This window comes from Pituophis catenifer, unplaced genomic scaffold, assembly GCF_029215685.1.
Source record: "Pituophis catenifer annectens isolate HBS135680 unplaced genomic scaffold, rPitCat1.0.hap2 SCAF_14, whole genome shotgun sequence".
Lineage (NCBI taxonomy): Eukaryota > Metazoa > Chordata > Lepidosauria > Squamata > Colubridae > Pituophis > Pituophis catenifer.
Window position 1 is genome coordinate 14036467 of NW_027256894.1, and position 143373 is coordinate 14179839.

At 43.3% G+C, this 143373-nt stretch overlaps 4 protein-coding genes across 11 annotated transcripts in view; 2 read left to right on the forward strand and 2 right to left on the reverse strand.

The window, feature by feature from the left end:
* Nucleotides 1-4071, reverse strand: part of BCL2A1 (BCL2 related protein A1) — a 6310-nt gene extending 2239 nt beyond the window's left edge. Inside the window, exon 1 of the mRNA XM_070953756.1 lies at nucleotides 3646-4071. Within this exon, the coding sequence (XP_070809857.1) occupies nucleotides 3646-4056 (411 nt within the window). The 5' untranslated portion in view covers nucleotides 4057-4071. The remainder of the gene's footprint in view (nucleotides 1-3645) is intronic.
* A 17757-nt stretch (nucleotides 4072-21828) lies between these two features.
* ZFAND6 (zinc finger AN1-type containing 6) lies at nucleotides 21829-83201 on the forward strand. 7 transcript variants are annotated; one of them, XM_070953503.1, is made up of 7 exons: nucleotides 21829-21928; nucleotides 64928-65097; nucleotides 68680-68791; nucleotides 71278-71378; nucleotides 76093-76314; nucleotides 81248-81361; nucleotides 81950-83201. In XM_070953503.1, exons 2-7 carry the CDS (start codon nucleotides 64944-64946, stop codon nucleotides 82096-82098), a joined length of 852 nt encoding a protein of 283 aa, XP_070809604.1. In that variant the 5' UTR covers nucleotides 21829-21928; nucleotides 64928-64943; the 3' UTR covers nucleotides 82099-83201. The 7 variants fall into 7 exon arrangements, with proteins under 7 accessions (XP_070809604.1, XP_070809608.1, XP_070809609.1 ...); XM_070953507.1 differs by having other exon boundaries at nucleotides 76093-76310; XM_070953504.1 differs by lacking the exon at nucleotides 21829-21928 and adding an exon at nucleotides 22325-22469.
* Nucleotides 83202-89378: 6177 nt separating this feature from the next.
* On the forward strand, nucleotides 89379-110503 carry FAH (fumarylacetoacetate hydrolase). Of its 2 annotated transcripts, none has more exons than XM_070953732.1 (14): nucleotides 89379-89498; nucleotides 93695-93805; nucleotides 95433-95554; nucleotides 96688-96737; nucleotides 99140-99230; nucleotides 100271-100368; nucleotides 100473-100525; nucleotides 102147-102246; nucleotides 103492-103622; nucleotides 105426-105501; nucleotides 106998-107044; nucleotides 107153-107254; nucleotides 108535-108652; nucleotides 110349-110503. In XM_070953732.1, exons 1-14 carry the CDS (start codon nucleotides 89418-89420, stop codon nucleotides 110423-110425), a joined length of 1257 nt encoding a protein of 418 aa, XP_070809833.1. In that variant the 5' UTR covers nucleotides 89379-89417; the 3' UTR covers nucleotides 110426-110503. The 2 variants fall into 2 exon arrangements, with proteins under 2 accessions (XP_070809833.1, XP_070809834.1); XM_070953733.1 differs by having other exon boundaries at nucleotides 107156-107254.
* A 1614-nt stretch (nucleotides 110504-112117) lies between these two features.
* On the reverse strand, nucleotides 112118-112297 carry CTXND1 (cortexin domain containing 1). Its single transcript, XM_070953755.1, has one exon. The coding sequence runs from the start codon at nucleotides 112295-112297 to the stop codon at nucleotides 112118-112120; it is 180 nt and encodes a 59-aa protein (XP_070809856.1).
* Nucleotides 112298-143373: the final 31076 nt, after the last annotated feature.

Consider the following 143373-nt stretch of genomic DNA (forward strand, 5'->3'; position numbering starts at 1 on the left):
CATTCTACTGTTGTGGTCCGCCAGCAGCCTGTGGAGCTGGCAGCAGAGTCGGACAGCGATGAGGCTGACGTAGAACATGGGCCAGTCCTGGAGGCTGGAGAAGGCCCAGATGAGGGCTCTGCGTCGGAGGCAGAGATGGGGCCAGGGCCATCGGGGAGTGATGTGCGGACTCCGGAGCCTCCAGAGGCTGACAGCAGAGAGGCAGAGGAACAGGAGGAGCCTGTTCCTAGTGCATGCATGAGAAGAGCTGCTAGAAGGCAAGAGCAGCTAAAGCAAAGAGGACGACTCGGGAGTAAGGCCAAGAGATGATTGGCCCTTCCCATAAGGCTTAAAAGAGCAGCAAGGGCTCTTGGGAACTTTGTCGGAAAACAACGTTGATAGATTTGTTTCTTGTCTTGCTGCATTTTTTTCTTGTCGGCGTCTTCTGCTTCTGAACTTTTGCCAAGAAAAGCCTTTGGCAGGTTGCCAAAGTAGACCAAGGTTGGTGATAAGGCTGAAGAATTGTGTTATAATTTGTTTTGAATTAGTTTGGACTACGCTGAGAATGAGTTAATTCTCAACTGTTCTAATAAATTCTGTTTGTTTAGAACTGATTGTGTCTGATAATACCTACTTGGGCCTGGGTCACAACATCTACTAATTCTCACCAAGGAAGAAAATTTTCTCCATAGTTCTAGGTTGCTTCTCTTGTTGATTAATTTCCATCCATTGCTTCTTTTCCTGCCTTCAGGTGCTTTGGAGAATAGCTTGACTCCCTCTTCTTTGGGGCAGCCCCTCAGATATTAGAACACTGCTATCATGTCTCCCCTAGCCCTTCTTTTCATTAGACTACCCAATTCCTGTAACCGTTTCAGCCTCCAGCCCCCTAAATCATTTTTGTTGCTCTTCTCTGCGCTCTTTCCAGAGTCTCAATATCTTTTTTTACATTGTGGTGACCAAAACTGGATGCAGGATTCCAAGTGTGGCCTTCCTATGGCATTGTAAAGCCGTACTAGAACTTCACATGTTCTTGGTTTTATCCCTCCATTAGCACAACCTAGAATTGCATTGGCTTTTTTGGCATCCTGTTCACACAATATGCTGTCCAGATCAACTAAAAACCAAGTTGTCAGGCTTCCAAGGAACACTGCCAACGAAATAAAGCTCTGAGGCCTGAGGTTCCTCAAATTTCCAATTTATTATTGGCAGTTAAGAAGCAAAAAAAGAAAATTGTCTTCTAAAACCGATACCAAGCTGATGTCACATTGCACCAGTGGTGGGTTGCCCCCGGTTCGCACAGGTTCTATAGAATGGGTAGTAAAACCGGCGGGAGGCTCCGCCCACTGACCCCCAATGTCATCAAAACACTTCTACGCATGCATAGAAGAGCACACGCGCGGCCCCACTGTGAACCGGTAGTAAAGGTAAGTAGAACCCACTCCTGCATTGCATAGTAAATTTTGTTGAGTACTGAATGTGGTTAAGTCTTATTTGGACCTTAATAGTATAACAGAAGCCCAGTTCTCTTGGTTATTATGTTGGCTCAGTACATTGCCTGAAGCCAACCTGACCGCAATCAACGAGGTGCAATTTATTACGGTGCGGCTCAAATGATTTAGGAGAAATAGGCCCTCAGTTGCCATTTCTATTTTGTAGACATTGAATGGAAACTCCAAGGGAAAAACACAGTATGCTTTAGATGTAGATGTGGCTCTCAGATACACCCACGGAAATCTCACTGCAGATCAAGATTAATAGGGAAACAGTCATATACAGGAATTGAGAATTGCTATAATTCCCTGAAAGGAAGATTAGGGGTTTCCCCCCATACATCAAAGTGAAAAAGCCATCTTAGATTTGCAGAGAATACAACCTTTTTCTATTTGATTCCTCTTTGGGGAATTCTGAATCTTAAATGCAGGATCATTTTTCTTTTCCTTGACTACAGTGTGTCCTTGAAATGAATGGGGAGAGACTCCTTTTTCTGAAAGATCCCAGCAAGGCTGCAGTTAATGGGGAATCAATATTTTCAGGATTGCGCTGCAGGTTGCCAGTATCTCACCCTTTGCCACATATCTTAGGAACACAAAAAAAACAAACCAGGCATTTTGCAAGTTCCTGTTCCCCTTGAGGAAGAGGAATATGCTACCGTGTGTTTCCTTTGCTATGGAAAGTTTCTTTTGCTGTGTTTCAAGGCAAATAATTAGCAAACCTAAAACCTCAAAGCAGGCAAGCCAGAGTTTGATTTAATATGTAACTTGATGCCTGAGTGGCCTGGAAGACTCTTAAAATTAAAAGAAATGAGGGGTAGGTAGGTAGGTAGGTAGATAGACAGATAGATAGATAGATAGATAGATAGATAGATAGATGATTGATAGATAGAATTTTAATAAATGCCAATTACCCATTCAAAAACAAAATTCCACTGAGTTCCACGGTATTATTACCACACTATTGAATTTTTCTGATCTTTTGAAATAATCTTACCCATATTGCATAGAAATAAACTCTTTGAACTCTGTGGGGTTAAATGTTCTCTTGGGTTGTACTATCGAGTTGTACTTTATAAGACAATACAGTAGTGGCCAAAATTGTGGAAACCTTTTGGGAAAAGTGTATTTTCTAAAACTAGCTAATAACACCCCCCCCATTTTATTTTTTTTTGGAGTAGTACGATAAAATTATAAATCAATGGAAAGATAATTTAATCAAGAATGTAATGCAATAACTTTTATGAAGGATTTGCTATTAGAATATCAGGTACAGTATAAAGAAGAAAAGTGAAACAGGTAGAAAAAACGAGACATACAAAAATTATCTCACCATGTCAGTTAATACTTAGTTGGGTAACCTTTAGCATGAATTACGGCCTTACAACGTCTTCCCATGGAGTGAACCAAGTCTTTTAGTTCTGCAGCTGTTATTATGTGAAACCAAGATTGAATTATGGCTTCTATTAACTGGGTTTGATTGCTGCGTCGCTTCTGACTAACAAGTTTCTTTAGTTGGCTCCATAGATTTTCAATTGGGTTAAGGTCTGGGCTATTCCCAGGCCATTCCAGAAATGGAATATGGTTATCTTGAAACTCCCCCAAAAAGTGGTATTATTAGCCATCAAACCTCAAAAAACCCTTTCCCAAAAGATTTCCACAATTTTGGCCAATACAATTTTGTATTTACTAGAATATTCATTCAAACCCCTCATCACTAATATGAGTTTTCCATTTCAACATGCAAGTAGATTTACAGATGTCTTTTATATTTATTCTGAGTCTATTTATGGATACTACACACAACACTACTGATATAAGGTAAGGTTTAAGCAAATGCTGCAGTACCTTAGACGTTGAGAGATCAGCACAAAAATTCAGTATTGTTAAATCAATATAAAGATGTGTTGCCTTATTACGAGCTGTTAAATTAATATCCAATTCCGTGAGCTTTTGGTCTCGAGTTCTGCATGAAAAATTAGTGATGCTAAAGGGCAAACATCGAAGGCAAAAAGAGAAGGAGGAGGAGGAGGAGGAGATGTTAGATAATGTCAGTTTGAGTTTGGGCAGACTCGGAGAGAGAGAGAGGAGGACAGGAGGGCTGGCATGCTATGGTCCATGGGGTCTCGAGCACAACTTAGCATCTCTGAACAACAAAAAGGCTGAGAAAACTTACCCATCCTCCATTCTCACTGATCCACTTTCCTTTGGTGCTCATGATATAGTCTGTGATGAAATAAGAGATCTGTTTCAAGTTTTCTTTTGCCAAAGGTCCTTGGAGTTTTTTAGCCAGGATTCCGCCAAACAGGAATATGGTCAGAATGCGTCCCCAGTTAATTTTCCCATCTTCAAATTCGTTTTCCATCACTTGATTGAAAATGTTACTAGCGTCTTCTACTGAACGAATCTCCAGTGAGTCCACGTAAGGTCTCAGGTTGCTTTCGACTTCTTTCTGCGCCGAAGATCCGGCTTTCCGTAGGACTTCAGCCACTCGGTTTGGGGCCGCTGCAAGTTGAGCCTCTTGACAAATGTATTTCAGGTAATCTTGCACCAAGGTGTTCACATAAAGGAAATTGTAGCTTTCCATTTGAGAGAAAAAAAATAATAGCTGCAGAGAACAAAAAAAGAGAGAAGGACTTGATTCTCAGCAGAGCTTTCAAGAATGAGTGGCCTGTCGCTCGGCAGTTCACGAAACAACTTCAGGTTTTTCCATCCAAGGGTGGAATTTTCCTTTTTTTGAAAGCCTTGTCAATAACCATCACTGCACGCATAAAATATCCATATGTAAATCAACATAGCACATGTGATTAGGAAGTGAAAGTTTTGTGATCCGAGGGAGGGAAAAATACAGCAGCTGTGTAGCTGAGACTTCTAACATGATTTATTCTCGAAATGCAATTTAGAGGAAGTGTTGAAACTCTACCATATCAAATAAAACATCAAATAAAAGCTGGTTTAAGGTTACCAAATCTAGGAGGCTTATACTGATACAAGTACCACGTGTTGGATAATATTTCGACATTTCACTAACGTACTTGGAACATGCAACCTGCACCCTGTTTCTCTGTTTTCCGTTTCTTGTGTGACAAGAGTTTAGTTTCCATGGGGCATGGATTTTTTTCTACACCAAGCACAGCTGAGAACATATGCGACTCTTGTAATTATTGCTATTAATTGGTACATTAATATTGCCTTGATTAATTAATATTATTAATTATTTATAATAATTACAACAGTGACCACAGCATGATTGACTTTTGTCTCAATATACAACCTTACAAAAATCATCAAATGATGGGATCCCCAATTGTAACTTTTTATAGCCAACTATGATCTCATTAGATACCGACTTCTCATCTCTTGATTGGCAAATTCTATGCACTGGCTGTAATACTGCCAAAGACCATTATAACATTTTTTCCCTCGAAGTCAAAAGAGTCATTAAACTATACGTACCACTAATAACCCCCAAAACCAAAAAAAAACAAATTACCCATAACAATTATTAATTTTATATGTATCCATTTCATGTATTCATAATCATGTTTATACTTTTATCTGTTATCTAATACATGCTTGACAAAATAAATAAATAAATAAATAAAATAAACATATCCATGTGATAGTTATTTAAGAATGGGAAATGTGTAGTTCCCCAAATCAAGGAATAACAGACAGACAAACTGTCAAACAATAAACAACAACCTAATCCAGGAAGCACCAAGAACTCTCCCATCAACACAGGGCAAGGCATGAATATATAAACAGAGAGCACACTTCTTCTAGCACTGATGATGGTACCTAGTTGGGTAATGAAACGTCTGCAAGAAAACAACCATGCTCAGAGAGAGCACCAAGGATCCCACAATTCAACCTGAGCTACCAATGTTACTTTCTATTTGTATTCTATCATTCTCAGCTAAATTTTTTTCTCCTGAGCTTTTTTTCCAATTAGGGCTACCATATTTGGGCATAAAGGGACACATTGGCTCAGTGGCTAAGACACTGAGCTTGTTGATGAAAAGGTCGGCAGTTCAGCGGTTCGAATCCCTAGTGCCGCGTAACAGGGGTGAGCTCCCGTTACTTGTCCCAGCTTCTGCCAACCTAGCAGTTTGAAAGCACGTAAAAAATGCAAGTAGGAAAATAGGGACCACCTTTGGTGGGAAGGTAACAGCGTTCCGTGCGCCTTTGGCATTTAGTCATGCTGACCACATGACCACAGAGATGTCTTCGGACAACGCTGGCTCTTTGGCTTTGAAACGGAGATGAGCAGCGCTCCCTAGAGTCAGGAACGATTAGCACATATGTGCGAGGAGAACCTTTACCTATTTGGGCTGGAAAAAATCCAGGCATCCAACAGATGGCAGCAAAGATTTCGATATCTCTCTGCTGATATCTAACAATCAGCTAGATATCAGTAGCCCTATTTCTAACCCCCTTTTTTACTTTCTTTTTTATAGGGAAGGTTAGAGGGCTCTCACCCAAGGCTGGGATAACTTTGTTGAAGGCCTTTAAAAATTTGGGGAAAGGCTGCCTGTTTCCCTGCCTGGCTTTGAGCTCTTTGGAACAAAGTTGGGCTAAGGCCAAAAAATAATGCACATCCGCCCTTCGTGAAAAATAAATAAATGTGCACTTATATAAAGGACTGCCCCTTTAAATCCTATCTAGCATCTTTAACTTTTGCCCAAAAGGCAATGGAACTATTTGTTCTTTCTCATTTTGACACGACCAAACCAAAACACCCTTTCTAGTACATATAATTTGATGATTTAATGCCACCGGGGAAGTCCCGGCTTGTCACAGAGGTAATAGAATAAATTTATGACAATGGTTCTGTATTCATTAGATAAGTGGGTTGCATCCTGTGCTGGAAAAAAGCTGAAATAACAAGAAGTTGGAAATTCCCAGTCTTCCCATTTCATATTTGCTGTTCCCTAAACAGCCCCATCCTCTGTGTTTGCTGAAGCATCTACTGGAGCCCTTGTGTCACTTGAATCAATAAGCTGTTGCTCCTGCTGAATTAACACACACACACACACACACTTATTCACAAAAATGTCAGGAAACCATTACAGCGGAACAAAGTCCAAGAACCATGTTCAGAGATAGTTATGACGTTACCCAGATGGTGATGTTAGTTAGTTATGTAGGAGGTTGCAAGAGCCCTGGTAACACAGTGGTTAGAATGCAGTATTGCAGACTGACTCTGCCCACAGCCAGGAGTTCGATTCTGACTGGCTCAAGGTTGACTCAGCCTTCCGAGGTCAGTAAAATGAGGACCCAGATTGTTGGGGGAAACCTGCTGATTCTGTAAACCGTTTAGAGAGGACTGTAAAGCACTGTGAAATGATATATAAGTCTAAGTGCTATTGCTAAGTGGGAAGGAAGGAAGGAAAGAAGGAAAGAAGGAAGAAGATGAAGGAAGGAAGAACCATGGTGGCGCAGTGGTTAGAATGCAGTACTGCACGATAACTCTGCTGACTACCGCAGTTCGATTCTGAACAGCTCAAGGTTGATTCAGCCTTTCATCCTTCCGAGGTGGGTAAAATGAGGACCCAGATTTTGGGGGGCAAGAGGCTGACTCTGTAAACCAGTTAGAGAGGGCTATAAAGCACTATGAAGCGGTATATAAGTCTAAGTGCTATTGCTATTGCATCACAAGCCTGGGGGAGTCATAGAGTAAATGCAAAGTAATAAATATTTCTAATTAAAGAAGAAGGGACCCTAAAGGACCATTAAGTTCAGAACTTAGAGTTATTAACTGCCTTTCCAGTTATGCTCATGCCTTCAAGTTTAGCAAACTACCCTAAAGGTTTACAAAGTACAATCAGCCATTACACCAAGGTGAAATATTATGGTGCTGCTTTTTATTTGTTTGTTTTGGTTTGTTCTTTTTGGATTGGGACATAATAATTACTGTTTTGTTATAGAATATTGTACATTTTCAGCCACTGTGGGTGCATATGGCACTGTTTACAGCTTAATATGAACCAGGGGTAAAAATCCAGCAGGTTCTGACAGGTTCTGGAGAACCGGTAGCGGAAATATTGAGCCGTTTGGAGAACCGGTAGCGGAAATTTTGAATAGTTCAGAGAATCTGCAAATACCACCTCTGGCTGGCCCCAGAGTGGGGAGGGAATGTGGATTTTGCAGTATCCTTTCCCCCGCCACACCCACCAAGCCACACCATGCCCTCTAAGCCACGCCCACAGAACCGGTAGTAAAAAAAATTGGATTTCACCACTGATATGAACCCAGTAGTGCTATAGACTACAAACCACAATTAAGCAAAACCAGGTCACTGAATACTGAATTTGTGATGGAGATAAGTTTTGGTTCAAGCATACCCTAAAAATAATAATAATAATAATAATAATAATAATAATAATAATAATAATAATAATAACAACAACAACAACAACAACAACAACAACAACAACAACAACACGCCATGACCGTGTTGCTAAGATCATTCACTGGAAATTGTGCCAGAAGTTTGGATTTGAGTACAGCAAAAACCACTGGGAACATCAGATTGAGAATGAGAAACTCAAGATCTTGTGGGACTTTAGGATTCAGACTGACAGGCACTTGGTCCACAACACACCTGACATAACAATAGTTGAAAAGAAAAAAGTATGGTTCATTGACATTGCAATACCTGGTGATGCACGAATTGAAGATAAGCAGCAAGAAAAAATCACAAAGTACCGGGATTTGCAAATTGAAGTTGAGCGACTGTGGAAAAAGAAATCGTGTGTTGTCCCGATTGTAATTGGAGCCCAAAGGGCTACCCCGCTATTTAGAAATTCTAAATTTGCCGGACTTGAACATTTTGACTCTACAAAAAACCACCTTACTCGGAACAGCTTACATCCTCCAACGATACCTTAACAGTTCCTAGGTCCTTGGTTAGGACTCGAGCTGCTGAGCTATTAACCAGCCTCAAAGGCTGTGAATCTCACTAAAGATTAACCAATAAATAATAATAATAATAATAATAATAATAATAATAATAATAATAATAATAATGATGATGATGATGATGATGATGATGATATGGGCGGGAGGGGGGAGCATCTGTAATTACTTGCATATGTGCATCATTCATCTGTCTGGCTTTGCGGGACTTGGGCTGTTCTTGCATTCATAGAATATACCGTATATCTGATATATTTCAAGCGAATAAGAATTTTGGCAGCTCTGCTCTGGTTGTGTTGCAGGAGACTGCCACCTAGCAGCAAACAATAGATTTTTCAAGTCAGCAAGAGATACTTCCTCTTAGAAGTTACAAATGCCATTTTTAAAAACAGGGTACGATGGGGTGATGAACCAAAATATAAGGAGAAAGGAGACACAGTTTTGCAAAGCATGAAAGTCTTGCTGTATGTATGTATGCATGCATGTATGCATTTATTTATTTATTTATTTATTTATTTATTTATTTATTTATTTATTTATTTATTTTATTTGGCTTATATGCCGCCCTATCTCCCAATGGACTCAGGGCGGCTCACAATAATAAAAACACAAGCCACGATGCAAAATAAAATCTAAAATCTAAAAATTTAAAATTTAACCCTTAAAAACCCCCCATCAGACCAGGTCAAGCGATTTAAAAAGCCAAGTTTTTAATTCACAACGGAAGGTCGAAGGTCAGGCGCTAATCGGAGTATGTTTATTGGTTCTTGAGAAACAAGGCAAGCAACTCACCGTATAAACAGATTTATCACCAAAAGGGCCTATCTCCGGCCCCCACTCAACCCCTTCCATTCACGTGAGAAACGAGGATTGAGAATCACTAGCTACCGACAGAGCAGAAAATGGCGTAAGTTCAGTGGCCATGAAGACTAAGAAACGGTGGGTTCATTTTAATTGCGTTGCTTCAGCATAGATTAAAAACTGCCGTTAAGGGGAATCAAGAACCACGCATTCTATTAATGTATTTAATTTAGCGACATCTATTCTGGCAACGTGAATGGACACCCCATTGCTAGCTCGGCTGGGTCTCGTGCGCAGAACATTTCACCTAACGATCCTATCTGGATCCCATTTAAAAAAGAAAAGAAAAGAAAGAAACGATTAACATTTAAAACGGACTCTGTACCCGGGATTCTCATTTAACGGTCAAGCAAACTAATAACAATTGGACATGTCGAGTCTCCTCTTCCATTCAGACAAGCATTTCACAAAAAAATTTCCAGAGAGATGAGATCAGCAGGCAAGAGAACAGAACAGGCTGAGTTCAGCCAATGTGTCAAAGCGTAGTTTGTTTAACTATTGTTTGACTGAATAAACGTTACGGTCTTTAAACCTCTGCAGGGCATCAGGTCAAGCTGTTTGTGGGATCCACAGATCTGATAGGGAGGGTGTATTCTGGGTCTCGCTTATTCAACAATATCATTTTGTAGGACCACGGAACTGTGTTTTTCACTGTCGCAGTGCCTGCCCAGGCGTGGGATTCAGCCAGTTCCAACCGATTCGGGCAAATCGGATGTTAATTTTAATCCGGTTCACTGAACCAGTAGTTGCAAGGATTGACTGACCAGCCCACCCCATCCCGCCCCTCCCAGAACTCTCTACATGGCCCATTTTGGATGCCAGGTAAGTGCAGCGCCTGCGTAGAGGCTCTGGGAGGGTGAAAAATGGGCCTCCCAGAAGTTCTGGAAGTCTGGAAAGGGGCCTCTTTCCAGCCTTCGGAGGGCCTCTGGAGTCCAGGCGAAGCCATTTTTCCCCTCCTGGAGACTCGGGGAAAGCCTCTGCAGCCTGAGAGGGTGAAAACGCCCCCCCCTCCCGCCATGGTGAAGGAGGCCGAGTAGGCGACACCCCCATGGCCATGCCCACCCAGCAACCAGGCAGCATACCGGTTGCTAAAATTTTTCAATCCCACCCCTGTGCCTGCCCTATAGAATTTCTTCCTTTCTGAGATTCAGAAGACGTTTTCTGGGTCAGTCTGGATCCTTGCACTGGGGCAGAAGATGTTGTGATCCAGGCTCACGTAGTTGATATTAAATGCAAAACAGTTCCAAAAAAACAAACAGATTTTATTAAAACAGCTGAGAATTAACTCATTCTCAGCGTATTCTAAATGAAATGAAAGCAAAGTCCTTAAAACACCACTCTTTAGTTTATCTCTGACCTTGGGATAATCAGGCAAACTGCCAAAGGCTTTTCTTGGCAACAGTTCAGGAACAGAAGAAATAACTATAGCCAAACAAGAAGCAATTCTCTCAACGGTTGTTTTCTGGCAAAGATAAAGTTGCTGGCCTTTTAAGCCTTATGAGAGGGGCCAATCATCTCTTGGTCCTACTCCCGAGTCGTCCTCTCTGCTTTAGCTGCTCTTGCCTTCTGGCAGCTCTTCTCATACTAGGAACAGGCTCCTCCTGTTCCTCTGCCTCTCTACTGTCAGCCTCTGGAGGCTCCGGAGTCCGCACATCACTCCCAGATGGCCCTGGCCCCATCTCTGCCTCCGATGCAGAGCCCTCATCTGGGCCTTCCCCAGCCTCCAGGACTGGCCCATGTTCTTCCTCAGCCTCATCACTGTCTGACTTCGCTGCCAGCTCCGCAGGCTGCTGACTGACCACAACAGAAGATGAACTCAGTGGCCTAAATGTCCCCTTCCCACTCTATATTATAGCAACAGTGGATTGTCATTGTTGCAACACCAATGGCTGACGTATTGTCTCTTTTCTGGAACGATATGCTTCCTTCTCTGTTTCCCAATATTGTTAGCGATCAACATCACTCAACAGATGACAACGCAATCGAAGGCACATTGACTCACCTTCCCACAGACTTGAGCAAGATCAGGGCTTACAACTTGTACAACACCTTCCACATTTCACAGGTCCTGAAGTGACTAGCCGGGATGGCTCTCTTTTTGCATCTTTTTTGAAGAGCAGGTAGATCAGCTGTTTCTCAATTCGCTTTGAGCCACGCAATTGTCTTGTGGGCATCGTGACTCTTCCAATAGCTCAGGAAGTGGACAGAAACAAATTCTTCCTTCACAGCTGGATGGTTTGTTGTTGCTGTTGTTTTCTTTTAAGGGAGAAGGATGAAATCCTATCTTTTGGGGTTGTTGTGGTTGTTGTTTGGAAGAAATATCCAACTGGTTCAAGTTCCAAGCTGGGAGAAAGACACTGGAAACATGGAGGCTGATTGGAAAGATGGTTTAATGATGAAGCAGAACCACATGGGTTCTGGATAGCTGACCATATGGAGTTGAGAGTTAGGGGTTTGTATACCTTCTCTTGGGCTTTGCACTTGAACTTCCTGTTCCTGTGCAAGAACATGTATTCTATTGCCTGTTATAGGGGTCATAGCTGGCTCTGTAGGTTGTCTGGGCTCTCAGGTTTGGTTGAAGTTTGGACTCGGATGCAACGTCCTTAGGAGATTGTGCAAGGTAGTGAGCTCTGCTGCTAGTGGGTTAATCCTATTATGTCCTGGAGGGTCATGTCTTTAATCCTATCATCCTGGAGCTGAAGGTCTTTTGTTTTGTAGATAGGATGGCCCAGTCTTTCTTAAGGGGCAAAAAAAATCTACTGGGGGGGGGGCTCTTAAGAAAAGTGGGGGTTATCTCTTTCTATCTCCAAGAGCATGTTTCTCCATTCCTCCTTTAGGGAAATATAATATTCTGCCTTTTTAATATTTCTCAAAATATTTCATTCTTCTAGGAGAGGGGGGGTCTTCAGGGGTGGGCTGTTGGGGGTTCGCAGGGGTTCGGGAGAACCTCTAGCTAAGATTCTGTGCAGTTCGGAGAACCCCCAAATCCCACTCCTGGTTGGCCCCGCCCACCCCACCTCTCCCCTCCCCGGAGTCCCCACGCGGCCTGTTTTGGATGCAGGTAAGAGCAGGGCGCATGTGGAGGCTCAGGGAAGGTGAAAAGCGAGCCTACAGGAAGTTTGGGAAGGCCAGTAACAGGCCCATTTCCGGCCTCCAGAGCCTGGGGAGGCCGTTTTTGCCCTCCCGGAGGCTTGAAGAAAGCTTCCACAGCCCAAGGAGGGCAAACCCCACCCCGCCGCGGTGCAGGAGGCCTACTAGCCACACCCACCATGGCCACGTCCATCCAGCAACCGGGCAGAGAACCCCTTGCTAAAAATTTTTGAAGCCCACCCCTGAGGGGGTCTTCCCTCACCTTCTTTAGAGAAACGTCTTTTTCAAGCTTGGTAGCAAACCATGGCGGTCTTCAAAAATGTTCAGCAGACAGAGATAGCTGGAATTCCCTTTAGGAGTGTGTAGTACGTGCTCATTCAAAGGGGAACAAGAAAAGCTTAGGTGTGGTATGGTGAGGGGCAGTGGTGGGTTTCAAATTTTTTTACTACCGGTTCTGTGGGTGTGGCATGGTGGGCGTGACATGGCATGGTGGGCGTGGTTTGGTGGGCATGGCAGGGGAAGGATACTGTAAAATCTCCATTCCCACCCCACTCCAGGGGAAGGATACTGTAAAATCTCCTCCCAATCAGCTGGGAGGATTCCGTTTCCTCCCAATCAGCTGGGACTCTGGAGGCAGAGAATAGATGGGGACGGGGCCAGTCAGAGGTGGTATTTACCGGTTCTCTGAACTACTCAAAATTTCTGCTACTGGTTCTCCAGAATTGGTCAGAACCTGCTGAAACCCACCTCTGGTGAGGGGTGATGGTGAGGGGGTCCATCAGATACGATCCAATGAACTGGGATAGTTGAGTGAGAGTTTTCCATGCTCAGTGGTTTACTAGGAGGAACAGACTGTTGATCAGCTGCTGTTTCTCTGTAGGCTTGGGAGATCTGCAAGCAGTCAAAACCCGTCAATCCGGCCATGCTTTCAAGCAGAATTGGAAGAGTTGCGTGACCAAAAAGTCTTGCTGTCTAAAAACAAGAACTTGCCTGTTCCTCTTGGTCGTCCGAGGTGCCTCTCTTTCTTCCCCGTCCCTGCAGGACGGTTCTGGTCACAGGACCCATTTTATGAAATAATGCCACTTTCCAAAGAACTTGGAAGAGCCTTGGTAGTACAGTGGTCTAAGGCACCCTGTTATTAAGCTGGTTATTAAGACCAGCTGCCTGCAATTATTGCAGGGTTCGAATCTCGCCAAGGCTCAAGGTTGACTCAGCCTTCCATCCTTTCTAAGGTAGGTAAATTGAGGACCCAGTTTGTGGGGGCAATAAGCTGACTTTGTATAAATATACAAAAGGATGAAGGCTATTGCTGAGCACATTGTAAGCCGCCCTGAGTCTTCGGAGAAGGGCGGCATATAAATCAAATTAAAAAACAAACAAACTTGATGCCCTCGTACGTTTCAGACCTCCGTCGGACAGGCTCGGTTGTGCAACCATCTCCTTGAATATAGTCTAACTGAGCTTCCAATAACAAGCAGTCGGGTCTCTTAGGAAAGCTGGCACATTGACAGCTATGAAATCAACAGCCTGTATGGGTGTGGGTGGGTGTGCATGAAGTCACGATTGTGTGGCTCTTCTAAGTGCAAATGACTAGCTATAAGGGTATGTACCTGAGATCGTATCTGAGATATCAGAGAACCCACTCAGAGTATAAAAGTATTCAGGTTCATGCCAGACTGCTCTTGCAGGTGTGATGTAATAATAATTGTAGAAGATAACAAAACCAGACCTGTAAATAGACATAGAATGACCGAGGTAGCACCAATAGTAATAGGCATCCCAAAACAACTGGAGCATCATTCGAATACCATTGGCATTGACAAACTCCACATCGGTCAATTGCAAAAGGCAGCTTTACTCGGAACAGCTTACATCCTCCAACAATATCTGTTAACACCATTGGAATCCGGTCCGGTTCCAAGCCGGAAGAAAGGTGCTGGAAATAAAATGGAGACTGACTGGCTGCAAGGAAAAAAAGGCTTATTTGGAATCCGGAAACTTCCTTGACATAAGCCATGTTTCTGGGGTGGCTGATCCCTTGGCTTAGGAATGGATGGATTTTTATAGGGTTCCGAGATGCTCCTAGGCCCGTGATGGCGAACCTATGGCACGGGTGCCACAGGTGGCACGTGGAGCCATATCTGAGGGCACGCGAGCGTTGCCCTAACTCAGCTCCAGCATGCATGTGCTTGCGGCCAGCTGATTTTCGGGCCTTCCGGTTCCACCAGAAGTTGGGAAATGGGCTGTTTCTGACTTCCGAAGGGCCTCCGGGGGTGTGGGAAAGGCTGTTTTTGCCCTCCCCAGGTTCCAAGAAAGCCTCTGGAGCCTCGGGAGGGTGAAAAACAGGCCTACTGGGCCCACTGTGCCATCACGTGCCAAAAGCAGGGGAAGTGGGGGGAGGGTGTCACACACACATTGAATTATGGGTGTGGGCACACGCATGCACGGCCCCCCTATGCTCCCCCCGTTTTGGCACACGACGGCAAAAAGGTTAGCCATCACTGTCCTAGGCCTAGGCCAGGGGTCTGCAACCTTAAACACTCAAAGAGCCATTTGGATCCATTTCCCACAGAAAACACCGGGAGCCACAAAACCTGTGTGGGTGTGACCAACTCGATGTCTGTTGTGGCCCGTACGCCAAGCCACCAAGCCACACCCACAGAACCGGTAGTAAAAAAAATTGAATCCACCACTGGTACAATGTCTATAAGGTATCTGCATTATGCATAAATGAACATATGTGCCTGACACATGACTTAAGTGCTTATTTGCCAAACACAATCCTGGACCCAGCCCACATACTTACGATGTAGTAATCAGGATCTGTATTGGGTTCTTTCTGAGCTGGGCTGTTTCCCTGCAGATGTTTCCTCATCAGGCTGTGTAATCTCATCCGTGCATGGGAGAGTGGATTTTGCCGGCTGTTCATAGCCAGTGCATGCATTGATGTTATGCAGCCTGGCGACCAAATACCTGCAGAAAACAGCCCCAGCTCAAGATACACCAAAAACTCAACCTTGAGCAACATACATTCTCTCCTGTAGGATCTGTAGACCTCTATCCTTGCAAACTCTAGAAAGAGTGCAGAGAAGAACAAACAAGATGATTAGGGGACTGAAGGCTAAAAGATGATTAACGGTTGCAGGAACTGGGCATGGCTAGTCTAGTGAAGAGAAGGACCAGGGGAGACATGAGAGCAGTCTTCCAATATTTGAGGGGCTGCCACAGAGGGGAAGGGGTCAAGCTATTTTCCAAAGCACCCGATAAGGAATAATGGATGGAAACTGACCAAGAAGAGATTCAACTTAGAAATAAGGAGAACATTTCTGACAGAGAGAACAATCAACCAATGGAACAGCTGGCCTTCAGAAGCTGTGGGAGCTTCATCACTGGAGGCTTTCAAGAAGAGACTGGACTCGCATCTGTCAAAAATAAGCACAGGGTCTCCTGCTTGAAGTGGTTAGAGTGCAGCACTGCAGGCGACTTCTGCTGCCTGCCGGCTGCCTGCAATTTGATAGTTCAGATCTCACCAGGCTCAAGGTTGAACTCAGCCTTCCATCCTTCCGAGGTGGATAAAATGAGGACCCAGATTGTTGGGGGCAATACGCTGACTCTGTAAACCGCTTAGAGAGGGCTGTAAAGCACTATAAAGCGGCATATAAATCTAAGTGCTATTGCTAAATGCCATTGAGCAGGGGGCTGGACCAGATGACCTACAAGGTCCCTTCCAACTCTGTTATTCTATTCTATTCAAACATCTGGAAAGCGTTTCTGGAGGGAAAAAAACAACAACAATTCCCCTTCCCTTTTGTTAAAGAGAGGAAGAGGAGGAGAAGGATAAAGAGGGTGACGTCACATTGAAGTCATAAAAGGTCTGGCTGACATCACTGCCCTGCTGTTTAAAAGGACATTTGTTCACAAGGCAAGCCGCAAGAAAGCAAAGAACGTAAAGCTGTCGTGAGGGTAGAAAGATGAAGAGGGAGAAGGGGCGAGGTTATAAGAGGGGGCGTTCCAAAGATTTGATGTCCTCAGATGCCTGACAAACACTTTCTGCCGTCAGCTGTACCGTTTGCTCTTAAGGTTTTTCTTTTTTTAACCCCCCTACGTTTCGGCAAGTGTGATGTTAAGGATCAACAAAGCCACCTCCATCCATCCATCCAAGTCCTCTCCTCTATCTTCCCTGTATGTTTGCCTACGAAGTCCTGCCTGCCATGTCTTGTGAACGGTTGATGTGAAAAAAAGGGTGAGTTTTCCTCCTGCAGGGATCATCAGCGTTTCTCTTCGTAGAGGGGAAGGGTTCACACGCACGGGTTAAGCTCGGGGTAGCGGTCTGCTGGCTTGGGGCCTCGTCTGTCACGTGAACTCGGTGGTTACGGCTTGTAAAACAGAGTCAAAGGTTTAATAAAGGGGAATATTTGTAGCTCAGGGTTGATACGGGGTGAAATGTAAAATTTGTTACTACCGGTTCTGTGGGCATGGGTTGGTGGGGGGGGGGTAATGTGACTGGGTGGGTGTGGCCAACTTTTTTTTTTTAATTTTTCAAAGCATTTTTTCTAATGCTTTTTTTTTTTTTTTAATTTGATTTATATGCCGCCCTTCTCCGGAGACTCAGGGCGGCTTACAATGCGCTAAGCAATAGCTTTCATCCTTTTGTATATTTATACAAAGTCAGCTTATTGCCCCCACAAACTGGGTCCTCAATTTACCTACCTAAGAAAGGATGGAAGGCTGAGTCAACCTTGAGCCTGGCGAGATTCGAACCTGCAGTAATTGCAGGCAGCTGGTCTTAATAACAGGGTGCTTTAGACCACTGTACTACCAAGGCTCTTGCCTCTGCTTTGAAAAGCCTCTGCTGATCTCTTTGAAAAGCCTCTGCTGATCAGGCAACTCAGCTGGGATCGTCAGAGAGGCTTTTAAAAAAATGCTTTGAAAAGCCTCTCTGACTATCAGGCAACTCAGCTGGGATCGTCAGAGACTTTTCAAAGCATTTTTTTTAACCACCTCTTCGGCCAAGAGGTTGCAGAAAAAAATGCTTTGAAAAGCCTCTGACGATCCCAGCTGAGCTGTGCGATCAACAGAGGCTTTTTCTTTTTACTTTTAAATGCATTTTTCATCGGAAGAGGTTGTAGAAAAAATGCTTTTAAAAGTAAAAAAAAAAAAGCCTTTGATGATTGTGTGGCTCAGCTGGGCATGGGGGGGGGCAGGGATTTTTGCTACCGGTTCTCCGAACCACCCGCCGCCATTGCTACCGGATTGGGCGATCCGGTCCGAACTGGGAGCATTTCATCCCTGGTGACCAGGTGATCTAGATGTTTACTAACTTAGGTGACTTAAACTTTTAAGTAACCGAATATGTGGATCCTGATATGAATATCCTATTATTTGAGAAAATGGCACAGTTGTGGTTTTCCTCTGGTGATGTATGGCAAGTAGCAAAAAAAGTATTAGCGTTTGCCGATGTTAATTTATAGTTTCAGGTTTAAACAAATCACGGTAATTCAAAGAAAACTTTGTGATCGGGTGATCTAGATATTTACTACTGTATCTTAAAGGTAAAGGTTAAAGGTTCCCCTCGCACATATGTGCTAGTCATTCCTGACTCTAGGGATCGGTGCTCATCTCCGTTTCAAAGCCGAAGAGCCAGCGCTGTCCGAAGATGTCTCCGTGGTCATGTGGCTAAACACCAAAGGCGCACGGAACACTGTTACCTTCCCACCCAAGGGGGTCCCTATTTTTCTACTTGCATTTTTTACGTGCTTTCGAACTGCTAGGTTGGCAGAAGCTGGGACAAGGAACGGGAGCTCACCCTGTTACGCGGCACTAGGGATTTGAACCACTGAACTGCCAACCTTTCGATCGAAAAGCTTAGCATTTTAGCCACTGAGCCACCGCGTCCCCAATTAACTAACTTAGGTGATGGGTGGCGTATAAATTTAATAAATAATAAATAAACGCAATGCACAGTACACCCCCTTTTAAAAAGGCCAGCCTCTGTTTTCTTCTTGCTAATGCAGGCAGGTGACTTAGCCTTCTGAAGCCATGTGAAAATTCTGTGCAACAACTATTACTAACGTATGCAGAGAGAGATAAGTCTGATAAAATTGTATATATAGGGTAATTTTTTTGAAAGCGATCCTGTAAGAATCCTGTCTCTTCTGCACCGTTTATGTTTGATGACTTCTACAAAAGTCAGCGATGATGAAAAACCTGAGCCTCAAATTAACATAGGGAAAATGATTACATAAAGCCAGTCAGCTCGGTCTGCTTTGCTTGAGAATTTCTCTTCAAAATTTCAACCGTTAAAAACTTGAGCAATCCTACTAATTTTTTTCTACAGGTAGTCCTCGCTTAGCGACTCTTCACACTTACGAAGGTAATGAAAAAAGTACCGTATTTTTCGGAGTATAAGACACACCTTTTTCCCCCCCTAAAAGGGGGTGAAAATTTGGGTGCGTCTTATACACCAAATGTAGCCCCGCCCACCCACTGCCCCCCCTTTGGCCTCTGCCTCCCAGCAATTTACCTCCTTGCAGCAAGCAAGAAGAAATAGCCCATTTCAGCTTCAGCACAGCCTAATTAGCACAAGTTGATTGTCCGTTGGATCGGCCTCCCAGCTGTTTCAAGCTTCAGGGATTGCGCAGGCCTCTGCTGCTTGCTGCAAGGAGGTAAATTGCTGGGAGCAGATTTTTTTTTCTTGTGCTTATCAAGCTATGCTGAAAACGAAAATGAAAATAAAGCAGGCTATTTGCTGTTTGCTGCAACGAGGCAAAATTGCTGGGAGGCAGAGGCAGATTCCTTTTTCTTGTTTTCCTCACCAAAAAAAGATAGGTGCGTCTTATAGTCCGGTGTGCCTTATACTCTGAAAAATATGGTAACTTTGTGACCAATTTTTGCACTGACAACCTTTGCAGGTCTCTAAAGCAAAGGAAAGCTGAAATAAGGCCATAAGTTGCGGTTTCTCTTTGTTTAACGACCAAATGGCTGGTTTCCATTGTGGCTACTAAACGAGGAAAGCAGGTAATCCTCGATTTATGGCCACAATTGAGCCCAAAATTTATGTTGCTGAGTGAGAAATTTGTTAAGCGGTTTTTGCCCCATCGTACGACTTTTCTTGCCATGTTTGTTAAGTGAATCTGGTTTCCCCACTGAGTTTGCTTGTCAGGAGGTCGCAAAAGGGGAATCACATGACTCTGGGACGCTACAACCGTCATAAATATCAGTCAGTTGTTAAGCATCTGACTGATGCTTAACAACTGGGCATGGGCATTCTGCAAATGGTCATAAGTGTGAAAAATGGTCATAAGTAACTTTTTTCAGTGCCGTTGTAACTTTGGTCACTAAATGAACTGTTGTAAGTCGAGGACTTACCTGCACTTGTAGGGAGAAATGCTGTTGCACACGAAACTGTGTCTAAAACCCAAGAGATCCCAGATCCCCTCCCTCAAGGGATCCAGTGGTTGAAGCACATAAAACCTCTGTGAAAAAAAGAGTGGCTTGTTTACAACGGGCTGGCCAAGTATTAAACCTCAATCATAAATAGTAATTTTTAAGGGATTTACACTCTAATCCCGTACATCTCTATTCAGAAGGCCTATCAAATTCAAGGACGTGTTCGCCAGCAAGTTAAAAGACATCATTAACCGAATCAAAGCCGAATGCTTAAAGACAAGCATCTCGAGGATTTGCAATTCTCCGGCAAGTGCCATCACCCGAGAAGGCAGCTTAAATGCTCGATCACCGAGGTTATAGAAATGGCAAAAAAAACACCAATATTCTGAAGTGTTCGGTTGCCTTAACTGTACAGCTGCCGACCTGAGTTTAGAATGTTTAGTCCGTCGATAAACGAGGCATCCTAAAAACAACAACTTAGCAAGCAAAAGCGTAATTTTGGCCAACTTTGTCTGCAAATGCATTTAAGTTTTTCGTTCGGGCTGGCTGTGTTGTGTGAACCAAGCCATGTGCGATTCGTAAACCGTGATGAATAGCTTTGTGCATTGTGGGGACAAATCCTATCCTTTGTCACTGACTCGATAAATCATGGTTGGTTTGGTGTGAGATACCACTCGGAATTGCCTCAGATCAAAAGCACGAAGCAGACTGTGCTTCATGAAAGCCTCCGCCTCGGAAACACTTTCTGGGGTTTACAAGAAGGTGCAAGGATTCACACGTTCATTCCGTCACCCTCTCTTCTCTTCGAAGAGAGGGTGGCTTATTCGGTCTGATCCCAGCTTCCTTCTCCCCCAAGTCTGCAATGCTCAGCCAATGCCCAAATTGGTACTAGGACTACAACTCCCATCGTTTACACCAGCCCAACTCAACCGAAGCACGGGACCTCAATACCCCTGGGCTACCTCGCAGGGTGGGTGTACGACAGCCTTCCCCACCCTTGCCAAGGTCCCTGCAGCATCCTTTTCCTTTCAGCAAGTTTGCACGGGCATCTGATCCTTCCCACCCTCCTTCCCCCTTGCATTCCCACAACCCCCGTTTTGCAAAAGAAAGAAAGGAAGAAAGAAAGGAAGGAAGGAAGGAAGGAAGGAAGGAAGGAAGGAAGAGATGGGAAGGGAAAAGAAAGGAAGGAAGGAAGGAAGGAAGGAAGGAAGGAAGGAAGGAAGGAAAGAAGGGAAGGGAAAGGAAGGAAGGAAGGGAAGGGAAGGGAAGGGAAGGGAAAGGAAGGAAGGAAGGGAAGGGAACGGAAGGGAAAGGAAGGAAGGAAGGAAGGGAAGTGAAAGAAAGAAAGAAAGAAAGAAAGAAAGAAGAGAAGGGAAGGGAAAGAAAGGAAGAAAGAAAGGAAGGAAGGAAGAGATGGGAAGGGAAAAGAAAGGAAGGAAGGAAGGAAGGAAAGAAAGAAGGGAAGGGAAAGGAAGGAAGGAAGGAAAGGGAAGGGAACAGAAGGGAAAGAAAGGAAGGAAGGAAGGGAAGTGAAAGAAAGAAAGAAAGAAGGGAAGGGATGGGAAGGGAAGGGAAGGGAAAAGAAAGAAAGGAAGGAAGAAAGGAAGGAAGGAAGGAAAGAAAGGAAGAAAGAAGGGAAGAAGGGAAGAAGGGAAGAGAAAGGAAAGGAAAGAAAGAAGAGAAGGAAGGAAGGAAAGGGAAAGAAAGAAAGAAAGAAAGAAAGGAAGGGAAAAGAAAGAAAGAAGGGAAGAGAAAGGAAAGGAAAGAAAGAAAGAAAGAAGAGAAGGAAGGAAGGGAAGGGAAAGAAAGAAAGAAAGAAAGAAGGGAAGGGAAAAGAAAGAAAGAAGGGAAGTGAAAGAAAGAAAGAAAGAAAAAAAGAAAAAGAAAAAGAAAAAGAAAAAGAAAAAGAAAAGCGAAGGGAGACCAGGAGGCGACGGCGCCGCCTTCTCCCGGGCTGGCACATGTCCGCTTTCGCCCGCCCGCTCGATTCCCGCCAATCAGCGCCCGCCCGCGTCGCTTCTTTCGGGGGGGGCGGGGCTTGAGGAGGCAGGAAGGGAAATAGGAAGAGCTTCGCGGCGGGAGGCGGGGGGGGGGCAGTTGGAGCGGAGACGCGGATAAGAGCGGCGGCTCGGCGCGGCGCGAGACCACCAAGCCCTTCCTTCCTCCTTCCCTCCCTCCCTCCGCGGCGGCATCGTCAGGTGAGCCAAAGTGCGCCTGCTCGGAGCGAGGTCTTCCTTGCTAGTTTGCTGTCTTTGCCTTCCTTTCCTCCCCCCCCCACCCGCCCCCACCGGTTCGTTCCAAGAAGGGCCTTGGGAACCTCCGGTTTTTTTTTTTTTCTCATTTCCTTTCACTTTCTCCTTTTCACAGCCCCCCACTCTTTCCAACATGCCCCCCCTCCCGCACGCCCCTACACCCTCCCCCTTGCATGCACGAGCCTAGACAAGCCTAGATTCGCGGTTTGTCCTACACGTGCATGCCCAAACATTGATCCAACTCTCTTTCCCCTTCTTGTACCCCGCTCATTTGCGGAGAGTAAGGAAGGTTTGGGGTGGGGGTCTGCATTGCCCTCTCCGGAAAAAAGGGGGAGGCACACACACACACAAGCCCAGGCTCTTCTTCCCCTCTTGTACCCCATAAAAATGCAATTAAATCTGGAGGTGGGTAGCACCTTATTAGGATCCGCCTAAAATCGTGCAGAGAGCCACTTGGCTAGAGATGGTGTTTTCGGCGCAAGCAAGAGTGAGTGGAACCGTTTTGGGCTGGGAGGTGGGAGGAGGAGGGTGGTGGAAATATTTCTAACAGTGCAGTAAACTATTTGTAGCTGATAAGAGACCCTTGGTGTGTATTTGGGTTTTGTGCATTCGGAAAGGGAGCAAGAATGCAACGGTTAGGATTTGGTTACTTGGGGTGTTGTGTGTGAAGCCAGGCCCCGGTGGGTGTAAGACTAAGGGGTAGTAAATAACAACTAGGGACATAGTTAAGGGACTTGAGGAAGTTTTGCGAGTTGTCGACCTTTTACGAACTTGTGCAAGGAGAGAGATCCATCTGGCAGGTTCCAGGCAAGGGGGAAAAAAAAAGATAAGGGGATGATGTAGGTTGTTGTTTTGGGGGCCTTTTTTTTTTTAGTCTTTTTTAGTTTTTTAGTTTTAAATTGTCATTGGGTTTTAATTGAATTGTTTTAAATTGGGCCAGTTATGTAATTCTTTTAACAATTTTAAATTTTGTATTGGCATGTGTTTTAGTTCTGGCTGTTCACCGCCCTGAGTCCACTAGGAGAAGGGCTGTATACAAATTGAAATAATAAATAAATAAATAAAAAATAAATAAATAAATAAATAAATAAATAAATAAATCACAAGATAGGGAAAATGTTTATATGGGGTGGGGGCTGCTTTGGATTGAGCTGTTTAAGAGAGTCTTCTTGGAAGGAAGAGCGGAGGAGAGAAGAAAGCAAGGGCTGGTGCCAAGGTCACTTTTTAAACATTCAGGCCAAGTTAGGTTTTATTCCCACCCCCTCCTTTTGTTTTTCCCTGATCAAAACCTAAAAGTCTGAAGGAAGTGGGAAGGAGAGAGGGGTGGAGTTGCATCTGTGAAATTCACCCACTCCGTGGGATGAGTTGGTTTTGCCTCAGTTGCCCTTGGATGAAGTTTTTGTCGGAGTTCAGTACTGATAAATATCCTACTTTTAAGAAGCTGGAAGGAAAAAAAAAAAGACAGGAGAAGTTGAAGGCGAAATGAGAAATCGCGCAAAGAAGCGAACTCTTCCCATCCCATAATAGCTTCCTCGAGGGCTGGGAAAGAGAGACATCTCTGAACTTTGAAGGTGGGGAAAACCCAACGGGGGGGTGCGGGGGGGGCAAGGACAACCAGAACCAATTTTTTCCCCTTCTTTTGCAACCAGAAAAAGAGCATGTGTGTTTGGAGAGGCGTAAGAGCTCATCTCACACACCTGTAAAGGATGCTTCGGATGGATTGGGAGAAAGGTACACGAGAGAGGAACAGGGTAAATTTCACAAGAGAGATTCCCTTAGACCAGGGTGTGTCAAACTTGATTTCATTGAGGGCTAAATCAGGATTGCATGTGATCTCGGGGGGGGGGGGCATGGCCATGGTTGGCATGGCCAGCTTGACATCACTTGTGTCGGGGGGGGAGGGTTCCTGTGGTGGCCCGAGTGCTCTGCAGCAAAAACGGGCTCCCGAGTTCCGTTTTCAGCTGCGAGGGCCTCCTGCAACCCTCTGCCAGCGAAAACAGAGCTTGGGAGGGCCCCCCGTGGCCCCTGCGAGCTCCGTTTTCAGCTGCAACAACCTTCTGCAACCCTCCGCTAGTGAAAACGGAGCTCGGGGAGGGCCGCGGGTGGCCCTCCTGAGCTCCATTTTCACTGGCAGAGGCGCCGCAAGCCGATCCTTCACTGTTTCCAGGGCTGCCCCGTGGGCCAGATCTAAGCACCCCACGAGCCAGATCAGTCCCCCGGCCCTTGAGTTTGTCACCTCTGCCTTAGACCCAGCAAAGGTATAAATTGACCTCAGTAGAGAGTAAGTTTGGGTACAAGGACCAGGTTCCTCCCTCCAAAATCCTGAAGCAAAGTGATAATGAATCCAAGTGGATAGGGGGGGGTGTTTCTTCCCCCTTTATGTTTTTTTCAAGTTCCGTAGCCCTTTACGCTCGCTCAGCCTTTTAAAATTGGCCTTTCAGTTTTCTGTGTTTCCGTATGAGACATAGCTCCATTGTTTTCAGAGGAGTCTGCAAACAGTATTGAGGCCGCAGGTGCAGTGGTGGGATTCAGCCGGTTCGGGCAAATCCGTAGTGCTGACTGCAGTAATCCCTGCCTGCCCACACAATGACATCCTATTTAGCCGCGTTTAGGAGGCCATGCACATGCGCGGAAGGCGCGCGAGCAAAGAGCATGAGCAAAAGGCCGAGCGTACGTGGAAGCGAGCGCACGCACGCACGCACTCACATTTGCAAACCGGTAGGGAAGGTAAGTGAATCCCACCTCTGCGCAGGTGTCTCTATAATAAGGGACAGTCGCTTTCGTAAAGTTTGAAAAGAAGCCAGGGATGGCAGCCCGATGAGGAGGCAGAATGTTGCCGTTCCTGGCTTGTCCTTTCAACCTTACGAAAGTGGCCATCCCATGTTAACAGAGGTAGGGAAGGAAGGAAGAGATTGTGTGTTGTTTTTTTTTTAAGGACAATAATTCAGATGTGATCTTGGAAGGAACAGAGGATGCAACGCTCGGTCCCCAACTAATAAACAAGGTGACGGAAGTGAACTGAATCTTAAATAAGTTGTTGTTGTCCTCAGGTGCCCTGCCCTGGGAGCGGATGACTCAGTCAGGTGACTAACATCCGTGAAGCACTTAAGCCGTGGATCTGATGGAGAGTTTTGTTTGCAAACAAGCAACCTCGGCTCTCCGGGTAGGGCGAGCGATTCCTAAGAGCAACTTTTTAAGGCCCTGCTGTAGTTTCTGTTCCTCTTCTTTCATAGAAGTCTAGAACTGGAAGAGGCCATTGAGTTCAACCTCCTGTTCCTTGAAGGAATCCAGGCGAAAAGGATGGCTGTCTAGACTTCTTTGGAACGTGTCCAAGGGAAGGAAGGCCCACTGCTGCTGGTAGTCCTTGACTTGTAACAGTTCATTGAGCGACTGTTCGAAGTTACAATGTCACTGAAAAAAAGTGACTTATGACCAGAAGTGGAATTCACATAATTGACTTACCGGTTTGGCCAGCACCAAAAATGTGAGTGTGTGCACACCTTTCGTGCTTGCGCCCAGCCTCAAAAATGTGCCTAAATAGGACTGCACGATTCTCCCGAACCGGCTGAATACCACCTCTGCTAATGACTGTTTTTCACACAACTGTTACAGCATCCCCATGATTACATGATCAGAATTGAGATGCTAGGAAACTGACTCCTATTTATGACGGTTGCAGTGTCACGTGATCACTTTTGGTGACCTCCCGACAAGTGAAGTCAATGGGGAGACCAGATTCACTTAACAACCAGGTTACAAACTTTGCAAGGGGCAGTGAGTGATTCACTTAACAACTGTGGCACGAAAGGTTGTAAAACGGGGCAAAATTTGCTTAAATGCTTCACTTAAAAACCAAAAACGTTGGGCTCGGTTTTGGTCGTAAGTCACGGACTTCCTGTATCTGTTTGGGCCAAACCGAAAGGTTTTCTAAGTCTGAGATTCTAACATGGATTGCTGGGCTGTCTCGCCTTCTTATCCAGCATTTGGAATCTTGGTACCCTGATTATGATTACAGGTAGTCCTTGACCAACGGCGTCCATGGGAACCAGAATTTCCGTTGCTAAGAAGCAGTTTGTTAAGTGAATCACACCCTATTTTATGACCTCCCCCCCCACAGTTAAGGAAATCACACAGTTGTTAAACGAAGCACGGTTTTCTTAAGCAAATCTGGCTTCCCCCACAGTTGGGGGTAGGACTAGATGACCTACAAGGTCCCTTCCAACTCTGTTAAATCTGCATAAATAGATGCCAGTTATCAATGTCTGAGGCTTTTTTTATTTTTTATTTTATTTTTATTAGTCATATTTCTATGCCGCCCACTCTCTGAGGACTCTGGGCGGCTTACATCAAAGACAGTATATTAAATAGCATATTGCCCCCTAACAATCTGGGTCCTCATTTTACCCACCTCGGAAGGATGGAAGGCTGAGTCAAACTTGAGCCGGTGAGATTTGATCCGCTGATCTGCCGAACTAGCAGTCAGCTGAAGTAGCTGCAGTACTGCACTCTAACCACTGCGCCACCTCAGTTTTGCCCACGTGACTGTGGGGATGCTGCAATAGTAGTTAAGTTTTGAACTGCTTGTAAGTTTTTTCAGGGCTGTTGTAACTTTGAACGGTTGCTAGAGAAATGGCTTGTAAGTTGAGGGCTACCTGTATTATAATCCATTAAACCTGATTATGCCCATTTCAGTGGGATTGCTTCTTTATGTTTGCTCCCATTTTTTTCTCTACAAAAAAAGATGTTGAGAACTTGGAAAAAGTGCAAAGAAGAGCAATTAAGATGATTAAAGGCCTGGGGACTAAAACATATGAAGAACGGTTGCAGGAACTGGGTATGTCTAGTTTAATGAAAAGAAGGACTAGGGGAGACATGATAGCAGTGTTCCAATATCTCAGGGGCTGCCACAAAGAAGAGGGAGTCAGGCTATTGTCCAAAGTACCTGAGGGTAGGACAAGGAGCAATGGGTGGAAACTAATCAAGGAAAGAAGCAACCTAGAATTAAGGAGAAACTTCCTAACAGGACAATTAAACAGTGGAAAAACTTGCCTTCTGAAGTTGTGGATGCTTCATCAACTTGTCTAAAATGGTATAGGGCAGTGATGGCTAACCTTTTTGCCGTCACGTGCCGGGAGCGTGGGGGGGGGGTCGCACACGCATGTGCCCACACCCATAACTTAATGCCCTCCCGTGCATGTACATGCAACCCCCTCACGCTCCCCCACGCTTATGACACGGTAGGCCTGTTAGGCCCGCTTTTTGCCCTCCCCAGGCTCCAGAGGCTTTCTTGGAGCCTGGGGAGGGTGAAAACGGAGGCCCTCTGGAGGCCGGAAACAGCTCATTTGCTGACTTCTGGTGGGCCCGGAAGGCCTGAAAATCAACTAGCCAGTGCACACATACACGCCGGAGCTGACCTAGGGCAACGCTCATGTGCCCACCGATATGGCTCCGCGTGCCACCTGCGGCACGTGTGCCATAGGTTCACCATCACAGGTATAGGATCTCCTGTTTGAGCAGGGGGCTGGATTAGAAGGCCTCCAAGACCTTCTGATTCCGATTCCTTTTTTATTATATTTTTAGTTTTAGGTATGTTTGGGATTTCAGACGTTACGTATAGAAGAATTAATTATGCCTATGTTATTTTTTGAATCGTATCTTGAGAAATTGAGAAGGAGCCTTGGTAGTACAGTGGTTTAATGCACCCTGTTATTAACACAGCTGCCTGCAATTACTGCAGGTTCGAATCTCGCCAGGCTCAAGGTTGACTCAGCCTTCCATCCTTTCAAAGGTAGGTGAAATGAGGACCCAGATTGTGGGGGCAATAAGCTGACTTTGTATAAATATACAAAAGGATGAAGACTATTGCTTAGCGCATTGTAAGCCGCCCTGAGTCTCCGGAGAAGGGAAGCCTCTGGAAGTGTTTATGATAGTCTTTTGCAACCACGTTTTGAGAATACATGCCAGCTTATATTTACATAAGCATTTGTAGGCCGTCAGGTAATATGCAAAAGTCTATATTTTTTGTTGTTGTTTTCCTGCGGGACTACAGCCCCCCAGTGTTAATAGTAGACAATGTCTCAATTCACACATTGCACCAAGCCTGTAATGAGTTTGATTTAGGCTTAGCGTATTGTATGAATCCAGCTATTGTGAGTGTCGAAATATAATGTATAGCTTGGGCAAAGTAGCCAATTGTGTCTTATCAACAAAGCATCGATACATTTGTACTTTTTGAGCACTGCCATTTTAGTGTCAAAAATAGTTATTGTTTGCTATATTGTCCTCAGGCTGAAAGGCTGGGTATATAATTCTTTGGATTTTATTCTGGAAAAGCGCGTCGAAGTATATAGAAGTCTTCCAGGATCCCAGTAAAACATGCATTTTTAAAACAGGTCCTCATGTTTTACAGTCACTTATGTGGAATCGCTGCTTTTTGTAAAAAAAAAAGTTTTTTATTTTTTACATGAACACACAAACAAACATACAATGCATTTGTTCTGAACAGAGTATTGGCCGGTTCACAAATTTATATAATTTTTAGTCATCTACAAACACAATTTAAATATTCACTTTTTGCCATAGTGTTTATTCTCTCTAGTTTTTATAGACCAATAGAATAGAATAGAATAACAGAGTTGGAAGGGACCTTGGAGGTCTTCTAGTCCAACCCCCTGGCCAGGCGCAGGAAACCCTACACCACTTCAGACAAATGGGTATCCAACATCTTCTTAAAGACTTCCAGTGTTGGAGCATTCACAACTTCTGCAGGCAAGTCGTTCCACTTATTAATTGTTCTGTCAGGAATATTGCCCTTCATCCTAATCTCTAATCTTAATAAGATTCAATTTTCCCCTTTTCGTCTCTATAAATTAAAACCCTTAAATTTAAAATCTCACAACATAACATTATCCCAATATTTTCTTAAATTCTCTTATTATATTCACAAACATTTTTCTTTATCAGCTATTGTTTGGAATCGCTTCTGAAGTGATTACAAGAAGCAACGGGTGGAAACGAATCGAGGAGAGAAGCAACCTAGAACTAAGGAGAAATTTCCTGACAGTTAGAACAATTAATCAGTGGAACTACTTGCCTCCAGAAGTTGTGAATGCTCCAACACTGGAAGTTTTTAAGAAGAGGTTGGATTACCATTTGTCTGAAGTGGTGTAGGGTTTCCTGCCTAAGCAGAGGGTTGGACTAGAAGACCTCCAAGGTCCCTTCCAACTCTGTTATTCTATTCTATTCTATTCTATTCTATTCTATTCTATTCTATTCTATTCTATTCTATTCTATTCTATTCTATTCTATTCTGTGCTATGCATTAGTTATTTCACAACTTTGTGTGCTGCATTAAATAAAAAGGACTGGAGGAATCTGCCTCTCAGAAACCACAGTGGGTGGGAAGTCAAAGCAACCTGCATTGCTGACTTTCAGACATTTCTTTTTAAATGAAGATATTAATGATTGTAATTGCAATGGTTTAAAAGCGAATGCAAACTAAACGAGACGAGTAAAACGTGCAAAGGAAACAAGAAAGTAAGGATATAGTCAAGGAAAAAAAAAACGTTTGGCATATTAAGAATTCTCTTCTATTTTCTTGCCCCGTAAGCATTTGCTCTGGTCTCTCTGTATTTCTGCAGCGGAAACCTTAATTGGAACATCCAAACATAGATCAGATTCTTTGTCCCGAGTGACGGTCTAAATTATGGGAGGCCTGGAAAAGTTGCTTTTCGGTTGTGATTGCCACACTTTCATTTCATTTGCCCTCTTTTTTGTGCTGAAATGTCCAGTGGGAGAGTAGAAGGAGAAGAGGACACGTCATTTCCCTTCACTTGCTAGATAACACAACACAAAAGTACCACAAGAGGTTTGCTGAAGACTCTGATGGCTGGGGCACTTAATGGTGTTATGCTACTGAGCACAATACCTGCCATTTTTGCAGTCATGATAACAGATAACAGATTAACAAGAGTTGGAAGGGACCCTGTAGGTCATCTAGTCCACCACCACCCCGCCTAAGCAGGAGATCCTCCACCATTTCTGACAAATGGCAGTCCAATCTTTTCTTGAAAGTCTCAAGTGATGAAGCTCCCACAACTTCCGGAGGCAACTTCTGTTCCATGGGTTGATTGCTCTCACTGTCAGAAAATTCCTCCTTATTTCTAGGTTGATTCTCTCCTTGTTCAGTTTCCATCCATTATTCGTTGTCTGGCCTTCAGGTGCTTTGGAAAATAGCTTAACCCCCTCCTCTCTGTGGCAGCCCCTCAAGTATTGGAAGACAGCTATCATGTCTCCCCTGGTCCTTCTCTTCACTAGACTAACCATGCCTACTTCCTGTAACTGTTCTTCATATGTTTTAGTCTCCGGTCCCCTAATCACCCTGGTTACTTTCCTCTGCACTTTTTCTAGAGTCTCAGCATCTTTTTTATATTTTTTATTAAAAAAATCTACTTTAACATCTTTTTTTATTTGATAATAAGCTCATTGAGTTTGTGTGGGTTTTTTTTTTTTTGGAGTTGTTAGCTGGAAACCTAATTTGATGTGTTAAAAATCCTCAGATACTTTTAGTCTGTGTTTGTTCCCATGTCTTTGTTGACAGAAGCATCGGTGGTTGGCAACTATCTATAAAGTTCATATAAAGCATGCCAGGCCTTTTCCCTCTGATCTATGCCTGGACTTGTTTTTGACAATATCCTTACCCTGAGGTGTGTAAGCTGATAAAAAAAAAAAAAAAAAACAATCCAGGACTCAGTATTCTAAGTAGTCTTCGCCATACGACACAATTGAGCCCAATATTTTTGTCCTTAAGTGAGACGATTGTTAAGTGAGTTTTGCCTCCTTTTACGACATTTCTTGCCACAGTTTTATGACATTTCTTGCCATCACTGCAGTTGTTAAGTTAGGGACACAGTTGTTAAGCGAATCTGGATTCCCCCTTGACTTTGCTCATCAGAAGGTCACAAAAGGGGGAATCACGTGACTCCGGGACATTGCAACCGTCATAAATATATGAACCACTTGCCGAGCATCTGAATTTTGATCAGGCGATCATGGGGATTCTGCAGCGGTCGTGACTCTGAAAAACGGTCGTAAATCACATTTTTCAGTGCCGTTGTAACTTTGAACGGTCACTAAATGGACTGTTGTAAGTCGAGGACCTGCCTGTACTAACATCAGGTGTTGCAAAGTAGACTAAAAGGCAGAACTAAAAGAAAATGCGAATTATATTTCTGTGTTACCCCTACAATTCATGCCAATCAAATCCCCCTAAACAATTCTCAATTGTAGTTTTGTTCAGATAAAAGACTGAGTTATGTAAACTGTGTTTCCCCAAAAATAAGACTGGTTCTTATATTAATTTTGCTCCAAAAGATGCACTAGGGCTTATTTTCCAGTTAAGTCTTATTTTCAGGAAAATACAGTACTAAATGTGCCCATCTGGCTGACGACCTTAACTGGAGCTTATTTTTGGGATAGGGCTTATATTGCAAGCATCCTGAAAAATCATGCTAGGGTTTATTTTCCAGGTGGGTCTTATTTTCGGGGAAGCACAGTAATATTTGGGTTTTGACTGCAGACAAAATATGTTGTTCTAATGTATGGATTCCAGTTAAACTATTCATCTAATGTGCGATCCAAATGTGATCCAGACTTTTTGTATTTTCAGGTGTTTTTTTTTTCTTTCAAAGGATTATCTTTCAATACTATTCTTGGGTCATTTGTGTCAGGAGGCATTGTAGATTTTCATATTGCTCTACTGGTGTGTTGTTGTTTATTTAAAGAGATGATTACTTGGATTTTTGCCATCTCTTACCTTAGCTTGGCAAAGGAACACGTGTTTATGGAAAAGGAACACTCCAAAAATCTCATGTTGTGATGCCACATTAGGTAGTATATGAACCATCACTTAGTTAAAACAATCAGCTGGATTTAGACATCAGTTACCCCTGTGTTGACAAAATAACAACGTAATGAGATATTTTTATTATTATTATTCTGAAGTGGCTTAATAAGCTTTGTTATTTGATAGCTCGGTTTGTGCATCTTGGGGAAACAAATTTAATTTTATTCTATTTTATGGGTCACAGTGATCTTCCTTGTTATATCTGCTCTCTCAGTGACGAAAACTAGCAAATTGGAAGTCAAAGGGAACAACAAAGAAGGTGCACAATTTTATTTCTGGATTTTTTAAATTTAATGGCAATGTTTGTCGAGAAAGCAGGTAATTGTTTGCCTTCCGTTTATTTTTCTTCCTGGGTAAGACACTGGTTTGGGGAAGAGGAAATGGGGAAGATGGGAATAGTTTAGAACTGTTTTCCGGCAAATTAAGTTTATGCCTTTTTTTAAAGTTAGAAAAACAAAAAATAATTCCGATTTGTTTTTGGTTGGTTGATCTTATCTACAGTACTTTGTCTTCTCATGGTATGATAATAACCTGAAGCTGGGAGTATAATAATGACTGTTTCCAGCTTGTAATATTAAAAAAAAAAAATATGAAAAATTCTTCTAAACTGAAACTGCTTAAAATTCATTCAATGTGTAAATTTGATTTTTTTTAAGCAGGTGTCTGTCTCTTAGCGTTAAAATTCAGCTTTTTACTGTTAGCAAAGTAAAAGTAAGTAGGAGTGACAGGACATCTGTCATGTCCCAATATCTCAGGGGCTCCCATAAAGAAGAGGGAGTCAAGCTATTCTCCAAAACAACTGAGGGCAGGACAAGAAGCAAGGGGTGGAAACTAATCAAGGAGAGAATGAAGGTAGAACTAGAGAGAAATGTCCTGACAGCCAGAACAATTAATCAGTGGAACAGCTTACCACCAGAAGTTGTGGGTGCTTCAACACTGGCGGTTTTTAAGAAGAGATTGGGCAACCATTTGTCTGAAATGGTATAGGGCCGCAATGGCGAACCTATGGCACGCGTGCCACAGGTGGCACAGGGAGCCATACCTGTGGGCACACGAGCATTGCCCTAGCTCAGCTCCAGTGCACGCACACACGCCGGCCAGCTGATTTTCGGCCTTCCGGGTCCACCGGAAGTCGGGAAACGGACCGTTTCCGGTCTCTGGAGGGCCTCAGGAGTGGGGTGAGGGAGGCCGTTTCCACCCTCCCCAGGCTCCAAGAAAGCCTCTGGAGCCTGGACAGGGTGAAAAATGGGCCTACTGGGCCCACCAGTAACCTAATTTCTGTCACATGCCAAAAGCACGAGCCCCCCGTGCTGCCCCTGCTTTTGGCGCGTGATGGCAAAAAGGTTAGCTGTTCCGCCATCACTGCAGTAGGCAGTTACAGCAGTTTTATTCCTCATAAAATTTCAGTGTAGAAAACTTGTCTATTCAGTTTGCACTCCGGCCAGTATGTCAGTGTGTTCTTATTTGCCAGCCAGATTTTGGCATGGCCTTCTTAAATCTCCTTTTTTCCTTCGTCTGTCCAGTACCGGAGGTCAGTTTTGGAAACGTCCTTTCATTGATCATTCAGCTGCCAAAACCACTCGGGGCATCTTCATTCTTGAGCCAAGCAAAGGGAGCAGCTGACTTGAGCAAAAGGAGAGATTCTCAAACGGCAGCCGAGGAAGGGAATAAAGATATCTGTGTCACAATTTGGGAGAAGGCAGCTGCTGTTGCCGTTTGTCATAGTTCTCAGAATTCACTAGCTAATGAAGTTAAAAGAGCAAACAGAGTCATTCCTTTGCCCCGCTGATTTCTGTTAACCGACAAAGAGTTTTAGTTAATGTTTTGAAAACAAGCTTAGAGCTGAGGTACCAAACAGTCTGGTATTTCTCCATAGCAGAGGAACTTAACCTGCAAGGGGTCTTTCGTGCTCTCTGAGCTTGGTTGTTTTCTTGTAGATGTTTCATTACCATAAGTAGGTAACATCATCAGTGCTAGAAGGAAGTGGGGTTTGTGGAGCGGAGAAGGAAGAAAAGGACTCTGTGGGGTTCTTGGTGCTCTCTGAGCTTGGTAGTTTTCTTGTAGACGTTTCACTACCCAAATTAGATGCCATCATCAGTGCAAACCATATTCCCTTCTAGCACGGATGACGATACCTTGTGTGGTAATGAGACGTCTGCAAGGAAAAAAAAGCAAGCGCAGAGAGCACCCAGCACCCCTCATTTCACCCTCTGAGCTGCAAATATTCTCCTTTGTTGAAACTTAACTTGCATTCTTCATCTGTGCAAGCTAAACAGTAAACCCTTGTCAAATGCAGGCAGCTCTCGATTTATGACCACGATTGTAACCAGGATTTCTGTTGCTAAGCAAGGAAGTTGTGAAGTGAGTCACACCTGATTTTACGACACTTTTTGCCACAGTTAAGCGAATCAATGCGCTTTTTAAACGAATCGGGCAGTTGTTATGCAAATCTGACTTCATCGACTCTGCTTGTTGGGAGCCAGCTGGGAATGTCACAAATGGCAGTCATGTGATCCCAAGGATGCTGCAGCCATCGTAAATCCATGCCAATGGCCAAATTTTGATCCTGTGATTAGGAGGATTATTTTATTTATTTATTTATTTATTAAATTTATATCCCGCCCTTCTCCCCGAAGGGACTCAGGGCGGTGATGCTATGACAGTCGTAAATGTGAAGGCCAGTCGAAGATCAATTTTTTTCCAGTGGCGTCGTAGCTTTGAACAGTCGATAAACAAATAGTTGTAAGTCGAGAACTACCTCTATACGGTCTGATTTTATGTCTTCTACTAACAAGGGAAAACCATGTTGGTTTTATGCCCGGCAAAATATATTCGATGGATTGCTAAGGAAATAATCATTATTTAGTTTCCTGAACTGTTGTCCCTGCCTTCCTTTTCAACCATATTATTGTGCTGGTTTCAAAAAGTTTTAGAATTTTTTTTTTTATAAAGTCAAGTGTTCAAAAGTTAAGTTTTAAAAGCAGCTGGGCCAAAGAAAGATTCCCCACCTCCACCCCTTTTGACCCAGCCATTCTAAGACTCTACATCAGGGGTGTTAAACTTAAGGCCCGGGGGCCGGATCCAGCCTGTGGAGTGCTTAGATCTGGCCCGCAGGGTGGCCCTGGAAACAGCAAAGGACTGCCCCGCGGTGCCTTTGCCAGCAAAAACGGAGCTCAGGCGGGCCACCCGCAGCCCTCCCGAACTCCATTTTCGCTGGCAGATGGTTGCAGGAAGCCATTGCAGCAGGGGATTGGACTAGAAGAACTCCAAGGTCCCTTCCAACTCTGATATTCTGTGATTCAGCCAAATATGGAGCTCAGGAGCCCATTTTTTTTGCCAGAGAGAGTGCTCAGGCCACCACAGGCGCCCCCCACAAGAGTGACGTCCAGCTGGCCATGCCCCCCCCTTTCCTCCTGGCCTAGTGGTGGGTTCCTCCCGGTTCGGCCGAGCCGTTAGCGGTGACAATATGACATCACTGAACTGGTTCTCTTTGTTCGTGAGCTGGGCCCTCCCGCCCCCCACGTTATTCTTATCTTTTATTTGGCCACGCCCCCAATATATTCGCTGCCTCCCGAGTCCCAGCTGATAGGCTAGAAGGAAAAAACCTGTTTAAACTCTTGCCGCGGGGCTTCAAAGGGCCGCCCTACAGCTGATAAGTGTTAAAAGGCAGTGTGGTGGTAGACCAGTGCCTCCAAAAACAAATGGGTAGATCGGTACAACTCTGCAAGCAGTTAAAAGCCTGGTAGACCAGTACCTCTGCTAAATCCTAAAGAATTGTCACATGACCATCAAACCACACCCACAAAATAAGCCACGCCCACAGATCCAGTAGTAAAAAAATTTCGAACCCACCCCTGCCCTGCCCCCGCCCCCCAAAATCAAACACAGCCCTCAATGAAATCAAGTTTGACACCCCCTGCTCTACATATAGGATAATCTTCTTTTATTGAAATCTGGGATAGATGAGAAACTTGTCGCCTGGGAGCCTAGCCTGTCCCACTAGATGGGCCTATCGTCTACATCTTGCTTCTCTCCCAAATCACAGCATGGGGGGGGTGTTTGGCGGGCGCGGGAAATGTCCTATTCCTAGTGGTTCCTTATCAGGCGTACTTTCTCCCTTTGTTGTGGCTGATTTGGCACACCTTTCCAAAATGGGGGAAGGAAAAAAAAGCCAGATTAACTGCTTTTGTGTGACCTGCATGAAAAATAAAAGGCATAATAACAGGGTGTGGCATGCAAAGGGACATTGCCCTCTGGCTTTATTCATCCCACCAGGACAGATGTGAGGGATTGATCCCAACTGCAGATACCAGATCCAGTTCCCCCTTCTATTTTAATTTGCACAGTTAAGTTTTATTTTTTTTATGCAGTTGAAAAATAAGGAGTCCGCTGAAAAAAGAGGGATGGAGCCAAATTATTGTTCCCAGAACAGTAAGAACAAAATTGGCAAATGCATAAAAAGAGACATTTGAATAAATAAACTGTCCTTAATTTACAACATCAGAAATCTTTGGCTACTGGAATTATGCAATGAACATCAGGTTTCTGGATATTTTTAGCGTAGAGTAAAATTTCCTGAAAGAGCAGTCATGTTTTTCCTATAAGAATATAATGGCCAGTTTCTGAAGAGATGACCCTGAATTTAAGACAAACCCGGCAGGTAAAAAAACAAAAAAAAAACAAAATATGTTTGCATTACTGGAGTTTCAGTCAATTTAAGATGAATGTTTAAAGGGAAATTATCTGCAAGGGAAATTGGATCATTTTCAGATGAACGCAGTATCTTCATAGAAATATGATAAAGCATGTTAAAATGCCATCACTTAAGAAATTTAACCCATTTAAATGTTTACCTTCCCATGCCGTCAGATAGATCTTTCTAACTCAAATTGTCTCATTTTTTTGGTCTTTCTCCCAATTTTTTGCTGCCAAACTCCCAGGCTTAATTTTGTTTCTTAGGCATTTTTTTTTCTCCAAAACTTCATGTCCCTTCATCATATCCTAAACTCGTGATGGCGAACCTATGGCACGCGTGCCACAGGTGGCACACGGAACCATATCTGTGGGCACGCGAGCGTTGCCCTAGCTCAGCTCCAACACGCATTCGCACACCGGCCAGCTGATTTTCGGGCCCACCGGAAGTCAGGAAATGGGTTGTTTCCGGCCCCCAGGAGGTTGGGGAAGGCCGTTTTTGCCCTCCCCAGACTCCTAGAAAACCTCTGGAGCCTGGGGAGAGTGAAAAATGGGCCTTCAAGTCCCACCGGAAGTCGGGAAATGGGCTGTTTCTAGCCTCGGGGAGGGGGAGGCTGTTTACGCCCTCCCCAGGCTCAAAGAAAGCCTCTGGAGCCTGGGGAGGGCGAAAAAACGGGCCTACCAGGCCCACCGTGCCAAAAGCAGGGGGAATGTAGGGGGGGGTCATGCGTGCGTGCGCAGGGCGCATTGAATTATGGGTGTGGGCACACACGCGCATGACCCCCCACACACTCCCCCTGCTTTTGGCACACGACGGCAAAAAGATTAGCCATCACTGTCCTAAGCAATAAAAGTAGACATTGAGGTCCATTAAGCGAGCTGTTTTCTTTTGTTATCTGATTCCGGAGATCTGCTTTTTAATGTGTCGATGATGTAGTAACATTTAGGAGTTCTCTTCAGACAGAAGATGCTAACAAAAGTCGATACTTCTGAAAGCTGTACAAATAAGGCATTGTTTTTTTTAAAAAAAGAAAAGCAGGGTGCATGTAAAGCCAATTATAATATTACTGTACATTTGTAGAATATTTTTTTTTTTTACTAAAATATGAAAATGAAAAACAGCGCTGAGGTTAAAAGGCGGTTAATTTTGTTTTCACACCTTTCTCAGGAAGTAACTTTTTAATAGAATGCAATGCTTTTAATAGATTAGAATACAATGCTTTTAATAGAATTGTAAAGTACCCGAAAGTGGAAAACATCCAAGCGGTTTAAAATGCTGTGAACTAATCTTTAATTTTTGGCTTTGCTTGTCTTAACGAATGATTATTTCTGAAGAATGATTCCTTTAAATAAGAACACTTCTTTTCTCTATGGTGTTTGTTGGTTTAATTCTTACCTGTTTCTTCCTTACAACGATCTTGGGAGGTTAGTCAGTCTGCGAAGTGGGACTGGCTCAAGATCACTCAGCGGTCTCCACGATTAAGTTGAAATTTCATCTTGGATTTCCCTGATTCAGGTTCACAGCTGTGGAAAAAAAAACAACTAATTATTTTGTAAAACCATGCAACTTTGTTTTGCGGTAAAACGTTGCAGTGGATTCAAGAATCCAAACATCCTTTTTCTGAGCTGTTTTCCCGCCTTAGATGAAGTTTTGCTAAAGTTTTGCAAACTTCAGCTTCTCTGAAGCCTGATGTACGAGACAAACCTCTGCCTTGTACAAGACAAAGCGTGAATGCTGTATTTGTCTATGTTGTCAACTTTTATTTATTTATTCATCACATTTTTTTTACTACCCATTTCACCTAACTGACTTTTCTTTGTTGGCTCGGGGAAAGCATTTTCCTAAAATATAATTATAGTATGCTGGAATTGTGGGTGAACTTGAGCAGATCTGGCAGTCTGTACAGGAAAGATCAGCTAATAAATCAGCTGAAACGGGCAGTGAAAGAGAGAGAAATTGAATCAGACAACAATCAGACTAGACAACCATTCTAATTTTCTGTACAGGTAACTCGACCTATGACCACAATTGAACCCAAAATTTCTGTTACTAAGCAAAACATTTGTTAAGTGAGTTTTGCCACCATTTTGCCACTTTTCTTGCTGCCGTTGTTAAGTGAATCATTACTGTTGTTAATCTAGTCGCACGGTTGTTAAGTGGATCTGGCTTTCCCATTTGACTTTGCGTACCCCGTGACCCCGTGATACTGCAACTGTCATAAATGTGAGTCTGTTGGAAGGAGTCAGAATTTTGATCACATGACCATGGGGATGCCACAACGGTTGTAAGCGTGAAGAAGAGCTGTAAGTCGCTTTTTTCAGTGCTGCTGTAACTTTGAACGTAAATGAACTGTTGTAAGTTCGAAGACTAGCTGTACACCAAAACAGCAATAATAAAAACCTTGGAACAACTTCTCTTCCCAGGATTTGTTCGCAGTGTCTATTTTCCAACAAATCTGAGTACTTCTTAAAGACTATATGTCCGTGATGGCGAACCTATGGCACGTGGAGCCATATTGGTGGGCACGCGAGCGTTGTCCTAGCTCAGCTCCAGCGTGCATGCGCGTGCCTGCCAGCTGATTTTTGGGCCATCCAGGCCCACAGTAAGTCAGGAAACAGGTTGTTTCCGGCCTCCGGAGGGCTTCCGGGGGTGGTGGGGAAGGCTGTTTTCGCCCTCCCCAGGCTCCAAGAACGCCTCTGGAGCCTGGGGAGGGCAAAAAACAGGCCTACCGGGCCCACAGTGCCATCACGTGCCAAAAGCGGGGGGGTCGCATGCGCATGCGTGGGGGGGGCGCATTGAATTATGGGTGTGGGCACACATGCGCTCCCCCCCTTTTGGCACGCGACGGCAAAAAAGGTTAGCCATCCCTGCTATAGGTTGTCCTCGGCTTGCAACAGTTCACTTAATAACCATTTGAAGTTATAACATCACTGAAAAAAGCGTGACTTACGATCACGCTTAAAACCATTGCATGTGATCAAAATTCAGGCACTTAGCAACTGACTCTTACTTATGACGGTTGCTGTGTCCCGGGGTCCGTTTTGTGAATGTCTGACCAGTAAAGGAAACGGGGAAGCCAGATTCACTTAACAATTGTGTGACTTTATTTAACAATGGCAGTGATCCCTTAAGAACCGTGGCAGGAAAGGTCGTAAAATGGGGCAAAACTCACTCAACAAGTTAGCAATTAAATTTTGGCCTCCATTGTGATCGTACGTCGACCGTCTGGGCTCGTTTTACAACCTGATACATGCATGAGAACTTGGTGGACTTGTATTGTTTTGTTTTTGTCTCAGCTCTATGGAAAATAACAACTTGAAATAGTGTATTTTTTTTAGTGGGAGGGAACCATCGCCTTGCTGGTTGACCCCCGGGGCAGCGACGTTGAAAACAGCGTGGGTGGCACTTCACAATTTTGCAAATAGGGAAAGGTTGATCTTGTCTTTTAAAATAAACAAGAGCCGAGGAGGTAAATCAATTGCCTTCCATGGTGTGTTTGTTTTTTGCAATTTCCGAAGTTTTGCCTAACAACCGGCTTAATCATGACAGGCTGACCTCAATCTCACACATGTTTATTTCAGGTGTGCTGGGCTCCTTGACAAGCGCCTTACAACTACACGAAAGTTTCCCCAAAACTGTCACTAACTTGTCTCCCTTTCGTTTACCTCTCCGCCCGGCCTGCTTTGCGTACGGGTGTCACGTTGTGTGTTTTGGACAGCCGTTTCCCTATAAAAGTTGGCTGCTGCTTCTTCTTTTTTTTTTTTTTCTTTTTTTCTTTTTTTGCCTGCTGGGTTGCTGCGCTGTCCCTTTAAGAAACCAGCCTGCTCAGCATTGCCTTAACCTGCTGAACCTATCTTGCTAGCAAGGAAAAAGTTCTTTAAATAATAGATATTAGCCTTTACCAATTAGGATTATAAGCTTTGCAAACAGGGTGGAGTTTTCCCAGTTTGGCCAGTCATGTTGCAGAAAGGTGGGGCTTGATGCAAAAGGATAGGCTGCACTATAGAGTACAGCTTCCAGTGAAGTTAATCTGGGGTGAAGCAAACAGGAAAAAAAAAAAAAAATTGTGCAGAATTTGTGGGTAGGCTTGTGTTTTTGTTATTTTTTTTTTTTTGTTCGATTGCTTCTTTGCGGTCCACTCCGGGCTCTAAGGCAGCGGGGACCCAGGCGTTTCTGGCTTGACCCGTAGCTTCCTTGCTTTTTTTTCCCGTGGTTGGCAGGCTGTTAAAATTAACAGGGAGAGAACGCCGAACAAAAGGAAGCTTTTGGAGCAGGAAATCAGGTGCCCAGAAACAAACTTTTTGTTTTCCCGGTGGAAACTTCCTTAAAAAGAAAAAAGTTGGGCCAGGGAGATTGAGAGAGAGAATTTTGCAGTGCTGCAAACTTAACAAGGTCTGTTTTTGGGATGACAGGGCAGCTCTTGGATTTTCTGGAGGTGTGCTTCTTAAGCGTTTCACTTTTTTGGGGGGGTCTGGTGGGAGGGTTTTTTTGTGTGGGTGTGGAGGGGTGGGGTTGGGTTGGGTTGGGTGGGATGGGGGCTTTCTTTCCCAAAGGGGTTGAAGTTGTAAAGTTGAAACTCTTCCTCTGGGGGTGGGGGGGAGGCGAGGGGCTGTTGTTTGTTGTCTCAGCTGGCCTGGGGAATATTTTGGAACTGGAGAGTTGAAATAACGGAATTTGTGGTGGGTTTTTGTGTGTTTGTGTGTGTGGGGGGGGGTTGGGGGTTTGCAAACAGCCCAAGTTGTTGAACCCAGCTGGGCTGGTGTCTGTTCTCCTTTCACGGCTGATTTCTTTAACGGAGATTGACTTAAGAGACCTGCCGCCTTTCTTCAGGTGTAACAGTAACCGAGTTGGAAGGGACCTTGGAGGTCATCTAGTCCAACCCCCTGCTTACGTTAGGAGACCTGCACTAGGGATTCGAACCGCCGAACTGCCGACCTTTCTGATCGACAAGCTTCCGTGTCTTAGCCGCTGAGCCACCTAGTCAGGTGTATCGTTTGGGGTGTTGGCTTTGAAACCTGTGCAAGGAAGTGGGTGGGCTTGTGAGAATAGCAGGAAATTGCAAGGAAACAACAACAACAAAAAAAAGAGTATAATCTCTTACTTGGGAAGTAGAGATGCGCAGCTTGGGCTTAAGTCGGACGATAAATACCGTATCTTTTTGCTTGGAAATACCTATCCCGTAGAGGTAGCCCTCGACTTATAACCATTTTGTTTAGCGACCCTTCAAAGTTCCAGAAAAAGTGGTTTTTTTGTCACGCTTACAACCTTTGCAAATATCCCAATGATCAAAATTCAGGCATGTATATGTGGCATTTTCCCAGGGTCACATGATGATAACCATTCAAACTCTTCCCAGCTGGCTTCCGACTGGTTAAATCAATGGGAGAGGGGTGGGCGGAGCCGGATCCACTTAATGACTGCGTGATTCACTTAACAGCTGTCACGATTTGCTTCGCCGCGGCTGAAAAAGGAAAAAAAAAAGTCTGCAAAATGGGGTGAAACTCCCTTTAACTCCCTGCTTTTGTTTAGCAACCGTTGTTGTCGTTAAGTCGAGGACTACCTGCACTCTTTTGAGTCAAGCTGACTGTTTTGGAGGCGACGGGAGAATGTGTACCTCCGGGGTGTAAGAGGATCCTGCCACCGTGTGAGAAGGGAGTTTTGTCAGTGGCCGGCTTTTTCATTCCTGAACAAATGTCATGTTTTCATCGCGGAATGGCCTATATTTCAGCTTGCATCAGCCTTGACTTCTCCGGGATGAAAAAAGTCAGGGATTTGGGCAAGGAAAGGGAGGTGTCAGCTGTTCGGAGCAAATGTTTTTATATCTGGGACGTTATCTGGAGGCCATGAAAAAGACCAGCTGTCCTTCGGTTGCCTACCCCAAGGTAAGGAAGAAGTAGTGTTGGTGGCAACGGGACATGTTGACAATCAGATCTGAAGAGGGTGGGGCCTTAGGCCGGTCCTTTCCACTCTCTAAAGAGGCCTCCCAGTTGAAGCCGGTGGAAGATCCCAACGATATTCCTTTAATTGACATGACTTACGATTTGACCGATTGGATAAGGGAAGAAAAAGCCTTTGCTATGTAGGGCAGAGTTTTCTCTCTTGCTTCTCTTTGCAAAAGCGAGGCCTGGATAGATAGAAAGCAAGCAGCAACGCTCGGAAAACTTCCCCTCCAGGCGCTGTTGACTTTACCCAACAAATTGGACAGAATAGAAATTGGCTGACTTTTTCCATTCCAGCATACCTTCCTTTTTTTGGAATCGACGTTTCAAAATCTCCAATGATGCCCTGGTTGAAACGGTTCTTTTGTGTTCTTGGATAAGGAATTTTCTCTGAATGTTTTAACGCGCATGTTTGGACAGTTCAGGTTTTCGCGGATGGGGATGCCAAGCGGTAACAACAACAATAATAATCATGATATGCTTCGGCGGTTGGCAAATGCACGAAATTGCACGGAGGGGTACTTTGCCCCCCCTCCCCCTCCCCCAGGACATTCTTAGGGTGGATTCTCTGAGTAGGATCTACATTAGCAAAGATCTCGTTCTTGTAAGCATTAGATGAAGTGATAAACCTTCAGCCTGGGCTACATGCCAGTTGTACGTGTTGTATGCAGAGAAAGCAGATGTCTTGATTTTTTTATTTTTTTTTAAAAAAAAGTGGATTTCAATTTGCTGTTACCTTAATTTTTTTATACGGCTGGGGAATTCTGGGAGTTGAAGTCCACACATCTTAAAAGTTCCTGAGGTTGGGAAACAGTGTTGTATTTCATTAAAAGTTGTCGCCCAATCCCACTTCCATATAATACCGTGATGGCGAACCTATGGCACGCGTGCCACAGGTGGCACACGGAACCATATCTGTGAGCACGCGAGCATTGCCCTAGCTCAGCTCCAGAGCACGCCAGCTGATTTTTGGGCCTTCTGGCCCCACCAGAAGTCAGGAAACGGACTGTTTCCAGCCTCTGGAGGGTCTCCAGCGGTGCGGAAGCCTGTTTTTGCCCTCCCCAGGCTCCTAGAAAGTTTCTAGAGCCTGGGGAGAGTGAAAAAAGGGCCTTCTGGGTGTTGGGAAATGGGCCGTTTCTGGCCTCCGGAGGAGCGGGGAAGGCTGTTTTCACCCTCCCCAGGCTCCAAGAAAGCCTGTAGAGCGTGGGGAGCGGGGGGGGGGGGGGGTCACGCACACATGCACAGGGGGCAGGGCATTGGGGCATTGAATTATGGGTATCGGCATGTACATGCATGATTCCTCCATGCTCCCCCCGCTTTTGGCACGTGATGGCAAAAAGGTTAGCCATCACTGATCTAATATAATGATACTTGGCATTGCTTATTCATCTCTTGAGGGATACAGAAGTAGTCCTCAACCTACAACTATCCATTTAGCGGCCATTCAAAGTTGGCATGAAATAAATATACTTAGGACTGCTCCTCACCCTTACAACTGTTGCAGCTTCCCTGTGTGATCGAATTGTGGATGCTTGGTGTGTATTTACAATGGCTGCAGCATCCCAGGGTCAGAAAAGGATTGTAAAATTCTGGCGTGACTCGCTTCACAACATCCTTCCTTAGCAACCGAAATTGTGGTCCTGAGTGTCGTAAGTTGAGGACTAACTGTAATATATAGGATGAGGTGAAGGAGTGAGATTCAACCCTTTCCTCTTTTCGTTGATGTTCTTTGAACCGGTTGTTATTGCTCTCATCCTAATCTAATGTAGTGGTGGCTATCAAACTGAGAGAAGAAGGAAGAGGACCCACAGATGAGGATTTGGGTTCTTTTGAAGAATGGAAGGATAGATAGAATCTAAGAATAGTATTGGGCAGCTTCACAGAACCTTCCTCTTCTCACTTGGCAAACCACTTACAAAGCAGAATACCAGAGTTGGAAGGCACCTTGGAAATCTTCTAATCCAACCCCCTCCTGCTTAGGCAGGAGATCCTATACCATTTCAGAGAAATGGTTGTCCAATCTCTTCTTTAAAAATTCCAGTATTGGAGCATCCACAACTTCTAGAGGCAATACGTTCCACTGATGAATTGTTCTCACTGTCAGGAAATTTCTCCTTAGTTCTAGGTTGCTTCTCTCCTTGATTAGTTTTTTTGCTTCTTGTCCTGCCTTCAGGTGCTTTGGAGAATAGCTTGGCCCCCACTTCTTTGTGACAACCTCTTAGATATTGGAAGACTTGCTACTATCATGTCATTCCTAGTCCTTCTTTTCATTAAACTAGACACACCCAGTTCCTGCAACCATTCTTCATATGTTTTAGCCTCCAGTCCCCTAATCCTCTTTGTTGCTCTTCTCTGCACTCTTTCTAGAGTCTCCACATCTTTTTTTATATGTGGTGACCAAAACTGGATTCTATATGCCAAATGTGGTCTTACCAAAGCATTAGAAAGTAGTACTAACACTTCACGTGATCTTGATTCCATCCCTCTTTTAATGAAATTAGGACTACGCATAGAAAATGTTTTAGAAAGTTGGAGCCACACCTTTTGATCTGAGTTGGCATCCCCATCATGGATAGCTTGCCTGATATATTAGCAGAAATCCATAAGGAAGCTGATGCTTATTGCACCCAAAATAGGAAGCCATGAACTGGTCAGGAATTTGAAATTGTTGCGGCTAACTCGGTACCCTGTTCTCCATTGTTAAGGACTTCTTCTATATTGTATAGGTAATCCTCAATTTATGATGACAGTTGGGACCAGATCTTCCATTGCTAAGCCATGCATTCAGTTGTTAAGTCTGTCTTGCCTGATTTCATGACTTGAATCCCATGGTTAGGCAAAACTGGCTCCCCGCACTATCGTGGCTTGCTTGAAAGCTCCAGAGAAGGTTATCCAAAAAATGATCACATGAGCCTGGGACCCTACAAGCATTGTAAATACGTTCTGGTTGCCCAAATTTTGATAATGTGACCACAGGAACACTGTGACTTATTATTGTAAGACTGTTTTTTTTTTCCAGCACTGTCATAACTTCAAGGAATATTTGTATTTCTTCAGCTTTCTCAGCTTGGACCAGTTCTGGCTTTTAAAGATGGGTTGTACAAGGAGTATGACAAGTCCATTTTTAAAGAAGTATATAAATTGCCAAATTCATTCCATTTATAAATGGACAGTTGAGGAAGGAGAAAAAGGTGAACAAAATAGAGTAAGCAAACATGGTATAATGCATTTATCCTTGGGTTTTTATTTGCTGAAGAAGAGAGATTCAGATGACTTACCGCTCCAGGTTTTCAAGAGTAATTTAGACTTTGCCAAACAGTTAAGAATCGGAGAAGAAAAATGCAAAAAAGCTTTGCTATCTTATCCCAGCCATTCAGAGGCATGCATGGAAAATGAAGATTGCTTACACGGGGTTCAAAAAAGCATCAGCGTGCTTGAATTTAGGAATAGAATAGAATAGAATAGAATAGAATAGAATAGAATAGAATAGAATAGAATAGAATTGAATTGAATTGAATTGAATTGAATTGAATTGAATTGAATTGAATTGAATTGAATTGAATTGAATTGAATTGAATTCTTTATTGGCCAAGTGTGATTGGACACACAAGGAATTTGTCTTTGGTGCATATGCTCTCAGTATACATAAAAAGACAAGATACATTCGTCAAGAATCATAAGGTACAACACTTAATGATAGTCATAGGGAACAAATAAGCAATCGAATCATACTAGGAAACAGTCAATATAAATCGTATGGATACCAGCAACAAGGTTACAGTCATACAGTCATAAGTGGGAGGAGATGGGTGGTGGGAACGATGAGAAGATTAATAGTAATGCAGACTTAGTAACTAGTTGGACAGTGTTGAGCGAATTATTTGTTTAGCAGAGTGATGGCATTCGGGAAAAAACTGTCCTTGTGTCTACTTGTTCTGGTGTGCAGTGCTCTATAGCATCATTCTGAGGGTAGGAGTTGAAACAGTTTATATCCAGGATACGAGGGGGTCTTGTGGTTTTCAAACCATAGCTTATGGCTTAGCCTTTCATCAAACCACAATTGTGCTTTGTTCAGAAACAAGAGATCCCAGTTTGATTTGTTGATCCGGCAAACCACAATTAAATGGTAGCTTAGAATAGTGTATGAAGCTAGACATTTTTTGTGCGTGTGTTCTGACATCTTCTTCTTGTTCAAAATATGAAATATGTACAATTTTAAGGCACGCATGTACAAAACTGGGCAAGCTAACATCAGCTCAGTTTGCGGGGCTTGTTCCAGCCCCTCCGTCTGTGAAACTCATAAAATCCTGATGCAATCCGGTGTTCCACGTTGGTCAGGCCTGACCATATTCCAGTTCCTTTAATAACTACAAACTGGTTAGTAGTGGCAGGGGAAACAACCTCAACAAGTCCATTGCTTCCTTTTTAGTAGACCGCTTTGAAACAAGCTGCCCTTGTGTCCCCTCTGTTTAATTTCCCCAAACTTTAAGTGGAGGGAAGCTGTCAAGTTTCTGATTTGTAGCCCTGATAATTTCCTGTAATCCGTACATATCACAAAGTGTTATCTTGTACTCGGAATAGCAGAACAGAATAACAGCTGTGAAAAGGGACCTTGGAGGTCTTCTAGTCCAACCCCCTGCTTAGGCAGGAAACCCTACACCACTTCAGACAAATGGTTATCCAACCTCTTCTTGAAAACTTCCAGTGTTGGAGCATTCACAACTTCTGGAGGCAAGTTGTCCCACTGATTAATTGTTCTCCACTGTTAGGAAATTTCTCCTTAGTTCTAAATTGCTTCTCTCCTTGATTAGTTTCCACCCATTGCTTCTTGTCCTACCCTCAGGTGCTTTGGAGAATAGCTTGACTCCCTCTTCTTTGTGGCAGCCCCTGAGATATTGGAAGACTGCTATCATGTCTCCCCTAGTCCTTCTTTTCATCAAACTAGACATACCCAGTTCCTGCAATTATTCTTCATATGCTTTAGCCTCCAGTCCCCTAATCATCTTTGTTGCTGTTCTCTGCACTCTTTCTAGAGTCTCCACATCTTTTTTACATCGTGGCGACCAAAACTGGATGCAGTTTTATCCAAAACTGGATACAAGTAGTCCTCAACTTACGACAGTTCATTTAGTGACCATTCAAAGTTAATGGCAGTTAACGGTTCGTTTAGTGACCGCTCAAAGTTAACGGCACGGAAAAAAATGTGACTTACGACCGTTTTCACACCTACGACCCTTACATGTCCCCATGGTCACGTGATCAACATTTAGGCCCTTGGCAACTGACTCATATTTATGACGGTTGAGTGTCCCCGGGGGGGGGGGAGAGTGGGTCACGTGATTTCCTTTTGTGACCTTCTGACAGGCAAAGTCCACGTGGAAGCCAGATTCGCTTAACAATCATGTCACAAACTTAACAGCTGCAGTGATTCACCCAGAAAAGTAAGAAGTTGTTAAAACGGGGCAAAACGTAAGTAAGAAATGTCTCCCTTCGCAACAAATATTGGGCTCAATTGCGGTCGTAAATCAGGGATTACCCGTACTCCTTTATCTTGGTATTGCAATAGAATCGACAAAGTGGCACAAGAGTTATATATACATTTTTTTCAGGGGTGAAATCTAAAATTTGTTACTACCGGTTCTGTGGGCGTGGCTTGGTGATGGTGGGGTAATGTGACTGGGTGGGCGTGGCCAACTTTTTTTTTTTTTTACTTTTAAAAGCATTTTTTTTTACAACCTTAAGAGGTTGCAGAAAAAAAATGCTTTTAGAAGCCTCTGACGATCAGGCAAGTCAGCTGGGATCGCCAGAGGCTTTTCAAGGCATTTTTTTTTCCTACAACCTCTTCAGCTGACGATCCCAGCCGCGCGATCAAGAGGCTTTTTTTTTTTTTTTTACTTTTAAAAGCATTTTTTCGGCCGAAGAGGTTGTAGAAAAAATGCTTTTAAAAGTAAAAAAACAGCCTCTGATGATCGTGCGGCTCAGTTTGGCATGGGGGGGGGGGTGTCAGGGATTTTTGCTACGGTTCTCTGAACCACCCTCCTCCATCACTACCGGATCAGGCGATCCGGTCGAAACCGGGAGCATTTCACCTCTGATTTTTTTTTTTTTCATATTCATCATTCTACATTAATTATATTGAGGCCCATTTCCAGAGGGGTCACCCTATCTGTCTGTTGCAACAAATACAACAATGAGTCTTGTGGCTCTTTAAAAAGCCAGCATGCTGATTATGGCATGTGCTTTCATTGTTATATCCTGGGAAAACAGACTCGCTCTTCTAAGCTTAGCATTGTAGAAATCAACAGCTAATTGAAATTCCCAGGGGATCATCGCAGTTCGCATATGCCAGAAAGTAGGAGTTGATTTTGGCTAAAACCAACTCTACAAATTAAGAATTTTTTTTTTTTCTCCTTGTGGAGGTATTGTGAGAGTTGATCCAAAATTGCACAAGCTCTACACCAAGGATACCCACTTGTGTACATTAGTTAAACAAATTAAGGCGGTATGCAGACATAATCTTACAGCCAAATAGTCTTCAAAGAGCTAAGATGTTTCTTTTATTGAAATTTCATATCCCGCTGCACCCCAAGGGCCCTGAGCAACTGACAGCAGTTTTCTAAATATTGACAGATTGTTCTTTGGAGGCTTGCAATAGCAAAGTAAAATAGTCCAAGATCATAAAAGAATGCAATGCTAAACCTGTAAAACGTAGAATCCGTTAACAAATGATAGTTTTAAAAACTTGGAAGTCTGTATTCCGCTACTGGCCCCTAAAACTATAAAGACAGTGTCCCACAAGCAAGTGGAGTTTCTTTGTCCCTGAAGATGTTTTGCTTCTCATCCAAGAAGCTTCTTGAGTTCTGACTTTAGAACGGAAGAAGCTTCTTGGATGAGAAGCGAAACGTCTTCAAGGAAAGACGAGAAAATCCAGCTGCCTTTTGAAAAAGCACCTTTGGGACAACCATGAGCTGGATGATTGACAATCTCCATAAAAATAAAGACAGTGCTGTTTGTCGAAGCACCGTAGTTTTAGCTGACCTTGGCTGGTTTGAAGTAGGGGTCAGATCTGGCTGGCACTTAAATGGGAGACCAGGAAATTCCAGAATTAGAGGCTTAAATGGATGGTTGAAAAAAACTTTCTGGAAGGAGGCCCTAGGCACTCCTATCTGAATGATTACTAAGAAAAACCGCATATTCATGTCCAGGTGGCCTTCGGAGTCAAGGAGAATCTTTTTATCAGTGAAACGCTCTTTTCTTTTAAAAATGTTAAGGACTTGAGCGAGGAGAACAGCTCAGTTCCAAATAGCAATAGCACTTAGACGTATATACCGCTTCACAGTACTTTACAGCCCCTCTCTAAGCTGTTTACAGAGTCAGCCTCTTGCCCCCAATAATCTGGGTCCTCATTTTACTGACCTCGGAAGAATGGAAGCCTGAATCAACCTTGAGCCGGTCAGGATCGAACTGCTGGCAGTAGGCAGAGTTAGCTTGCAATAGCATTTAGCCTTATATACCACTTCATAGTGCTTTACATAGCAATAGCAACAGCACTTAGACTTATATATTGCTTCATAGTGCTTTACAGACCTCCCTAGGCCGTTTCCAGAGTCAGCCTATTTCCCCCAACAATCTGGCTCCTCATTTTACCGACCTCGGAAGGATGCAAGGCTGAGTCAACCTTGAGCCGGTCAGTATCGAACTGCTGGCGGTAGGCAGAGTTAGCTTGCCGTAGCACTTAGCCTTATATAACCACTTCATAGTGCTTTACATAGCAATAGCATTTAGACTTATATACCGCTTCATAGTTTTACAGCCCTCTCTAAGCAGTTGACAGAGTCAGCCAATGCCCCCAACAATCTGGGTCCTCGTTTTAGCAACCTCGGAAAGATGAAAAGCTTCAACCTTGAGCCCGTCAGGATCGAATTCCAGACTGTGGTCAGAGTTAACCTGCAATACTGCATCCTTACCACTGCATCACATGGCAGATGCGGTAATGATGATTGGTTTCGCTGAAACAACAGACACCCATTGGGACTGAGTGTAGAGCACAGTTCAATTTCTGCTTAAATCCCAATGGCGTTGTCCGGGCTGCGCTTAGATCAGCTACTGACTTTTTTCAGCTTCGCTTCCCACTTGTGAAATGAGGAACGTGACGATCATTGCAGGATGGCAGAAGAAGGAAATAATGGTTTTGAGAGTCACTTTTCCTGTGGAGACTGCTGGAGATGGCGTTGGAAGAATTGCAACAAACGCTGCTACCAGTAAGCAGAGTAATGAGTCAGGCAGTTTCAGCTCAGAATGTGCAAGGATACGGCTGGTGGATGAGTGGGAAGTCATAGTGCCCTGCATTGAAATTATTTCCTTTAACGTCTAGAGATTACCCCAAGGTCTGCCATTCAGTTTTTTTCCCCCAAAGTTTGCTCATCAAAGGACCACGTTTTAAATTCTTACTAAGGAACCCCAACTTTTCAGGACGAGTCCTTCCAAATTTTGTTATTGGAATTTGCCAGGAAGACCTGCGTGTCTGCTTAATTGAAGGTGATTATAGTTTTGTAAGGGACGCGATGGCTCAGTGGCTAAGACGCTGAGCTTGTCGATCAGAAAGGTTGGCAGTTCAGCGGCTCGAATCCCTAGCATGTCGTGTAATGGGGTGAGCTCCCGTTACTTGTCCCAGCTTTTGCCAACCTAGCAGTTCGAAAGCATGTAAGAAATGCAAGTAGAAAAATAGGGACCATCTTTGGTGGGAAGGTAACAGCGTTCTGTGTGCCTTTGGCATTGAGTCATGCCGGCCACATGACCATGGAGACGTCTTCGGATAGCGCTGGCTCTTTGGCTTTGAAACGGAGATGAGCACCGCCCCCTAGAGTCGGGAACGACTAGCATATATGTGCCAGGGGAACCTTTACCTTTTTAAGAAACAGATCCAAAATCCTTTTGCTATCTAACGACCTCAAGTTGTTCTTCAGTTAGTGAAGCTGTTTCTTGATTGACTTTTCATTTACCTTTACCTTATAGTTTTTTATAGCTTTCCTCCCCAAACCTTATCACAGCATGTGATATAAAAGTTTCATAAACAGCCTGTAAGAAATAAAACAGAGCTGGACTCCACCGTTCCTTTGGAAACATCCTGTTCGGTAGCCTTAAAACGTTTTCTGCTAGAAGTCCATAATGTTACTAAAACCCATAGTAACATTATCAAGCTTCATCTGTTAAGAATCTCAAATCTGCTTTTAACGCACTCATTTTTTTGTTTTATTCGGTGTGAGCAGCCCCCTTTTTTTCCTTACAATGTGTGTGGATGGAGAAAGGTGGCGGTGCAGTTTCATTTGCTTCTCGTATCGGCAGACCTTGCTTATCTTGTTTTTCCAGAATTTTGCACGTTTAGAAATGTAAGAAGCAAACGGTCTCTTTAAGGGCTGGTGTATTGCAAAAAAAAGGAGCGGATTCTTCCTCCACTCCCTTTGGCTTCCTAAGCCAGTTTTGGACCGCCTTTGCTGGGAACGTTTGAAATCTTGAACTTTGTGTACAGATCAAAGCGAAGGGATTCTCGGAGTTGCTAGGAGAACGACCAGGCCCCTTGGAGTGTGGCTGTACTTTGCCAAAACAAACGCACAGGCTGAATCAAGAGTTCCTTTGCTAGAACAAGGTGATGTCTAGATGGCTTTAAATAATGAGAACTATATGAAGAGCGTGGTAGCCTAGCAGTTAAGATGCTAGGCTTGTCCACTGGAAGGTTGGCCGTTTGAGACCCAAGCACCGTGTGACGGGTTGAGCTCCCGTTCCTGTCCCAGTTCCTGCCTACCTAGTGTTGTGGTCTGCCAGCGGCCAGCAGAGTTGGCAGCAGATTCGGACAGTGAGGAGGTTGGGGAGGAAGGTGGGCCAGTCCTGGAGTCTGGGGAAGGCTCGGATGAGGGCTCTGCGTCGGAGGCAGAGAGGGGGCCAGGGCAATCTGGTAATTATGTACTGCCTCCGGAGCCTCCGGAATCTGACATCAGTGAGGCAGAAGAACAGTGGGAGCTTGTTCCCAGTGTGCGCATGCACAGAGCTGCCAGGAGGCAAGAACAGTTAAGATAAAAGCGGCGACTCAGGAGTAAGGCTTGGAGATGATTGGCCCCTCCAATAAGACATAAGAGAGGAGCAAACGGATGTGAATCTTTGCAGGAAGCAATTTGTTCATTCTCAATTCAAACTCTAAGAAGCTCTGTTTGACTCTGTGCTCCGTTTGGCCTTGCAAAACTAATCAGCAATTAGGTCTCTGGCAGCGTTTCAGGGGAGATAAAGGTGGGTGCTTATCAGCATTACTTTGAAAGACTGTGGCAGACATCTGTCGGACTCTTCGCAGAATGTTTGTGAATTATTACAGGCTGTGAATGACCATAATTCACAGTGGTTTAAATAAAAGAGGATTTTTGGGGGACTAAGCATGTGGTTTAAGTTTTCTCAGGGAGCCTAGGTTAGAACACCTAGTAGTTTGAAAACATGCAGATGTGAGTAGATAATTAGGTACCACTTTGGCGAGAAGACAAGTGTTCTGTGCACCTCGGTGTATATGCTGGCCATATTAGAAAGTTTCTCCTTAATTCCAGGTTGCTTCTTTCTTTGATTAGTTTCCAACCATAAATTTCGGCCCTTTGGTGCTTTGGAGAATAATTTGACCCCCTCCTCTTTGTGGCAGCCCCTCAAATACTGAAATGCTACTAACCTGTCACCACTAATTCTTCTTTTCTTTAGAGGTAAATCCTATTTCTGAATTGAAAGGGTCCATGGAACTATTGCTCTCCCGTTCATGCATGTCTCTAATTCTTGTCTTGAAACTATGTCACCTAGTGACTGACAGCATATCAGGGGTGAAACCCAGCAGGTTCTGGAGAACCGGTAGCGGAAAATTTGAGCAGTTCAGAGAACCGGTAGCGGAAATTTTGAGTAGTTCGGAGAACCGGCAAATACCACCTCTGGCTGGCCCCAGAGTGGGGTGGGAATGGAGATTTTGCAATATCCTTCCCCCTGGAGTGGGGAGGGAATGGGGATTTTGCAGTATCCTTCCCATGGAGTGGGGAGGGAATGGGGATTTTGCAGTATCCTTCCCCTGCCATGCCCACCACGCCACACCACGCCAAACCCACAGAACCGGTAATAGAAAAATTTGTATTTCACCACGGCAGCATATCTTGTAGTCATGTTGCGTGTTCATTAAGAGAACAGGGGAAGGTGTGTTTGTGCACAACCAGTATTGATACCTATAAGAAGGTAACAGGAAATACTCTCTTAAAAATGTTCTGATGCCAGGTAGCTGGTAGAAACCAGGGAAGCTTCCCTCTAGCAAGCTGCACTTGTCCTGAACCAATGAGTCATCAGGAGAGACCTGATTCTTCTATCCTGCAGTGGCATAAAAAGATCTCTGCCAACTGACTCCATCTTAAATTCAGAAAGTTAATCTTCCCCTTGGGGATCAAAGTCTTCAGGTGGCCTGATGGAAGGTTGTTATTGTCGTCTGTCCGTCCGTCCGTCCGTCCCGATGGGTATCCCGATGGCTGCATAAACTGGATCCTTTCACATTGCTGTGTCAAATCGTCTGGCCTCGATTTGGAAAAAAAAAATAAATATGAATGAAAGGTTGTTCTACGCGACGTAGCATAAGGCCGGTATCTTTGATCTCTTCAATATCACAAAATCTAATCTTATGGCATCTGGGACTGGTTTTCCTGGGCTAGGCTGGAGATAGAGAGAAGGTCTCTGCTCTTTCAATGCTCTTTCCCATGGACGATCAGCCACCTGAATGAGGATTTTATTTGGCTGTGAATCATCCCGCATAATAAAAAGCTGTAAATGTGTTTAGCATGATGAATGTGGACAAACTGTGTTCTCTCTCCCCGCCTCTCTCCCCCCTCTCTCCCTCTCCCTCTCTTTTTCCCTCTCTCTCCCTCTTTCTCCCCCCTCTCTCTTTCTCTCTCCCTTCTCCCTTTCTCTCCCTCTCTCTTTTTCTCTCTCTTTCTCCCTCCCCCTTTCCCTCTCTCTCTCCCCCTCTTTTTCTCTCTCTCTCCTCTCTCTCTCCCTCTCTCTCTTCCCCCTCTCTCTCCCTCTCTCTTCCTCCTCTCTCCCTCTCCCTCTCTCTTTTTCCCTCTCGCCCTCCCCCTTTCTCCCCGTCTTTCTCTCTCCCCCTCTCTCCCCCTCTATCTCTCTCCCCTCTTTCTCCCTCCCTCTCTCTCTCCCTCACCCTCTCTCCCCTCCCTCCCCCTCTCTCTCTTCCCCCTCTCTCCCTCTCCTCTCTCTTTTTCCCTCTCTCCCTCCCCCTTTCTCCCCATCTTTCTCTCCCCCTCTCTCCCCCCTCTCTATCTCTCTCCCCTCTTCCTCCCCCTCTCTCTCCCTCTCCCTCCCTCCCCTCCCTCCCCCCCTCTCTCTTCCCCCTCTCTCCCTCTCCTCTCTCTTTTTCCCTCTCTCCCTCCCCCTTTCTCCCTGTCTTTCTCTCCCCCTCTCTCCCCCCTCTCTCTCTCCCCTTCTCTCTCTCCCCCTCTCTCTATCACCTTTTTCTCCCTCCCCCTGTCTCTCCCTCTCTCTCCTGCCCTCCCTCACTCCATCCATTCATAGAAGCTTGTAACAAACCAGAAAAGAGAGGCCCGGTAAAAATATTCATTGATGGAAACAATCTTTACAATGTATAAGGAGAGAAAATAAACCAAGTTTGTTTCAATTTTTTTGTTTTGGTCTGAGGGTTGGAAAGCTTCCAGGATAGAGCTTTCTGTACTGCAAGGTCACGTAATACTACTCTCTTTTTGGTGAGTAGCCTTTTTAATTTGGCGTGACGCTGTTGCAAATATGGTCCATGTAAGTACAAATGTGGGTAGGTTTGCTTTGTTGGCTGCCCAACTGCCAGGTCCTCAAGGCAGCTTACAGAAAGGGCGCCACACACATCGTGAGAGTGAGCTACGTCAATAAAGTAATGAACCGGCCATGCTGAGGAGGACAGAATCCAAAACACACAATGCTATGATGGCTTCATAAATACCCCTAGCCCAGTGCCTTTCCCAAAATGCAGGTTCTTAAAGCTTTCCTAAAGCATCTACAGTATATCTCTCTATCTCTCTATCTCTCTCTCTCTCTATCTATCTATCTATGTACCTACCTACCTATTATCATCTGTCTCTCTAATCAATATCCATAGCTATCTGTTTATCTATATATGTATATCATCTGTCTCTATGTCATCTATAGCTGTCTATTTGTCTATCTGTCTCATATCTATCATCTCTAACTATTATCATCTGTCTCCCTAATCAATATCTATAGCTATCTGTTTATCTATCAATATGTATATCATCTGTCTATGTCATCTATAGCTGTCTGTCTATTTGTCTATCTGTCTCAAATCTATCATCTATTATCATGTCTCCCAAATCAATATATATAGCTATCTGTTAATTATCTATCTATCTATCTATCTATCTATCTATCTATCTATCTATCTATCTATTTATCTATCTATCTATCATCTGTCTCTAATCTATATAGCTGTCGGTCTATCTGTCTGTCTATCATCTATCCATCTCTCTCTTTCTCTCTATCATTTATCTCTCCTCTATCATCTATCTATCATCATTATCATCATCTCTCTTTAATCAATAGCTGTCTGTTTGTCTACTTATCTATCTACCTAGTTAGGATGATAGACAGACAGCCATAGAGTCATAGATATATATAAGGGGTGGGGATATGCATGATATTTGAAAGGTTATGTCGTGCACAACATTTTCCTGTGGTGTCTACTTTAAGGTAGCCTCTTAAAACTTTAGCTTAGGGTCAAACCACGCATTATGGCAACTGTGGTGAGGACTAACTTGATTAGGCTGGGTTTTTCTTTGCAGGGTGCGGTTTACTCAAAGGGGCTCCCTCTGAGCGATTAGCTGTGTGAAGTAGGTTTCTAGAAGAAGCTCAGGGCATGGGTTTGTTCCACATATTTTATCTAATCTCCGCAACGCACCATGGTTGGTTAATTTTAATCATCTTTTTCTCCCCCCTCAGTTTTGTGTGTGTGTGTGTGTATGGTTTACCATGTTGGACGAGACCAGTGAGTTGAGTTGAGTTTACAATTCTGTATTTTGGGAGTCTTAATTTCAGCAGTTGATCAGTGCATAGTGCAAAATGCAGCTGTAAAATTGGATGGTAGGGGAGCGAGTGATGGTTTAAAGAAAAATCATTTGGGATATTTGGGTAAAACGTTGGTCTGAAGCCCGTTTTGCTGCAACTAACTGTCTGGTTTGGTTCTGCAACCCAACAAGACAGACACAGACTTCAGAGGAGAATTAGAACTGCAGAAAAAACAATGGCTACCAACCTGCCTTCCATTGAGGATCTGTATACTGCACAAGTCAAAAAGAGGGCTGTGAAAATATCTACAGACCCCTCGCATCCTGGATATAAACTGTTTCAACTCCTACCCTCAAAACGACGCTATAGAGCACTGCACACCAGAACAACTAGACACAAGGACAGTATTTTCCTGAACGCCATCACTCTGCTAAACAAATAATTCCCTCAACACTGTCAAACTTTTTACTAAGATTGTATTCCTTTTACTCTCTTCGTTACTAGTATTTATCTCTTCCCACTTATTATTATAACCATGTTGCTTGTATCTTTCGATTTATATTGTTTTTATTTGTTTCCTAGTATGATTGGATAGCTTATTAGTAACCTTGACTATCACTAAGTGTTGTATCTTTTTATTCTTGATGAATGTATTTTATTCTCCTTATGTACACTGAGAGGATATGCACCTAAGACAAATTCCTTGTGTGTCCAATCACACTTGGCCAATAAAGAATTCTATTCTATTCTATTCTATTCCATTCCATTCCATTCCATTCCATTCCATTCTTTAGTTAAGAAGTTGTGCAAAGCTTCAATGCATGACAGATCTCTCTGGATTTTTAAGATATACATACACTATAATTTGGTTATAGTGATTAAGATGCTGGCCTAAAAACCAGGAGACCCTGAGGTTCTAGTCCAGCCTTTGCATGAAAGATGGTGACTTTAAGTTGTTCGCTCTCGTTCAGCCCAATCCACTTTGCAGGGTTGTTGTTTCTGTGAGGAAAATAAGAGGGACAGTGGTGAAATCCAAATTTTTTTACTACCGGTTCTGTGGGCGTGGCTTCATGGGCGTGGCAGGGGAAGGATACTACAAAGTCTCCATTCCCACCCCACTCCAGGGGAAGGATACTGCAAAATCCCCATTCCCTCTCCATTCCTGGGGGAAGGGTATTGCAAAATCTCCATTCTCACCAGGGGTGGGTTCTACTTACCTTTACTACCGGTTCGCAATGGGATCGCGGAAGCTTCTGCGCATGCGCAGATCGCGACATCCGGGGACGGTGGGCGGGGCCTCCTGCCTGTTTTACTACTGGTTCTTGCGAACCGGTCTGAACCGGGGGCAACCCACCACTGATTCCCACCCCACTCTGGGGCCAGCCAGAGGTGGTATTTGCCGGTTCTCTGAACTACTCAAAATTTCCTCTACCAGTTCTCCAGAACCTGTCAGAACCTGCTGGATTTCACCCCGAGGAGGGAGTATATAACTTCATTGCCTTGAGTTATCTACCATGTTTTCCCGAAAATAAGACTGTCTTATATTTTTATGAACCCTGAAATAAGCGTTTGGCCTTATTGCCATGCCCTCAAAATCCCGATTGGGCTTATTAGGGGATGTTTTATTTTGGGGGAAACAGGGTATAAAGTAATAAAGGTGGGATAAAAAAATTAATGAATGAAATAAGCTATGCTGAAGAGAAATCAAGACATATCTGTAGATGTATCTTCTGGAGAATACTGAAAAAATACTAATAAACTGAATTCAGCAGGATCTTTGTGTCTTAGACATAGACTCCAATCTTGGCAAGTATTATTGTGATTGTACCTCTCAGGATTAAGCCCAAATGTTTCTAGTAAAACCTAATTTTCAAAGCATAAAATTGCACTGAATTGCATTCCTGTGCTTCCATAGAACACATCCTTATGCAAACTGTTATATGATACTGGATGAAAACTGGATGAGAACATTTGAGCAAAAACTGAACTGCTAGGTTACAAAATTAGTTTGCCCCTAAAAAAAATGGAATTTAGTTTACTCCTTAACTACAGTCTAGCAAACTAGTTTTACATTTTTCCAGTTTTACGGTATCAGGAAGCGAATTTTTTTCCTCCGTTCCTACTGTCCCTTTTACTACAGTAGTAGTAACTGCTCTGCTTCCTTTTACTCTGACGTGGCATCTTGCCGTTTTTTTTTTTCCTCTCTTTCTGCCGATGACTAATTTGACGTTTTGCCGACTCATGCGAAACCTTTGACCTAGTTGGACTGCGTCTATCTTGATGTCACCAAGTTATTGTACAACTTCCTCTTCCCTGCTTATCTTAATATTGTTTTTATTTATAGAGGTGGTATCTTTCTTCATCATTAAGTCGTCTATGTGTCGGTCCAAGCCTTATCAATATCTATAATTAAGTATTGGATGGATCCTGTTTACCAGATGATTGATCTTGGAGTAAATCCATATTGCATGATTTAAATGATTGTTCATCCTTGGATTTTTATACCGTGCTTTAAATGTTAATATTTAAAGGCTAATTTACCCTTATGGAAATAAGTCTACTTACTTGGCGTGATTGCTAGCATGAAGATTTGAACTTAGATTGACTTGAAACAAGCTTAATTTTTAATCATGATGACTAAGCAATATTTTTTTTCTGGATGCGGTGGCTCAGTGGCAAAGACGCTGAGCTTGTCGAAAGGTCGGCAGTTCAACGGTTCGAATCCTTAGTGCCGCGTAACGGGGTGAGCTCCCTTTACTTGTCCCAGCTTCTGCCAACCTAGCAGTTCGAAAGCACGTAAAAAAATACAAGTAGAAAAATAGGGACCGCCTTTGGTGGGAAGGTAACAGGGTTCCTTTGGCATTTAGTCATGCCGTACACATGACCACAGAGACATCTTCAGACTGCGCTGGCTCTTCGGCTTAGAAACGGAGATGAGCACCGCCCCCTAGAGTCAGGAACGACTAGCACATATATGCGAGGGGAACCTTTACCTTTACCTTGAGCAATATTTTAAGCATTGGGCTGGGGGGGGGGAGAAAATTATAGATTCATTTAATCAGGCGGAAAAAAATCACATCTTTTTCCTTGTATTGGCTTAGTCCATATTGAAAGCTTGGTTCTGTTTTTGTTTTTATTAATCTTACAAGGTCAGGGGAACTTGGGATAAAGTTGCCTTTACAGTTTTTTGTTTGCTTTTAATTTATCTTCTTGGGTCATTCTTTTTTTTTTTCCTTTTGTTTTTGTGCATGGCAAACTGTGTTTGTTTTTGTTTTATGTTAATCTTATGTTTGCTTGAAAACGTGTTAATGAGAACCATCTGTTAAAAACAAATTGTGATTTATGCAGTTGACTCTTTATAGGGTGGTTATTCGGTCTTCGTTTGCTTGCTTGTTTCTCCATTAATGTATTAATCGATAGGCATTATTTTAATCTAGCTTTAAACTCAAATAGCTGTCAGTTTTCCTCCCCAGCATGTTTCTCCACAAATACTGCCATGTCAGGAAGTGTTTTTCTCACTCTTGTTAAATGAGAATGTGAAAACCAAAGAACTTCTAGCAGTTGGACTTTTGAGGCCTTCGTATGTTCTCGTTTTGCTCTCTAGAATATTGTAGAGGTGAGGATGCAGATTGATTCAACATTGAAACACAATGCTTTCTTAATTGGTAAAGGTCCTTTTTTTTTACAAAGGATGTATTGCAGTTTTTGGATCTCTTAGAATAATACCACAGAGGTTGATAAGGAGGCACGTGCTATCTTTTATTGTGAGCCATATCAAAGTTCTCTTGATATTCACCAAGTTTCCCGCCCCACCTGGAATTTTAAGGATAATTTTTTATATATTTTTTTATATTTTTTAAAATAAAACATAAATCCATCATCCTTACAATTGCAAACAGTGTGTCGGTCGGTTACAAGTCTTTTGTGCTTCTTCACCATATTCATAACTTACTAATTATCTAATTCCTCATATTACCCATCTAATAAGTATCTTTGTAATATAATCCTCATTAATCGTTTAACTATGGTTTTTCTCTTTTTTCATAAAAATTATTTTCAAATATTTATATTATAGCATTCATTTCTTCATCCTAAGTTAACAATAGTCATATAACTTTGTATTATATTTTGTATATTTCTACCATTCTTATGTTATAATGGTCTCATCCCTATTTCATTTCCATGTTTTATTATCTAGCCATTGATAAAATAGATCCCATGTCTTGTAATATTGTTTATCTTCTTGTTCTCTAATTTCAAATGTCAATTTGCTCATTTTAGCACATTCCATAATTTTCTTAATAACTTCATCTTGCGTTGGTATTTTCTCTTTTTTCCACATAGACATAGACTTTAAACCAGATATTTTTTTTATTAGGGATTGTACCAGAAATATACAATAGAGAATTGAGATATTTGATTGTGAATGTATTAACAGCGGCTAGAATTATGTTTGCTAAAAACAGGATATGTATATTTTTTAATCAACTCTCGGTCACTGCATGGACATGTTCCTGCTACTAAAATGGAAGCAGCTTGTCATTTCTTCCAGATTTTACTAACTCCCAGGGAGGTTAAAAATGTCCAGATTAAGGTCTGGGGATCTCTCAAGTCATGGTTGTCCCAAAGGTGCTTTTTCAAAAGGCAACTGGACTTTGTTTTTCCTTGAAGAGGTTTCACTTCTCATCCAGGAAGCTTCTTCAGTTCTGAAGAAGGATTTTTACCTAGGTTTTACCCAAGTATTAAGGGTGGACTGCTGATTGCCGAAAGTGGTGGATAGCATTGTCCTTCCTCGAGCCAATGAACCATTCAAGCTGCACAATGCTTTCAGGAACCTCAGAAGCCAAGCATTTTTAATATACAGTGGTACCTTGGTGCTGAAAAAAGTGATTTACGACTGTTTTTCAGACTTACAACCATTGTAAGTCTGAAAACCTACCTCTGATAGGACCACTGTGGAATAAGTTGCTACAAAGCTCAAAGTCTATTGAGCAGTAGTGTTAACTACCTTGATGCAGGGGTCTCCAACCTTAGCAACTTTAAGACTTGTGGACTTCAACTCCCAGAATTCCTCAGCCAGCAAAACTTTGCTGGCTGAGGAATTCTGGGAGTTGAAGTCCACAAGTCTTAAAGTTGCCAAGGTTGGATAGCTGGCTGAGGAATTCTGGGAGTTGAAGTCTACAAGTCTTAAAAGTTGCTAAGTCCCCATGGTCATATGATCAAAATGCCATCACTTGGCAAGTGACTCATATTAGGATGGGTGCAGTGACTTAGGACCATTTTACACACTTACGACCATGGTTGCATGCCCATGGTCAAAATTTGGATGCTTGGCAATTGACTCGTATTTATGACAGGGTCATATGATCCCCTTTTACGACCTTCTGACAAGCAAAGTCAATGGGGGAAGCCAGATTCACTTAAACAACCATGTTAACTCACTTAACAATTGCAGTGTTTCACTTAACAACGGTGGCAAGAAAGGTCGTGAAATGGAGCAAAATTAATTTAACGACTGTCTCCCTTAGCAACAGGAATTTTGGGCTCAGTTGTGGTCATAAGTTGAGGATTATTTGTATCTTAACTTCCAAGTCTGGTAACTAGATATGTACAGTACATCTGTAGTTTTCTAAGTGGTTATCTATTTATTCAGTAATGTTGGTCCAACTTCCCAGGCTTGGTTCCACACAGCTTCTGTGGAATTTTCTATTGGAGTCCCATCCATCCAAGTGCTGATTAGGCCTTTTACAGATTAGCAGAGTTGGAAGGGACCTTGTAGGTCATCTAGTCCAACCCTACCCACCCAAGCAGGAGACCCTACGCTATTTCAGACAAATGGCAGTCCAATCTCTTCTTGAAAGCCTCCAGTGATGAAGCTCCCACAACTTCCGAAGGCAACTTCTGTTCCATCAGTTGATTGTTCTCACTGACAGGAAATTTCTCCTAATTTCTAGGTTGAATCTCTCCTTGATCAGTTTCCATCCATTATCACTTGTCTGGCCTTCAGGTGCTTTGGAAAATAGCTTGACCCACCCTCAGCCCTTCAAATATTGTAACACTGCTATCATGTCTCCCCTGGTCCTTCTCTTCACTAGACTAGCCATGCCCAGTTCCTGGAACCATTCTTCTTAATCCAGTAAACAAGGTCAACTAGATAGATGTGAGGTTATTATTACCGCGATCCTTTCTGATAAATTAAGCTGAGAGAACATTTAAGTCAGAATTATCACCAACAATTTGAGCAAGGATTTGACCCTGTTCTCACAGAGTCTGTGACAGGTAGGCCTTGACTTGATGATGATAAAGTTCGTCTAGCGTTTTCGAAGAGGACCTTGACATCTAACAGGTTGTGGGTTGTCCACGGTGTGTCTACAGGTGGCTGGTAAGGTCAATACGGGCACAGAATGTTCTGCCACATGTCGGGCAGACTTGTGTGGGCATCACTGTTGCAGCATTTGTAGCTCTGGCTTTGCGGAGTGCGTGCTTCTCTTGTGCTACGGTTATCAGTCTGTCTTCAAATGTCTGGCAGCCTTGGTGGATCAGCGTGCGCGTCATGTCGATCGATCTTTTGTCAGCAAATACCACTTTTGAAACCCACCGCCAAGTCCCATGGTTGACTTATGACAACCATGGAGGCCAAGATTTCTGTTGGCTAAGCAAGGTGAATTAAGTGAATTCTGCTCCATTTTGCATCCTTTCTTGCCATAGTTCTGAAGTGCCTCACCATACTCGTTCACTTAGTAACAGGGTTGTTAGGTAAAATCCAGCTTCCCCATTGACTTCGCTTGTCAGAAGGTTGCAAAAATTGGATCAAGACCATCACTGCTGGAACACTGTAACCATCATAAATATGAGCCTGTCGCAAAGCGTCTGAATTTTGATCACATGACTGTGGGGATGCTGCAATGGTCATAAGTGTGAAAAACAGTCATAAGTCACTTTTTTTTCCAGCGCTGGTCAAAACAGATTCTTGGCCATCAGAAATTTGAAGTAACATCTCTATCTCCATCCCACCAAAGGCTGTTTTTCCTTAACGATAAGAAACATAAATAAAGGGACGTGGTGGCTCAGGGGCTAAGGCGCTGAGCTTGTCAACTGAAAGGTCGGCAGTTCAGTGGTTCGAATCCCTAGTGCCGCGTAACGGGGTGAGCCCCCCTGACTTGTCCCAGCTTCTGCCAACCTAGCAGTTCGAAAGCATGTAAAAAATGCAAGTAGAAAAATAGGGACCACCTTTGGTGGGAAGGGAACAGCGTTCCGTGCGCCTTTGGCGTTTAGTCATGCCGGCCACATGACCACGGAAATGTCTTCGGACAGTGCTGGCTCTTCGGCTTTGAAACAGAGATGAGCACTCCCCCCTAGAGTCAGGAACGAGTAGCACATATGTGCGAGGGGAACCTTTACCTTTTTAAGAAACAAATCCAAAATCCTTTTGCTATCTAACGACCTCAAGTTGTTCTTCAGTTAGTGAAGCTATTTCTTGATTGACTTTCCACGACTGCTAAATGACCAAAGAATAGAAAGAAAATAATCTTTTAGCACCTTGGAAAGTGCAGATAATGTCTTTGGAGCCAGTAGTCTGATTGATGAGTCTCAAGATTCATCCTCCAGCTAGGAGAAATGGAGATCTAGTCCAACCTGTACTGAATCCGGTTTTTCTTGTTATTCTGTTCCCTTTCTGCTCTTTCTTCCTGTTTTGGTACATTTGGTAAGATGGAAACCCGTTTCTTCTGTGGCTCTTACTGGTTTTGTACCAGTTACTCCAGTTTCAGAATGTTGATCTTCAGGGTATGCTTTTGATATGCAAGACAAGGGATCTAGAGGTATCCCGTGATCTTGCTGTGATCCCGTGATCTTGCTTGCTTACCTTTAGATGAAGTTACTGCAGCTACTTCAGCTGACTGCTAGTTCAACAGATCAGTGGATCAAATCTCACCGGCTCAAGGTTGACTCAGCCTTCCATCCTTCCGAGGTGGATAAAATGAGGACCCAGATTGTTGGGGGCAATATGCTATTTAGTATACTGTCTTTGGTGTAAGCCGCCCAGAGTCCTCGGAGAGTGGGCGGCATAGAAATATGAATAATAAAATAAATAAGTGTTGGAAAGCAGATAACCGCTGGTTTATTAATCCATGCCAAAGCTGGTTGTATAAACTTTTTGTCAGTCTCCAAGGAAGGAACATGTCATTCTAACCTCTTGGTGTAAAAAAAAAAATATGGCCAATTGGTTGAATATGGATGGAGATGGGCTATTTGGAATCCTATTTAGCAATTTGAAAAGACTGAAATTGCCCTGTACTTGCTGAAATCATTCATCTTTTGTTCCTCAGGTCGCGAGAAAATATTATGGCTCAAGAAACTAATCATAGCCAAGTGCCTATGCTATGTTCTACTGGATGTGGATTTTATGGAAACCCTCGTACAAACGGCATGTGTTCGGTCTGCTACAAAGAACACCTTCAACGGCAGAATGGTAGTAATGGTAGAATTAGCCCATCAGGTAAGTGTGATACAACGAAGGGCTCTGAATTAATGTGTTGTTTCTTTCCTAGAGGCTGAATTTGGGGGCAAAGTGGAATACAGATCAGACTAATCAATCAACCATTGGACAAAGTGAAATGGTGTCCTTAGAGGTTAGAACAGGGGTCTGCAATCTTAAACACTCAAAGAGCCATTTGGACCAGTTTCCCAACAGAAAAGAAAACACCGGGAGCCACAAAACCCTCCCTGTGCCTGACTATTCTGTTTCCCCTAAAATAAGACATCGCCTGATAATAAACCCAACCAGTCCCCGCCATTTCGTCTGGTTTCCTCCACGCGCCCCAAAATAATAAGACCTCCCCCAAAATAAGGCCAAGTGCTTATTTCAGGGTTCAAAAAAATATAAGACAGGGTCTTATTTTCGGGGAAACACAGTATTTCTTGAGCGGCCACAAAATTAGCATATGTAGTTGAATTAAACATTTTGTTTTCTTCTGAAACGTTTCTTTTCTTGAATTTATCCACGGTTGGCTTACCGGGGGCTGAAAAGCTCAATAAATTGCACGCCGGCAGGTGTTGCACATTGGCGGTTTTGACTCATATTTTGAGTGACGGAGCCGCAGCAGCGGGGTGAAAGAGCCACATGCGGCTCCAGAGCCGCAGGTTGCTGACTCCTGGGTTAGAAGAAGGGGAAAATGAGATAAAGGCTTTCCAATTTATGCTCAGCCTTCCCTTGATGGAAAAGTTCAACCAAATTGATTAGGGGGCTAGAATAATTGGTTTCCGCTTATATGCCTTATTCTGGGTGATTTTCAGCACTGGTCACATCAGCTGTGGAATTCTGGAGGTGATGTCTTTGCATCAGGATGTTGCCCAGATGTTTGTTTTTTTTCATCAGGATGTTGCCCAGATGTCTTTGTATTGGGACATTGCTCTCTATATGAGGGTAAGAAATGATGCAGAATGATATCACAAGAGTTATTGTAGATAAATGTCTAGATAACGATGGATAAAAGAGAATTAATTGTTTCCCCTTCTGTTGTGACGTTAGAATTAAGTTTGGCGAGATTCAATTCTGTTAAAGAGATGCCTTTTTCTTTTTTTTTTAATCCTTGTACCTCCATGAAAACCAGTATCTTGTAGTGGTTAACATGTTGGCATTGGAGCAGAAGATCCAGATTCAAATCCATCCTCAGCAGGGGTGAAATCTATTTACCTTCCCAACCGGTTCGGAAGTGCACGCGCCGCGTGCACTTGCTTCACTCGCACACACGGGTCACGTGTGTGCACAGACCCTCTGCACATGCGCAAACCCTTCTGCGCATGTGCAGAGGGTAAAAAACTGGTTACTTCCTGGTTAAAACCAGGAAGTAACGACAACCGGGTGGGTGGAGCCTCGCGCCGCCATCGCTACCGGTTCTCCGAACCACCGACTGCCATCACTACTGGTTCGGTCAAACTGGTCTCAACCTGGAGCATTTCACCCCTGATCCTCGGCCATGGAACATTTTGCTCAATGACCTCGATGACCTTTTCATGGAAACCGAAGAGCGCCCCCCCCCCCTCCCAAGGGAGGCATATAGGTAGAAACCAATTGGTCTGCAGGTGTGCTGTGGGGAACGGGAGAAAGAGAAGGTTGTATTCCACGTTGAGTTCTTGAAGAACTTGTTAAATCCAATAAATGAAATTGTTGACTTCTGGAACTGTTTGGATGGCCACTAGCCTGGATGGTTTTGAAAGGGAGTAGAGATATTAATGGAAGAAAGTGATATTAAATGATTTTTGTTGGCCAGTGTCCTACAGACAACATCCTTGGAAAATCGTTCCAGGGAAGCAATTTGGAGTCATCCCATTCTTCTATTCTGCCTCCAAACTTTCCAAATGCATCTGTTTGGTTTCCCTGTGCTACAAAATACTAGAGCTTTGAATTGGTCCAGTTAAGGTTCTAAGAGGTCCAGAACTTCTTAGGTTCTTAGATGTCTCTTCTACTAGTCGTCATTACCCTGTGAGCAGGGTTGAAGCACCTGATTCAGCTTCTGCTGAGTTAGCTTCTGTAAATGAAGGGAAGGCAACCATCTCACCCATCGATAGCTACCTAATATCCGGAGCCTGGTTGGGGTTTTCACTTCACCGTATGTAGAAAATGGAACTGATGGACAGCCCGCTTCCTGCTTTTATCAGAAGCCATGGAAAGCAGGAAGAAGAGAATATGCTATTGTGATTAATTGTGTGGGTCCTCCAGTCTTAACACTTAGGATATGATTCAGCATTAAATGCAGCCTTCTGTACAAATCATATTACCACGGCCTTTTCAGTATAATTGAAGCCTGATTTCACTGGCTTGTTTACGTTAACCCAACTCTGATCAATGTGCCTTTGTCAGCAGAAGCTTGCACAACTTAGCTGGAAAAAGGGAGGCATAAATAACTTGAGGAAAGGAAGAACCGGTGATAACTCCGTTGACAGCTGCAGTGGAGTCAACACAGAATTGCAGATGTTCTCATTACAGGCGTAGTTGACTTGCCAAGTTCTGGGTTGTTGCTTAAGTTAACCACAGCACAGGAGTCTAGCATGGCAGAACAACTAATGTATTTCAGCAATTTGCTTTTCGTCAAGACAACTTGCGGGCTGAAGGAGGGTGGCTGATCTTCCCATCCTCCGAGTTAGGAACTTTCTCTCCTCCCCAAAGCAAAAAAAACAAAAAACAAAAACCAACCACAAAATCTTACACCTTCTACAGTAGTAGCCAAAATTGTGGAAACCTTTTGGGAAAAGTGTATTTTTGAGGTTTGATGGCTAATAACACAACTTTTTTTTTTTTTTTTGGAGTTTCAAAATAATCCTATTCCACTGCTGGAATGGCCTGGGAATAGCCCAGACCTTCACCCAATTGAAAATCTTTGAAGCCAACTAAGGAAACTTGTTAGTCAAAAGCGACCCAGCAGTAAAACCCAGTTAATAGAAGCCATCCTTCAATCTTGGTTTCACATGATAACAGCTGCAGAACTAAAAGACTTGGTTCCCTCCATGGGAAGACGTTGTAAGGCCGTCATTCATGCTAAAGGTTACCCAACTAAGTATTAACTGACATGGGGATCATTTCTGTATATCTCGTTTTTTCTATGGTGATAATTTTTGTATATCTCATTTTTTCTACGTGTTTCCCTTTTCTTTAAACTGTAACTGCTATTCTAATAGCAGCAAATCCTTCATAAAAGTTATTGCATTACATTCTTGATTAAATTATCTTTCCATTGATATATAATTTTATGGTACTAACTCCCCCAAAAAGTGGTGTTATTAGCTAGTTTTAGAAAATACACTTTTCCCAAAAGGTTTCCACAATTTTGGTCACTACTGTAGCTACCTCTTTGAAATGCAGTCTGGGTTGGCCTGCTGCTAATCAGAATAGATTTGTCTTGCAAAAAAATATTGGCCATCTTAATTTGATGACTTTGGAACGGGTAACATTGCCCAATCTACTACAGTTTGAAACCTTTGCAAGCCACTCCACCAACTCCAAGAAGAGAGGTAACGTTGACAGTGAGCAGAATCTTGACATAACGAAAGGCTGTTTTGACATGATTGTCTCTTCCTCTAGCAACTTCAGTTAATAGCCTAACTGAATCTTTACCAGTTCAATGCACTGACGGCAGCATTCAGGACGTTCCTTCAACTCTAGATTCTACACCTTTACCAGCTACACAGCTAAGGTAATATTACTAAAAATTTGTTGAATGTTTTTTATGGGCGGTCCGATCTGCAAACTACGTGGTCCAGGATGATCTTCCTATTTATTAATTGGTCCCGATAGACTCTTGCTTGTCTATTTAGTTTTAGATTGTCTGCTATCCAGAATCGCTTGTCGAGATGGATGGCTATAGAAATCAGATAGCAATAGCAATAGCAATAGCGCTTAGACTTATATACTGCTTCATAGTGCTTTACATAGCAGTAGCACTTAGACTTACATACCGCTTCACAGTGCTTTTACAGCCCTCTCTAAGGGGTTTACAGAGTCAGCATATTGCCCCCAACAATTTGGGTCCTCATTTTACCCACCTTGGAAGGATGGAAGGCTGAGTCAACCTTGAGTCTGGTGAGATTCGAACTGCTAAATTGCAGGCAGCCAGCAGAAGTAGCCTGCAGTACTGCACTCTAATCACTGTGCCACTGTGGCTCATGATATAAATATTATTAACATAGGAGTATTATTAAAGCAGGAGTGGGATGGTTCTTACTCTATCTGCCCATAATGTCTAATAAGGACTAAGCAATTGGGCAGTATAATGCTTTGAACTTTAGCTGGGATGATTTGCTTTGCAAAGTCAGTTTGGTGTAAGAATTAAGGTGCTGGATAGAAACTTAGGAGACCATGATTTTTAGGCCTCCCTTAAGGCATGAAAGCCAGCTGGGTAACTTTAGACCAGCCAACCTAACTCAACTCAACTCACAGGGAGGTTATAGAGAAATGAGGACAAGTATTATGTACCGCCTCCTTGAGCTGTAGAAAATAAAAGGCGGGATATAAATCTAATGATTTAAAAAAATATGCACAGCCTCTCTCTGGGGAAGCAGCCAGATCTGTTTCTTCTTTATTAAATAAATGTAGCAAATTTATTTAAACCATCAACTCGCAGCAACTCTGGACATCTTCACCCAAGCATTTTGCTGATTCGCGGGAAGGATTAGGTGAAGCTTTGCGCCTAAAAAAAAACCTTTGTGGTTGATACCTTAGCTTTCTTTATATCCTTTTCATATGCACTGTAGCAAGTGCATATTAAAAGGAAGGACAGACAGCTGACTCAACCTTGAGCTTGTCAAGATCGAACTCCAGGCTGTGGGCAGAGTTTGCCTGCAATACTGCATTCTAACGTTTTTGCCCTCCCCGGGCTCCGGAGGCTTTCCTTGAGCCTCTGGGAGGGCAAAAACAGCCTCCCCAGGCTCCAGAGGCCCTCTGGAGGCAGGAAACAGACCCGTTTCCAGCCTCCAGAACTTCCCGAACTTCCGGTAGGCCCATTTTTCGCCCTCCCCGAGCCTCCGCATGCACCCTGCACTTACCTGCATCCAAAACAGGCCGTGTGGGGACTCCTGGGAGGGGTGGGATGGGCAGGTCCAGCCAGGAGTGGGATTTGGGGGTTCTCCGAACTTCACAGAATCTTAGCTAGAGGTTCTCCCGAACCTCTGCGAATCCTCAGCAGCCCCACTCCTGCCCCCTGCATACACTTTTAATAAACCATTGAAATTATAGATCTTAATAGATTTCTCTGGGTGTTTTCCTAAATGGGACAACATGCCACAGCCAACTCGCCACGGGACAATTTAACAATTCTTATTTAATTATTTAAAATAAATAAAAAAATATTTTAATTTTCAACATTCTCTCCCTCCTTTGGCATCCTTCCCTTAATGGTTCTATTCCACTCTTTCTTTGATATTTGTGTAACTGTTGTTCCGCAGTAAGTTGTACTGCGGTGCGTTTGGCTGTGGTGAGTTGTCCCACACCGAGTTGGCCACGTAGGAAAAGGGTCTGTGACAATTCACAACAGCCAACTCCCTGTGGCCAATTTACCGAGTTGGCCACGGGGAGTTGGCCATTGTGACTTGTCACAGACCCTTTACCTGTGTAGCGGAAAATGGCCGCAGTTTCTAAGCTTGTTTTGAACTTAATAACAGCTGCCAGGTTACTGGTGGCACAGTACTGGAAGAAGGAAGATCCACCCACCATTGAGGAATGGACATTAAAAGTTGTGCATTTGGTAGAAATGGCAAAAATTTCATCATATTTTAAAGACCATTCAAATGAGAGATATATATCAGAATGGAGAAGATGGATTGATTATATACAGAAGAAATATCCGAATAAGAAGATTCATATAGCTTATGAATGAAATAATTTTAAGTAGTTTATATTTGTTTGTTTGTTTTTTTGTTTTGTTTTGTTTTTTTGAGTTATAAGGAGATAAGGACCTAGGGGGAATATGTAATGTAATAATTTGTTAGCATATTCTAGTTTTTGGTTTGTGAATGCTATACCCTGTACTTGTTCAGGGAAGTCTAGGGAGGGGGGTGGGGGGGAGGGAGGGAAAGGAGGGGTGGGGGGGTGAAAATGTTTGTATTTCTTATAAAACTTTTCAATAAAAAAAAAAGAAGAAGAAAATGGCCGCAGTTTCTAAAGCAAACTTTTCTTCTCTCCCAGCCCCGTATCCAGCCCATCGTCCCTTTTAGCAGAATCTGTGGCAACATGTGAAGTGGAAAGTTCAGACATCATGGATAAACCTCAAGGAGAAGACGTACAAGGTACGTCTTGGAATGCCTTCTCTTTTCTTTCTTTCTTTTTTTTTGGGGGGGGGTGCGTTCTTCCTCGTTCAATCGCACGCTTTGCCCCAGAGGCAAGAAAGAAAAGGAAAAGTTTGTTCACTTGCTTTATGACCGGCGATCGGAACATTCTGCTTGTTCAAAAGCCACCACCAGCAGAACTGAATGAAACTGCAAGGACTGCAGATTGACTCAGAGTCGTGGTAAGGAATGTCCTTCTGGAATTGCCATAATAGTGCTCTGTACCAGGGTGTTCCCAGTTCCTGGGCCACGGCCCACGACCGGGTTGTGGCCTATTCAGAATTGGAGCGCGTGAGTGGTTGGCCGGAGTTCTCGCAGTTCAACTTGTGTAAACAGCAGATTTGGCAGCAGGGTGGATTTGATTTAAATCGAGTCGATTTAAATCATGATTTAAATCACTAGTAAAAAGACTTGATTTTAATCAACTCGATTTAAATCATAATTTTTAAAGAGCAACTGTCATCTCTGCTGCTCCTTTGACCCGCTCTTGACTCACCGATAGTCCCAGTGTTGCAGAATAGACAGCCTCATGCTACATAACTAAGCTCCATTTCATGCTGAATAAACTAAATTATTTATGTATCTTAAATAGAAAACTATCTTGCGATAGATTTTTACCCCAAAAGTTTTTTATTAAAATAAATTCAATAAAAATCAAAAAAATCTGATTTAAATAAAAAAAATCCGATTTTTTTGATTTTTTTAAAAAAAACATTGATCTTTATCCACCCTGCTTGGCAGGCACTCACTCGCATGCGTGCTGGCCTGCCACTCACACAAGGGCTGCATGCACACATGTACATGTGAGCTGGCCCGCTGCTCATGCAGCTCAATTCCCATCCCCCACCCCCACCCCCCCCACCCCAAGCCAGGTTGCCAAGTCACAACGATGTGGGATTGCTGCTCTGTACTAAAGAGCATTTGAGCATCCTTCTGATTTTAAATCCCAGAAGGTAATATTATTGGATCTGGGTTGTTTTTAGTGTGGTTCCCCCGAGTAATTCTCTGTTGGTAGAATGTGACACTGGTTATCTGTGGAGTTATAGTAACAAAAAGTAAATGGCAGCATTTAAACCCATTTGGTCTAGTGATTAAGGGATCAGTCTAGAATAGTGTTTCTCAACCTTGGAAGCTTGAAGATGGGTGGACTTCAACTCCCAGAATCCCCCAGCCAGCGCTGCTGGCTGGGGGATTCTGGGAGTTGAAGTCCACCCATCTTCAAGCTACCAAGGTTGAGAAACACTGGTCTAAAAAGTGTGGAAACTGTGAGTTCTAGTCTCGCCTTAGACCAGCTGGGTTGCTTTGGGCCAGTTATTCTCTCTCAGTCCAACTAATCTCACAGAGATTGTGTTATTGTGGGGGAAATAGGAGGAGGAAGGTGTGTGGGATATGTTCGCTGCCTTGAGTTACCGTATTTTTCGAAGTATAAGTCGCACCTTAGTTTTTGAGGAGGAAAATAAGGAAATAGCTGATTGGCAGGTGGATTGGCCTCCCGGAATACCCCCAATCAGCTGTTCCCAGAGGTGAATTTTAGCAACTGGTTCCTTGGTTGTGAGCTCTGTGCCTTGCTTTTTTTTTTTTTCTTTTTTTTTTCTGCCTCTGAAACTTCTGAAACTCTGTTTCAGAAAAAAACCGTTTTTTTCTGCCTCTGAAAGCCTCCGAAACAGCTTCAGAAAAAAAGCCTCTGAAGCTCTGTTTGGAGGCTTTTTTTCTGAAGCTCTGTTTGGGGGCTTGTTTTCTGAAGCTTCCTTTCTGATGCTTTTTTCAACATCTGAAACTTCCATTTGAGAAGCTGGGCAGGGCTACATTCGGAGTATAAGGCGCACCCAGATTTTCACCCTCTTTTTTTGGAGGGGGGGGAAAGGTGCGTCTTATACTCTGAAAAATACAGTATTTCTGGAAGGAAGGAAGGAAGGAAGGAAGGAAGGAAGGAAGGAAGGAAGGAAGGAAAAGAAAGTAAAGAAAGAGAAAGAAAGAATGAATGAATTTTTTGGGGGGATGAACAGATTTTGTGACCAAAAGCAGCATATGTTAAGATTTTGCCAAAGTCAATAGTTGGACAACTACTTCTTGCCAGGGGTTGATGGCTTAGAGTCAGTGGGGCTCCAGCTGTCAAGTCTTCTGGTGGCTTTAGAAGTATGATGACCACATATATCTTTCATTATAAAGGAGAGTCCTTTATTTCAGAAAGCTAGAGTCCTTTAGATTGATTTACTTTTCAAAAGCTCACTTTTATCCTTTATTTTCATCATTTAACTTTTGGAATCCAAATGCTGTCACTTAATGCATGCGCAATCTTTTTATGCAGAAATCTCTTTCAATATTTGCTTCTTATTATAGCTTTTTATGCTTTTAAAGTATTTTTTAATTGGAACGTGTGTTTCTCTAATGTTTTTCTTGGTTTCGTTCTTGGGATTTTCCTTTGTAAAAGCCAAGTTATAAATATAAATGACAGACAGACAGACACTGCAGTTCCCCACTTCTGACAATGTAATCTGACTATGTGGTAGCAACTCTTAGAGTCTCATCTGAATTTGGGGGGGCTCTAGCTATACATTTCTTCTATAGTGGGATGAGCAGGATGTGACGAGATGTGAAATAGAAGTAAACCGATTGATACAGAATTTTGTTTTCAGTTCCAGTAGTTGTAATTCATGGAAACTGATTTAGGAAAACAGCATATTTTTATGAAGAAGGAAAGCTTGGAGCTCTCTGCCTTCCCATTGGGTGGGATAGTCAGTAAGACGGTTTGGTAATGTCAAAGGGAAATGATCCATTTTCATCTCAAATGAAGCCATGTTTTCTTGGGCCAACAAGAAAAGGGGAGAGGGAAATGTCCAAATTGGAGGCTTCCCAACATCTGTAGGGAACAGCTGATATAGGAATGATGATATACATAAGACAGGCAGAGAGACATCTTTGACTCTTCCAGTTATTTTCTTGACCACTTGTGGATTCTTATGAAACGATGTACGTATCCATTTAGGCAGCAAACAGTGTAGGTAAGCATCCCAATGAAGTGATGAAGAGCATGTGGAATATTTGCTACCTAGAACCACTTTGGAGACCGTCTTTGTTAGTTTAAAACGTTGATCAACAGGATGAGATCTGAACAATTCTTGGATAGGACACAGGCAGAAAACCTTAGGATTGAAAGTTAGATTGGACAGTTGATCAACATGGTAGAAGAAGATAGTGCCCAACCACATGGACATGGTTATGTGCTTTGGAGTCCATTGGGGTTGGGTGGCTAATAAATTCAAATAAATAATCACTAGGAGTCAACCTTGACTCAAAGGTATCCTTATCTTGTATACCTTGTTTGTTAACAGTTTCAGTGTAGTTTTGATGTGTTGAGTATGCAGGTGTCAGGGTTCCAAGTAACACCCCCAACGAAAGAAGACTCTGAGGCTTGAAGTTCCTCAAAGTTCCAATTTATTAGAGATGACGTATTGGCACATCTGGGAAAACCCAAATCTGAAAGCTTCCAGGTTTTCCCCACCCAAATGAAAGTCCAAGACCCTGCCAAGCACCCACATGTCCATCACCTGATCCAATCAAGACACTGTCCCAACTGGAGACACCTCCCAGTTCCAGTCCTCCAGGTGAAGGGCAAGATGTCCTTGACTCTCTGAGAAAGGAATGTTATTTTGACTATATATCACCCATGCTCCATACAATTCCCCCCGTCCCAATTTCCCACAGTAGTAAATGTGGCAGGCCTGAAGGCCCAATGTAAAAGATGACAGCAGGTTTGTTATCTTATGCAGTTTTATCTTCCAAGAGGACTCCAGATCTTAAAAGCACCTGTCCTGTCAGTCAGTCAGGCATTCTGCTACAGTTCTCGATTTACAGCACTTCATTTAGTGACCATTAGAACTTACAACAGCACTGACAAAAGTGATTTATGGCCATTTTATTTTAATACTTTACAACTGTTGCCGCATCTCCATGGATCAGAATATGGACAGTTGGCAACTGACTTGTACATATGACGGTTGCAGTATCCCGGGGTCGTGTGATCCCCTTGGGTGAACCTTCTGACAAGCAAGTCAATGGGGGGGGGAGCCAGATTCACTTAACAACGATGGCAAGAAAGTCATAAAATGGGGGGAAAGTTTGCTTAACAACAGTCTCGCTTAGCAATGGAAAATTCAGGACTCTGTTGTGGTCGCAAGTCGAGGACCATCTGTACTTCCCTTTTAAGCATTCTTTCAGTTGAATTTTGTCTGTTTTAGAGGAATACTGAATTTCCCAATGTTTGGCAAAGCAAGGGAAATTAATCCAGTAGAGTTAAGGAAGCGATGGGTGGGGTGTTATGGAAAAATAGGACTACATGGAGGGTAACACCTTCAGATGAACTTTTCTTCTTCTTTTGTTATAAATGCTGTTATTATCTTCCTTCTAACCACAGCAGGGCTAAAATTGCATCCCATTGCTAAACAGTCCATCCTTACTACCAATTTACCTACCCTGTTATCTGATGTCTCTCTAGAACTAATTAACTTTATGTTTCACAGACCTTGAATCCAATTATGTTGGGGCAGGGGATGTTAACAATAAACAAATTGTTTTTAAAACTGTGCATGTAGCATGTTTTTTTTAAAAAAAAAAAATCTAAAGAAAACAAAACACAAACACATAACCTAAAATACATATCCCGTTGAATAAATAGAACCAACATCAGTGGAGCTTGCCGAGACAATTTCAATAGACAGTACCGGAGACGAATTTTCGATGGATAACTCAGATTTACCTGACATTACCAGGGGCTCAGAAACAGAATGTGATTATGACGTGAACCTAGACAATAATGTAGATGGCCCTGATTTCCTGGAGGAGAGCTCAAGAGCCAAAACGAAGAGCTGTGATTCAGATTTAACACTAACCACAGTAGGTAAGTGGGTTTCCTTGTTAAGTTTGCAGGCTTCCCAAAACAGTGTACTGGGTTGCACTGATTTGTCACAAAAATGGTTGAAGTGTGTCTGGAAATGTCCTTCCAGGGCCCCATTTTTGTGTCCTCCTCCTCCTCCTCCCCAGATGTTCACATCGATAACAAAATCCAGCAGCAAAGCCTTTAATTTTGGAGTGGTGCATTTTGTTGAGCTCTTTCAGTAAAGCAAAGGCTATAAAATAAGCCTCCATTAGTGGCTTATCTCTATGTATCTCCCTCTTGCTTTAGATGGTGCCTGAAGTTCCCCCCCTCTCGTGGGAAAGTGGCCACCCAAAATGTTAGCTTTCCCCCCCTCAAACGAGGTCACTAGGTTATTCCTCCTCTGAATTCTTGAGAACAGGATTGTTGTTTAAATGTGGCTTTTCAATTTTAACAGATGAGAGCTTCCATGAGCAGAGTTGGCCTTCAAGAAGCATTCTGGAGGACATGTTCCAAAAAAGTAGATAGATTCATGCCAAGACTAAATGTAATTTAGTTTAAACTTAATTAAAACTTTATACAATTACTGTTACTGGTAGTATAGATAGCGACATTTGACTGACCTTGGCTAATCTCCAAAAAACACTTATGCAGGGTTGAACGTGGCTAGTATTTCAGTGAGAGACCCGTCATAGAATCACTAAGCTGGAGACATGAGTAGGTTAAACAAAAGGTAAAGGAGTCCCTGCGGATTTTATTCCGCTAGTTGTCGCCGACTATAAGGGAACAGTGCTTATTTCCGTTTCCGCCACTGAGCCAGCGCTGTCTGAAGACATTTCCACAGTCCTGTGGCCGGGCATGATGTCACGGAATGCTGTTACCTTCCCATCAAAGTGATCCTATTTATCTACTCATATTTGCATGCTTTTGAGCTGCTAGCTTGGCAGGAACTGAGGTAAGGACGGGAACTCACCCCATTGCGTGGCGCTCGGGTCTCGAACCTGGCCTTTCGGCTTTCTAGCCGGCAAAGTCCAGCATCTTAAAAACTGAGCCAACGTGCTTGCTCAGCATGGCTAGGAAGTCGATACTGATTCCAGTCACGCTCCTTCTGTACCATTGCCAAAATAACAAAATAGATGATCCATCCTGCCACCCAGGAGTTGGGCTCAGCTCAAAGGAAACGTTATCTTTGCTTTGATTACTCCCTACGTCGTTAAAAACAACATCATTTTGGAAGGGGATTTACGAACCCAGAGAGCCTCAGTTGCACACTCATATTTTAAAGCTGCTAAAGAATTTGTTTGCTTAATTATGATTAAAATATCTATTCTGTTCCATCTGGGGGTTGGATAGAGTAGTTGTGCTCCAGATTTCACAAGTTTGGGAAGCTCTGGTTGATACATTTGATAAAATGGAGCTCAGGAGTGTCTCTCCCAGTGAGGATGGAGAACATGGGATCTCCTCTTGCATCAAGCATTTGTTTGCTGAGTGTTCTGGAGCCAATTGGAGAAAATCAGAAAGGGTAAAATTGATCTAAACGGTGCCCATTCTTATCAAGTGATATCAGACCTAGACGTAAAATATTTTGTCGTCTTTTTTTCCCCTTTCTTTCCCACCTCTTGTGCCAAACTGATCCTCTGCTTGCAAATGTCTCTTCCTCTTCCTACTTTCTGCCGCCATTTTAGTCTTGCATGCACTTCATACAGGCGGTCCTCGACTTAACAACACTTCGCTTAGTGAACCACGTCACTTGTAACTTATGTGACCGATGACCATTTTTCACACTTTCACAGCCACTGCACCTATGGTCAACGTGATTTACCTTTGGATGCTTGACTCGCCGACTCACATTTGTGACGGTCGCAGTGTCCCAGGGGTGTGTGTATGTGGGTGTGTGTCACGCAATCCCCTTTTGCGACCTCCTGACAAAGTCCATGGGGGAAAACCAGATTCCCTCACCCAACCGTGTGACTCATTTAACACACTGCAGTGATTCCCTTCACAAATGTGGCAAGAAATGTCGTAAAACGGAGCAAAATTCCCTTCACAAAATTTCTCACTTCGCCACGTACATTTTGGGCTCGGTTGTGTTCATAAGTCGAGGACTACCTGTAGTTTTACTAATGCTGTTCTGAACTATGTGGTGCCAATAAATGTATGCCAATTTCCCCACACACACACACACACCTTTTCCGCACCGTTGCTTGTGTATTTCCCATGTCATAATTCTCCTCTAATCTTCTTTTTTTTTTTTTCATGTTTCTACTTGCAGCCTTTCAACTTCATGCGGTTTTCGTAAAGAACAAAAGGGTTTACAGGCAAAATTAACAATAAGCGTGACCTTAAATGAACACTTAAATTTCCACACAGCCTTTCATTGTCAAGCTGTCAGTTGCGTAGTTGTATGAGCGTGTGAGCATGTGAGAGAAACCCATTGTCTCCTCTTGTCATAATTCAAGACCTACTTTGGGCCATTAATTTTATGAACACATAAGGAGCAGTGGTGTCATCACTCGGCATCCAGGGAATGGAATGGTTACGTTATCCTATGTGATAACATAACCAAGTATTAGCCTGCCATTAGGAGATTTAGCAATAGCACTTAGACTTATATACCGCTTTACAGTGCTTTTTACAGCCCTCTCTGAGCCGTTTACAGAGTCAGCATATTTTCCCCCAACAGTTTAGGTCCTCATTTTACCCACCTCGGAAGGATGGAAGGCTGAGTCAACCTTGAGCCTGGTGAGATTCGAACTGCCAAATTGCAAGCAGCTGGCAGTCAACAGAAGTAGCCTGCAGTACTGCACTCTTAACCACTGCGCCACCGTGGCTCGTTTAATCTTGTTTTTGTGGAGAGCTGTCTTCCATTCCACCTATCACAGCGTTTCAAAGGTCTCCAGTTTGGTCAGCCAACAGGAGACCAAGGCAGATACTCAGGAAACCATGGAAGGAATAACCAAGAAAGACTTTGGGATTATCTAATCCACAATCCAATCCACATTGGACTGTCAGATCCAGGATTCCAAGATGGAATCTTGCAACCATAGCAGATCCTTTAGGCCAGGGGTGTCAAACTCGCGGCCCGCAGCCCGGATGCATCACGTTGGCCCCGCCCCTGCTCAGTTTAATGTAGGAGAAAGTCCCGATATGTCACATGACACTGCCGTAATGACGCGAGTTTGACACCCCTGCTTTAGGCCATGGCACTTCCACCATATTGCTAAATCTTGGGTAGAGGTCAATCATCTCACCCCTTTTAATTCAGGTTGCTAGTGATTGAATTGGGAACCGGTGCGCATGCACACGCTGGAAACCAGAAGAGCAGGCACCTTGCACACGTGATCCCGTTTCGGCACTCGGTGCTGAAAAGGTTCGCCAACACTGACCTATTGTATTGAGATGGTCAACGGGATATTATTTTGTGACTATTCTATCGAAACTAGTCAATAGGATTTTCTGCATGCGTTAGTTCCTCTGGAACATTTTGTTGTTTTGGTACTTTAATATCTCTCTCCTCCCTGGCATAGAATGATTTATGGTCTGGATCCACACATTGCATTGATCCATCATGTGTAAACCTGGTCATTTTTGTCTCTGTGTTGCTTACTAATCATTGGTATAATTAGCTGTCGGATACAGGGTTTCCAATTAAGCAGTCAACGAGTTGCCAGTTTAGCTTTTCAGTTAGTTCTTAGCTCTTTTGCATACCATGTCGGCTTGTCTGGAATTGTTGGTTTGTGTATGACTGTGTGAATCCATGTTGGAGCAGCTCTTTCTTGGAATCCTTTCTTGTAGCAATGGGAGCAGTCAGAGGAAATACGACGGTCACCTTTTGAAGCCATGATGAGATTGGGTTGAGTTGGGTTGGGTTAGACTTTTCTTATCCTTCAAAAGTGGCGGCAGGGTTCATTCTGAGAACAAGATGTCAAGAACTCCTAAGGGGTGAAACAAGTGTCTTAAACATCTGCAAGAAAGGGAGAAGGGGATAAAAATGTAAGAAGCAATTGCAAGGGATTCTGAAGCCCCCAGAGAGTATTTTTGGGAATCCAAAATTAGACCTTCTAATTCGTTCTAAAAATTTCAGTGGTTGGTTCACCCCAAAAAAAGAGTTATCTTTTACTTTGAGCAAGCTACCTTGAGTATCTCATACATAGCAAGGTAGACTGTAAGCTGATGAGGATAATGGATATTTATATTTTCTGGCAATGTCACGGATATATCCCCTTGTATGCAAAATACGGGTTCTTTCATTTAGCCCCAGTGGTTTTGGAGATGGGCTTTTATCCCAAAAATACTGGGTGCGATGTTCAGAAACCCTTGTGGTGAGAAGGAAAGGAAAATGTTTTTTATGAGGATGGCTTTGCAACCATTGACAACAACCAGTGCTGAAAATACCTAGAGTTTTCTTCACTTGTGGGTTACACACAGCTTGCTATTGGTTTGGATTTGGGTTCCTTTTTTGGATTTGGATACCAAAAACAAGGATATATCTTGATGGGCTGCTTAATCTGAAAAGTTGAGTGAAGAAGACTTAGTATTGAGGCATTTCTTCTGCAGGAATTTTCACTAGAGAATCATAAAAGTTGCTGTTTCAAGTCTTCATACTCAATGTTACCTTTATTTTACATGTCCTGGGACCAACGGGGAGGCCTTTGTCTCTGGGGTGTATTCTGAAGAAACTGGGCAGCCCCCATTCACAAAATAAATAAATAAAATGATTTTCTTGCACATTACAGAGGATTAGATTAGATGATCGTTGGGATTCTTTCCAGCTCTAAACAGGATGTTGAATTGTTCATAGAGGAAAAAATGGAGTGAGATGGTTACGATTGAATGGCAGAGGATCCAAGGTTAATTTCTTGGAGTTAAGACCCCCAAGGCTTTGGATTTGAACTGTGCTGAGTTGGCTTCCCATGTCCTGGCTGTATCCTGATCTTTATCCATCTTTTCTCTTCAGCTTCGGCATCAGATAGTGCAGAACCTTCCTCGGAAGAACAAGGCAAATCATTTGACAAACCCAAACAGAAAAAAACTCGATGTTTTATGTGCAGAAAGAAGGTTGGTCTCACTGGTAAGTTCCCTTGGATCCAGTCATTTGGAGGTTTGAATTGAACAGTGAGTCTAAAACGGGGGTGATAATTCACAGAGTAGAATAGAATAGATGATTGATCTATTGATCTATCTATGATCCATGATTTATCACTTATAGCTTTTTATGTTCAATGAGAGCTGATGCACCGAAGAAATATTCCTTGTGTGTCCAATCACACTTAGCCAATAAAGAATTGAATTGAATTCTATTCTATTCTATTCCATTCCATTCCATCCCATCCCATCCCATCCTACCCCTACCCCTACCCTACCCCTACCCCTACCCCTACCCCTACATGTTAATAATATTTATATCATGAGCCACGGTGGCACAGTGGTTAGAGTGCAGTACTGCAGGCTACTTCTGCTGACTGCCGGCAGTTCGAATCTCACCAGGTTCATGGTTGACTCAGCCTTCGATCCTTCCGAGGTCGGTAAAATGAGGACCTAAATTGTTGGGGGCAAGAGGCTGACTCTGTAAACCCCTTAGAGAGAGCTGGAAAGCAGTGTGAAGTGGTATATAAGTCTACGTGCTATTGCTATTTCATCTTTTGTTCTTTCTTTCCAGGGTTTGAATGCAGGTGTGGGAACGTTTACTGTGCTGTACACCGTTACTCAGATGTCCACAGTTGCTCTTACAATTACAAAGCTGACGCAGCTGAAAAGATCAGAAAAGAGAATCCTGTAGTTGTTGGGGAAAAGATTCAGAAGATTTGAACTGCTCCTGTAGCTGGAATATTAAAATGTTTGACCATCTGCAGATGAAAAATTGACTTGAGCTTTTTCCTTCCCTTTCACAAGCCCCCCTCCACACACACACACACATAAGTCTTTCATTTTTCTTGGCCTGCCCCTTGTAGACTTCAAGAGGACAAGTCTCCCCCATCATGCATGTCATGCAAAAACATATAATTTCCCCCTCTCCTTTTAGCACAAAACCAACCTTTCTTTTTTCTTTTTATGGTCCTTTGTTTTTTAGTTCCTACAGATGAAGACATAAACTCTACACAACTGTATCCACTAGGAAGGTGGGCCTTTTGGAAACTGATGGATACCATGGCTAAAAAAAAGTATTATCATCTTTTTTTTTTTTTCAAATAAATATTGAGTGCAGAGGGCTTTTTCAAAGTTACGTTGGAGGGCATCCGTGCTTTTCCCACTTCTCATATTAAACGTGCATGCATTAACCCAAGACACTTCATTTTCATTTTGTATATAGCATTCCTTTCTCTCTCTCTCTCTCTCTCTCTCTTTCTTTCTTTCTTTCTTTCTTTCTTTCTTTCTTTCTTTCTTTCTTTCTTTCTTTCTTTCTTTCTTTCTTTCTCCCTCTCTCCCTCCCCCCCCCCTCTCTCTCTCTCTGCAGCACAATTTCCCTCCTCTTTATTTTTTTTTCCCCCTTCTTTGGTAATGCCTTGTATGGCACAACTAGCAATCAATAACTGAATGTATTTAATCATTAAGGCTGCTTGGTTTCCCCTCTCCCCCTTAACAAAAAATTTATACACATGTTATCATAATAGCTTGTTTGCACCCGCTATCTATTTATGTATGCATCGTTCGTTTTCTGAGTGTGTCAGAGAGTGCTGAGGTTTTAAAAGCGTGTGTGTGACTTTTGCTCTTCAAGGTTCTTTCCTAGAGTATTTTTTTTCTTTCTTTCTTTCCCTTTCTCCCCTTTTTTTTTTTATTATTTTATTATTTTATTTTTCTTCGTTTTCTCCAAGCGTGCATGTTGAGAGTTTGCCTGCTCGCAGATCTTCTCGGGAATTGTGCTAATGGGGTTCTTTTACGTGCACCAATACAAAGAATGAAGAACTTTTTAAGTGTATTGTATTTATGTTCACTCACGTCTTTAACTTTGATTAAAATAAAATTTTTAAAAATTTGGGACGGAGGAGAGGCAGTTGGTGCCTTTTTGCGGGGGGGTTGTAAGAAATTTTAAGAGGCGCGCACATCCATTTGGGCCCGGAAAAAAAGGATGCGATAAGGAGAAATTCGATGCGGGTCATCGCAGTATAGAAAATAATGAATTCAATTTGATTAACAATATCGGTATTGATTGAACCTGCCGTGAGGAATATTTAAATATTGGACTGAGACAGGTGAGTCTGGGTTCAGATGACAGAAAGACACCGATTAACCCGCAACAGTTTTCAGCCTTTTAAAAAAAATGAGTTGACTTCCTTTTGTCAAGAGAAGAGAAGAAAAAGGGGAATTTAGAATGGATATGATAACTTGCCCTCCCCTTGGAAACCAATAGCCTCTTGCCATATTAAAAATTTATACAGGTAGTCTTTGACTTAACAACCATTCGTTTAGTGACCGAAGTTACAGTGGCACTGAAAAAAGTGACTTATGATTGTTTTTCACATTTAACGACCATTGTAAATATCCCCATGGTCACGTGATCAAAATTCAGACCCTTGGCAACTGGCTCGTATTTCTGATGCAATATTTATTTATTTATTTATTTATTTATTAGATTTTTATACCGCCCCCTCTCCCGAAGGACTCGGGGCAGTGAACAGCCAAAATTAAAAAACATACAATATAAACATTAAAATACGTTTAAAACAGAATTAAATCCAAAATGGCTCCCCAATTTAAAACGCCTTACCCATGACCCTATAAATAAGACGAATTTAAAATTTCCACATTTAAAAAGGGGGAAGATTTAGGCCAGGCCAGTTTGATAAAATAGAAAAGTCTTAAGCTTTTGATGAGCTTCCGACCAGCAAAGGTAATGAGGAAGCCAGATTCCCTTAACAACCGTGTTGCTAACTTAACAACTGCAGGTGATTCACTGAACAACTGTAGCAAGAAAAGATGGTAAAGTGGGACAAAAGCCAACTGCCTCACTTAGCCACAAAAAAATGTTGGCCTCGCTTGTGGTCGTAAGTCAAGAACTACCTGTCGGTTGAAACTTAAATGTGGCGAATAGGAAGGACCACAGCGTTGGACGGAGTTTGTGTGCAAGCTTCTTTTACCACTTTGGTGCAGGAGTTGAAATACTAACTAGAGGAAAACCCTTCCTTTAGGACTGTGATGGTGAACCTATGGCACGCGTTCAAGAGGTGGCACACAGAGCCCTCTCTGTGGGCACACGCGCTGTCACCAGCTGTGCTTATGGTTTCCGGCGCGTGCGTGCACGCCAGCCAGCTGGTCTTCCGTGTGCCGGAGCACCGGAACCCCAAAGATCAGCTGGTTGGCATGCATGTGTGTGCCGGCCACCTGGTCTTCGCACATGCCGGAGTGCCAGAAACCCGAAGATCAGCTGGTTGGCATGCATGTGTGTACCGGCCACCTGGTCTTCGCGCATGCCGGAGCGCCAGAAACCTGAAGATCAGCTGGTTGGCATGCATGTGTGTGCCGGCCACCTGGTCTTCGCACATGCCGGAGTGCCAGAAACCCGAAGATCAGCTGGTTGGCATGCATATGTGTACCGGCCACCTGGTCTTCGCACATGCCGGAGCGCCAGAAACCCGAAGATCAGCTGGTTGGCATGCATGCGTGCGCTGGCCAGCTGGTTTTGGGTTTCCAGCAATCTGGCACGCGCATGTTCTGGTTTGTTTTTGTTTTGTTTTTGTTGAATTTGTATACCACTCTACTCCCGAAGGACTCAGGGCGGTGAACAGCCATAGAATAAAACATATAAATACAAAATTTAAAATAGAATAAAACGAATTAAATCATTTGGCTGAACAAATTTAAAACCCCAATAATTTAAAACCAAATTTAAAATTTTCATTTAAAAAGGGGAAAGACTTAGGTCAGGCCAGCCTGATGAAACAAGAAAGTCTTGAGCGCGCGATGGAAGGTACGCAGATCCGGGATCCTCCGTATCTCCGGGGGGAGTTCGTTCCAGATAGTAGGTGCCAAATCGTTCCGTATCTCCGGGGGGAGTTCGTTCCAGATAGTAGGTGCCAAATCGTTCCGTATCTCCGGGGGGAGCTCGTTCCAGATAGTAGGTTTGGACACTCGGTGCCAAAAAGGTTCGCCATCACTGCTTTAGGATTACCCAGTGGTATCCTTTTTTTTCTCCCCCCTCCCCCCCAGTTGTATTTCTGTACTGAAAGAGCCTGTGCGGATTTGATTTATTCCGAGTTCAGTCTCTTTCCCCGGTTTTGTAGACGTCTCAGCTCTGGTGAGAAATGCCTCTTGATTTTCCTGTCTTAAGCGTGAAATACAAAGGCAGAATTCTCCTTTTTTCTCTTCGGAGCTTGAAGTCATCGGATGCTATCTCCTGAGGAAGGAAGTTCCGAAGTCCAGAGCGTTTTATTTCTATTGAAGAAAAGTCACCTGTGGAACACCTGCTGCGCTTGAGAATCTTCCTCCCAAGCTTTTTCACAAAGAGTTTCGCCATCTAGGGATTTTAATCCAGGCGTGTCTTCTGGAATGAAAACAAAAGTTTGCTCCGATATTCGGTGGGCAGCCTTTGGGGTAGATTTGCAATATCGGGGCGTGCTGCTTTCTTTATACAGGAAGTCCTTGACTTACAACAGTTGGTTTAGTGACCGCTCAAAGTTACAACGGCACCGAGAAATGTGATTGATGACCATTTTTCATGATTAACGATGGCCTTTTCACTTAAAAGCCGTGTAACTGACTTTAATGACTGCAGTGATTCCCTTAACAAATGTGGCAAGAAAGGTCATAAAATGGGGCAAATCTCACTTAACAACAGAAATGTTGGGTTCAATTGTCGTAAGTGGAGGACTACCCTGTGTTCTATAACAATCAGCCCAGACTGTAAATGCTTTGTTGAATTTGAACTTGTTTGTAATCAAGGGAATCAAATTGCATAAGGACTTCCTATAAGTAATGAATGATGATTTTTTGCTTTGTTCCTTTTCTAGAAATGCATATTTGTAAGGAAATTCTAGTCCTTCGACTAGAACGGGGCATTCAAAAATTACATAGGATCGACTATTTGTGTGTGTCTCTCTGTGTGTATTGAAGTTATATGTTGCAAAAATGCTGTTTATTCACCGACAACATTTCTAAGCAGCCCAATCGGAGAGGATCCTATATAGGCCACAAGGAAAGCAAATCTACATGTACAAAAGAAAAGAAAAGAAAGTTGCATTTCACAGCAAGTCGTCATATAGTGGCTTTGTTTCTAGCTTAGGTCAGGCTGGGTGAGCCAAACCGTTTCTTGTTTGTAAAGTTTTATTAATGGCTTTGCATTGTTTGTTTAAAATTTGAAGAATAGAATAGAATAGAATAGGATTTGAATAGAATAGAATTTGAATAGAATAGAATAGAATTCAAATAGAATAGAATAGAATTTGAAGAATAGAATAGAATAGAATTAGAATAGAATAGAATTCGAAGAATAGAATAGAATTTGAATAGAATAGAATAGAATTCAAATAGAATAGAATAGAATTCAAAGAATAGAATTCGAATAGAATAGAATAGAATTCGAAGAATAGAATAGAATAGAATTTGAATAGAATAGAATAGAATTCAAATAGAATAGAATAGAATTCGAAGAATAGAATAGAATAGAATTTGAATAGAATAGAATAGAATTCAAATAGAATAGAATTCGAACAATAGAATAGAATTTGAATAGAATAGAATTCAAATAGAATTCAAAGAATAGAATTCGAATAGAATAGAATTCGAATAATAGAATAGAATTTGAATAGAATAAAATTAATAATAGAATAGAATAGAATAGAATAGAATAGAATAGAATAGAATAGAATAGAATAGAACAGAATAGAATAGAATAGAATAACAGAGTTGGAAGGGACCTTGGAGGTCTTCTAGTCCAACCCCACTGCTTAGGCAGGAGCAAACAATAACTTGGAGCAAGCCATCCCTCCAGGATGGTAGGGCATTACTCAGCTGGACTGGTCCCTCCTCTAGAAGCAGTGGGTTGAGTCTTGTTTTATTGGCCATCATTCCATCCATTACACTACCAAGCACCAGCTCTGAAGGTCAACCACCGCACCTGCATTAGATGAAAAAGAGATACTGACAAGCATGGAGGACGACATGGAGCCTTGAGGGACACACCCACCCACCAGCCCAACCACCAGAAAGCACAATAGTTGTACCCCACTTTCTGGAAACGAGTATCCAAGTAGGAGAAGAACCTTTAAGGATAAACTTCCTAACTGCGAGGACAATTAACCAGTGGAACAGAAGTTGCCTTCAGAAATCGTGGCCGCTTCATCACTGGAGGTTTTTTAAGAAGAGACTGGACAGCCACTTGTCTGAAATGGTATAGGGCAGTGATGGCTAACCTTTTTGCCATCACGTACCGGGAGCGTGGGGGGTTGCGTGTCAATGACATCCCGCACCCCCCTCATGTGCACGCAACCCCCTGCGCTACCCCCACTTTTGGCATATGAGGGCAAAAAGGTTCACAGTGGGCCCGGTAGGCCCATTATTTGCCCTCCCCAGACTCCAGAGGCTTTCTTGGAGTCTGGGGAGGGTGAAAACCGCCTTCCCCACCCCCAGAGGCCCTCCAGAAGCCGGAAACGGCCCGTTTCCTGACTTCCAGTAGGCCTGGAAGGCCCAAAAATCAGCTGGCCGGTGCGCACATGTGCATTGGAGCTGAGCTAGGGCAAGGCTCACGTACTCCACGTGGCACCCGTGCCATAGGTTCGCCATCACAGGTATAGGGTTTCCTGCTTGAGCAGAGGACTGGATAGAAGACCTCCAAGGTCTCTTCCAGCTACTATTCTGTTCTGTTCTATTTTATTTTATTCTACATTCTATTCCTACTCCTACTCTATTCTATTCTATTCTAATTCTATTCTATTCTTTTCTTAATAGAATATGTTGTTACTGTTAGTTGCAAAGTCGTGTCCGACTCATTGCGACCCCATGGACGACGTTCCTCCAGGCCTTCCTGTCCTCTATCATCCTCTGGAGTCCATTTAAGCTCACGCCGACTGCTTCAGTGACTCCATCCAGGCATCTCGTTCTCTGCCATTCCTTTCTTCTTTTGCCCTCAGTCATTCCCAGCATTAGGCTCTTCTCCAGGGAGTCCTTCCTTCTCATTAGGTGGCCAAAGCATTTGAGTTTCCTCTTCAGGATCTGGCCTTCTAAAGAGCAGTCAGGGTTGATCTCCTCTAGGACTGACCAGTTTGATCGCCTTGCAGTCCAAGGGACTCGCAGGAGTCTTCTCCAGCACCAGAGTTCAATAGTAGTAGAATATACCACATTACTAATCCTGGAACCTACATAGAAGGATCTTGTGGTTGAAGTTGAAAGCCACTGAGAAATTCAAGAGAATCAACAGGATCACACTCCCGCTTTTGCTGGCCCAGGTTGTCCCTAGAATGTCTAAAATTTTTCTGTTCTACATTTTTTTTTCCCCTGAATACAAATGGAAATTGATCTAGAAAATCAGTTTCATCCAAGGGAAACTGGGGATTGATTGACTACTCCTGGCTCAAATATCTTGCCTAGGAAAAGAATTAGACTCCTGATCTACAAGAGTTTTTATCCTGTAGGTCCAGATTGGGTTTCTTTCAGACCTCTGAATGAAAGGTCAATTACACGTTAATTAATTTGCCTTAATTAACATTTTTTTAAAAATCCATAGTTTCAAAGGAACCTTGTGTCGGTACATGGAGGATCGCAAGAACTCTGCCTGACAACATTTAACCTTCAAAAGGGAGTTGTATTTTTAGTACCGGTTCTCCGAACTACTGAAAATTTCTGCTACCGGTTCTCCAGAACTGGTCAGAACCTGCTGAAACCCACCTTTGTTCCGAAAGGTTGGTGACCCCTGCTCTAGGCTGAATCTGCTGGGGAAGGATTTAGGAAGAATTTGAGTGAAAGAGGGAGGGAGGGAGGCTGCAGCTGGGGCTGCTGTTACGTCATGTGCAAATCTGGTACTGTTTAACTTCCTGGTTTTGTAGATTGCAAATTCGGTGAGGGTGGGAGAGAAGAAACAAGACTGATTGGCTGTTTCGTATTGAAAAAGGGAGGGCCCCCACAGGGGTTTAGCAACTCAAGCAACATCTGGAAACTCTCTCTTTCTCTCTCCGTTTTGCCTGTAAGATCAAAGCAGCATGTCTTTTATTAAAGTGGACGAGAATTCCCATTTCCCCATTCAAAACCTGCCCTACGGAATCTTTTCCACGCAAGACAAGGTAAGCAAACAAATTACTTTTTTTAACTTTGAGTTCATCTCTCTTGTTTTCCTTCTGTGTCTTATTGATCCTGATGGGTCCTAGGAGTCCAATTCGGGTACTTTGCCTTGGGAAATTGCAACACCACTAAGTCTAACGATCAGCGGAGACCGTTATCAACCCTGCCGTTGGTTTTTAAGGGAACATGCTTGGGGAAATAATCTTTAAAAATCCACCGGACAGATACTAATTTCCATAACTTTATTTGGGGTGTGGTAAAGGTTCCCCCTGCACATATGTGCTAGTCATTCCTGACTCTAGGGGTCGGTGCTCATCTCCGTTTCAAAGCCAAAGAGCCAGTGCTGTCCGAAGACGTCTCCGTGGTCATGTGGCCGGCATGACTAAACGTCAAAGGCGCACGGAACGCTGTTCCCTTCCCACCAAAGGTGGTCCCTATTTTTCTACTTGCATTTTTTACGTGCTTTCGAACTGCTAGGTTAGCAGAAGCTGGGGCAAGTCACGGGAGCTCACCCCATTACGCAGCACTAGGGATTCGAACCGCGGAACTGCTGACCTTTCGATCGACAAGCTCAGCCTCCGCATGTGGTAGTCGTGGCAAAATCATAATTGGAATAATCCCAAAAATGTTAATTGGTTGAGAATGTCAAGTCTTAGACCTAGAAGTAAGGAGAAATTTTCTGTCAGTGAGAGCAATTTTTTTTTTAAATTTGATTTATATGCCGCCCTTCTCCGGAGACTCAGGGCGGCTTACAGTGCGTTAAGCAATAGCCTTCATACTTTTGTATATTTATACAAAGTCAGCTTATTGCCCCCACAAACTGGGTCCTCAATTTACCTACCTTAGAAAAGAATGGAAGGCTGAGTCAACCTTGAGCCTGGCGAGATTTGAACTTACTAATTGCAGACAGCTGGAGTTAAATTACAATGCATTAGTCTGCTGAGCTATCCAGGCTCATGGAATATTAATGGAATCGCTTGCTTCCTGGGGTTATGGATGCTCCACCTCTGGAGTTTTTGTGTTGAATTTACCGACAAAGAAATAAAGGGAGACTCGTATAGATCTATTTCAAGCTATTTAGCTCTCGTCAGCTAGCCATACCCTTCTGGGATTCGAACCCGGGCTGCATATGGAAGCAGTATGCTCCATCCCATATTTGGGTAGACCAGGTTGCCCTGATAAACAGATCTCGCCAGAAAAAAAACTCCTGTCAATTTTGGAAGACAATTTTCTTTTTTACTTCTTAACTGCCACTGGAGGTTTTCAAAAAGCGACTGGACAACCACTTGGCTGTTATGGTATACGGCTCCTGCCTTGAGCAGGGGGCTGGACTAGAAGGTCTCTGAGGGTCTCTTCCAGCCCTATGACTCTAGAGTCCTAGAGAGGGTTTCATAAACTGTGCAGCTTCTGCTTCTGTCTCTCCTTGCAGTCACTCCCCCTTCCCCTGCATTCAAAGTGTCCATTGATAGTTAGCCGCCATGATTTTTCTGCGAAGAGTTGACCTCTTTCCCACCTTCTCTTAACTGGTTTCTAAGCTTGGCGAATTTGCTCATAAAATACAGCTAGTCCCTGACTTACAGTGGTCCACTTAGTAACCGTTTAAAGTTACAACGGCACTGAAAAAAGTTTGCAAGTAGAGCCCTAAAAGACTCACTGTCATTAGGACACATTTGGCCTACCTTCTGATTGGGGTCCCAGCAGAGGTGGGCTGCTGGGGGTATGCAGGGGTTCGGGAGAACCTCTAGCTAAGATTCTGTGCAGTTCGGAGAACCCCCAAATCCCACTCCTGGTTGGCCCCGCTAATCCTGCCCCTCCCTGCTCCTCCCAGGAGTCCCCACGCGGCCTGTTTTGGATGCAGGTAAGAGCAGGGCATGTGCGGAGGCTCAGGGAGGGCAAAAAACCGGCCTACCGGAAATTTGGGAAGGCCGAAAATGGGCCTGCTTCCAGCCTCCAGAGGGCCTCCGGAGCCTGGGAGGCCGTTTTCTCCCTCCTAGAGGCTCAAGGAAAGCCTCCGGAGCCCGGGGAGGGCAAACCCTGCCCCCCATGGTGCAGGAGGCCACACCCACCCAGCAACTAATCAGGGAACCCCTTGCTAAAATTTTTGAAACCCCCCTCCCCCCCCCCCGGGTCCCAGTTATGACAACAGAAGAAGCACGTCCATGGTACCCAACTGGTAGGTGTAACCTTGGAAAACATGGATCATGTGTTAAAAGCACATCTCACTTCTGATCTCTGGAAGGATACAGGCAGTCTCCAAGTTACAACAGTTCCTTTAGTGATTGTCTGAAGATACAACAGCACTGAAAAAAGTGACTTACTTATAACCATTTTTCACACTTAGGACCATTGCAGCATCCCCAGGCTCACGTGATTTACATTCTACAATCTACAATCTATTTACCTTCCCTACCGGTTCGGAAGTGCACGCGCCATCATCACGTCTGATTTTTGACCCTCTGTGCATGCACAGAAGGCTTTGCTCATGCGCAGAGGGTTAAAAACCAGGAAGTAATGACGTCCAGGTGGGTGGGCGGAGTCTCGTGCTACCGCCGCTACCAGTTCACTGAACCACGCGGTGCCGGTGCAGACAAAACTGGCAGGATTTCACCACTGGGTTGCAGTGTCCCAAGGTCATGCGATCAAATTTTGTGACTTCTGGCAACCAAGGTCAGATTCACTTAACAACCGTGTTACTAATTTAACAGACAACTCAAAGCCAATCTTCTGCTCCTTTGAGGAGAACCTCTGATTGCATCAATATTAAATCTATGATACCTTTCCAATGATAATAACAACTGGCCATCCATAAAGTCTTAAAGTGCGGGGCTAATATGGGAAAATTTTAGGTTCTTGGAGGGCTACCAAAATCAGTAGCTCCAGAGCCATTGAATTCTACACCGTAGTTATCTATTAACTTTCCTGTTTGCTGAAGTTAACAGAGGGACAAGCGTTCAAGGGATGAGATTTTTCCCCCCAAAAATTTAAAAGTTTTATGCTCTCTGACCCCAATTCTCTCTCTGTGTATTTATTTTTGATGGGAGTCATCTGCAGAGAAACAGAATGAGTTTTTTCGATTTTTCAAGTTTTTTATTTTTTACAAACATATCAATGCGTGAACAGTGTGGCACCTGAGTCTCATACATTTTGATACAAATAAAATAATAGTAATCATATTTGTTTCATTTAACAAGCTTATATAATTCTAGTAATAATATACATATTTTTACTAAATTATAATCTTTCATTATTTAGTTATTCAATATTTCAAGGTGTCATTTTTATGCGAGTCACCCTATTCTAAGTGTCACACCTTTTAATACAAATAGAATATTATTAATCATATTTATTACATTTAGCAAGCTTATATAATTCTAATAATAATACAAACATTTATGTTAAATTAAAATCTTTCATTATTTGCTTGTTCAATTTATAATCCTTCATTATTTAGTTATTCAATATTTCAAATATGTTGTTTTTATGTCAAACACCATATTCTGCATGTCATCCATTTTAATACAAATAAAATATTTTAGTCATATTTGTTACATTTAGCAAGCTTATATAATTCTAATAATAATACAAACATTTATGTTAAATTAAAATCTTCCATTATTTGCTTGTTCAATTTATAATCCTTCATTATTTAGTTATTCAATATTTCAAATATGTTGTTTTTATGTCAAACACCATATTCTGCATGTCATCCATTTTAATACATATAAAATATTTTAATCATATTTGTTACATTTAGCAAACATTCACATATTCATACTGAATTATAAATCTTTCATTATTTATTTAATCAATAGTTCAATATATTATTTTAATGCAGTCGCCATATTATTTAAGTATACTTAGTAATACCGTCATTCAAATTTTAATTTCCCTTCTTATTATTACTTCTCCTTATTATATAAGAATGTGTATTCTATTAATTCCCCTCTCTCTAGTTTCCATCCCTAGTCTAATTTTGATTATGCCACTACTGTATTTAAACATATTCCCTTTCTAACCATCATCTCTTACCCGCTTTAAAGCTTTAATTGTTCGTGAAACAGAATGAGTTTTTCAATGGCCCCCTTCTCCTTCTCTCCCAATTCACTTTTGGGAGCTATGGATAATCAAGATTACTTTGGTTGGCCAGAATAGCAGCTGAGAAACTTCTGCTTCTCATGTGTATTTCTCTCTCTTGCAGCCCAGACACAGGATTGGAGTAGCCATTGGTGATCAGGTGCTGGACCTCAATGCTGTTAAACATCTCTTTGATGGACCTGTCCTTTCAAAGCAACACCATGTCTTTGAGCAGGTATCGGTGTTTTTTTTAGCAGAACCGTTTTACAGAATGTCATCTTCAGTCAAACTGAACTGTTGGTGGGTTTCTTAGATTTTTAAGGGCTCGCCACCAGATTGCTGCTTCTGAAAACCATAATAGTCGAAACACAGTGGTTATTTACTGAACTAGTTAGATTTTGGTACCAGGATTAATTTTGAAGATCAATAGAATACTTGCAGAGCAGGGGTGGGTTCTAAATTCTTTTACTACCAGTTCTGTGGGCGTGGCTTATTTTGTGGATGTGGCTTGGAGGTCATGTGACTAGGTGGGTGTGGCTAGCTGGTCAGTCATTTCTCACACTTATGACCAGTCCTCGCATTTACGACCCGACTCATTTGTTTGCTTTTAACACTGATCAGCTGTAGGGCGGCCCTTTGAAGCCCTGTGGCAAGAGTTTAAACAGTTTTTTTCCCTCTAGTCATCAGCTGGGACTCAGAAGGCAGCAATAGATTGGGGGTGGGACCAAATAAAAGGTAAGAATAACGTGGGGGGGGGTGTGGGACGGCGGGGGGGGAGAACCGGTTCGGTGATGTCATATCGTCACTGCTACGGGCTCGGCCGAACCGGACCAAACTGGGAGGAACCCACCATTGTTGCAGAGCTTGTGTGCTGTTCATCTCTTCGAGGTTTTAACAAAGAGGCTGGGCATCAGGGGTGAAATCCAGCAGGTTCTGACAAGTTCTGGAGAACCGGTAGCGGGAATTTTGAGCAGTTCGGAGAACCGGCAAATACCACCTCTGGCTGGCCCCAGAGTGGGGTGGGAATGGAGATTTTGCAGTATCCTTCCCCTGACATGCCCACTAAGCCACGCCCACAGAACCGGTAGTAAAAAAAATTGGATTTCACCACTGCTTGGCATCTCTTAAGGATGGATTGATGGGTCTTCCTGCATATTGCAGAAGATCAGACAAGATGCTTGCCATTCCTTTTAATCCTATAATCCTTTGATTCCGTGAGTGAGTTCAAAGTTTATGCCAGCCCTTCTGGTCAAGGTGTTGTCCAGGAATCTGGAAGTTAATGTTCATAATCTGGAGGATGATTGGATTGGAGAGAGTGAAGTAAAACGTTAGTAGGCAGTGGTGAACTTTTATATATTTAGATTCTGGACTTTGCAATCTTAGGTGACGCCCTTAAAAAAACACAGTGCTTATGAATTAAGTCAGTGAAATGGTTGGTTGGCCCTTCTGTGTCAAGGTCCCTCATCTTCATTCATCTCGAAGCCACTGCTCTCAAGACTTAACCTCACCACCAGGTCCATGTTTGACTCCAAGGAAGACGGGAGCAACAGCGATGGAGATAAGTTCAGGTTTTTCTCAACAAGCTAGAATGGAAGGCTGTATTCCAAGAAACAGCAAGCTTCAATCCATGAGTTCTTTGTAGAAAAGCTAATGAAGATTTTGCAAATAATAATAATAATATCAGGTTCTTGAGCATGACTTGAGAGAACTGACTGAGATGAAGACTCAGGGCCAAGTGTTGGGGTGGAAAAATGGCTTCCAGGTTGCACATCATGGAATTGGGATCTCTTACTAGCTTGTTGTCCATATCCTGTATTGGAGCCTGGGAAAATGTGATTTCTCTCCTTTTACCTTTGTTTCAGTCAACTCTCAATGCTTTCATGGCATTGGGCTGGGAAGCTTGGACCGAGGCCAGATCGTGGCTGCAAAAGATTCTCTCTGACAAAGAGCCAACACTCAGAGATAACGCAGAGTTGCGCAAAAGGTACTTGAATGCAGAACTAGCGTGTACATTTGGTGCATGTATGAGTGATGTGCAATTTAGTGGGAGTGCAGTGACAATGGTTTCCGAAATGTCAGAATCAAAGAGTTAGTGTTCTGACCCCAAAAAGCACAAAGCAGAATCCTAGTCCCGACAAAACCCCTTTTATTAAACGAACAGTGAATTCCTCTCATTCACATCCAGCAAAGTCTTTCAAGGGAGAATTTACAGTCACAGACCTTATCTGACTTGGAGAGATGCCAGACCGATATCTTCAAAACTTGGCAAGGAGACTTGGAGAGTTACAAACCAATTAGGTGAACTAATTGTCTCTTGCAAACTCCACTCCCCTTTCTCCTCTTTATTCCCTCTGGGAGGGGCCATTCATCGTCCACCTGTGGCCTTACTCCCAAGTTGACCCTTGTTCTTTAGCTGTTCCCTTCATCTGGCAACTCTGTGTATGCGCACACTGGGAACAGGCTCCAGCTATTCGTCTGCCTCACTGATGTCTGACTCCGAAGGCAGCTGATAACTGGCATCTGGCCCTGGCCCCATCTCTGCCGCTGACACAGAGCCCTCATCAGAGCCTTCCCCAGACTCCAGGACTGGCCCATGTTCCTCCCCAACCTCCTCACTGTCCGAATATGCTGCCAGCTCTGCTGGCCGCTGGTGGGCCACAGCAGTTAGCTTATTACCTAGTTGGAGTGTGCCCTTAAACAGCAATTCCCTGGACAAGGGAAACAGTCTCATCCACTGTTCTATTGACTTATTGACTTTTGACTTTTGCCATTAACCAACCTACTTGATTCCTGATTGTGCGTAAAGAGTAAGTAAGTGATGGGCACAGCATTAGCAAATTTGCAAGGTTGATGTAGTGTTGTTACTTAGTTGGGCAACATCTGCAAGAAAACAACCAGGCTCAGAGGACACTGAGGACCCCACAATGCAACCCTGAGCTACAAATATCCTCTTCTCTTGGTAGAAGTGAGTTATCCTTTAAAAGCCAAGGAAACGTTGAGGACATCCAGCCTCTTAGTCTAAATTCTTGCATTACTGGTAGGGAGTGGAGGAAATTTCAGAAGAGTTGTTTCTTGAGAATAAAATGTTTGTCCTGCTTCCTTTCCTTTCTTCCCCAGAGCATTTATACCTCAAGCGTCTGCAGTAATGCATCTTCCAGCTGAAATTGGTAAGTTCTTTGAATGTAGAACCTCTCGATAGTTCGTAAGGACAGAAGCAGTGGTGGGATTCAGCCGGTTCAGACCGGTTTGGGAGAACCGGTTGTTAAAATTCTGGCTGGCCCCGCCCCACCCTGCCCAGTCACTCCTCATCTTGCCCGCTCACCCGGCATAGCTGCTGATGGCTGGCTGGCTCCCTTGCTTGCTTCGACCACCTGGTCTCTGTGGGCCAGCCCGGTTGCCTGCTTTCGCCACCGCGGCTGCATCCCACGCAGCTCTCTCCCTGCAGCCCAGCTGAGCGGCCCTGATCTGCCTGGGTGAGTCTGCAATCAAGCCCCAGTCTCTGGGTGACTTCTACACTGTCTGCGTGTTTCCCCCATTTCTCTCTCTCCTTTCTTCCTCCCCTGGGCTTCTTCCACCTTGTGTGCGTGCGTTTCCCCCATTTTCTTCTGTCTCCTTTCTTCCCCGGCAAAGTGATCGGATTCTGAAATCTGCCATTCAAACTCTTTTATAAAAGAAAGGGTAAACTACTTTCCTGTGCATAAAAGAAGACTTGAACCTCCCAGTGTTATTCTTGTGGGGGTTAAACCTACTGGAGTGTTGTGCATTGGATCTGCTTCTCAGATCTGACTTGATAAGACCAGATTTTTGAAGGGGGCAAAAATGGTGAGTCCTTCCTGCATAGCTTTTACAGCCAGTAATATCAATCAAACGGAAGAGAATTGGGATGGGCAGGGAAGGGGAGGGGGCAGTGGTGAAATCTAAAATTTGTTACTACCAGTTCTGTGGGCATGGCTTGGTGGGGGGGGTTAATGTGACTGGGTGGGCGTGGCCATTTTTTTTTCTTTTAAACCATTTTTTCTACAACATTTTCGGCGAAGAGGTTGTAAAAAAAATGCTTTCAAAAGGCTCTGACGATCCCAACTGAGTTGCCTGATCAGCAGAGGCTTTTTTTCTTTTAAATGCCTTTGACGATCAGGCAACTCAGCTTGGGTTGTCAGAGGCATTTAAAAGAAAAAAAGCCTCTGCTGATCAGGCAACTCAGCTGGGATCGTCAGAGGCATTTAAAAGAAAAAAAGCTTTTAAAATGCTTTTAAAAGCTTTTGACGATCCCAGCTGAGTCGACTGATCATCAGAGGCTTTTTTTTTTTTTACTTTTAAAAGCATTTTTTTGGCCGAAGAGGTTGTAGAAAAAATGCTTTTAAAAGGTAAAAAAAAGCCTCTGATGATTGTGTGGCTCAGCTGGACATGGGGGGTTGGGGTGGAGGCAGGGATTTTTGCTACCGGTTCTCCGAACCACCCGCCTCCATCGCTACCGGATCGAGCGATCCGGTCCGAACCGAGAGCATTTCACTATTGGAACGGGGACTGGAAATGGATGCAAACGTAAACACAAATATAAGAGTAAGCCAAAGGTTCCGTTGAAGAACACCAGGGGGCAGTAGAAGAATTGTGTTGATCCAAAGTTCCTTTAAAAGCAAACACAGCTCATCCTCAACTTAACAATCACAGTGGAGCCCAAAATTTATTTTTAAGTGAGATATTTGTTCCGGGAGTTTTGCCCCCCTCCCCATTTTAAAACTTTTCCTGCTACCGTTGTTAAGTGAATCGCCGCAGTTGATAAGTGAGTAACCCGGTTGTTAAGTGAATCTGGCTCCCCCATGGACTTTGCTTGCCAGAGGGTCGCCAAAGGGGATGGTGTGACCTGGGGATGCTGCAACCGTCATTAGTATGAGTCAGTTGCCAAGCGTCTGAATTTTGATCCTAGGATCATGGGGATGCTGCAAAGGTTGTCACTGAAAAATGGCCGTATGTCACTATTTCCAGTGCTGTTGTAACTTTGAACGGTCACTAAACTGTTGCAAGTCAAGGACTACCTGTACCTGTCAGTCATTGGAGAAAGGGGGGGGGATCCAAATTTATTTTAAGATGATTGATTGATTGATTGATTGATTGATTTATTAGCCAATACCTGCGTGCTGTCTGTCTGTATTTGGATGTCCCATAGGATCTTAGCTTTCTTATTTTCCACAACCACAATCTGTCTATCTGCCTGCCTGCCTGCCTACCTACCTATCTCTACCATGTAAAATGAGGACCCAGATTGTTGGGGGCAATATGCTGACTCTGTAAACTACTTAGAGAGGGCTGGAAAACACTGTGACGTGGTATATAAGTCTAAGTGCTATTGCTATTGCTATTGCTATTGCTATTGCTATCTATCTATCTATCTATCTATCTATCTATCTATCTATCTATCTATCTATCTATCTATGTCTGTCTATCCATCATCTATCTATCTATCTATCTATCTATCTATCTATCTATCTATCTATCTATCTATCTATCATCTATCTATCTATCATATCTATCTATCCATCTTCATTCATTCATTCATTCATTCTCCTTCTAGGAGATTACACAGATTTCTACTCTTCTCGGCAACATGCAACAAACGTTGGAATGATGTTTCGAGGAAAGGAAACTGCGCTGATGCCCAACTGGTCAGTAACTGTCTTTCTTTCTCTGAACCAGAAGATACGGGGCACCGAATTTATCGGATTGATTTGGGTGAATATCTGCAGCAATTTATTGTCTGTGTTCTAAGTGCTGCATTTTTGAGGGCGTTGACCTTTGCTTGGGGCCAGAACAAAAATTGGAACAGGCTTGATGCAATTGTAATTCAGACTTAATTGAATGGAGGCTGAATTAAATGTTCTGAAAATGTCAGTTGGGTGGCAGTTTGCTGTCCAATTTGTGGACCACAAAAATAAATCCAGGAATGAATAAATAAATAAAATTAGGGACCAAAGTTTAGGCTTTTGTGATCCGCAAATTGTGCAGCTTGATCTAGTTATCTATCGCGGGACCCAATAGTTATCTATCGGTCTGGGTATTGTGACTGGGTAGGGGTGGCCAATTTTTTTTTTTAACTTTTAAAAACATTTTTTCTACAACCTTAAGAGGTTGCAGAAAAAAATGCTTTTAAAAGCCTCTGACGATCCCAGCTGAGCCGTGCGATCATCAGAGGCTTTTTTTTTTTTTATCTTTTAAAAGCATTTTTTCAGCCGAAGAGCTTGCAGAAAAAATGCTTTTAAAAGTTAAAAAAAAGCCTCTGATGATTGTGCGGCTCAGCTGGGCATGGGGGTGGGGGGCAGGGATTTTTGCTACCGGTTCTCCGAACCACCCTCCTCCATCGCTACGGGATCAGGCGATCCGGTCCAAACCGGGAGCATTTCATCCCTGGTCATGCCCTCTTGCTCCGCCCAACCATTGCTGAATACAAGTACTGGTATATCTCTGGTCTTGGATATACAGTACGTTTATTTACTGTATTCAGTCTGCTATATTTTATTTTACTAGTAGCTGCTGCATTTCCCAACCTAGGCTTATACTCAAGTCAATAAGTTTTCCCAGTTTTTTGTGGTAAAATTAGGTGCCTCGGCTTATATTCAGGTCTGCTTATACTCAAGTACATAAGGGTATATCCCTCCAGAGATTAGAAGTGAGATGTGCTTTTAACACATGATCCATGTTTTCCAAGGTTGCACCTACCAGTTGGGTACCATGGACGTGCTTCTTCTGTTGTCATATCTGGGACCCCAATCAGAAGACCGGTGGGCCAAATCTGTCCTAATGACAGTGAGTCCTTTTAGGTTTCTACTTGCAAATTTCGGTACTTAATTGTTCTTGTTTTAATGAGAAACCCCCCCCCCCCACATTTATGAATTCTGTTTAAATCGCAGGTAAAAGTCCACTTCTTTCTGCTTCCAAGCGTTTGGATATTGAATTAGAAATGGTGAGGTTGTATTTTCTTTTTTTTTTTTATTGAAAAAGTTTTACAAACATCAATTTTTCCCCCATTTCCCCCCCCATCCCTCCCTAACCCCCCCCAAACCCTCCCTCCCCATGACTTCCCCAAGGTGAAATCCATCCACATTATATTATATCATACTTTACCACCCCTCTATTCTCCCCCCTGTGCACTATACATTTCTACATAGCAGTAAGCTATTTTGCCCCCCCCCATAAACTATACATTTCTACACAACATTTAGCTAAAAGCTATTTGATACTTCCTAGTTTGATATTTATTCTGCACATAATCTATCCATTTCTTCCACTCCCATACATAAGTCTCTTGAGTCCGGTCTTTTAAGTATGCTGATATCTTCGCCATTTCTGCAAAACTGGCCATCTTCAAAGTCCATTCTTGAATTGTAGGCATATCAACCCTTTTCCAAAATTGACCAATCAATAACCTAGCTGCTGTCACCATATACAATATCAATTTTGTTTCACCTACTGAAAAACCCTTAACTATACCCAGTAAAAACAAATGAGCAGAAAATTGAATTGTATTTTCTTACAGGTTCCTCATTCTTCTTTCGTTGCCACTCTCTACATCCCCTTGGCATTTAAAAAAGAAAAAGAAATACATTTCTGCTGTACCTTTCAGTTAATACATGCACAGACAATACATAGACACAAACACACACATGGCTACAACTTGATGCTAAATGAATCAAAGCAGTAAGAGCATTTTGTAGACACGGCAATTTAAAGCAGCAGGAAAACAAAAGACATCCACCCAGGAGCAAAATAAAATTATATAGTCATTTCTGGATCCTCCTTTGTATAATTTGCAATGGAGGGGAGAGGTGTGGGGAACAGAAAAAGGGATCCCAGAAATGCCAAGATCTGGATAATTGATGTAAGGCCAGTTCTGGAGCTGACTAGGCAGAGATTACAGAAAAGGATCATAATGTAGATAATATTGCTTCATTATTCCATTCTTGTTTGTTGAGGTTTCTGATCAAGAATTCTCAAGAGCCTGTAGAGATTCAGATCATGGTTGTCCCAAAGGTGCTTTTTTCAGGAGGCAACTGAACTTCCTTGCTTTTTCTTTGAAGATCTTTCGCTTCTCATCCAAGAAGCTTCTTCAGCTCTGACTGGATGGTGGGGAATGGAAGGATTCATATTCCTTGCAGACAGCTGGTCATTTGCATCCTTTTAGAGGGTCGTTGAAGCACTTGGAGGTTTATCTGTGTCCTCAGGTTTTCCAGAGGAAAAACTGCAGACTACAGGAACCATTTGCACTACTCAGGTGACCTTGAGGACACAGATAAACCTCCAAGTGCTTCAATGACCCACTAAAAGGATGCAAATGACCAGCTGTCTGCAAGGAGAATACATCCTTCCATTCCCCCACCATCCAGTCAGAGCTGAAGAAGCTTCTTGGATGAGAAGCAAAACATCTTCAAAGAAAAAGCAAGAAAGTCCAATTGCCTCCTGAAAAAGCACCTTTGGGACAATTTTCAAGAGCCTGTCTGTTTCATCTCCAGGTCAGTTGTCTGAACGTATGCTTTTGATATGCTTTTCTGATAATGCCTGACAAAGTTTCCTTCTACTTTTTCCAGGCATTTTTCGTCGGACCTGGAAACACGCTTGGAGTACCCATCCCCATTGGTGAAGCTCACAAACACATCTTTGGAATGGTGCTCATGAACGACTGGAGTGGTAATGCATCATTAATCTTTTTTCCTTTGATGGTAGACCATAGGCCAACGTTAGGCAGAACTCACAAGATTTGCTCCAGATTTGACTGAGAACCATCCAGATTTGGCTGAAAGATGTGCAGCTACATCTGTCTGTCTGTCTGTCTGTCTGTCTGTCTGTCTGTCTGTCTGTCTATCTATCTATCTATCTATCTATCTATCTATCTATCTATCTATCTATCTGTGAAATACCACTCACGCATCATCACGAAATCTCCAGAACCGTAAAGCCTACAAAGTTGAAATTTGGCACGTATGTTCCTCTTGCTTTTTTGCTTTTTTGCTTTTTTTTTTTAAATTTATATGCCACTCTGGGCGGCTTACACCAAAGACAGTATACTAAATAGCAAATCACAAGTGTTTGGCATAACGCTTCACTTCTGGCTGGAAAGCATGCTGTCTACATTATGATTTAAAATACTGTGCAAATTAGCCACAAGCAAGGAGAAAGACATACTCCTGGCACAATTTATTCCTTGATGGTACTGTAGCTTCTAGGCAACCCTGGCTAAGCAGACAGGGTTTTTGATTTGATTTATATGCCGCCCTTCTCCGGAGACTCAGGGCGGCTTACAATGCGTTAAGCAATAGCCTTCATACTTTTGTATATTTTATACAAAGTCAGCTTATTGCCCCCACAAACTGGGTCCTCATTTTACCTACCTTTGAAAGGATGGAAGGCTGAGTCAACCTTGAGCCTGGTGAGATTCGAACTTACAGTAATTGCAAGCAGCAGATGTTAATAACAGTGCTTTAGTCCACTGTACTACAGGCTCCTCTTGGCTTCTAGGTGCTCACTAAGAAAGGATTTTTTCAAAATGACCATCAGACCATTAGTATTTCTTACATTATTATTAACACACTCTGATGCTAAGGAGTTAGACGTTCTACTCCCCTTCCCCACCTGAAAAGAACTCTGTTCCAACTGCCACTTGGGCAGCACGTGACTCATCCGGCCTGTGGGCTGAGAGTTTAGACATTCTACTCCCCACCTGAAAGGGAAAGAAGGAGATAAAATAGGAGAGGCCTCTGTGGGGACAGCCTGAGGGAGAGAAGGGGGATAGGAGAGGAGAGGCTTCTGTGGGGCAAGCTTGAGGGAGAGAAGGGGAGAGAGTTGCTCACAAACAAATCAGAGATTTTAGACACAATTGTGATGTGGCAATGATTTCATCCTGAAGGTTTCTCTGCTTTTGTTTTCTTCATTTAGCTCGTGACATTCAGAAGTGGGAGTATGTCCCCCTAGGTCCATTCCTGGGCAAGAGTTTTGGCACCACTATCTCTCCATGGGTTGTCACTATGGAAGCTCTGATGCCCTTTGCACTGCCAAATCCTATCCAGGTTGGTACAAAGCAGGGGTGGGCTTCAGATCCTTTAGCAACGGGTTTGCTGCCCCGTTGCTGGGTGGGTGTGGCCATGGTGGGTGTGGCCTAATCGGCTGTCTACACCATGGTGGGGGGGGTGTTCCCCCTTCCCAGGCTTCAGAGGTTTTCCTTGAGCCTCCAGGAGGGTGAAAACTACTTCCCCTGGGGTCCAGAGGCCCTCCGGAGGCCAGAAACAGGCCCATTTCCAGACTTCTGGAAGTTCTGGAAGGCCTGTTTTTCACCCTCCCCAGGCTCCAATGGCTTTCCTTGAGCCTCTGGGAGAGTGAAAACAGCTACCCCCAGGGTCCGGAGGCTCTCCGGAGGCCAGAAACAGGCCTGCTTCCAAACTTCCGGAACTTCTGGGAGGCCCATTTTTCACCCTCCCCAGGCTTTGGAGGCTTTCCTCGAGCCTCCTGGAGGGCTAAAACAGCTTCCCCCCAGGGTCTGGAGGCCCTCTGGAGGCAGGAAACAGGCCTGTTTCTGGGCTTCCGGAACCTCTGGTAGGCCCATTTTTTACCCTGCCAGACCCTCCACACGGCCCCTGCGCTTACCTGGAATGATGAATGGGCCGTGTGGAGACTCCTGGGAGAAGAGGGGTGGGGTAGGAGGGGGCAGAGTGGGGTGGGGTAGGCATGGCCAGACAGGGATGGCATTTGGGGGTTCGCTGAACCCCAACGATTCTTGCTTGGCTAGAGGATCACCCGAATCCTGAACCCCCAGGAGCCCACCCCTGGTACAAAGTGTAAACACAGGGCACACCACTTTAAGTAGCCAAGATACCAGACCCTACCACTTTTGGGAGATAACTGTCTTCCCAAAATTCAATTTAGTTTCATGCTAACATTAATCCAAAATGTGTTCATACATATACGTATGCACCGTACAACGGAGGTTTCAATATTCCTTAATCAGCTTCAGATTGAAGCTATTGAGATGTAGCTAATACTTCGGATATGAGTTGCAGCATTTCTTTTTCTTTCTCTAATGTTATTCTTAACTCTGGTTGGAAAGCTAAATAATTCTATGCTTGAAATATTAACGCCCTAAATTATAATTAATACTGAGAAACCTTTACCTTGGTGCTCCGTTTTCAGCATCGTAAGCTTTTTAAACAATGGGATGCTCATTATCTATAATTGTTTTATCGTCAGACAAAAATTCAGGACCACCTGTTATGTTTAGTTAAGCTGATTTATTGCTCATGTTAAGAATCTAATTAACGGTCAGCACTAAATTGGCACTAGATAAGAGCAACCAAAATTCAAGAGGACCTGGGATTGCTTGTGGGAATGTAATCATTCCTGGCTGATTCCTCTCTTGACTCCACCCCAGACTGTCTTTCTCCTACATTTATTGAAACATCACTTCACTGAAACAATATCATGTATCACGATTTACAACAACAATATAATTAAAGGGAAAGGAGGTACTTCGTTGGCTTCTACTTCTGAGTGTTGCATGAACCATAAACGATTAGAAGTCTAACTCTCCAGTTTGCTATTAGAGAGAATTATCTTCTTTTAATGACCTCATAATGCCTTGCGGGGGTGGAGTCTGGACGACTGAATGGAGCTGAGTATTTACTGGCCGGATGCCCTTCCTATCGTCAATGTGGAGTTTTGTTCATCAGATATATTGTCATTGTGCCCAGAGAGAGAAATACCTGCCTCTACCTAGGATCGAACTCACAGCCTCCTGATTATGAGGCAAGAGCTCCAACTCTAGGCCACTGCACCACTCTTGGCATTAGAGAGTATGATATTTCTTATATTCTTTCAAGGACCCCAAGCCCCTGCCTTACCTTTGTGATGACCAGCCTTATACTTTTGACATAAACCTCTTCGTTGCTATAAAAGGTATGTATGTTGTGGTTCCAAGTCAGTTAACAACTTGAGGAGCTCCAAAGGAGCAAATTCATGAGACCAAGATAATGACATGTGACTTGAAAACATGTCTTGAACCTATGTACTTTCTTGTTGAGAATGGGGGGAAAAAACCCTGTCCTCTATCCAAGCAGTTGATTTGACCTCGGAGATCAGGATTCTTGCTTGGAGCTATCTCCACCCTGTTACTACCTAGATGTATGCCAGCCCTTTAATGTAGTTCAGACAAGTAGCACAAACCATCATCACTAACACTACCTTTATTGTAGGGTTACAAGAATAGATGTAGTGGCTCAGCGGCTAAGACACTGAGCTTGTCGATTGAAAGGTCAGCAGTTCAACGGTTCGAATCCCTAGCACTGTGTAACAGAGTGAGCTCCCGTTACTTGTCCCAACTTCTACCAACCTAGCAGTTCGAAAGCACTTAAAAAATGCAAGTAGAAAAATAGGGACCACCTTTGGTGGGAAGGTAACAGCGTTCTGTGCTCCTTTGATGTTTAGTCATGCCGGCCACATGACCACGGAGACGTCTTCAACAGCGCTGGCTCTTCGGCTTTGAAACGGAGATGAGCACCGCCCCCTAGAGTCGGGAACGACTAGCACATATGTGCGAGGGGAACCTTTACCTTTACCTTACAATAATAGAATCTTTCAAGACAAAAATGTTTCTCCCCTCCTTTTCTTTTACTTCCTAGAGAACTAGGGAGGGTCTTTTCTGAGGTGCTTCCCATGCCCCTTATCCTTCTGTGGGTTGAGAGTCCTTCTGCATGACGGTTATCTAGTCTCAGTGAAGGAGAATATTATAGGACAGGGTTGAAATGTCCTTGGTGCTCTCTGAGCTTGGTTGTTTTCTTTCGACATTTCATTACCCAACTAGATAGCATCATCAGTACAAACTGGTTGTCTATGTCTCGTCCTCTTGTCTTCCAAGTTAATCCCCACATACCATTGCAATATTTTAGGCATTACGTACATTTCAGATCAGAAGGGGGTGCCCTGTACTTATGAAAAGAAAAAACACCCTGTAGATGTAATTAATTTGTGCTTATGCAGATTAAAGTTCCCTTTTGATCATGTTCAAAAGGTAGAGTGGGCACAGACTTTCTGTCAACTCGCAAAACATTTCTAGTCTGCTCTTGAATTGCCAGCAAGGTGGGAGCACATTCCATGCATACCTTCTTCCAAGGTTGGATCTCAGATTACCAAAGCCAGTTTGTGAGGAATGGTTTCTACAGGGGAAAATGTGATTTATGACACAGACTGAGAGGAGGGGAGGGGGGAAACCGGGTCAAAATTGAGCCGTAAATTACATGTGGCAGAGTTGACTTCACTTGAATGCTGACATGTTGCTCCTAATAAATAACTGGATTTCTTTTGAAACTTGGCTGGAGATTCATGAGTTAATTAGGGCATCTGTTGGAACCTTGACATTTTCTTTACTTTCCTTAATAATATTTGCTTCGTTTTAGGAGATGGTATGAACAAGCCGGTAAATATTTGTCAGTCAAACTTTAAGGTAAGAGAAAAAGTTGTTATAATCTAATGTCTCATATAACCTATGGAAAATGGATGTAGAGTATGTTCATATGTCTTTATGGCTATTATTCGCTTTCTTGATACATAGCAGATGTATTGGACCATGAAACAGCAGCTAACTCACCACACTGTTAACGGTTGCAACCTCAGACCTGGAGATCTTCTGGCCTCTGGAACTATTAGTGGGCCAGTAAGTATTGAACGGATCATAACGGTTATCAAAATATTTAAACTTTTAAACCTGCAGTGAGGAATCTAATAGGCGTAGAACTAAAGCCAATGGGGTTTTAAAACTATTTCATAATGCATTTCAATAGATCCTTTCTAATCTCCAGATTGGGGCATAGCAGAATTTGGGGATTGCAGCTTTCAGCATTAGGAATTGGGTTGTTTTCTGCTCCATCGAAGTGTGGTAGAAAAAGTGCCAGCAGGATTGCATTCCTTGTTATGATTATAGTCATACAACAAGGCCTTAGACCTGTGATGGCAAACCTATGGCACGCATGCCATAGATGGCACATGTAGCCATATCGGTGGGCACGCAAGCTCATCTACGGCACGCCTTTTGGCCCGCCAGAAGGAGAGAAACCACCCTTGGGGGGGTGACATGGGGTGGGGAAGGCCCATTTTTCTCTCTCCCCCAACCTCCAGAGCCTTTCTAGGAGTCTGGGGAGGGCAAAAAACAGCTTTCCTCACCCCCTTGGAGGCCCTCCGGAGGCCAAAAACAGCCCGTTTCCGGCCTCCGGAGGGCCTCCAGGATGGTGAGGAAGGCCATTTTTGCCCTCCCCAGTCTCATAGAAAGGCTCTGGAGGCTGGGGAGAGCAAAAATGGGCCTACCGTGCCATTGTGTGCCAGGAGCGGGGGGAGTCGCAAGCATGGGGGCAGGGCACATAGAATTATGGGTGTGAGCACGTGCATGCGTGACACCCCCCCTGCTCCTGGCATGCGATGGCAAAAAGGTTAGCCATCACTGCCTTAGATTGTGGTATATCAAGGAAAGATGGCATCATGGGACATGTAGTTCTCCATTTTCAGTATCCCTAGTTGCAGTATATGCGTAGGAACAGCCATTGCTGTAGATCCTGCTGTACGCTTTATCAAGATTGGGTTCTTGCTAATTCTTCACTTTCTGCTTTGAGAAAATAACATAAAGGATGGAAGACAGAAAAACCGGTAGGCTACCAGGAAAAGTAGAATTTAGATACAGCTTAATTAGAATTCTTCTTGGCAGCTTTTATTCTATCAAGATTCTGAGATTTTATATGCTTTAGCTAAAAATAACAACACCAAAAGTCCTCTCAGCTTGCTCCTATTCCAGATAATAAAATATTAAATTATGGTGAAGGATTGACAGCAGTTTCTTTCTTCAAATCCCAGCGTGGCCTTAATTTCTGCAAAACAGAGGCCAGGGCAATAGTTACAAAATCTACGGATGCTCAGTTTTCTTTTTTCTGATTTCTGCTTTTGAAGGAACCTGAGAATTTTGGGTCCATGTTGGAACTGTCTTGGAATGGGACAAAAAGTATCAATCTCGGGCATGATCAATCCCGAACATTTCTGCAGGATGGAGATGAGGTCATTATGACAGGTAACCAGATGTGAATGTAAGCGGTGAAAAGAGCTGTGCATCTCTAGCCTGGGCTGGATTGGAGAAGGCCTGGAAGGGAAGAAACATCTGGATGAGAAGACACAAGCTGATGTGAAATCTTAGAAATTGTTTATTCATTAATATTGGGGGATAGGATGTTAATTTATGGGAACTCTGGACCATGTCCCTGAGATATTTGGGGAACTGAGGTTTTAAAAGGGACCTCAACCTGGATATGGATTGGATATGTTTTCATGTTGCAAGATTGAATTTGGGTCAGTCACAGGGACCAGAGGTTTACTCTTCCAAGCTTCAAGACTTGTCTGAGCTCAGCTTCAGGGAACTTCTCTCTACTGGAATATGTACTTTGTGTTATTCTGTGAGTTGTATATATGTGGTGGCTTTCTTTTGGCTGATTGGTGTGTTGATGGCTGGCAATTGGCTGTTGTTTCCTTGCGCTGCCAAGCCCTTGGTCTCTAAGTACTTGATAAGCTTGTAGTAAATCAGCACTCTTGTTGACTGACAGGGGGCCCATTTAGAATAACAGAGTTGGAAGGGACCTTGGAGGTCTTCTAGTCCAACCTCCTGCTTAGGTAGGAAATCCTACACCACTTCAGACAAATGGTTATCCAACATCTTCTTCAAAACTTCCAGTGTTGGAGCATTCACAACTTCTGGAGGCAAGTTGTTCCACCAGTTAATTATTCTCACTGTCAGGAAATTTCTCCTTAGTTCTAAGTTGCTTCTCTCTTTGATCAGTTTCCATCCATTGCTTCTTGTCCTGCCCTCAGGTGCTTTGGAGAATAGCTTGACTCCCTCTTCTCTGGGGCAGCCCCTGAGATATTGGAACACTGCTATCATGTCTCCCCTAGTCCTTCTTTTCATTAAACGAGACATACCCAGTTCCTGCAACCGTTCTTCATATGTTTTAGCCTCCAGTCCCCTAATCATCTCCCAGGCTTCAACCCAATATAGAGAAATTCCCTGAGGATGGGCTCCAGCATGAGTCAGAAAGTTCGGAAGACTAAACCTCTGGTCCCGGTGACCGGCCCAGATTCGATCTTGCAACATTATCCTGGGACACATATATTTGCTTTTATTCGTGTTTTCATGTTGTTTGCTGTCCAGGATCTCATCGGATTGATGGTTGACCCTGTAAATAAATATTCATACATTTTGGCCTCTGGAAATATTGATTCTGGTTGCAGCTTGGGGTGGGCTTGTTCACTCTCAAAGGCATTGTTGACACATTGAGTAAAAGCCTGAGCTGGATGGCAGTTTTTCTTGTCACTCAGATATATAATATAGCTGCAGGGATTGAAGGAAAACATGTTTGATTTGTTCCACATGCTTACGCTTCTTTGATCTTGTTCTCTGGTGAAACAATCTCAGCTGTTCATTGCTATATAACCTGATTCCAAGTAGGTAAAAACTCTTTATGCTTATTGTTGTGTAGTCAAAGCATAATCTTCTGTACTCAAGACAGATCAAAGCAGATCCAATATAATAATACTAATCATCTTTCAGATGGAGGAATATCCCTCCCAAACGTCTGGTCTGTGGCCACAGAATGGGTTGGTTGAGGTGGGAGGAAAGGAAATGCATGTAAAGGAGAAAATGTAAGAGAGTATACCAGAAAGGGGCAAATTTTAAAATTGGTTAACGATTGCCAAAATGATTCTTTCTTTTCTTTCAGGGTACTGTCAGGGAAAAGGTCATCGAATTGGATTTGGTGAATGTTCTGGAAAAATCCTTCCTGCCAGAACGATCTAAGAAGGTGACAAAACATACAAAATGGAGAAGTTTGGAGATGTTTCTACGTTTGTTTGACATAAAGAAGCATAAAACCATTATGTCAGTTACCATGTTCTCTTTTTTTCTTCAGTCAATGTTTTTGGCAGTCTGATTTCTTGATATTTTCTTGACAAATATATTTTGGGAATACAACAGTAATTGTGTTCCAAAGGTGTTTTTTTCAAAAGGCCACTGGACTTCCTTAGTTTTTCCTTGAAGACGTTGCGCTTCTCATCTAACTGAAGAAGCTTCTTGGATGAGCAGGAAAACATCTTCAAGGAAAAACAAAGGAAGTCCGGTTGCCTTTTGGGGCAACCATGACCTGGATGATTGAGAATCTCCATAAGTAAAGAAAAAGGTTCCCCTTGCACATATGTGCTAGTCGTTTCCGACTCTAGGGGGCGGTGATCATCTCTGTTTCAAAGCCGAAGAGCCAGCACTGTCCGAAGACGTCTCTGTGGTCATGTGGCCGGCATGACTCAACGTCAAAGGCGCACGGAACGCTGTTACCTTCCCACCAAAGGTAGTCCCTATTTTTCTACTTGCATTTTTTACATGCTTTTGAACTGCTAGGTTGGCAGAAGCTGGGACAAGTAACAGGAGCTCATCCTGTTATGCGGCACTAGGGATTTGAATCGCTGAACTGCCAATCGACAAGCTCAGCATCTTAGCCACTGAGCCACCGTGTCCCAAACTCCATCGGCAACTCCATTTCACTTGAAATAACGCCTGAAATCTTTATGGTTTCACTTGAAATAACGACTGAAATCTTGATGGTTTCATTTGAAATAATGACTGAATTTTTTATGGTTTCACTTGAAATAACAACTGAAATCTTTATGGTTTCACTTGAAATAATGACTTAAATCGTAGGCACATAACCTGAGCTGAGCCTATAAATCTTTGAAAGTGGCCAAAAAAGAGCTTTCTGTTATTGCTACCGGTCTTTAATTCTATGGAAGATACACAGAGAGTAAGCATACTAGTTGGATCTAATTAATATAATCTCATGAATTACTAAATTGACATGAACCCAAAAACAGTTTTTTTTTCGTGGACCCCCCATACATCGTTTGCCCTCTGTGGGGGAAGAAAGATGACAACCCCTGCCCCCAGGCCCTACTCAAATGCTAAGCAGTCTGGATAAAGCTGTTCACATTGGATTTAAATGCAGCCAACGTCACTAAGTACAGATTACTCTAGAGAAAGCTTTGAAAGAGAGCTCTAGTATCTAAAGAGCATTTTGTGCTACTTGATGTAATAGAACCGTCGTAGTTCCCCTCTCATGGAAACCTGGAAAAGAGAGAGAGAGAGAGAGAGAGAGAGAGAGAGAGAGAGGGAGGGAGGGAGGGAGGGAGGGAGGGAGGGAGGGAGAGAGAGAGAGAGAGAGAGAGAGAGAGAGAGAGAGAGAGAGAGAGAGAGAGAGAGCGTAGCAATAGATCAGAAGGGCAAAGTGAAGAATTCAAGTAGATCTGCAGGCAGAGCTGGAATCGATGTGCTCTCAAAACTTCTCCATTGCTGTAAGCATCTTGGTGTGAAGAGGAGTCCTATTTAGTGCTTTCACCCTGATAAGGTGGCCACTTAATGTGCTTTCTTGTGCCAAGTCCATGGTTGGTCCAAGGTGCAGAGGACTTGGGGGCCACCTTTCCCCCCCCCAAGCCTTTGGGTTGGTCAGTCATCCAGGTGCTGTTCCTCCCACGTGGAGGTTGGGATGGCACTGTAAGGGTCCATGATCACTTTGGCACAGCGGATAATCATGACGATGAGGAAAAGGCAGAGGAAGACAAAGCACGCCAAAGTTAGTCCTTTATCCACATCGACAAAGGCAGGTTCAGGAGTTGGTCCTTCCATTGTTTGTGTCTCTCCACATCAGGGTTAATTCCTGCTGCTACCATGATTTTTTTACCTGCAGGAAGTGACAGTATTGAATAAACAATCCATGCACCATCTTTAGAATTCTTTTTTTCTTTTAGAATGCAAGTTTAAGGGGTTCTGCACTGATATATATTATCTCTCCCAGTATTAATAGCAATAGCACTTAGATTTATATGTCACTTCATCGTGCTTTACAGCCCTCTCTAAGCGGTTTACAGAGTCAGCATATTGTCCCCCAACAATCATTTTATCCACCTCGGAAGGACAGAAGGTTGAGTCAATCTTGAGACCGTCAGGATTGAACTGCTGGCAGTGGGCAGAATTAGCCTGCAATACTGCATTCTAACCATTGTGCCACCCATGTCTCTTTTAACATTGGAGACTCCAATTTACTTCATTAAAATTCATCAGATTGGTGTGTGCCAATGACAGGTCCTTTTTAGTGGTGACTTCATATAGCTGGAATTATTTCTTTCAAAATGAAAGGGATTCGAACCAGTTGTGAAATTCAAATTTTTTTACTACCGGTTCTGTGGGCATGGCTTGGTGGATGTGGTGTGGCTTGGTGGGCATGGCAGGGGAAGGATACTGCAAAATCTCCATTCCCACCCCACTCTGGGACCAGCCAGAGGTAGTATTTGCTGGTTCTCCGTACTACTCAAAATTTCCGCTACTGGTTCTCCAGAACCTGTCAGAACCTGCTGGATTTCACCCCTGATTCGAACTGCTGAACTGTCAACCTTTCGATCGACAAGCACAGCGTCTTAGCCACTGAGCCACCGCGTCCCTTTTTATTTTTTAAATAAAAAATAAAATAACCTTTTAAATATACATAACCTTTCCATGGTTATGTACATTTAAAAGATGCTAACAAATATACAAAACAATATACAAAACAAAATTATCATTGGAAACATTCTAGCTTTGAGGGAGCATCTACAAAGAATATTAGAAATAACTACTATTGAAGCAATGCTTAAATTCCAATGGAGCCATCACGATCCAAAATATAAAAGGTTGAGAATTTTTTTTCACCCTTAATAATATGAAAAGGCATCTTGATCACATTGCAAGAATAGCTCAGGAAAACAGATTTGGAAAGGCTGTTACGGATTGAGTCAAATCTTACAATAGCTGTTGTGATCCCGAGCGTTTCTTATGAGACTTACCCTGGATTTGATCTTTGTTTGCTCAGTTTTTGGAGTAGGGCAGCTTCACCAAGATTCAGGAAAACCGATTCTTAGGAATAGGCGTAGCATCCCTGTTAAGGCTGGATGTTGCTTCCCTTTTATTTCCTTTTAAATGTGTGTTCCTGCAATGACACCATTTTAGGTCAAATCTTTTGCAAAGAGAACTAACTTCGATTCACACGCAGATGCTAAGCATCGGCGTTGTTAACCATGGTTTGTTAAAAAAATGAATCTAACTAACGGGTCGCTTTTCACAGAGCCTGCTATGCCACATTTTTCTTGCAAAGAAACAGAGGTTTCGATTCAGATTTTTAAAAAGTATCCTGCTGTATTTCTAACCGTGCAAACTGAAGATCGCCCTCTCCAAAGTGAAGAGGTTATTTCCCCTCTTCATTGCAGGCAATTTCTTTGTTGCATTGTGCATTTCCACATCCCATCCAAGTTTTAATGTCTCTGGAGTTTTATAAGAGTTGCTTAATTATCAGCCACCCTTTCAATTTTACACCCGTGAAGCAGCTTCTAATTTCCGTTTCAGGTCCATTAACCATCCCAACTGCTATTTAATCATCTTGCAGTAGCTGTGAATACCCAACTTTGATTTAAAAAAAAAACAACACCAAAAACCCCCACATCTCTTGTTTCTCAGATTATGAAGTGATAGAAAAAGCAGCCAAATGACTTCAAATACCCAGACGACAATATGCGGGAACTACAATTTCACCCCTTAAAAACGAATTGCCCTTTTTTCAGGAAAGAAATAAGCTTCTTAATTAAGCTGTAGGGAATCCTTTCATTTGACTGCAGCTCCTTTTCTGTATATTTTTTTTCTTTTTGTATAGTTCTCTGAGTCAGTTCCTTTGGTTAATTATGTAATTTGGAAAGCCACATCAATTTTTATATACCTCATTTAATTCGTGGCAGTTTTCTTGCTGCAAGACACCAGAGTTTCCCTGAACAGAGGTTTCCGGGATTTTTTTTTTTTAATTAAAAAAAAAAAAACTGGAGTCAAAGAGTATTTATAGAACAGTTTCCAAGTGGACTTTTACAAATCAGAACCTGCAAAAGATGGGCCTCTTGTGATTATCTGGAAATATGTGATAAGATTTGATGACGGGGTCAAAATGATCAAATCTGGGGGATTATTATTTTTTTTTGTCCAAAAATATGTTAAGTGACTCCTCCATTTTTCTCCTTTCCTTTCTATCTAATAAACATGCATTCTTGTACATAACTATTCCTTTATGTATTTTTGTTTTAAAAACATGCACTGCAAGATTGGCATAGAATTGCTTTCTGTCTATCTCTCTGTCTCCTCTCTTTCTGTGTTTGGGAAGCTATTTAATTTAAAATGCAAAATGCATTCCATCCAATTGAAAGAAAAGTTGGAGCTGCAACTTCCAAAGCAACTGATATAGCTGACCAAATGGTTTGATATCTGATATTGTGAAGATTTATTTATTTTATTTATCAAATATAAGACCTGCCCTCACAGATGAACTCTGCGCTGGGTCTGTTTTGCACGTTATACAGAAATTGAGAAATTGCTTTAGAGGGTTATAGCACGGCTCCCTCCAGTCCCTTCAACTCCTCTCTCCTTCCCTCCCTTTTTCCTTTTTCTCCTCTCCTCTTTGCTCCCTTCCACTTCCCTTTTCCTTTCCTTTCCTTCCCTCTCCTCTCTTTCCTCTGTGCCTTTCTTTTCCTTTCCTTCTTTCCTTTCCTTTCCTTTCCTTTCCTTTCCTTTCCTTTCCTTTCCTTTCCTTTCCTTTCCTTTCCTTTCCTTTCCTTTCCTTCCCTTCCCTTCCCTTCCCTTCCCTTCCCTTCCCTTCCTTTCCCTTCCCTTGTTTCTCTCTTCCTTTCCTTTTCTTTCCTTTCCTTGTTTCTCTCTTCCTTTCCTTTCCTTTCCTTTCCTTTCCTTTCCTTTCCTTTCCTTTCCTTTCCTTTCCTTTCCTTTCCTTTCCTTTCCTTTCCTTTCCTTTCCTCCCTTTCCTTTCCTTTCCCTTCCCCTTTCCCCTTCCCTTCTCCTTTCCCCTGCCCTTCCCTTTCCTCTTCCCTTTCCCACTTATCTCCATCCCTTGCAAATTCTTTTTTTTTTTGCAACTAACATGCTGCATCAGGTTGAGGTTGACAGTTAATGAGATTAAACCTAGCTAATGTCTGTTCATTAGGTTTAAATTAATAGAGCGAATGCTTTTAAAACAAGCTTGGAAGTCATGCAGTTCCATCTTAACGTTTGCAACTGAGTCAGTAACTCTCAATGGGGATCAGAAATAAAGCTTGGACTCCAGATCTCAAACGTGGACATTTTATGACAGTTCTGTAGCTAAGCATTCACAAAACTCCTCTTACAAATTCTCCTTTGGCCAGAACTGGTGCACTGGGTTGTTATTGTATGGCCTATCAGAATGATTTATTTCAATTATACATTCTTGACTACATATCACGATCAATCCAATGCTTGAATTTCAATAACCTGGAGATAATTCATAATATATTTCCCACTCGCTACGATTTAAAAACCATTCAAGCATCACGCTGAGCCACCCATCACTTAAATCCAAAGCGTGGCCTCTGTTGCCAAGATGGCCTTTTCCTCCTCCTGATATACGGTTTGTTTACTCTGTATAATACAGGTAGTCCTCAACTTATGACCGCGATTGAGCCCAACAGCGACGTTGCTAAGTGAGACATTGGTTAAGTGAGTTTTTTGCCCCGATTTTGCAACCTTTCTTGCCCAGCGAATCATTGCAGTTGTGAAATTAGTAACACGGGGTTGTTTAAGTGAATCCAGCTTCCCCATGGACTTTGCTTATCAGAAGGTCAAAAAAGGGGGTCCCGTGACCCCGAGACACCGTCATAAATGTGAATCCGTTTCCAAGCCTCTGAATTTTAATCAAGTGGCCACGGGAATGCTGCAATGGTCGTATGTGTGAAAAACAGTCATAAGTCCCTTTGTTTCAGTACTGTTGAAGCTTTGGCTAGTTGATATTACTATGAAAAAGCAAAAAGTTGTGATTTGATGTTAATGAATGATGCAAAAGGGGACACTGCAACCGTCATAAATAGGAGCCAATGGCCAAGCATCCGAATTTTGATCACGTTGTTAGGATATGGTTTGAGCCTAACAAGTTGTCCAGGTAATATAAGTGTACTGTAACTTTAATCTGTAAATGTATTATATTACTTTAAGGTTTTCTTGCTGATTCATTGTAATGCTGAGTCATGCTGTAATTAGGTAATGACTGGTTGTGAGAGTATTTAAGCAAGGTATTGTAACGTGTTCAGTTGCTGCTATAATATGCTGCCATTGTGTATGGAGCTGATATGATATGCTACCAGAGTATGATATGCTGCCCTAGTGAGGAGTTGATATCATTCTGCTAATCATCGTTTGATGGATCTGCTACCATCGTGGTTTGTGAACCAGAGTGAGTTTGTTATTCTAACCAACTACTGTTTGTTTGGTGAGAAGATATCTGTAACTACTGGACTGATTTAACTGGCAAAGACTTGGAATTTGTTTAAAGACTATGAGACTTTTTCTATAGTTTTTCTACTATAAAGTAAGCTTTTGATAAACCAGTTTGCATATCTCTTATTCATTGCTCTCAGCAACGTTTCCTTGTGCATTTACTCTGCTGGTTAGTAACACAACACCAATATCCTGATTATGGGAATGCTGTTATTAAGTGTGAAAAATGGTCCAAAGCAGAGGTGGGTTTCAGCAGGTTCTGACCAGTTCTGGAAAACTGATAGCGGAAAGTTTGAGTAGTTCGGAGAACCGGTAAATACCACCTCTGACTGGCCCTGCCCCCATCTATTCTCTGCCTCTCAAGTCTCAGCTGATCGGGAGGCAATGGGGATTTTGCAGTATCCTTCCCCTGGAGTGGGGTTGGAATGGAGATTTTACAGTATCCTTCCATGCCACGCCCACCAAGCCACACCCACAGAACCGGTAGTAAAAAATTTTGAAACCCACCACTGGCCCAAAGTCATTTTTTTTCAGTGCTGTTGTAACTTTGAACAATGAACTGTTGTAAAGTAGTGGCCAAAATTGTGGAAACCTTTTGGAAAAAGTGTATTTTCTAAAACTAGCTAATAACACCCCCCCTTTTTTTAGTAGTACCATAAAATTATATATCAATGGAAAGATAATTGAATCAAGAATGTAATGCCATAACTTTTATGAAGGTTTTGCTATTAGAATAGCAGTTACAGTATAAAGAAGAAAAGTGAAACACGTACAGAAACCGAGATCTACAAAAATGATCACCATGTCTGTTAATGCTTAGTTGGGTAACCTTTAGCATGAATGACGGCCTTACGACATCTTCCCATGAAGTGAACCAAGTCTTTGAGTTCTGCATCTGTTCCAATGTGAAACCAAGATTGAAGGATTGCTTCTATTAACTGGGTTCTATTGCTGGGTTGCTTCTGACTAACAAGTTTCTTTAGTCACCTCCATAGATTTTCAATTGGGTTAAAGTCTGGGCTATTCCCAGGCCATTCCAGCAGTGGAATAGGATTATCTTGAAACTCCAAAAAAAAAAGATGATGTTATTAGCCGTCAAACCTCAAAAATACACTTTTCCCAAAAGGTTTCTGTAAGTTGAGGACTACCTGTGTGTTCGTTTGCAGCATCCAGGTTTACTGGAGTGGAAGCCCAGGTGGAAAACTCTAGCTGACAGCTGAAGTTTCTGCTCCAAAAACACTTTCTGGGGAACCAGCCAATGTCCTAAGCCATTCTAACACAGAACCGACTTGAATGAATAGCTGGAAACTCCCCTGGATTTTTTCCCAAGCTATAAATCAGGTTGATGGCCTTTATGATGCTTTTAATGTCAACTGGTGGTTAAATAACAATCCCTGATTTTCCTTCTCAACAAGTGCAGTGGGAATGGTGCCATCCGTAACCTGAATTAAAGTTCCATTCAGAAGTTCCTGCGTGAGAATTTGAATGCATATAACACAGGGAAGAAAAATTGGATGGGGGAGTGAAATTCTGACCATTTGCATGTGATTTTCACTTGTGTCATTGAGGGAGTTGGGACAGAGCTCAAAGTTCCAAGAAATCTATTGAGGTCGGGCAGCCTCCCAATATTTCTAGATTGCCTGAATTCTTGCCTGTCCTAGAACAGTTCCCAAAGGTACAACAGTGGTTGTGTTACACAAATGTTAGAAAAGTTGAGAGTCAGAACTCGAGAGTTATACAGTAGTATCTCAGTACAAGGGCCGAAATGTAGCAGTGAAATCCAGCAGGTTCTGACAGGTTCTGGAGAACTGGTAGCGGAAATTTTGAGCAGTTCGGAGAACCAGCAAATACCACCTCTGGCTGCCCCCAGAGTGGGGTGGGAATGGAGATTTTGCAATATCCTTCCCCCAGGAGGGGGGAGGGAATGGAGATTTTGCAGTATCCTTCCCCTGCCACGCCCACCAAGCCACACCATGCTCACCAAGCCACGCCCACAGAACCGGTAGTAAAAAAATTTGGATTTCACCACTGACTCTAAGTAGATGCAATGCAATGTTTTGCAAGTTGCAAATAACTGCATTAAGTTTGAACAAATCAGATAACTAAGAATTGTTCTGGCCTCATTCACTGAGTTTTTCCATATCCCAGTCACACATCCTATATGTGCACACAGATACACACATGAAATACTTATGGATGCATGCATGGACATGTGCATTTTAAAATTAGGATGAAAAGAGCTTGAATTTTTTTCTGTTTTTTTTTTTAAATGGAAGAACTATTTATAAGCTCCCAAGTGTGTTTCATAAACTTGAGGGAATCGGTGAAAAAAAAAAAAAAGGAAAGCAATTAAACTGAAACGTGATCTCTTTCTTGTCTGTCAAGGTTATTGGCACATGGAATGAAAAGCCGAGTCGGGATTGTTCTGGTTTCTGTGTGTCTTCAGGCGTCTTTGTCTGAGCCAATGTTTTTGCTTTGTAGTTTGTCAGAGGATATGTCCACACCATCCATCTTTCACTCCGGGCGAAGGGGTTCTGATTAGTTTTATGAGCATATTTGTGTTGGTAAGCTAGTCATGCACAGAGGTGAAAGTGAGGTGTGCTTGTTTATGCAATGGTGCTTTTGGTTATTTATTTTTTTCTCAACAACAAGAGTTAAGAGTTTGGATCAGGACTTAGACTGCGCTTAGAATATAGCCTCAAAAGGTTTGATAAAAGTCTTTGTTGTGGGGAAAAAGAAAAATTGAAGCAAGATCAAATCCTATCACGGATTTGATGCTTGAATTAAGGACCAAGATTGTTAGAAGTAAAAGGAAGGAATGTAGAATTGGTTGGTTTGACCGGAGTTAAAATAAGACATATTTCTATAAAGCTTTGGTCAACCTTTCTGGATTTTTTGCTGACATCAGAAGTGGAAAGTTGATGTTTTGCATATAGATAAGGGATGGGTTCAAGGAAGAAGAGATATTTGTAACCATTTGGGGGTAAAGAAATATGAAGTTTATTTATATTTGTTTTGACAAAGGTTGGAAGTAGCATCATTATGTATTTCCTTTCTTTTTATGTTCTTTCTTTGCACTTTTTTATCCTTTTTCTCTATTTTCTCTGAGTATAATTTGTATTTGCTTTAATGTAATTAAAATTGTTCTTTTTTTTTGCTTTCTGTTTTACTTTTTTTTCCTTTCCTTGAAGATTTTGTTCTTTCTATGGCTACATCCCTTATCCCCACAATAAGGAGCCATAGAGTAATAAGAGAGGGGGAAAAAACTAAAGGGTTTAGGGGTAAGAGGAAGACTGAAAGTTACAAAGAAGGGCAGAAATGAATGAACTAAAAACTAAAAATCTTGGAAGGTGATGAATAGGATATTTTCAATAGTGATGGAAAGCAGGGTGACAACTTCTAAAAAATATACATGCACTGGCACATATTTTTTTAACAGATTAACAGAGTTGGAAGGGATCCTGTAGATCATCAAGTCCAACCCCCCACCCCCGCCCAAGCAGGAGACCCTACACCATTTCTGACAAATTTGTGCAGACAGATAAATAGATAGATAAGCAGTGTCTATCTCTACAGGAGATTCCCTTGCGAGTATTTCTTGCCAATTGATCTGTTATGGTTCAGCTGCCTGGTATTTACAAGCTACAGGTTCAAGATGTTTCTCCGGAATCATCTGCTGGGCTCTTTGACTTGTGCTCCAAGCTGATTCCCAGGTTTATGGCTGTCGAGTCTAATTCAACCTTTCACTTTTAATTGGGTTCCAAGGTTAGCCGTCTAGGAAGCAGCTGTCAAATTAATATATGCTGTGACCTACTCTTGGAGAAGTGGACTGAAGTACTCAATTTCCTGGAAGAGGTGCAAGTTTAAGATAAAAGGCTGGAGGGGGCATATCTATCCATCCTTCCTCCTTTGCCCTGAGTCCAAGTCAACTTTTGGTGGCTATTGCTATGAATATGTAGCGTTCTTCCCTTGCTTAAACAGAAGAGCGTTCTGGAGCTTTTCCTCATCATTTCTGGATTTTATTATCTTGAATAGCTAAGTATCACCTGCAAACACGACCACTGTTTACTGCCTATCCCTAACTCAAGATCATCCATGAACAAATTTATAAAAAAAGGGCAATGGAGCCTTGAGAGATACCATTTATTTCTCTCATGAATGAAGGCAAACATACGTGTCCCAGGAGAATGTCGCAAGATTGAATCTTGGTTGGTTACCAGGACTAGAGGTTTAGTCATTTGAACTTTCAGACTCATGCTGGAGCCCATCTTCAGGGAATTTTTTTTTCTACAGAATGTGTGTTTTGGGCTATTCTGTGAGTCGTAGTTATGTGGGCCCTTCTTATTGGCTGATTGGTGTGTTGGCGCAGTGGTTAGAGTGCAGTACTGCAGGCTACTTCAGCTGACTGCTAGCTGCAGTTCAGCAGTTCAAATCTCACCAGGCTCAAGGTTGCCTCAGCCTTCCATCCTATATAAGTCTAAGTGCTGTTGCCCTTCCTTCCTTCCTTCCTTCCTTCCTTCCTTCCTTCCTTCCTTCCTTCCTTCCTTCCTTCCTTCCTCCCTCCCTCCCTCCCTCCCTCCCTCCCTCCCTCCCTCCAGGTTGACTCAGCCTTCCATCCTTCCGAGGTTCGTAAAATGATGACCCAGATTGTCGGGGGGCAATATGCTGACTCTGTAAACCACTTAGAGAGGGCTGTAAAAGCACTGTGAAGTGGTATATAAGTCTAAGTGCTATTGCTATTGCTATTAAAGCACTATGAAGTGGTATATAAGTCTAAGTGCTAAGTGATATTGCTATGGCAGGCTAACTCTGCCTACTGCCAGCAGTTCGATCCTGACTGGCTCAAGGTTGACTCAGCCTTCCATCCTTCCGAGGTGAGTAAAATGAGGACCCAGATTGTTGGGGGCAAATATGCTGACTCTGTAAACCACTTAGAGAGGGCTGTAAAAGCACTGTGAAGCGGTATATAAGTCTAAGTGCTATTGCTAAGTGCTATGGATGGCTAGCAATTGGCTGTTGTTTCCTTTTGCTGCCAAGCCCTCTGCTCCTAAGTAGTTGATAAGCTGGTGGTGAATCAGCACTCCTGTTGACTGACAAGGGGCCCATTTCCCAGCCTTCAATAATTTCCCTGGCTGTTTTTGTATCTGCTCGGCCAACAATCTTAGTAGCTGCAAACTTGCATGTGTGTGTCTTTGTTTATTGCAATGTGAGGCTACCAGTGAGTTCAGGTCTCCTCATCTCATCTCCTCCCCTCCCCTTCTGTTCTTGCCATCTGGTGGTTAACCTTCCTCCTCGTTTGTCCTACATAGTCGCAGAATAAATACGCACCACATAAATACAAGTCACAGACTAGCCCAAAGCGCACGTATTCCAGTAGAGAGAAGTTCCCTGAAGATGGGCTCCAGCATGAATCCAAAAGCTTCGAAGAAGACTAAACTTCTGGTCACAATGACTGACCCAGATTCAATCTTGCAACTTATTTCTCTTCTCTTGAGGAAGTATGCTGGTTGAGCCATTGCTTCATTCCATTGAACTGTGTTGGACTGTCTCTTTAACACGCCATTTTTGGACAAGCTGGGCCGATCACTAGAGGAGAGTTCCAAGCTATTTGGAGGTAGGAGGAATGACTCACACAAGGACATAAATGCATCTTCTCTGATGTTATCAATTAATGGGGGAAGATTAAGTCATATATCACCTGGAAAGGGGAAATGAAAATAAGCTCCAGTTATTAATAGTCTCCCACAGTGCCCTTTGAATAGCTCCTCTGATATGGAGGCTTTTGCTATGTAGACCAGCTGCTAGCAGATGCAAAATGTTGCATATTTTCACTGGCAAGAGAGCTGGTAAGAAAATTGGCTGGTGATTTAGAATCAGAAGATGCTGCCTTTTATTATTCCCAATGACTCGTCTGTCTAACTCAGTGTTTTTCAAACTTGGCATTTTTAAGTTGAATAGAATAGAATAGAATAGAATAGAATAGAATAGAATAGAATAGAATAGAATAGAATAGAATTCTTTATTGGCCAAGTGTGATTGGGCACACAAGGAATTTGTCTTTGGTGGATATGCTCTCAGTGTACATAAAAAGACAAGATACGTTCATCAAGAATAAAGAGATACAACACTTAGTAATAGTCAAGGTTAATAATAAGCTATCAAATCGTACTAGGAAACAAATAAAAATTGAAAGATACAAGCAATATGGTTATAGTAATAAGTGTGAAGAGATAGATATGGAAGAGAAGAATAATAGTAATACAGTCTTAGTAAATTATTTGACAGTGTTGTGGGAATTAGTTGTTTAGCAGAGTGATGGCATTCGGGGAAAAACTGTTCTTGTGTCTAGTTGTTCTGGTGTGCAGTGCTCTATAGCGTCGTTTTGAGGGTAGGAGTTGAAACAATTTATGTCCAGGATGGGAGGGGTCTGTCAATATTTTCACAGCCCTCTTTTTGACTCATGCAGTATACATGTCCTCAATGGAAGGCAGGTTGGTAGCCATTGTTTATTCTGCAGTTCTAATTATCCTCTGAAATCTCTGTCTGTCTTGTTGGGTTGCAGAGCCAAACCAGACAGTTATAGAGGTGCAGATGACAGACTCAATCATTCCTCTGTAGACCAGGGGTCTCTAACCTTGGCAACTTTAAGACTTGTGGACATCAATTCCCAGAATTCCTCAGCCAGCATGCTGGCTGGGGAATTCTGGGAGGTGAAATCCAGGCGTCTTTAAGGTGCCATGGTCGAGAAACACTGCCCAGCCTAATCTAACTGGACTGGCAGCAATTTTTCAGTCAATAAAATAAATAAGCATTATGAGTGACCTAGTTCTTTTAACAATAACTGGAATAGATCAAGGCCAAAAGAGAGTGAAACTTTATTCTGACGTTCAAGACTCGTATAAGAGTCAATGCCAAGTAGAATGTAGTTAAACAGTAGAAGATCCCTAACAGTTTGAGTAGTTGTATAGTGAAATTCTCTATCTTTGAACTTATGGATTCTTCTTGGTTGCCGGTACTAAAACAGAGTCTAGGTAGTCATCTGAAATTCAGATAATCAGCTGAGGTTGTCCCCGTGGAGGTGGCTTATACCTCCTAGAATTCCAACCAGTTAATTGGATATTTCTAGTTTGAAGGGAGGGAGGAAGGGTCTAGACTGGGAGAGGGCTTCAAAATTCCACTTCTATGTTTTTGTGGGAAGAGCAAGCATAGTAATGAGGAACCATTACTAAATGCCTTGGTTACAAACTGACAAAGGTGGGCATCAGGATATAAACTACTCGGACAACAAGGAAGTCAAAACATAAGAGAGTCAGTTTGGTTTAGGGGTTAAGGCACCAGGTTAGAAAGTGAAGATTATGAGTTCTAGTCCCGTTTTAGGCACGAAAGCCAGCTGGGTGACTTTGGGCCAATCACCAGGAGACTGTGAGTTCTAGTCCCACCTTAGTTAGAAAAGCCAGCTGGGTGATCTTGGGCCAGAAACTCTCTCTTGGCCAAACCAACCTCACAGGGCAGTCGTTGTAGGGAAAAGAGGAAAGAGGAGGTGTGTTGGATAGGTTCACTGCCTTGAATTATTTGTAAAAATAATAAAAGGCAGGTAAAGGTTCCCCTCACACATTTGTGCTAGTTGTTCCTGACTCTAGGGGGCGGTGCTCATCTCTGTTTCAAAGCCGAAGAGCCAGCGCTGTCCGAAGACATCTCCGTGGTCATGTGGCTGGCATGACTAAATGCTAAAGGCGCATGGAATGCTGTTACCTTCCCACCAAAAGTGGTCCCTATTTTTCTACTTGCATTTTTATCAGGTTCGCCTGATACGCCAGTTGCGTCCCTTTCTAGATCGGGACTCCCTACGCACAGTCGCTCAGGCCCTCGTCACTTCCCGCCTGGACTACTGCAACGCTCTCTACATGGGGCTCCCCCTGGGGTGCACCCGGAGGCTCCAGCTGGTCCAGAACGCGGCCGCGCGGGGGATCATGGGGGCGACGAGGCGCTCCCACGTGACACCTCTCCTGCGCGAGCTGCACTGGCTCCCGGTGGTCTTCCGGGTGCGCTTCAAGGTGTTGGTGACCACCTTTAAAGCGCTCCATGGCTTAGGGCCGGGGTACTTACGAGACCGCCTTCTGCCACCAATAGCCTCCCACCGGCCAGTACGCTCACACAGAGTGGGCCTCCTCAGGGTGCCGTCCGCCAGGCAATGTCGGCTGGCGACCCCCAGGGGGAGAGCCTTCTCTGTGGTGGCGCCTACCCTCTGGAACACCCTCCCCCCAGAATTACGCATAATAACAGACCTCCGGATTTTTCGTCGGGCCCTAAAAACCTATTTATTCCAACAAGCTGGGCTGGCTTGACCAAATTTTTTAATTTTTAAATTGATTTTAAATTGGAAATGGTTTTAATTCGGCCAAAACATTTAATTATTTTAAATAGTTTTTTAGATTCACCATGTTTGTATATATGTCTTGTTTTTACCTTGGCTGTGCACCGCCCTGAGTCCTATTTTGGAGAAGGGCGGTATAAAAATTTAATTAAATAAATAAATAAATAAATAAATAAACCTTTTTGCCGTCACGTGCCAAAAGCGGAGGGAGTGCAGGGGGGGGTCACACACGTGTGAGCCTACACCCATAATTCAATGCCCCCCCCCGTGCCGTGCCCCACCAGCATGTACACGTGACCCCCCTGCGCTCCCCCGCTTTTGGCACGCAATGGCACAGTGGGCCCGTTAGGTCCGTTTTTCGCCTCCTCAGGCTCCAGAGGCTTTCTTGGAGCCTGGGGAGGGCAAAAACGGCCTTCCCCACCCTCCCCAGAGGCCCTCCAGAGGCCGGAAACAGCCCGGAAATTTCCCTACTTCTGGTGGGCCCGAAAGGTCCGACAATCAGCTGCCTGGTGCGCGCATGCGCACTGTAGCTGAGCTAGGGCAACGCTTGCGTGCCCATAGATATGGCTCCGTGTGCCACCAGTGATGGGTTAGCCATCACTGCTATAGGGTTTGCTGCCTAAGCAGGGGGTTGGGCTAGAAGACCTCCAAGGTCCCTTCCAACTCTTATTCTATTCTATTCTATTCTATTCTATTCTATTCTATTCTATTCTATTCTGTTCTGTTCTGTTCTGTTCTGTTCTGTTCTGTTCTGTTCTGTTCTGTTCTATTCTATTCTATTCTTTCTAATTCTATTCTATTCTATTCTATTCTATTCTATTCTATTCTATTCTATTCTATTCTAGCCCAGCCCAGCCCAGCCCAGCCCAGCCCAGCCCAGTCCAGTCCAGTCCAGTCCATTCATTGTCCTATTCTATTCTATTCTATTCTATTCTATTCTATTCTAGTCTAGTCTAGTCTAGTCTAGTCTAGTCTAGTCTAGTCTAGTCTAGTCTAGTCTAGTCTAGTCTAGTCTACTCCAGTCCAGTCCAGTCCAGTCCAGTCCAGTCCAGTCCATTCATTGTCCTATTCTATTCTATTCTATTCTATTCTATTCTATTCTATTCTATTCTATTCTATTCTATTCTAGTCTAGTCTAGTCTAGTCTAGTCTAGTCTAGTCTAGTCTACTCCAGTCCAGTCCAGTCCAGTCCAGTCCATTCATTGTCCTATAATAGTCTAGTCTACTCCAGTCCAGTCCAGTCCAGTCCATTCATTGTCCTATTCTATTCTATTCTATTCTATTCTATTCTATTCTATTCTATTCTATTCTATTCTATTCTATTCTATTCTATTCTATTCTATTCACACCACATTGTATATTTGGGAATATCAGCAACCACCAATCAAATTGCTTAACTAATAGATCGCAGTCATAACTTAACTAGTAGGTTATAAGCTTACTACAATTTACCTGAAGGAACCCTTACTCTGGCCTTCTTTGAAACTTTGTCTGTTAGTAACATCCACAGGAAGACTTCGCCTGCAAGTCAGCACAAACTTTTCTAATTTTTTTTTCCAACCTAGAGAAAAATCTTGCCTCCCTAAAAAAATACCTCAGCATATATATAATTATTTCCAAGTCACCTTCAATTGATCCACCCTTGCTACTTGGAGCAAGCACTGCTTAATCCAATAATATAGTTATCCATTATATAAAGGTGGAAGGCTGCGCTATACAGCCCCAAACAAGTTTTTTAAAGTATTCCCTCTTTCCAAAAAGAAACGGAGAGATAAGGGGAGCAGGAGAGGAGGAGAAATAGTGCGTAACCTGCGGTCTTTCGTATATAAAGCATAATTACCCCTGAAATTATATTCTGTTCCATATTCTGAGGAGAAAATGTAATATTTCCTGCAGTTGCGACAAATACGGATCATTCATCATGTTGAGAGATCAATGGCTGGCATGATTTTTTCCTCCCTTCCTCATTAAATTAGAGGTGGCACCCTGAAGTCTAAAGCCTTTCTAAAAACGTAAACTTGAAAATGGTGCACAGCTTGACCGAATCTGAATCTCAGAGCTTTGGCAGATTGAAGATTTCTATCAGGGCCATAAACAAAGTTCATTATGATTTGGCAAAACAGATTTTTTTTTTTAATTAATCTCTCGTCTCTGTGAAAATCCACCGTGCACTAAGGAACATTGCTTAAATCCAGAGCAAAAAAAAAAATACTATCTGGCGAGTTATTTCTCAATCAGACTTGGAGAGGGTCAATTGTTCCGGTGCCAAGCCTGTATTTGATATGCAAATATTCCTCTCTGCTTTGATCGTGAAGGAACTCATCCTTTGCTCCATTACAAACTTCAAATCGTAACCATTCATCCCTCAAACCAAACCTTGCCGAGCCACTTCTGAACATTCACTTCTGCCTACATGTGCGCAATCCACACACAAATCCACACCATTTGTGGAACAAGGGAGAGAGAGTGTATCCCTAAGCACACCCCACCCCCATACCCACACACACAGAATTTGTGGAACAAGGGAAAGAGAGAGTATCCTTAAAGCAGAATTCTCCTGCAACCCAACACCTCAAGTAGAACACATGAACTCTGTATTCCTCAGTCAGTCCTTACATAAAACAGAGAATTTCTCTGTCTCCTCTCACCACGGTTTCCTTCTAGTTGGGCGGCCCTCCCCCTCCTCCCCAAAGTCGAAAAAGTCTGTGCGAACAGCCCAACCGTCCCTGCCACACAGTTTTGCAGGCGAGGGGGTTTGTCTGCCTGTCTAAAAAAATGCCCCGCGCAGGTGAGCGGTCCTTGGCAGGCAAGGGAAGCAGCTTTCCCTTAAGAAACAATAGGACGGGGGTAGGGATAGGTGAGAGGGAGAGAAAAACATAAGAGTTACCAACCTATCACAACTTGTTCATTCCAGCAGTACCAAAACAGCCACCCTCCCTTGCGATGCGTCGACGCGAGGGACGGGTCTCTCTCGGAGCATCCTTGGTTTAACGGTTCTGAAATTCCTCCAGCTGCTTCCTAACTCCCCCCCACCCCCCAGGGAGGACCAATGAGAGATTCCTCCCTCGTCTCTGACACCAGTCTGAGGGCTGGGGAAGTGGGTGGGAAATGGTCCTCTTGGCTCCCACTGAGCAGCTGAGCTTCCCCCCCAGTTCCTAAATCATCGCAGGGCAGTGGTTTCTGCTGCAAGATTGGGATGGCTTGCTGCATTGGTTTGTCTACCCTGCCTGTGCTTCAGAAGCTACACCTGCTTGTTCCAGCCAGAAGGCTCCCCTCCTCCTTTCCTTCTCCTACGGCACAATTGGAGCATCTGCGGTACCCCGAGAATCACCACCGGGCTGCCATTGTCCCTGCCTGGCTCTCTTCTTGCCTGCAGTCCTTTGTTTGCCCTAGATGCTGACTCTGGGGTTTGCAAAGCAAGCCACCCACCAGCAGTGGCTTGAAGAGATTCCCAGCCTTGCGAAAGGCAGTGGATGAAGTCTCTTTTTCCTTGATTTGGCACCTCTCCCACCGACGTGGTTCCTGAGCCCACTAGAAAAACCCTTGAGCTTGATTTAAGACTGCTTCCTCCTCCTCCTCCTCCTCCTCCTCCTCCTCCTCCTCCTCCTCCTCCTCCTCCTCCTCGCCTTCCTGTAATCTGCAGCCTGCCACAGGAAGCCCAATTGGCTTTCATAATGGAAAATCCCTTTGTGGTAGGAGACTGGAAGAGAGGCAATCAAAGGGGCTTCTTATCAGCCTGGTTGGGGTTGGGTGGGCAATGATATACCACCTCAGCATTGAGGAGGAGTCTCAAAAGAATGAAAAGAACAATCCCTACCGGAGGCCCCTATGAGAGAGTGTGGGGTGCGCCCTTGTTTAAAAGAAAAATGCACTGGGATGAATCCCTCGTATTTTCAAAGACAAATAGTTGAAACATTTAACAGTAACAGAGTTGGAAGGGACCTTGGAGGTCATCTAGTCCAACCCCCTGCTCTCGCAGGAGACCTGTACTAGGGATTCAAACAAGTGGTGAGTTTCAAATTTTTTTACTACCGGTTCTGTGGGTGTGGCTTGGTGGGTGTGACATGGCTTGGTGGGCGTGGCAGAAGGATACTGCAAAATCTCCATTCCCACCCCACTCCAGGGGAAGGATACTGCAAAATCCCCATTTCCTCCCGATCAGCTGGGACTCAGGAGACAGAGAATAGATGGGGGCGGGGCCAGTCAGAATTTTTACTACCGGTTCTCCGAACTACTCAAAATTTCCGCTACCTGTTCTCCAGGTAGTAAAAAAATTTGAAACCCCCCCCATTGCCATGACCTCAGGACACCACAACGTTCATAGGTATGAACCAGTTGCCAAACATCTGAATTTTGATCACACATGCAAGAGGTTGCCACGAAGGCCGTAAGCGTGGAAAACGGTCATAAGTCTTTCTTTTTTTCCAGTGGCGTTGTAACTTTGAACGGTCATTAAATGAACCACAGTAAGTCAAGGACTACCTCTATTCTCCTTTATTGGCTTGGCAGTATTTCTCAACTGCAGAATCCTCAGTTTGAGGATACAGCATGCTGGACAGGGCTGGCTGCCTTATCAGCATGTGGCTCAAAAGGAAACAATCCGTGGCAAAAAATTTTTTTTATGTTGCTGTTAGTTTCAAGGTTATCTAAACTGAGCTGAGGAACATTCTCCACCTTCCTTACAAAAGAACCTTTTTGGCTGCGAGCTGTTAAGAGGTTTTTTGCTAGCCGTCGAGTCAATTTATAGAGAAACAAGGGAAAATACCGTATATTGTCAGCAGTGTTGTTTTTAAAACTGGAGCAAACACTTTGAAGCTAGTCGGTTTTATAGGATGTTTGTTTTTTTAATGAAGCAGGTAGAAAGTAGCAGAAAGTGCAGTACGTCTACAAGGCTTTCTCACTCTTATTGAATCATGGTGCAATGCAGCGGTGGGTTCTAAAAAATTTTACTACCTGTTCTCCTTTAGGAAGGAGAAACTTCCTAACAATCAGAACAATTAACCAGTGGAACACCTTGCCTTCAGAAGTTGTAGGTGCTTCATCACTGGAGTGGTCTGTGTGTTGATTCTCAGTCATCGAGGTCAAAGAGGCAACTTTCTTGCTTGTTTTTTTAAGACGTTTTGCTTCTCATCCAAGAAGCTTCTTCAGCTCTTCAGATTCTGAGAGAGAGAGGGGGGGGAGAGAGGAGAGAGAGAGCCATATTGGGGAGACCCTGTGAGAGAAAGAGAGAGAGAGAGAAACAGAGAGAAACAGATAAAGAGAATGAGAAAGAGAGACAGAAAGAGAGAGAAAGAGAGGAGAGAGAGAGAGAGAGGAGAGAGAGAAAGAGAAAGAAATGAAGAGAGAGAAAGAGAAAGAGAGAGGAGAGAAAGAGAGAGAGAGAGAAAGAGAGGAGAGAGAGAGAAAGAGAGGAGAGAGAGAGAGAGATATTTGGGATTCCCCTTCTCCCTCTTTCTCTCACAGGAGACCCTGTGAGAGAAAGAGAAAGAGAGAGAGAGAAAGAGAGTGAGAAAGAGAGACAGAAAGAGAGAGAGAGAGACAGAGACAGAGAGAGAGAGAGAGAGACAGAGAGAGAGACAGAGAGAGATTTGGGATTCCCCTTCTCGCTCTTTCTCTCACAGGAGACCCTGTGAGAGAAAGAGAGCGAGAGAAACAGAGAGAAACAGAGAAAGAGAGTGAGAAAGAGAGAGAGAAAGAGAGGAGAGAGAGAGGAGATAGAGAAAGAGAGAGAGAGAAAGAGAGAGAGAGAAAAAGAGTGAGAAAGGAGAGAAAGAGAGAGAGAGATTTGGGATTCCCCTTCTCCCTCTTTCTCTCACAGGAGACCCTGTGAGAGAAAGAGAGAGAGAGAGAGAAAGAGAGTAAGAGAGACAGAAAGAGAGAGAGAGAGAGACAGAGAGACAGAGAGAGATTTGGGATTCCCCTTCTCGCTCTTTCTCTCACAGGAGACCCTGTGAGAGAAAGAGAAAGAGAGAGAGAGAAACAGAGTGAGAAAGAAAGAGAGAGAGAGAGAGAGAGAGAGAGAGAGAGAAAGAGAAAGAGAGTGAGAAAGAGAGAGAGAGAGAAAGAGAGGAGAGAGAGAGAGGAGAGAGGAGAGAGAGAAAGAGAAAGAGAGAGAGAGAGCCATATTTGGGATTCCCCTTCTCCCGTTACCTGCGCCCTCCATCCAAGGGATGGAGAGCGCAGTCCAGCAGTCAGGGCAAAGTGAGGGCAGCCGGCTTCCCTCGCCCACTGCCCATGTGCAGCCCTTTGGCACATGCTCACTTCGCTGGGGGGGGGACGGGGACGGGGGACGCTGAGCATGAGCAGAAGCGAAATTTGAAAGAAGGAGAAGAAGAAGGAGAAGGGGGGGGGGAAAGGGGGGGGGGCTTCATCAGATCAGACATCTTGAGCCCGCTGCGCGTGAAGAGCTTAGCCTAGCGTGGCGAGACCCCCTTTGTGTTGGTGCAGGTGGGAAGGCATTTCCCCCCACCCACCCCCCCACGCAGCCACCCCGCGGGCTTCGTGGCCTGCCTGCCTGCCTGCTCTCCGTCTGCCCGGGCTGCTCGGAGCATCAGTCCCCCCCCCCCTTCATCCCATCCCAGTTTGTACTCCTCTTAATCCTTCCCGAGACGAGATGGCAACGCCGGCGGCTGTTAATCCACCCGGTGAGTAGCTGCTGCTGCTTTGCAAGTCCGCGGCGTTTTTGCAAAACTGGAAAGTCCCGGTGGGATCGGCCAGGGCGCCTACACACACTTGCAAACCTCAACAACACCCCCCCACACACACACTTCTCCTTACTCCCACCCCAAGCAGGCAAGGCTGTCTTTGGGGGTCGCGGGGTGGTCGGGGTGAAATCTCTCTGGACCCGTCAGCAACGGCTCGCCCCTCTTGAAATGCTTGCAAATCGAGAGAATGGACTTTTGCAAGCTTTGCGTGGGGAACGAAGCAGATCTCTCGGGAGATTTCGGTGGCTGTGATGGCACGAGGTGGTATTATTGGAGTAACAGTAGCAGAGTGGGAGGGGACCTTGGAGGTCATCTAGTCCAATCCCCTTGCTCACGCGGGAGACCTGCGCTAGGGATTCGAACCGCCGAACTGCTGACCTTTCTGATCCCCCTGGTTAAATGGACCTCGGGTGCTTGGTATGGAGCCCTGCCTTCTCGAGTCAGCACATCACCATTAGCTAACCCCCACCCCCACAGGTTGGCATCCTGCAAGGCGCCCAGATCAAATAGGTGGGTCAGTGCATCGTAGGAGCATAGCCAGAGAGGGCATCCTGGGCTCCTATAGGTAAAGGTAAAGGTAATGGTTCCCCTCACACATATGTGCTAGTCATTCCCGACTCTAGGGGTCGGTGCTCATCTCCGTTTCAAAACCGAAGAGCCAGCGCTGTCCAAAGACGTCTCCGTGGTCATGTGTCCGGCATGACTCAACGCCAAAGGCGCATGGAACGCTGTTACCTTCCCACCAAAGGTGGTCCCTATTTTTCTACTTGCATTTTTTATGTGCTTTCGAACTGCTAGGTTGGCAGAAGCTGGGACAAGTCACTGGAGCTCACCCCGTTACGCGGCACTAGGGATTCAAACCGCTGAACTGCCGACCTTTTGATCGATGCACTCAGCATCTTAGCCACTGAGTCACTGTGTCCCTTCGGGCTCCTGTATTCACCTATAAGAAGCACCTCTGTGTCCAGCCAGAAGGACCAGCGATGGCACCCAGAGATGGAGACCTAGCAAGCCAACTGTTCCCCCCCTCAAAAGGATACCTTGGGTTCCCTTCCCCTTCTCCTTTTGCAATTGACTTCACTTTGCAGGGAATTGACCACTCTTCTGGAGATGGCTAGCATTTCTGACACTGTGCCCCAGGCCAAGTTTGAGGATTTCCCCTTAGGATGAAAAAACAATTCTGGTTTTTCATCCAAACAGACCAGCAAGACAGGATGTTGGTTTTTTTTTTTTTTAAATCTGGGCATAGATGTTAACCCCTCACAATGGTGGAAGATCAGGGGTGAAATCCAGCAGGTTCTGATGGATTCTGGAGAACCGGTAAAGGAAATTTTGAGCAGTTCGGAGAACTAGCAGCAGAAATTTTGAGTAGTTTGGAGAACTGGCAAATACCATCTCTGGCTGGCCCCAGAGTGGGGTGGGAATGGAGATTTTGCAATATCTTTCCTCTGCCACGCCCACCAAGCCATGCCCAAGAATCGGTAGTAAAAAAATTGGGATTTCACCACTGTGGAAGATGGAAGCATTAGGGATACCCCAAGTGTGATAGGCAGCACCAAATTTATCAGCAAGGTTGGCATTATGTATAAAATATTTGTGACTGGCTGGCAGTGGTCCTTCTGCAGCTTTAGGGATACTTGTAAAATAGTTAGACATGGCATTTCAACATCAGTAAGCTTGGGAAAAACTGGCCTTTTGGGGGTTGCATTTTGGAAGTGTTCCCCAAAACTTGCCACTGTCTTTTAATGAGAAAAAAAGTTACAGCTTTCCCTTGTCTCTTAGGGAACCAAAGGACTTAACTTTAAATTGATTAAATATTTGGAGTGGTGCCCAATCAACTCTATAGTAGCATCACCAAATGACAAGGAATTGGATAATTTATAATTTAAAACATCTCAAAGATGCCAGCTTGCCAAGTGCAGCTTTTAAACTGTTGATTCTTTCTTGTTCGTGGTTCTTAACTTGGGATTTCAGATTTGGAAGATCCAAGGAAGTTGGATGAGAAAAACAGTACAACTTTATTGTCACTGTTTTATTTTATTTAAATACATTTGAGATTTCACTCAGAGACACAAAAATGTTAAGATTCTCTGCATCATGTTCTCACTGTAAGGGAAATTTCTGTTTAATTCTAGGCTGGCTTGTGTTTAACAAGTTGGGTTTAAAGGAATTTGGCTAGTTTGTAATTTAGAAACTTAAGTTTTTTGCTCATTATATTGTGCAGAACCAACCCATGTGGCTGTTTCATTGTTTGTTCTGTTGCATAGATGTAGAAGGCTGGATTAATTCAGCTAATCCCAGGTAAAGGTGAATGCTGGTTAATTATATTGTGATCACAATCTGCTTTACAAAGAGGCTTGAAAAGCTCTCTTTTTGAAATCCTTGTAGGATGAGGCTTGTAACATTGTATTTTAAATGAAATTGAGAGAAATGTTAGTCTGCAGTACGTCACAAAATATCATTGTGCATTAAATCACAATGTCTATAGTTTAGCTGCCTATTTGTAAGCAACCTATTTGCGGTTTTATTAAACAAACCATAGTTTAGAACAAGGTAAAGGGCTCAATCTTTGCACATATCTTTGCACATAACAAGGGCCTGGTGGCTCAGCAGACTGATAGCATTGTGATTAACACCAGCTGTCTGCAATTACTGCAAGTTCGAATCTCCCCAGGCTCAAGGTTGACTCAGCCTTCCATCCTTTCTAAGGTAGGTAAATTGAGGACCCAGTTTGTGGGGGCAATAAGATGACTTTGTATAAAATATACAAAAGTATGAAGGCTATTGCTTAACGCATTGTAAGCTGCCCTGAGTCTCTGGAGAAGGGCGGCATATAAATCAAATAAAAAAAAACAAAAACATAGAATAAAGAACAATAGAATTGGAAGGGATCTAGAGTAGGAGATCCTGCACCCATGATGGTGAACCTATGGCACGCGTGCCAGAGGTGGCCCATAGCGTCCTCTCTGATGGCATGCGAGCCATCACCCCAGTTAAGGTCTGCTGTGCATGCGCACATGCTTCCTGCTAACCAGCTGGTCTTCAGGTCTCTGCCATGCATTCACGGGGGGGGGGGGGGGCAGGGGGCATGCAGCGGGGCCATTCACACACACAGGGGCAGGGTACATGCACAGGGGCTGTGCACACATTGCATTTTGGGGGTTTGGGCACATGTGCATTTGCACTGCCACTCGGTCCGGAAAAGGTTAGCTATCACTGCCCTACACCATTTTAAACAAATGGCTGTCCAGTCTCTTTTTGAAAACTTCCAGCATTGGAGCATTCACAACTTCTGGAGGCAAGTCGTTCCACTGATTAGTTGTTCCCACTGTCAGGAAATTTCTCCTTAGTTCTAAGTTGCTTCTCTCCTTGATTAGTTTCCACCCATTGCTTCTTGTCCTACCCTCAAGTGCTTTGGAGAATAGCTTGACTTCCTCTTCTTTGTGGCAGCCCCTGAGATACTGGAAGACTGCTATCATGTCTCCCCTAGTCCTTCTTTTCACTAGACTAGACATTCTCCAACTGTACGTAAACCTGCCCATTGCTTAGCCCAAAGCTACCGTGTTTTCCCCAAAATAAGATCCTGTCTTATATTTTTTTTGAACCCCGAAATAAGCACTTGGCCTCATTTTGGGGGGTCTTATTATTTTTGGGGCACATGGAGCAAGACGGGACTCCTCTTGCAATCTTACCTGATTTCCAGCTCTGTCTCCCTAACCCTAGCCAGAGGAAATGGCGGGGACTGGCTGCACATACCTTTAAATATTTTCAGGGAGGGCTTATTTTAGTGCATGCGCTCAAAGGCCCGATTGGGCTTATTATCAGGGGATGTCTTTTTTAAAAAAATAGTTTTTATTGAATATTTTACATTTTTAAAACCAAAATCAAAAATAGAAAAAGACAAAAAACGGGAAAAAAAGACGAAAAATAAAACCATACACATACACCAAATAGTAAAATACAAAACATAAATAACAACATTATATAATATTTTGCAACTTTCTGCACCGACAATTATCTTTACTTTTAAATTCAATCATCCTAATCATTCTATTATGCTTGTCTAACCATATTAAACATTCTTATAAACTGAATTGTTATATATACTTACATCCTATTTATTAACATAGTCGATATTTTATCCTTACCACTATTCAATGCTCTTAGATTCCAATTGGTCAAATTTTGATCTACTTTCTTTTTTAAAAAAATTTTTTAAAAAACTTTTATTAATTTAAGAAACCACATAATACATTTATAAATGCAAGTAAAACAATTTACAACAAGCATCATCTTAATGACATCTAGCTATAATATCTGAATTGTTACAATATCAATATCCTATATTCTTCAGTATACATTATTTCTCTCACCTTATATAATGATATTATTTTATTGATATCTGGTATCTCTTTCTTAAATTTAAATTAAATTTTGATCTACATTCTTATTTCCTGTTTTGATTTCTATTTTCTAGCCACGTATAGAATCTGTTCCACACTTTATAGTAGTCCGAATCATCTCTTTCTTTCATCTCCATTGTCATTTTATCCATTTCAGCACATTCGAGGATCTTTTTAATTGCTATTTCTTCAGATGGGGGAGTCTTATTTTAGGGGAAACAGGGTACAGAGTCATAGTGATGGAATGTGCAGCTGGAGAAGGAGTGGGAACAGGAGGAAGGTCAGCGATGGCACTTCGGCTTCCTTTGGGGGTGGGGAAGACAGCAGATTTCAGAGGAGGGGGGGGGTCCAAAACAAAGAGACTGCATGTTCCTGAACTAGAGGATGGAGAGATGAAAAGGTTCAGACTGGATTGGATTTTACTGTGTCTTATGCCTGACAGCCATAGACTGCTGATTTTTTTAATGTATCGATTGTATATAAATCTTTGCACTTCAACCTGTGCAACACGAGCAAACTTTAACTGAGCTTTTGCTGAACAGGGACGTATTATCATCCTGATTTTGTTATCTTTCTTCAGAGTAGCTATTTGTTACCATGTTTCCCCAAAAATAAGACCCTGCCTTATATTTTTTTGAACCCTGAAATAAGCACTTGGCCTTATTGCCATGCGCTCAAAAGCCCGATTGGGCTTATTATCAGGGGATGTCTTATTTTGGGGAAAACAGAGGGTGTAAGTTATAGGCAGTTCAAAAGCAGCACCTTTGCTGATCCAGATCTGTTCATTAGGGGCTCCAGGGTTAGGTGTGATCATCTGGGAAGAAACACCGGTGAGATGAACAAGGTCTTCATGCTACAGTGGCTGAAGGTGGGAAGCAGGTTGAGCTTTTAACTGGAGATACTCAGCCAATGACAAGGCTCTGCTTTTAAGGAGAAGTAAAACAGTCGTGCATAGAAAACTCTTGGAAAGAGAGAGCAGGAACAGGATCTCTGTCAAAGGATAGAAATATTGAGATTCTGTTTGGCTGTTTGGCTAGCAGGAAACACGCTTTGATCCGAGAGGATGGATCGTTCCTTTTCTTTGGCTGAAGTCCCAGCAGAAGGCATTGTCCAGCTTCCGGAGAAGGTCTAGGAGTGTTTTTGAAGCAAGTCCTCCCCAAGAGTTGATTCTGCTCTCCCTTCACTTATTTCCGGTCAGGATTTGAGAACGTTCCCATGCATTCCTCGATACCAGCTGTCAAGTCCTAGAGAGTATCCAGACACTTCTTAAAAACTTCCAGTGATGGAGCACTCACAACTTCTGAAGGCAACCCATTACACTTCAGGAAGTGAGGGGAGCCGAATGTCAACTTGCAAAGCATCCCTGGCCTGCTCTCGAGTTGCCATAGGCAAAGGGGGATGGGAAACTGACGAAGCAACTTGGCAGCCACAGACAGGAGCACATTCCAGACATATCTTTCTCAAGGCTGTCTCCCAGGGTTACTGACAGCGGCCAGAGGGGAGTGGTCTCTATAACTCTGTTGCTCTGTTGGCAAATGTGATTGATGACATACCCTGGGGGGGGAGGGGCAAAACAGGGTCATATGATTAGGGCCATAAATTATGTGGGGTCAGAATTGGCTTCATTTGGGTACCTGCCAACATGAAGCTCCTAAAAAATAATTGGATTTCTTTTGAAGCTGAGGGCAGGACAAGAAGCAATGGGTGGAAACTAATCAAGGAGAGAAGCAACCTAGAACTAAGGAGAAATTTTCTGACAGAATAATTAATCAGTGGAACAACTTGCCTCCAGAAGTTATAAATGCTCCAACACTGGAAGTTTTTAAGAAGATGTTAGATAACCATTTGTCTGAAGTGGTGTAGGGTTTCCTGCCTAAGCAGGGGGTTAATTTCTGATTAACTACAGAAATCTCTGCAGCATGTCTTGATGTTCAAAGCAGATGCTCCCATGGGCAATAGCATAACACCATAATGTTTTTGTCAAGCATTTCCTAAGCATAAGCCAGAAAAGAGGAGCTATTGATTAAGACATTTTCTTCCTGGAAGCTTTATCCATTGTATCTATGAACCCTCCATCCAGTTCTGGCTCTAAGAGAGTTTGTGCGTGGGTTGCTTCCAAGTCAAGCAGTGATATAGCTTTTAATTTTAAAACTGTCACCAAAACCATAACTTGTGATGAAGGGCCACTGTTTCTCTTGACAGTTTTGATTTACAGAGGAAAATGCAAGAGAGGGTGCTGAGAGTTTTTTTTTTTTTTTTAAAGAAATTCATTGCAAAGGAGGCATACATTCAAAGGACTTTTGCAGTTCCAAAGCTTCAAGCATGTTCACTTTTAAAACTGAAGAGGCACTGTGGAACAATGGAATGGAATGAAAAGAGGGAAGGAGAGGACGTGGGGAGGGGAGAGGGGAGGAGGTGGGATGGAGAGGAGAGGAAAGGAGAGGAGGTGAGATGGGGAGGGGAAAGGGGAGGGAAGGAGAGAAGAGGAGGTGGGGAGGGGTCAGGAGCAGAGAAAAAAGAGGTGGGGAGAGAGAAGGATTGGAGGTGGGGAGGGGAAAGGAGAGGGAAGGAGAGGAGGTGGGGAGGGGAAAGGAGAGAGATGGGATGGAGAGGAGGGGAGAGGAGATGAAAGGAGATGAAAGAGCCTTGGTAGTACAGTGGTCTAAGGCACCCTGTTATTAAGCTGGTTATTAAGACCAGCTGCCTGCAATTACTGCAGGGTTCGAATCTTGCCAAGGCTCAAGGTTGACTCAGCCTTCCATCCTTTCTAAGGTAGGTGAAATGAGGACCCAGTTTGTGGGGGCAATAAGCTGACTTTGTATAAATATACAAAAGAATGAAGGCTATTGCTTAGCACATTGTAAGCCACCCTGAGTCTCCGGAGAAGGGTGGCATATAAATCAAATTAAAAAAAAAAAAAAAAGGAAAGGAGATGGGTGGGGAGGGGAAAGGAGAGGAGAGGGATTGGGGTGGGGAGGGGAAAGGAGAGGAGGTGGGATGGAGAGCGGAGGGCAAAGGAGTGGGAAGGAGAGGAGGTGGATGGGGAGGGGAAAGGAGAGGGGTGGGATGGAGAGGGTAGGGGAGAGGAGATGCAAGGAAAGGAGAGGGAGGGAGGGGAGAGGAGTAGAGAGTTGAATGGCGTGTCATTCTGAGGCTCCTGGTTTGTGCATCTTGAGCCAAAATAGTTTCCAGGCAGCACCCTCAGTTGGGTTGGTCCTGAAAGACCTTCTTAAGAGCCGTGGTGGCACAGTGGTGAGAATGCAGTACTGCAGGCTACTTCTGCTGACTGCTAGACTGCCAATAATTTGGCAGTTCGATCCTGACTCAGCCTTCCATCCTTCCAGGGTGAGGACCCAGATTGTTGGGGGGCAAGATGCTGAAGAGGGCTGTGAAGCACTGTCAAGTGATATATAAGTCTAAATGCCATGCTACTTCTAATTTAATTTAAATTTAAATTTAAATTTAATTTAATTTACTGCTAAGTTAAATTGTCGCCACTAATGAGATTTTCCCAGACTTAAGTAGTGACCAGTGCTGGTTTTCCAGTCTTTCATTTCTGGTATCCTATTCTGTTTGTTCCCTTTAGTTTCTTTCTTTCTTTCTTTCTTTCTTTCTTTCTTTCTTTCTTTCTTTCTTTCTTTCTTTCTTTCTCTCTCTCTCTCTCTCTCTCTCTCTCTCTCTCTCTCTCTCTCTCTCCCTTCCTTCCTTCCTTCCTTCCCTCCCTCCCTCCCTCCCTCCCTCCCTCCCTTTTAATTTTATTTTGCTAAACTCTTATTTCTACTTGTCTTTGCTTTATCTTTCCTTCTCTTGGATCTTTTATTTTTTCCAATCTCCTGTGTCTTACCAGCCATTATTGCTCATCTATTACAGTCCAGGGGAGCCCCTTGCGAGATATTTTTTTTTAAAGCCGCTGCAGAGTTACATTAAGTTCTCATCAGGTTTCTCGGTGACCATCGTTTAAAGGAGCACTGAATGCTGGGATTGCGCGATGAATTTCAAGTGATCCCAGTTCAGTGGAGAGAATGATTCAGGGTCTTTTACTCACTGAAAAGAGAAGCAAATTCCTGAAACACTTAACTGCACTTACCGACTTGGTTTTTAATGGCGCTAAATCAGTGCACCATTTTATTTAGCCCTTAGCAAAAGATCTGGGCTGTAATGCGTCTTCTCCGGAAGCCCAAACGAGGTTGTTTGAAGTTGCTTTGATGTCCTTTCTTGCTCTCTTGTTTCTCTCTTCTGGGCTTGGGCCAGAATTGGGGAATTGTATAAATTCACAGGGACGTGGTGGCTCAGTGGCTAAGACGCTGAGCTTGTCGATCGAAAGGTCGGCAGTTCAGTGGTTCGAATCCCTAGTGCTGCGTAACGGGGTGAGCTCCTGTGACTTGTCCCAGCTTCTGCCAACCTAGCAGTTTGAAAGCACGTAAAAAAAAAAAAATGCAAGTAGAAAAATAGGGACCACCTTTGGTGGGAAGGTAACAGTATTCCATGCAACTTTGGCGTTGAGTCATGCTGGCCACATGACCACGGAGACATCTTCGGACAGCGCTGGATCTTCGGCTTTGAAATGGAGATGAGCACCGCCCCCTAGAGTCGGGAACAACTAACACATATGTGAGAGGGGAACCTTTACCTTTACCTTTACAAAACACAGAGATGATGTCTATGCTATTTGTAGGAGAATAGATGCAGGTGGGGCCAGTCAGGGGTGGTATTTGCCGGTTCTCCAAACTACTCAAAATTTCCGCTACCTGTTCTCCAGAACTGGTCAGAACCTGCTGAAACCCACTAATTTTAATACATTTATAGAATTTCCAGGTTTGGAAATTCTTTTGTTTCAGAATATTGGCTACTGGGGGAAGGGGGGAACAGGTGAGAGAGCTTGTCCTTGACGTCATTGGGTGCACTTTAATTTCCCCAAAGTGTCCAATTGTTGATAGCAGAAAAATCAAGTTGCCTCCTGAAAAGGCATCTTGGTCTACCTAGTTGGGTTGACTAATAAAATAATCTTATTGAAGAGCCCACTGGTTATAGATCCCGATGAAGAGGAACCTGTTAGAGTTGGGCAGACACAGAATCGAGTTTTACTGGGAGATTCAGGAAAAAACAGTCAACTGTGAGACTGTGTTCTGTACATGTTTTGGGATCTTTCTCCCTCCTCCTCTTTGCAGATACGAGGCATAGGGCATTTATACGCAACTCCCCTGTGAAATTGCTTATTTGACAAGGACTGAGTTTTTTGGTGTGCCATTATGCTGGCTCCGTTGGCTGAGTAGGAGTCAGAAGAATGCAGCTGCCAGAACTGTCAGTCACCCTGAAGTTTATGCTTTGCTCTTGTTTTCCATGTGAAAAGGCTGGTTGGCTGCAGCCTTTTGTCTCAGTATGAGAGAGGTTGGGGAGGAATGGAAGGGTCTCTCTTGTAGGTAAGCGTTCAGCTTGCCTGTTGGATTTTTTTTTTTTAATGTGCAGATGTTCCCTTTTTGAATGAAAAGAATCTCTTGTGAGCAAAAACCAGAATATTTTCCAAGAGATTAGGTAGAAGACAGGGCCGTGTAACTCTTAAGTGAATGACATGGAGAACTTTGCCAATGGGAAAATTCAAGTCCCGGTATTTCCAGCAAAAACAATCAGGTTGGTGTCGGTGAGGGAGATTTATCTATTTATTTAATTAAATTTCTATACCGCCCTTCTCCTGAAGGACTCAGGGCGGTGAACAGCCACAAGATAAAACACATCAATACAAAAATTTAAAATAGATTAAAAACGAATTAAATAATTTGGCTGAATTTAAAATGCCTCATAATTTAAAACAAATTAAAATTTACATTTAAAAGGGGAGAAGATTTAGGCCAGGCCAGCTTGATGAAATAAAAAAGTCTTAAGCGCGCGACGGAAGGTGCGCAGATCCGGGATCCTCCTTATCTCCGGGGGGAGCTCATTCCAGATGGTAGGTGCCCCCACAGAGAAGGCTCTCCCCCTAGGGGCCGCCAGTCGACATTGTTTGGCCGACGGCACCCGGAGGAGCCCCTCTCTATGGGAGCGTACTGGCCGGTGGGAGGCTTTTGGTGGTAGCAGGCAGTCCCCTAGATAACCAGGTCCTAAGGGTGCTGGTTGGTATCATTTTGTACCCCCCAAAAAGCAAGCAACTTTCATATATTATAAATGTTCGGATACGTCACATTTTGGATCACAAAGGAAATGTTTTGTTTTTTTTTACTTCTTCTCGTTCGTACACCATGCCGTACAGATTTAATTGGCCAATTTAATGCTCCTGCTACTGATCTGACAAACTGTCATTACTTAGATGGCAGTTGTAATATGAACTTTTATGGCAATTTCTGCCTGGGGTAATCAAGAACAAAGACAGCTTCTTTGGGAATAACCTGAACATTTTTTTCCCCCACCAACTGGCTGTGCTTTTCCAGACCCCTGCAAAGCATCCCTTAGACCAGGGGTCTGCAACCTTAAGCACTCAAAGAGCCATTTGGACCCATTTCCCACAGAAAAGAAAACACCGGGAGCCACAAAACCCTTCCCGTGCCTGACTATTTCTTGAGTGGCCACAAAACTAGCATATGTAGTTGAATTAAACGTTCTGTTTTCTTCTGAAACTTTTCTTTTCTTGGATTTATCCATGGTTGGCCTGCCGGGGGATGAAAAGCCCAATAAATTGCATGCTGACGGGTGTTGCACATTGGCGATTGTGGCTCATATTGTGAGTGACAGGGAGCCGCAGCAGAGGGGTGAAAGAGCCACATGCGGCTCCAGAGCCGCAGGTTGCTGACCCCTACTTTAGACTCATGCTCCAAAGACAGCAAAGTTGAGAAGGGCCAGCTTTTGTGACTGAAGGACACAAAATTTGGACTTGGAGAGATTGTCTTCAGTAGCATGACTGTCATAGTTATCTACCCTATC

Excerpts from the sequence above, each read along its gene's own strand:
- FAH (XM_070953732.1), top strand. The coding sequence starts at position 89,418 with ATGTCTTTTATTAAAGTGGACGAGAATTCCCATTTCCCCATTCAAAAC. Across the intron at positions 100,526-102,146 it reads TGGATATTGAATTAGAAATG|GCATTTTTCGTCGGACCTGG; the intron begins GTGAGGTTGTAT and ends TACTTTTTCCAG. Across the intron at positions 107,255-108,534 it reads CTGGAACTATTAGTGGGCCA|GAACCTGAGAATTTTGGGTC; the intron begins GTAAGTATTGAA and ends CTGCTTTTGAAG.
- CTXND1 (XM_070953755.1), bottom strand. The coding sequence starts at position 112,297 with ATGGAAGGACCAACTCCTGAACCTGCCTTTGTCGATGTGGATAAAGGA.
- ZFAND6 (XM_070953503.1), top strand. The coding sequence starts at position 64,944 with ATGGCTCAAGAAACTAATCATAGCCAAGTGCCTATGCTATGTTCTACT. Across the intron at positions 68,792-71,277 it reads TTACCAGCTACACAGCTAAG|CCCCGTATCCAGCCCATCGT; the intron begins GTAATATTACTA and ends CTTCTCTCCCAG. Across the intron at positions 71,379-76,092 it reads TCAAGGAGAAGACGTACAAG|AACCAACATCAGTGGAGCTT; the intron begins GTACGTCTTGGA and ends TTGAATAAATAG.